This window comes from Pogona vitticeps, chromosome 6, assembly GCF_051106095.1.
Source record: "Pogona vitticeps strain Pit_001003342236 chromosome 6, PviZW2.1, whole genome shotgun sequence".
Lineage (NCBI taxonomy): Eukaryota > Metazoa > Chordata > Lepidosauria > Squamata > Agamidae > Pogona > Pogona vitticeps.
In genome coordinates, this window is record NC_135788.1 from 111,179,035 (window position 1) to 111,301,617 (window position 122,583).

At 44.0% G+C, this 122,583-nt stretch overlaps 9 protein-coding genes across 12 annotated transcripts; 4 read left to right on the forward strand and 5 right to left on the reverse strand.

The window, feature by feature from the left end:
- Positions 1-10,617: 10,617 nt before the first annotated feature.
- Positions 10,618-14,119, reverse strand: LOC140701322 (uncharacterized). The gene is made up of 2 exons (XM_072976837.2): positions 14,024-14,119; positions 10,618-11,974 (listed from the first exon to the last, which is right to left on the reverse strand). Exon 2 carries the CDS (start codon positions 11,972-11,974, stop codon positions 10,757-10,759), a length of 1,218 nt encoding a protein of 405 aa, XP_072832938.2. The 5' UTR covers positions 14,024-14,119; the 3' UTR covers positions 10,618-10,756.
- An 8,547-nt stretch (positions 14,120-22,666) lies between these two features.
- Positions 22,667-25,412, reverse strand: LOC110081785 (uncharacterized). Its single transcript, XM_078377092.1, has 2 exons — positions 25,167-25,412; positions 22,667-23,950 (listed from the first exon to the last, which is right to left on the reverse strand). The coding sequence occupies exons 1-2, from the start codon at positions 25,293-25,295 to the stop codon at positions 23,159-23,161; spliced, it is 921 nt and encodes a 306-aa protein (XP_078233218.1). The 5' UTR covers positions 25,296-25,412; the 3' UTR covers positions 22,667-23,158.
- A 5,016-nt stretch (positions 25,413-30,428) lies between these two features.
- TNFRSF12A (TNF receptor superfamily member 12A) lies at positions 30,429-40,195 on the forward strand. The gene is made up of 6 exons (XM_020798989.3): positions 30,429-30,445; positions 33,315-33,589; positions 35,932-36,033; positions 37,629-37,763; positions 38,031-38,085; positions 39,276-40,195. Exons 1-5 carry the CDS (start codon positions 30,429-30,431, stop codon positions 38,081-38,083), a joined length of 582 nt encoding a protein of 193 aa, XP_020654648.3. The 3' UTR covers positions 38,084-38,085; positions 39,276-40,195.
- Positions 40,196-53,628: 13,433 nt separating this feature from the next.
- On the forward strand, positions 53,629-56,160 carry LOC110081778 (zymogen granule membrane protein 16). Its single transcript, XM_020798782.3, has 3 exons — positions 53,629-54,573; positions 55,071-55,203; positions 55,735-56,160. Exons 1-3 carry the CDS (start codon positions 54,366-54,368, stop codon positions 56,096-56,098), a joined length of 705 nt encoding a protein of 234 aa, XP_020654441.3. The 5' UTR covers positions 53,629-54,365; the 3' UTR covers positions 56,099-56,160.
- Positions 56,161-57,008: 848 nt separating this feature from the next.
- On the forward strand, positions 57,009-66,386 carry LOC110081828 (uncharacterized). 2 transcript variants are annotated; one of them, XM_020798868.3, is made up of 7 exons: positions 57,009-58,386; positions 59,543-59,624; positions 60,922-60,945; positions 61,088-61,150; positions 62,066-62,330; positions 63,059-63,209; positions 64,501-66,386. In XM_020798868.3, the coding sequence occupies exons 1-7, from the start codon at positions 57,868-57,870 to the stop codon at positions 64,951-64,953; spliced, it is 1,557 nt and encodes a 518-aa protein (XP_020654527.3). In that variant the 5' UTR covers positions 57,009-57,867; the 3' UTR covers positions 64,954-66,386. The 2 variants fall into 2 exon arrangements, with proteins under 2 accessions (XP_020654527.3, XP_072832937.2); XM_072976836.2 differs by lacking the exon at positions 60,922-60,945.
- Positions 65,380-73,376, reverse strand: THOC6 (THO complex subunit 6). Of its 2 annotated transcripts, none has more exons than XM_020798872.3 (13): positions 73,236-73,376; positions 71,893-72,008; positions 71,736-71,800; positions 70,942-71,045; positions 70,529-70,566; positions 70,388-70,436; positions 70,236-70,307; positions 69,580-69,682; positions 68,742-68,791; positions 68,306-68,368; positions 67,341-67,451; positions 66,894-67,022; positions 65,380-65,839 (listed from the first exon to the last, which is right to left on the reverse strand). In XM_020798872.3, the coding sequence occupies exons 2-13, from the start codon at positions 72,006-72,008 to the stop codon at positions 65,756-65,758; spliced, it is 984 nt and encodes a 327-aa protein (XP_020654531.2). In that variant the 5' UTR covers positions 73,236-73,376; the 3' UTR covers positions 65,380-65,755. The 2 variants fall into 2 exon arrangements, with proteins under 2 accessions (XP_020654531.2, XP_020654528.3); XM_020798869.3 differs by lacking the exon at positions 73,236-73,376 and adding an exon at positions 72,642-72,843.
- HCFC1R1 (host cell factor C1 regulator 1) lies at positions 72,876-78,196 on the forward strand. 2 transcript variants are annotated; one of them, XM_020798873.3, is made up of 6 exons: positions 72,876-73,117; positions 75,651-75,820; positions 76,541-76,591; positions 76,988-77,152; positions 77,373-77,549; positions 77,639-78,196. In XM_020798873.3, exons 1-6 carry the CDS (start codon positions 73,028-73,030, stop codon positions 77,787-77,789), a joined length of 804 nt encoding a protein of 267 aa, XP_020654532.3. In that variant the 5' UTR covers positions 72,876-73,027; the 3' UTR covers positions 77,790-78,196. The 2 variants fall into 2 exon arrangements, with proteins under 2 accessions (XP_020654532.3, XP_020654534.3); XM_020798875.3 differs by having other exon boundaries at positions 72,953-73,117; positions 75,651-75,844.
- Positions 78,197-78,619: 423 nt separating this feature from the next.
- LOC110081831 (ras-related protein Rab-35-like) lies at positions 78,620-92,714 on the reverse strand. The gene is made up of 6 exons (XM_020798876.3): positions 91,279-92,714; positions 83,297-83,347; positions 81,830-81,953; positions 81,395-81,519; positions 80,111-80,235; positions 78,620-79,943 (listed from the first exon to the last, which is right to left on the reverse strand). The coding sequence occupies exons 1-6, from the start codon at positions 91,331-91,333 to the stop codon at positions 79,815-79,817; spliced, it is 609 nt and encodes a 202-aa protein (XP_020654535.1). The 5' UTR covers positions 91,334-92,714; the 3' UTR covers positions 78,620-79,814.
- A 5,641-nt stretch (positions 92,715-98,355) lies between these two features.
- Positions 98,356-117,683, reverse strand: BICDL2 (BICD family like cargo adaptor 2). The gene is made up of 10 exons (XM_072976840.2): positions 116,569-117,683; positions 111,698-111,913; positions 107,852-107,968; positions 106,213-106,359; positions 105,720-105,902; positions 104,731-104,904; positions 104,499-104,629; positions 101,963-102,083; positions 100,918-101,102; positions 98,356-99,876 (listed from the first exon to the last, which is right to left on the reverse strand). Exons 1-9 carry the CDS (start codon positions 116,875-116,877, stop codon positions 100,929-100,931), a joined length of 1,572 nt encoding a protein of 523 aa, XP_072832941.2. The 5' UTR covers positions 116,878-117,683; the 3' UTR covers positions 98,356-99,876; positions 100,918-100,928.
- Positions 117,684-122,583: the final 4,900 nt, after the last annotated feature.

Consider the following 122,583-nt stretch of genomic DNA (forward strand, 5'->3'; position numbering starts at 1 on the left):
CCTATCCAGCAGCGATTCTCGTTGGTCATGGGAAGAAGGGAAAAGACAGAACTCCCAGATCCTCTGAGAGGTGAAAAGATCCCAGCCGAGAGTGCAGTGGAAATGCACCCCATGGGGTTTGAGATCAGGATGACACAAACAGGTTTCTCCCCATATTTCATAGTTCAACAAAAAGAGGAAAACGTTGTGTGGCTCTTGAGCCCAATTCAGGGGGTGATATTTTTTTTTATTAAACCACTAATAAATATTACAAACAGAAGCTAACTTTTGATCAATACAGAACTGCCTCAGGCCGGGCACTACAGAGCTATGTCTGATGTATAAATCTGAGCCACCTGTGTGGGCCAGTTTCCTCTGAAACCTACATCTCTGAGCTGAGACTAGAGTCTCCATTTTGAAATCTGCCTTAAGCAAAGAAGACTGGCCCATTCATGTGGACAAGATTTTTTTGAGCTTTTATATTTTTTTTTTCTGCCCGAGACCGGTACCCAGTCTGAGGAAGATCGTTATAGATCGAAATCTAGCTTCTGTTTGTAATGCTTTAGAGGTCTAACAAAGGTGCCACTCTCCCTTGCCTTTGAGCAGACAGGTCTTTGAACAGGCAGGTCTGTGAGCCAAGAGCCCTCAGGATGTCTAGAGATTTTTCAGGCTGGAATCGTGAAGTTTAATGAGTCGCAAATATGAGGGGAAAGTCAGTGAGGAAAGACCATTGGGAAGGAAAGGGCGATGGCTGCGGTTAAAGCACATGCCTTGGAAGAAATGTGGAGATGAATATTAAACAGTAGCTGACATTTATGACTCTTTAAAAATTCTGTCTGGTTTTGATTATTGAATGCCTGTATTTTGTCAGTCCTTTACTGGCCCCTGCTGGCAAGAATAAAAGACCTCTTAGAAGAAATGTTTGTGATAACCAGAAAAGTGGGTGGTGAGTCGCCACTGCAGACTTCAAGGCCTAAAGAACCTGCCAACCCGTTATACCGATTCTTTCCACACCGCTATTGTACCAATACACTTATTTTTGCAGTCATATTGATTCATTTCTTTCTATTATAGCAGGCTACGGTGTTCTTAATTTTGCTTCGATTCATTTTCGCTACTATTTCTTGGGGCAATCAGCCCCCTCATTGTCCATTTTTTAAAAATAACAAAACTGGTACATCAACAGAGGTTCAAGCCTTCTCTCCTCCTCCTCTTTACCCTTCCCTCCTTTACTCCCTTAACTGGACCTCTTTGCAAGGGTTTAAAAAAGAGAGGAGAAACAGGAAATGCCTCTGCTCAAGCCATTTTTCAAAGGATCTCCTGTCTTGCTGCGCTGATTTGTCAACATACCTTTAAAAGAATTTTTAAAAGGGGGGGGGACACAAGTGCAGTGGTCATGAAGTGGTCACAGTGCCCAGAAGCCCAACTCATTTGCAAAGGAAATAAATCAATAGCAACATTCCACAACATTCCAGCGAGGGGGAAATAAACCAGAAAATGGCTGAGAAAACAAGTGGGTCTTAACTATGTGTCATGTGCTTGGAAATTTATGAAATATTCTAAAAAAACAGCCATATCAATATAATTTGCATTCTCTTGCCAGGCGTGATTGAGCCCTTAGCCTACTAAAAAACAAAAACTCTCTTTTTTGGTTGAAAGTCCCACTTGAAGAAGAATTCTGTAGGATTCCGAAGCTCACTAATTTGTGATATTTTTGTATGCTGAACATGAGCTAGTCAGTGCTTTTTTCTGGTGGACCAAAGTGCACTTATATTTTATTACAAGTTTCACAGCAGAGGGGTGTAACAAAGCCTCAACAGCCCCTTCTTACTTCCAACGGACTCTTGGGGGCCTTCCCCTGATTGCTTTTATGCTCAACAGCATGCCAGCCCCCTATTTACGGTGCAGACATGGGTCTAGAGACCCACTGGCCAGATTGACCCTACTGCTAGGCAGAGTGAGGCAACCACCTCCAGCATCAGATACTGGGGGGCAGCAGTGTTCCTCCTGAGCCTCTTCAGCTTGGAACCATTGTTTTTGGACTACAGCTCCCAAAATTCCCAAGCCCCATGTTAGTCAGAGGATTCTAGAGCTATGCCTAGTACACGCATTTATAAATTTCTTTTTTATTATCATTATTAGGCAAAACCCAAAGAAAAATAATAATAAAAAAGACAAAAGACATAAGCCTTGTGACACCTTAAAGACTGTTATATTTTAATGTGAGCTTTTGTGAACCAGTCCACTTTTTCAGACATATGAGGTAAAATACAAAGTTCTGTCAGCTTAGCGCTGCAAAAATATGCAGAGTTAATTGATTGAAGACACAGACACACTCTTCTTCTATAGCAAGACACGTGGATTATACAAAATATACAAATATACAAACTGGCAGCACTTCAGACAAACTGGCATAGAGGGTAGCAGCAAGTGATAGAAGGAGAATAATACATTAATGTCTACACTGTTCTCTTATATACATTTACAGAGCTTCTTCTGTCCAATCACAGGACACATTACATCATCTTCTCCACCTGGGTGCCATCTCTTCTCCAGACATTGCACCATCCTTTTTCTCTGTCACAGTGACTCAGCAGTCACACATCTGTTCATTAAGGCAATTCATTAATGTCACATTTAATCCAGGTTCAGGCCTACAAAATTACAATATCCTGACAAGTTCACACAGTAAAACTTTCATGGCTAGCTTCAAGATAGAATAGTACACTTCACATGGGCAATAATTTATTATGACCTATGTTTGGTACTGTATTCAGTTCAGCTGGTGTACCATTATCATAATGATGAATTCTGTATAAATAAGTAATGAATAATAAAAATGTTGTTAGTTGCTGCCATTAATATTACTGTTGTTGTTATTATTGTTACTAAAATCACACAATTGTGGAGGACTCCAAGGTTCATCTAGTCCAGCCCCTTGCCGATGCAGGAAATCCACAGCTAAACCATATCTGGCACGTTTTCACTAAGCACCATTTAAAAAAAATACCTACAATGAAGGAGAGTCCACCATCTTCCAAGGTAATCCATTCTTAAAGTCAGAGAGGTCTTCCATTCCTACCAGGATTTCAGAACATACATGATTGTTCTTAGCAAAATCTTTTTCCTGGTTGTTGCTTATGTTGTTCTTTTAAAATGCTATGCATGCTGCTGAAATAATATTAATAACAGTGATTGTTTATTATTATTAAGTACTATCCCATACCCTTAAAAAGTGATACTCCTAGTGGAGGTATGTGTGTTCTGTGCTGTGAAGTCAGAACTGATTTATAGTGACCCTAATAGGGCTTTCAAGGTAGGTGAGATATTTAAAGAGTGGTTTTGGCAGTTCCACTTCCCCCGTGAGTTTCTGGAGCCAAGTGGGGATTTGCACCCTGTTCTCCAGAGCCCCAGTCTGTCACTCTATCCATTACAGTGCCTGGGAAGCCTAGTGGAGGTATCAAAGTAAAAATGCAGTTCACAGATTCCAGAAACTGTAGTCCATACACTTCTGTCCTATAGTATGGTATTACTTATAGCAACCTGTTTCTTTATTCAGCTATTCACATGGACAGCCATACCTAAAGTTGCTTTATATCTGTTTCCTTATCAAAATATTCCCCTGCTAGGATAGTATTCTACAGCCTTCAGTTGGTCGCTGCTGGTCTTGTTGTTAATGGGCCAGTTACAAGATAGTTGATGTCTTTGATTGTCTAGGATTCATATTAGTCCCAATTTCTTATGGACTCAAGAGGTGAGATGCTGATGATCCTGTGTCTAGAAAGAGTGAATCTCTTAGGTTGTCTAATTATTCTAATGCTAAGTTTGCTTCAATTTGCATTTGGTAATTAACTTGCTTTGATTTTGTAACAGGCCAGTTTGGAGATGGCCTAGGTTTGCTACATGTCTGACATTTGAGACACACGACACTGAAATATATGCCTACCTGGAATAATATAAATGGGAGGAGTGAATAATCTTTTGCTTTAGCATGTGATATGGTCCTAAGATTCTGTTCACACTAGGGATGTGCAACTTGTTTCTTAGTTTTCTTCACCATATGTGAGTCACTGAGTATATGGAAAATCTCTCCCACTCTCTTCTTGTAATCCCAGTGGTAAAATCAGAACAGGAAGATTTGGGGGTAGATTTCTGAATCTTGGACCCCATCCAATAGAATGAGTAGGAAGGCCCTTCTTCCATTGCTGTCTAATGAGGGTGACTTCTAATTTTGAATTTCATGTAGCAACATAAAGTCCAAAATCAAAAACAGGGATGAGCAGTCTCTGGGGGCTGAGGGAGATTTAGCCTTCCAAAATTCATTGGGAGACTACCACCCTCCTACTGCCAAATTTTGGTGCTGTAGCAGAGAAAACATCTTCACTTTAAACAAGGTATATGGAGACCATGCGCCTTGTTTTCAAGTTAAACTGCACTTATAGGGGGTTTCCAGCTTAAAAACAAGGCCTGCGCTCCTGGTGTGTCTTCTTTTAAAGCAGAAGTAGAGGTTTGATCTGTACATTTTCAGCTTACCAAGTCTTTTGTCTGCTTCTCACCTGGCTGACTATAACTAGTGTGCTTGGCATCTTCCAGTCTTGCATTCCAAGCAACTGGCACCATTCAGCATTAAACATCCCAGCTCACAAACATGGGAGTTCTAGTCTGCCAAGTTCTGAGAAGAGCTGAGCCGGTTGGCCGCTTACAGGAGGTTTTGGAAGTTGCGTATTTGCCTAATCTATCCTCTTCAACACGAATCAGTTGGCTTGCTTGAGCAACTGAACCTGTGAGCCCAAAATGCTCATGTCTGGGGTGGAAAAATTTAATTGACAGTTGCCAAGCACCCCAATCACACCTGTCAATTGAGGCAAGGCAGTGCGGCTGAAATGTGCCAAAACATGTGGCTTGCTTAGTGTCACTTACTGATAAGGCTCTTTAAGCAGCCGCTGAATTAATAAACCCAACCTGGTTTATTAGACAGGGGGCTGTGAGGCAAAACCTTGAGCATCCCCACCCAGCCTGGCACTTTCCAGGATTAAATCTTTCCTCATCAGTTATGTAATAGAGAGTTACTGATCAAGAGTGTTTTCTTTTCATATAGCCAGAACTATTTTCTGGACGGTGCAGTGGGGCTAATTCATTCATGGACAATGGGAGAACTCAAGTGCTGGAGGAACCCGTGTTTTTGTAGATACATAGAGCTGTAAAGTTGGAATCTAGTTCCATCTGGCTGGCTGTCAATGCAGCCATCTATTGATAAAAGATCCCTGACACATAGCCATCCAAGGCATTTTTCCTAAGCAACTTTCTCTTAATGAAATGGGACATCCCACTTTCACATTTTTCAGTCTTTCTCATGCTCATATAAACATTCTTGTTTCAAATAGGAATCCTGCAATTCCCAGACACACACACACATACCCAACAGCATGTCTCAGTCTTGTTCAACCTGCATCTCAGTCTTCTTCAACCTTTCTTCAATTGTCTGGGATTCATATTAGTCCCAATTTCTTATGGACTCAAGAGGTAAACTGCAATTTCCAGACACACACACACACCCAATAGCATGTCTCAGTCTTCTTCAACCTGCATGCAACACTGCCGTTGAGCATGTTGGTGGGGAATGATGAGATCTGTAGTCCTGGAGCTCCCTGGTTTGAAGGAAGCTGGCGTTAACTAGTATTCAGAGCATGGAAGCCTTTGGACTTAAACTGTACAGTCAACACCCAGAGTTTGGGTAGCTTGTTAAGTACAGTATGTGGCAATTATATGTATTGTATTTTTGTACCTATCTTGGAAAAGCCATTGAGAAATTTCTCTGAGCTTTTAGGCGAGGGTGGGACATCATGCCTCACTGCAAGTAAAGGCATCCGGTGTCTAACTGCATCTGCTCTACTTATCAGAGAGAGAAAGCATCACAAATGCTGTTGTCTTCTAACAGTACATTAAAGGCACACATTCTTTGTCTTCCTAGTTGTAGAAGGGATAGCCATGTTAGTCTGTGCAAGCATTATAGGTGAAAACAAAATTTAAAAAGTAAAAAAAAAAGACAAAAACATAGTGGCACCTTAAAGACTAGCAGAGAGAGAGAGAGAGAGAGAGAGAGAGAGAGAGAGAGAGAATATATTAAAGGAGATGGAACTCAGCAAAGTCAAGGAAGGATTGGGGGAAAAAAAACCACAGACGCCATACTCAGTTCCTTTTCTACTAATATTCCACATTGCTTTCTTGTGAGATCCCATACTTTTGGGGAGTTGCTCTTGGGGTGCAGCTATACAGACGTTTGTCCTGCTGTAAGTGTTGTGTCGCCCCCAGAGTTCACTTCAATTCTTCACTACATTACATTACATCCACTGAAAGTAGACCAGATTTTTTTTGCCAGAAACATATTCACTTGGCAGAGCTGTGTTGCTTTTTCAGAGGGAGGATAGCTTTTCTTCTTGCATTTTTCAAGTGTTGTGTGATGGCACATATCAGTCCTTTGGGCAGTTGTGGGACAAGAGTGACATCTAAAGGATGTAATCATTCAGCATTACTTTCCATCAGTCCGTTGGTTCTCCCAGAATAGATCCTAAAATTTTTTATATTTCCTAAAAATAAAGAATAATTAAAATGGATTAATATTCTTTGTTTAGCACTACATCAGTGAAGTGACGAAGCACTGAGATTATAGCTGTGATTTCTCGGTGCATCGTTGTGACTCCAGCTCTTGACACATCACCGTTAGGTACTGAGAAAACCTGTTACTTTTATTAATGGAACACTTTGTCTTTCCCACATGCTGTACTTGTCAACAACAGTTTTTGAACAAATTTGGAAGCCATGGCAACGATGTGGCTGCACAGCAGTCCTTGTTCACAACAGCCACAAGGAGGATGCAGGCTTTCTGGTTTCTTAGCTAGTTGCTGTTCTCCTTCAGGACAGCAGGTGGAGACGTTCTCTGCCACAATAGGTGCAGCTCTCCAATGATAACGATAGTGATGATGATCATCATCATCATCTTAGAACTGTAGAGCTAAAAGGGACCCTATGGATCATCAAGTCCAGCTCTTGTCAAGGAGGCACAGCAGGGAATTGAACTCCCAACTGATGCCTAAACCACTGAGCTACCCAGGAGTTCTTCTCCCCCACTGGAAAGCAGCATCTTCATCATACTCCCAGTACAGTATATCTGCACAGACAATTCTTTCTTTATTTTCATCCATTTTCTTGCTAGCCAGGTCAACATCTTCAGGCCACACTTCTGAACAGAAATTAGCACTATGTCAGTATGACAAGTTTATCAATATGAATTGCACTAACTTTTCGTGTATATTCCTCTGACTTCATTACCTTGCATTACGACATACTTTCTCAGCATATTCTTCTGGCTGCCTTGTATCACTTGCTCTTCCGATCTGGCGCCTCACCCAATCTTGCTAGCAATGCTTCTTCTTGGACCTTGTTATATCTCATCGATGGATGCTCTTCTACTCTTGTAGTCTCTGTCGTCCATTGCTTTACCTTTCTCACTTTATTGCAGGCACTGGCAAATTTAATCTTTGGCCCTTGTGTTTGTTCCACTGCATGTCTGCCATTTTGTAGCTTTGGCATAGAAGGAGCATGGATAGCAGGGTGGCCACCACACCACAACAGAAAACTAAGCAATATTATTGGGATGGTGGGGTGTAATGTAGTGACCCAACTTGTCAGTGTGCGTGTACAAAGCTGTGTTTGGATGTGTCAGTAGCACAATCCAATGCCATGCATGTGCCAGGCATCCTCCTTTAGGGTACTCAGTCTGGCCACTTGGGCAAGTGTATTGATTGTACTTGGTATATCCTTTCTTGTTGCCTCTTTTATCTTCACTGGTAAAAGCAGAAGCAATGCCACTGCATTCAACTTATGCCCCTTTGGCTGCAGTGGATGCTTCTAAGTCTAGACTATATATTTTTGGGAGGCAAGAACGTTAGAAAGGAAGATTATCCCCTGGTACTCCTCCTGGGTATTATCAGAAGCACCTGAAGACTTGGAGCAGGAGACGGGCATTTGAGATGATGCGCTGCAGCCCTTTTGTGGGTAGCGGGAGAGCAAAGTTAATGCAGCTGCTGTGCCCCCAAAGGTTGTTTCAACGTGTGCCTGCAGAGGGTGAGGAAGTGGCAAGATGATCTGCAGAATACTGTTCAAGAAATCACAACAGCCCTGGCTTCCTGCTTTGAAAAAGCTAGCCAGGTGCACCTGGCAAATGCCCTGCCTGCAATGCTGATATTTGGAGAACAGGGCAGCAGACAACCAGTGCTTACTCCTTACTTCTCAAACAGCACTGCCCAGATGAGAAACCCTTGGCAGTGACTCCCAGTCATTAAATGAAATAATTAATACTGTTACCATCAATTGTCCTTCCCAGCTGCTACCCCCTGACGTATCATGGACTAGTAAGGACAGACATGGAGAGGGGGGATTTGCTGCTTGGGTAACAGCCTATCCTCCATATTATTTTACCCAGGCTTCATGCTCTGGACACTCCAGCTCCTCCATACAGAGCACGTTGTCATAGTCTCTCAAGACTGAAGGATGTTGAAGGACGCTCGAGACTATGATGATATCCTGCATCAGCAATACTGGTGGCCAGTTTGGATGGTGGGCATCATACTATGACCTAATGTTTGTGGGAAGGATCACCACCCAGGGTCTAATTGCCCCCACAAATATTTGCCTTTAGAAAAAGCCTTAAAGACTCATTTGTTTTTTTTTATAGTTTTTCAAGAGGAGATTATTTTTTTGTTATTTTTTTTATAGTTTTTCAAGAGGAGATTATTTTTACAGGGAATTGTATATAGGATTTTTATACATCTGGGAGCTGAGTTTTGCTTTGCTTTTCTATTCATCTATGTTTTCATTATTTATCTGAAGTTTGTTGTTCATTATATGTTTATCTTGGAAGCAACCTTGACACTGTTTTCGAGCCACCTGGCAGTTTTTTTAATTTTTCATATTGTTTAAGTGCCCGGAACTCTTGTTAGAGCGTTGTTTTTGAATGCCTGGTGTAAATCCTTCAGGTGTGAATCCTTGTCAACAACAGATTAGGTTAGTAGCTATAAATGCAAAGATCAGTATAGGATTCAATGAGCTTCTATTTAAGGAACTGAGAGTGCAATTATACTAAGAAAAAAACATTTTTGAATCAGGTTTAGCATGTTTTAAATCAATTTTTGAAAAGGTGACTGCACAACGCATATGGAAGCACAGATTGTTTTGACAGGGAATTATGTTATTTTATAGGAAGCAAGGTATTTTACTCTTCCACTAGTTATTTATTTTAATGCAGATGTGAAATTGATTTGAGTCATGTGCCATTTGTGAACACCTCTGTTAGTGTAAATTGTGTCTGTGGGGTTTGCCTCTCACTGGTGTGCCTTTGAAGCTCCTTATCCATCCCCTCTGTGTCTGAGGGGGATGCTTGTATGTTTCCATGTGTGTTGGGTTGCAGGGAAACCTTTGTTTTAATTGTTTTTCTATCTATCATTCTATCTTAGCGCTATGCCAGATTGCAAGAAATTTTTTAAGTATTAAAAATAACACCACAGCAGCAGCTAGTGGCTTGAGAACTAGGCCGTGCAAGAGTGGGTCTGCACATGCCTCTAATGCAATTACCCTAAAAGCTCATGCAGGTCCCTTGACTGATATACAACACTGTTTGAAGGTTTTCCCAAAAGGATGCACACACCAACCCTAAAACCCTGTGATCACTACATGACTTCAAACCAAAATTTAAAAACATGATCCATCATCAATTTATTTCAATAGTGTAACTGCACCCTGAAATAATTAAATAGCAGAGCTGAAACTCTCAAGTAGTAAGATATGACTGTGCCACAAGGCAGAGGGTGGCTTAGAGGAGTTAGCTTGTTTAATGTTCATAATAGTTAGGTGTAGTAATAGTTCTGTTTTTACTTCCATCTTGTTTTTTTTTATTGATTTTACAATTGTAAAGTCAAACTTTTCTCTCTGCCTCTGGATTGCTTTCTTTATAGTGATAAGCCAGTTTGAATATGTTTTTTCAAAAAAGCAGCATATGTAGAAACACAAGGCCTCAGTTCAATTGTTCGTCCTACCTAGGGCGGGATCCTGTGCCTACCTGCAAGGCGTCCTCAACCTGCTGGAGGAAGCCGTGCTCCACACCTTCCATTAAAGACTATGCAAGGGCAGGGCCCCCAAAGACTGAGGAGGAAGTGAAGCTAACTTCCTGATGCCCAGAATTACTTGCTATCTGTTAGTGGCCCTCTTGGCCCTTTAAAAGTTCTGTTGCTCCATAAAGGAGCTTGTTTCAACAACTACTCTTGGTGTCATCACGGAAGCAGGCACGGGGCCCACTCATAAGCATTTTTTTCCTTTTGGGAAGATGAAGTGTGAGAAGAAAACAAAGCATTTTTAGACTCAGGTTTTGTGCTACGCATATTAACTCCTTCTTTTAAGCCAAACCTATTCTGCTGCTATTCATATCATAGCATTTAGGTTACATAAGTAAAAAAAAGAAGGATATTTACATGAGTCTTAACAATTGTGGTGGGCTGAGACATTTTGCCACCAAATGGCTTCCACTCACCCATGCACGAGTCAACATTTCAAAAACTCTTACAGCATCGCTGAGACACTGTTCTTTCTCTTCATCCGTTTTCTGACCCACCCACCCCCGGGTGACACCACCTGAGGCCAGCTGCCTTACTCTACTGCATGGTAGGGCCGGCCCTGTGATGCAGTTTTGTCTGTATATTTTATTCTGCCTCTTCTCTCTCTTCCATTACACCTTCCGCTTTCCCCATGCCTGATACTTTGCCACATATTTTACTGGCTTCCCTCCTTTTGGGCTGCCTTGACCCTTTTTGGCCCCAATTCTCAATGGCTCCTTTATTTGCATCCTCCCAAGGTTGGGTTTCCATTCCTTCCTTTCACCCCCAAATTCAGTGTCTCCTCTTAATAATTTCCCCTCTGAATCTCCCCTGCTGGCCAATGAGTTCTGCCACATCTCACTCTCCTGGAGGCAACGTTTGTCGTCCTGACAGCCACAGGCCACGTGGTTGTCATGCCCTGGATGGCAGCAACAGGTTGCTCCTTCTGGGTGACCCCTGCATCCTTCTGTTCCCACATTGCCACAACTCTGGTAACCGCAGCCCTTTGCCTGCCCTCCATCACTTCCCTGGCAACACCTGCAACCTGGCCGATTACACCGAGAGCCACAACCCACGGCCTCCCTGCCACAATTAAGATGGCCATCAAATCTGGCCTTCCCCGCACTTCCGCAGCTGCCACAACCACCACAGGCCTGACTGGCATGCGTAGCCAGGTAACCAATGCAGACGCTGGCGTTGGCTGCCGAGCAAAAGGCCAAAGCCCACAAAATGGCCTGCTTGTCAGATTGGGCATTGAGAGCGCATTGTGCCGAAGGAGGGCATGCGGGGTTGTTAGGATAGCACATCACGACGCCTCGGCTCATAACGGGTGACTGGAGGGCCAGGAGGATCCAGATGAAGCTCAGCTCCATGGCCAAAATCAGGGCAACGCACAAGATGAAGATCCTGTATCTCCAGCCTCCAAATGTAGTCTGGCCATATGGTTCACAAGACATGCTGGTTCCCATTGCAGGCTTGGGTCCTTCCGCCGCTGCTTCCACATCCTTCGCCGACATGTCTTTCCCCGTAATGTGAACAAATTTCATGAGGGCCACGGTGAAAATGATGGCGATGAAGTGGAAGGCCCAGACGGCTGAGATGGGGATGGGGAAATGCTGGTTGTAGCAGAGAGCTGTGCAGAAGGCCTTAGCGTCCCCCACCTCTGAGGGCCATTGACAGATCACGTCGGCCTTGAGGGATTCCCAAGGCCCAAAGGCAAAAAACAAGGTCACCATGCGGATACCGATAAGGAAGTACCACGGACTGATACCTTGGCATGGCTTTTCCCCTGACAGTACCCCGATTGTTGGCTGAAAGAGACGGGAGATTCCTCCAATAACAGCAGCCATCTGTGCAGGCAGGAAGTAAAGGAGGAAGAAGATAGGGGAGAAAGAAGAAGAACCCCATCAGCATGACAAATAGTTCACTTCCCTTTCTCTGCCTCTTTGAAGCCCCCTATTTTAGTTTCTGTTATTCATGCTTTTTTCCCCCACTTCTGCCTTGTTGTTTTAAACCTCCCCAAGTTCCTCCCTTCTGTCCCATTTTTTGCTGGAGAGATTCAAATTCTACTCCAAGGCTGAGCTCACAGGGCGACCTTGGACCGGCCATTTTCTCTCTGCTTGCCCTATCTCACAAGGTTGTTTTGGGGAGGAAGAGAGGCAGTGATGCTGCCTTGACCCCAGTGGAAGAAAAGCAGGCCGCAAATTGAACTAATAAAGAAGCAAATCGGCTTCTTTGTTTTGACTTCGCCTCTCGCAGTTCTTCATCCTGCCTGCCTCACATCCTCATTGTTTCTTTCCCCTGCTGATTTTCACCGAAGTGTCACTTGTTCCCAAGATTAAATGATGAACCGTCTATCGAGTTGAAATGTTGCAATGTACCTATTAAATCTGGGATGGGAGCCTCTGGGCCTCCAGGTGTTTTGGATTTCAGCTTACTGAAACTCCAGCCTGTCTGGCAATGACAAAGCGTAATGAAAGGCTTAGCGCTAAATTATCTCGAGAGCCTTTTTCCTCATCCGTTTATTATGTGGTTTAATGAAAAGTGAAAAACATTTGCCTGAATCCATGATTTAATCTGAGGGCAGACTTATGTTCTAAATAGAAGCACACGTTAATGATATCTCTCAAGCCAGCTGAAAGGCAAACAGGCTTGTGTGGTGTAATGGTTAGAGCAGGGGTCTCAAACATGCGGCCCGGGGGCCATTTGCGGCCCGCCGGACAAATTTGTGGCCCCCGACTTGCCTGCCCCCCCGAAGCACCCATGTGTCCTCTGCTGTCAAGAGTCAAAAAAAGCCTCGCCAAGACGGCGCCTCTTGCGCCCTCCATCCAAGACTGCACCCTGCCAGCCAGCCTGCCTGTCTGTCGGCTGGCAGGCTGCAGTTCCGGATGGAGGGTGCAAGAGGTGCTGTCTTCGGGGAGAGCTGGCGGGTGAGGCGCGCTGCCAGCCCTTTTCCCCGTGCACCCGAGCCACCGCCGAGCGATGCCTGAGAGCTGAGCTTGCTCCTGGCCTGTCCTCGAAGAGCACCTCCAAGCCACCAACAGCAGCTGCTGCCACCTCTTCCAGGGAAGCAGCTGTCTTTCTCTCTCAGCACCACCAGCCTGGCCAGCGGTTGCCTCAGCGCCTGGAGGTGCTTCCTCCTCCTCCTCTTAGTTCTGCTTCAGCCACCTTGGCTCTGGAGGCTGCCTGGGCTCGCCTCGCAAAGCTTGCTCCTCTATCATGGTGGGGGTAGCTGCTGCTGCTGCTGAGTGCACCTTTTTTTGAGGGGGGTTCAGAGGAAGGTTGCCGGGCCTCCGTGTGTTTGTGTGCATGCATGTTCGTGCACACCTGTGGGGGCCCCACCCTGTTCTGTTTAATTTCACAGTACCGGTGGGGGCTTTCCTTGTTCGGCAAGGAGATTTCTGTGAGGGTTTTTTAATGTCATGCCCTCCTCCCCCCCGGCTAGGCAGTTGCCAGCGCTCCTTCCCTTCTCCGCTTCTTCATCCTGCTGCTGGTGGTGGTTGTGGTGATAGTGAAGAAGGAACTGGAGGGGGTTGTGGCCGGCGACGAGGGCTCGTGCGCTCCTCCTCCTCCTTGGAGCCCCAGCTGGGCTAAGGAAACTCCTGGGTGGCTTCCCCAGGCTCTTGCTCCGCTTGGCGGAAAATCTGATGTGGCCCAGCCTCACCCAGATTCTGCCTCCAGCGGCCCTCAGGTAAATTGAGTTTGAGACCCCTGGTCTAGTTGTTTTAAATCAACCTCCCCCCCTTCTTCTTTGTCAGTGTCCTTCTGTCTCTTTCTCACCGCTTTCTCCCTTCTCCTCCTGCTTCCCCTCTTCCTCCACATCCTTTTGTTTCCCTCAGCATCTCTCTGGACACCCAGTGAAATTTACTTCCTCCCCCTATTCAAGGACTGCCCAGTACCTTCTTTTCTTAAAGGTTCTTCTCCTTCTCCTCTGCCTCACTTCTTCTTTCCTTTCCTCCCTTGAAGCAACCTCATCCTCCCTGTACAACCCATAACCAGACGGCTCCACCCACCCACCCTCCAATCTGCCCAAGGAGGTGCCTACCTACCTAAATGAGACATTGCACTGGGAGAACCTGCTGATGGGATATCTCATCTAAGTCTCCCACACGGCCTCAGCTAGGCTAATCTCAGCATGAATAGGTCCCTAGGTATTGACCTGGCTAGAAGAAATTAAAAATAAACCAGCTGAGCAGGATTGTCCTTCCATGAAGTGTCCTGGCTCCCCAGCCCCAGTCACCTCCCCTCTGACTCGTCCAAAAGTGGATTGTCACCTCTCTTATTTTTCTGGCTGGATTCCTATGCCTCAAACACAGAGCTTTGCAAAGTGATATTTTCGGACCAAACTCAGAATCACTCAGGAATGATGGGCAACATCTGCATTGCCTGTGCTGGTTGGGGGATTCTGGGAGAAGTAGTCCAAAATGTCCCTGTTTCCCAAGCTATCTTCCACATGATGGGCAGAAATTTAACCAAGGCAGCTCTTGGCTGTTATTCCAGTTGTAACTGGGGAAGGTGCACCAGTTGGATCTCCCACTGATCACACAGCGTTTAGAGCTTCTCCCGTGAACCTTCTCATGGAGATTGCAGTTCCTTCAGAAGAGAATAAAAGAAAGAGAAAAGACACTTCAGGACAAGATAAGGGAACTCTATAGGCTAATTAACCCATGGCATAGTAACAAACATGCTATGTACAGCATAGCCAGTACAGCACTGAGCATCAGCTCTCAAAAAAATGAGAAACAAATGCAGTGCATGTTGAGCTTCCTAGTGTGATTAATCATGACTTGGGAGTAAACGTACCTATGAGTAAGGATACATCATTGCATTTTTAATTATTTATTGGATTTTAACCCAGTGATAAGTTGACTGACTGGTTGACTTCCATGAGCAATTAAAACAACAAAGAAAAGCATAAGTGCCATGTTTTAGAACACAAAGTAAAGGAGGTTAGAAGATGGTCACTTCATGGAAAAAGAGAACCTGGATCACCCAAAACGGAGGATGAAAAAGGACTGTAATTCGGGTAAAACTGTCCTTGCTACTTTATATGTACAGATGCAAAATTAGAAATTATTTTTATAATTGAAACTGAATCACAATACCTCTCATCTCAGCAGGGAGATGCATGCCTGATGAATTTATTGGCCAGGTCTTGCTTCCCGTGGATGGGCAGTGCCAGGATCTGGGACCTTCAACTTTCTGGTTCTGTATCTTTATATCAGACTTAGACCAGATAGCGGAGGACATTTTCAAAAAAAGAAGATTGTCCATTGTCAGCCCTTTAAATAGATAATCGTTCTCTGTTTGGGGGAAAAATATTATGATGACACATGGCAACCCTATGAATTAGGCAACCACAAGCTTATTCCACCTGGATGCAACAGAGGGTGGACCAGCTGCCATCAGGATCTCTTAACCATTTCCATTCAAGATGCCCATTCTGTAGCTTTAAGCCATGGTTGAGAAGGCTCGCCTCCATACTGAACAGCTGTCCAGCCAGATTCTCAATATACAACAGAAAAGAGAGTGCTGTCTGATCCTTTGCAGTGCTAACGTTTGCTTGTTTTTTCTTCCTTCCTCCTTCCTTTTATTTTTGTGTCATTTATTTTGGAACAGCCTGTGCTTTTTTGTTCGAAAAACTGGGGGTTACACTCAGTCCACAGCTGCTTCAGCTGTAACCATAAAACAGCAACTGTACTATTTTGTGACTTACATCTACCCTCTTGCCCTGAAAATAAGACCTAGCCTGAAAATAAGCCCTAGTATGATTTTTCAGGATGCTCATAATATAAGCCCTACCCCAAAAATAAACCCTAGTTAAGTGAAAGCCCACCTTCCACCACTGTGCAGCAACCAGAAGATGACAAGACTGTATTTGAATAAATGTAGATTGTTGTACATGAAAAAATAAGTCATCCCCTGAAAATAAGCCCTACTGCTTTTTTTGGAGCAAAACTTAATATAAGACTCTGTCTTATTTTCGGGGAAACATGGTAAGAAAAAAGTAAGATGGAGAATTCCATCTTATCAAGAACTTTTGAACTTTACATCTAAGAGTAACCTTCCTTGCAAAATCCATCTTGCCATGAAGTTTTAGATTTAAAGTTCTTCATGCCGGTACACAACTGATGAAGTGGGTTTTTAATCCACAAAAGCTCATGTATTTTATGATGATTCTGTAAAAGTATTGCCTATTTTTGCATTTGTATTTTATTTTGTAGAACTGAAAAGCATCTCAAGGGTCATTAAGTTCCCTCTTAAAGCAGGAAATCAAAGAGTAGAAATTCACTTTCAAAATAAATTACAGACCTCACCCCAGTACCATGTAACAACAATAATTCAAAACTGGAAGTGGGCTGCTAGTTATTTCCATTTCTTTGCATTTTGACCACCAGCAAGGACCCTGGACATGCCTGCACTTCCAATTCCTCTTTTACAGAAAGCAAGGTTTGTGGAAGAAATGCTAAACACCTCTTCCTTTCACATTAGACTGTTTAGCATATCAACAAGGTACTGAGGTAAGATTTACTGAAAGACATCATGCTGGAAGCTGTCTGCAATGCCTGAACTGCAATAATAATAATAATAATAATAATAATAATAATAATAATAATAATAATAATAATAATAATAATAATAATAATAACAACAACAACAACAACAACAACAATAACAATAACAATAACAATAACAATAACAATAACAATAATAATAATGATGCTGTTGAGTTTAATGTTATCACATTTTACCACAAGGGATCAGGCAGAAGAAGCCCCAGGGCCAAATATGGGCTCCTCATAAATATTTTGTCATGAAAAAGAGAGAGGTGTGAAGAAGGGACTCTGTCACACTTCTTGGTCCCTCAGTATCAGGGCAGAATATGGAACAATGTGTGTTTAGTCGTTTAGTCGTGTCCGACTCTTCGTGACCCCATGGACCAGAGCACGCCAGGCCCTCCTATCTTCCACTGCCTCCCGGAGTTGTGTCAGGTTCATGTTGGTTGCTTCGCAGACACTGTCCAGCCATCTCATCCTCGGTCGTCCCCTTCTCCTCTTGCCATCACACCTTCCTAACATCAAGGTTTTTTCCAAGGACTCTTTTCTTCTCATGAGATGGCCAAAGTACTGGAGCCTCAGCTTCAGGATCTGTCCTTCCAGTGAGCACTTAGGGTTGATTTCCTTTAGAATTGATAGGTTTGTTCTCTTTGCAGTCCAGGGGATTCTCAAGAGCCTCCTCCAGCACCACAATTCAAAGGCATCAATTCTTCGGCGGTCTGCTTTCTTTATGGTCCAGCTCTCACTTCCATACATCACGACAGGGAAAACCATAGCTTTGACTATTCGGACTTTTGTTGGCAAGGTGATGTCTCTGCTTTTCAAGATGCTGTCAAGATTTGTCATCGCTTTCCTCCCAAGAAGAAGGCGTCTTTTAATTTCAGGGCTGCTGTCTCCATCTGCAGTGATCATGGAGCCCAGGAAGATAAAATTTGACACTGCCTCCATATCTTCCCCTTCTATTTCCCAGGAGGTGATGGGACCAGTGGCCATGATCTTAGTTTTTTTGATGTTGAGTTTCAGACCATTTTTTGCACTCTCCTCTTTCACTCTCATTACAAGGTTCTTTAATTCCTCCTCACTTTCTGCCATCAGAGTGGTATCATCTGCATATCGGAGGTTGTTGATATTTCTTCCGGCAATCTTAATTCTGGCTTGGGTTTCTTCCAGTCCAGCCTTCCGCATGATGTATTCTGCATATAAGTTAAATAAGCTGGCGGACAATATACAGCCTTGCCGTACTCCTTTCCCAATTTTGAACCACTCAGTTGTTCCATGACCAGTTCTAACTGTTGCTTCCTGTCCCACATATAGGTTTCTCAGGAGACAGATAAAGTGGTCAGGCACTCCCATTTCTTTAAGAACTTGCCATAGTTTGTTGTGGTCCACACAGTCAAAGGCTTTCGCATAGTCAATGAAGCAGAAGTAGATATTTTTCTGGAACTCTCTGGCTTTCTCCATAATCCAGCGCAAGTTAGCAATTTGGTCTCGAGTTCCTTTGCCTCTTCGGAATCCAGCTTGTACTTCTGGGAGTTCTCGGTCCACATACTGCTGAAGCCTACCTTGCAGGATTTTGAGCATAACCTTGCTAGCGTGCGAAATGAGTGCAATTGTTCGGTAGTTGGAGCATTCTTTGGCACTGCCTTTCTTTGGGATTGGGATGTAGACTGATCTTTTCCAATCCTCTGGCCACTGTTGGGTTTTCCAAACTTGCTGGCATATTGAATGTAGCACCTTAACAGCATCATCTTTCAAGATTTTAAATAGTTCAACTGGGATGCCATCACCTCCACTGGCCTTGTTGTTAGCCAGGCTTTCTAAGGCCCACTTGACTTCACTCTCCAGGATGTCTGGCTCAAGGTCAGCAACTACATTGTCTGGGTTGTCCGGGATATCCAAATCTTTCTGATATAATTCCTCTGTGTATTCTTGCCACCTCTTCTTGACGTCTTCTGCTTCTGTTAGGTCCCTCCCATTTTTGTCTTTTATCATGTTCATCTTTGCGCAAAATGTTCCTCTAATATCTCCAATTTTCCTGAACAGCTCTCTGGTCTTTCCTTTTCTGTTATCTTCCTCTATTTCTTTGCATTGTTCATTTAAGAAGGCCCTCTTGTCTCTCCTTGCTATTCTTTGGAAGTCTGCATTCAATTTTCTGTAACTTTCCCTATCTACCTTGCATTTTGTTTCCCTTCTCCTCTCTGCTATTTCTAAGGCCTCGTTGGACAGCCACTTTGCTTTCTTGCATTTCCTTTTCTTTGGGAGGGTTTTCGTTGCTGCCTCCTGGACAATGTTACGAGCCTCTATCCAAAGTTCTTCAGGCACTCTGTCCACCAAATCTAGTTCCTTAAATCTGTTCTTTACTTCCACTGTGTATTCATAAGGGATTTGGTTTAGATTATACCTGAGTGGCCCAGTGGTTTTTCCTACTCTCTTCAGTCTAAGCTTGAATTTTGCTATGAGAAGCTGATGATCAGAACCGCAGTCAGCTCCAGGTCTTGTTTTTGCTGACTGTATAGAGCTTCTCCATCTTTGGCTGCAGAGAATATAATCAATCTGATTTCGATATTGCCCATCTGGTGATTTCCATGTATAGAGTCGCCTCTTGTGTTGTTGGAAAAGAGTGTTTGTGATGACCAGCTTATTCTCTTGACAAAACTCTATTAGCCTTTGTCCTGCTTCATTCTGAACTCCAAGGCCAAACTTCCCTGTTGTTCCTTTTATCTCTTGGCTCCCTACTTTAGCATTCCAGTCCCCTAGAATGAGAAGAACATCTTTCTTTGGTGTCAGTTCTAGAAGGTGTTGTAAATCTTCATAGAATTGTTCAATTTCAGTCTCCTCAGCAATGCTGGTTGGTGCATAAACTTGGATTATTGTGATGTTGAATGGTCTGCCTTGGATTCGTATTGACATCATTCTATCATATGGAACAATACTCTTTAGCAAGTAACATCCTCCTCACATACTTTGCAGGGTGTTTTTCTTTGTATTGTGCCATCAAATCAGAACCAACTTATAGCAACCTTAATAGGGGTTTCAAAGTCAGGGATGTGGTGGCGCTGCCAGTTAAACCGCAGAAGCCTCTGTGCTGCAAGGTCAGAAGACCAGCCGTCATAAGATTGAATCCATGCAACGGAGTGAGCTCCCGTCGCTTGTCCCAGTTCCTGCCAACCTAGCAGTTCGAAAGCATGTAAGAATGTGAGTAGATAAATAGGTACCACCTCGGTGGGAAGGTAACGGCGTTCCGTGTCTAGTTGCGCTGGCCACGTGACCATGGAAATTGTCTTCGGACAAACACTGGCTCTATGGCTTGGAGATGGGGATGAGCATCGCCCCCTAGAGTCGGACACGACTGGACTAAATGTCAAGAAAAACCTTCACTTTCACAATAGGGCTTTCAAAGTAAGTTAGATATTAAAGCAGCAGTTTTATCAGTTCCATACCCCCAGTGAATTTTCATGACTGACTGGGGACTGAAGCCCAGGTCTCCGGAGTACAAGTCTATCACTCTTATCTACATCACCACACTGAGTATCATGCTGGGTTTTTAAACTGCTTTTTAATTACTTTTCAATTATTTCAAAATAAATTTAAAAACATTAAAATGGTCAAAAACCTTACTCTCGACATTAATTATTCCATCACATTTGTAAAATACCAACATTTGTAATGTCATAAATGTAAAAAAAATTATTTACCAGTACTTAAAATATTTTTTACGCACGCACTCTTTTTCCTTAAAAAAGATCCAAGGCAGCTCACATCACTAAAAGGCAATGTCTAAAGGTAACAACAGCACGTGTACAAATATATAGTATACAAATGCAGTAAGTATACAAATACTAAAAAGGATCAAGCAAATACCGCACTAACAGATAGTAAACAAAAGCAACACCATAACACATACAAAGTACTAAGGCATCATTAAAAAAAAAAAAAAAAACACCAATTCAGGCAGCAAATCAATTAGGAGGAAGCGTGCCTGAAGAGAAAGGTCTTTGCGTGCAGAAGGACCGAAAAAATGGGGCCAGCCTGCCCTCCTGTGGGACAGAGTTCCAAAGTCTAGGAGGAGCCACAGAGAAGGCCTTCTTCTGTTTCCCCACCAAACGCATCTGTGAATAGTGCATAACAACATTATTTGTAACACATTAATTCCAAGCTCCAGATCAAGGATCAAGGACAGCTAGAGAACAGACTGGCAATGAGCCACCAATTACTGTAATTCCTTGCAAACGAACCAGCTGCAGAATTCAGAAGCTTTGATCTCCTTTCCTCTGGTGCACAGACCATGTTCTTCAAAACGTCTTCCTCCGGAAAAAACGTGCCTGATCAGCAGTCAAACACAATGGCAATCCAAATGCAGATTGCAAGGAGTGCCAACTCAGCTAATCAAGGGCAATTAAGAGAGTGAATGCAGACTGTCTACCTAATCAGTTAACCCCCCATTTCCTCTGTTTATTAAAGCTCCCTCTATGTTATTATCCTTCATCTAATTATTTCTTTCTCTCCAACTGTTCAGCACATCTCACATCTTTAATAGTGAGCTTTCCTGGGGCAGGACTACGGGGCTTAGTTCCCTTAGATGAATGATCAAAGGAGATTGAGATAATGTATTTTTGATGTATAAACATAAAGACAAAGCCAAATGGGAAAAAGCAGACTCCTCAAACTCTTGATGCTCCCCTCTGTATCATACGGAGACCTAGGTTGCAGCCAGACAGCTGCAGAGGCATGTACTTGATTAGAATTGCCAATAGTTGCTAAATTGCTTCTTGAAATTAAAAGATCAGTGGTTTTTGCCAACATGCCAGCTCACCTGAACATTTTTAGGACTTTTCAGGTTTTTCAGGTTAAGGTTTGACCTTTTAGTCCACTCACATGCACCAACAATGTTGACAAAGAAGAAGTGCAATGGAATATCAATTTAGTAATGCTTGTAACTAACATTTTTAATGTGTTTTTTAATCCTTTAAAAATATTTTAATAATTTACTGTTTTTTTGCTTTTTTTTTTGGAAGGCACTCTCGGACCCTTCAGAGGTTCCCCCCACCATCCTCCTGCTGGGCCCTGGGCAGCGCTGTTTTACAGTATTCACTCCATAAGATGCAGACACTTCCCCCACACACACTTTTTTGGGGGGGTTGCATCTTATAGAGCAAAAAATACGTTAATTTCTGTTCCCCCCCGTCCCATAAAGCGGAAGCATATTCCATGAGTGGAGTGAAAGGACTTTGCTTGATAGCACTGGCAGACTTCTGGGACAGACCCAGTTGATTCTTGTATCTCAGGATGAGCAAAGTACTGTTCCCCAGCAACATCCTCAGATCACCCCTGATGCCCTGAAAAAATTATGTTCCTAAACTGCAAACAGAAACACATCCACCCACGCCTTTGAGCACATTTTGCCTCCGATAGCCCCTGGCTGCTCAGGTGCTGCCCAGCCATGTTGTATCTTCCCTCTGTTTCTATACTAGCTGCTGCGGAGAACCAAACGGGTTAACTCTGGGGCAAGCATGGCGTAATCATGACTCAACAGTTCCGGCAGGATTCTCCCTGCAGCCAAAGGAGTGTCTCTGGAAGCATGCAAATATCCTCCTCGCTGCCACAGCCCAGACACCCACTTCCCACAGAACCCAAGGGAAACCCAAGGGACGCCTGGCCATGAAAGGTCAGTGAGAAACTCTGAGGGGAAGCCTGCCAAAATTTAAGCATCTTGGTTGCTAAACAACAGCCACTGTATCATCACATGCAGCTGCCTGTCTCCCTCAGCCTGGTGTTCTCCAGATATGTCAGACCAGAGAAGCCCTAGCTAGCATGTTGTGGTGGCAGTTGTCATTCAACCAATATGGCTGGAGGAGGCTGAAGCATAGGGACACTCCTGTCTGCTTCCTAAGTAACCTCTGGATGGAGAACCAAGGTACAGTCTGGGCCCACCATGCTTAGCCCTGATTTGGGTAAATTCTTCACCTAAATAAACAGACCCACCCATTCATTCTTTACTATTTTATTATAGTCATATCTCCCTTTTTAGACAAGAAGCATTGACAAAATAGTACAGTATTAGCAAAGGCAACCATTTCATTTAAAAATATATTTAAAATACAACCTGTTTCAGTAGATAAAAGGTAAGAAAAGGAGAATAGAACGAAAAACAGAATTTGAAAATGGTTGTTGTGGGTTTTTCAGGCTGTTTGGCCATGTTTTGAACATGGCCAAACAGCCTGAAAAACCCACAACAATCATCAGATCCCAGCCGTGAAAGCCTTCGAGAACACAGAATTTGAAAACATTGTGTTTCAAAATCAAAGAAGCCTTGGTTCTCCAGCAACAAGAATGGTTCATGAAACTGGACCAAACTGGCAGATATTGGCACATCGTTTTTTTCAGCGTCATGGCTGGCAATTGTGTATTGCTGCATCAGTCTTTTTCATCCTCCACTTTTGGAGTCCAGTTTTCTAGTATTCTTCCTCATTTGTGTTGCTACCTTCTGTGGCACCTCAAAGCCTTCGCTAACCTCGAGATAAGGTAGGCGAGGCAAGCAGCCATATCAACCAGGGCTGTGAAAGCCAGTGCCCACAATGCCACCTGCTTGTCAGCTTGGCCTGCCAAAGCACATTCAAGGGCCTTGGGGCAGTTCAGTGCTCCCGGAAGGCACAAGAACGTCGTCTCTGACACCGAGGGGAGCTGCAGAGCTATTACAACCCAGAGGAAGCACAGCTCCATTACCAGAAGCAGAATCACACAGAAACCAAACGCCACTGAATGCCAGGTGCAGCGAGAAGCCATCTTGGAATCTGGTTGAACCATGTCAATTCTGAAAGCAGACACACCGGACGGAGGAATTTTTCCAGCGGCCGTGTTGATTTCATCAGCCATGTGGTGGCTCACCCTGGAGTTATCTGCCCGTTCCTCATCTCCTGCCTTTGCTGCCTTTTTCCCATGCTTCAGTCCAGTTCTTAGCAGCCACATTAGTCCCACCGGGAGCATGGCAGCCAGAAAAGCAAAGCCCCACACTGAGGAAACGGGCGAAGAAAAGTGCCGGTTGAAGCAGAGCGTGCTGCAAAAAGGCTGAGTGTCTGAATACGCTGAGGTCCAGTTGCAAGCCAGGTCAGGTTTGACAGAGGACCAGGGACCATCGGCAATGAAAAGGGCTACCAGGCGTAGGCCCAAAAGGAGATACCAGGGGGCAAGGCCATGGCAACCGGGCCCACCCGCTGGGAGTGCCATGGCAGGCTGAAGGACTCGGGCCAGACCAGCAACGACAGCAGCCATCTGTGGAGAAAAGAGAGAGATGTTTTCTCCTTATACCAGCTAGATCCTCTAAGATTTGAAGAGATGTGAAAAAGAAGAGTTGGGATAAGCGAGCTTTTTTTTTTTTCCTGGCAAGGTTCCTGTGCTTCCAGCAATTTCACAATAGCGAGCAGTGAATGGCATTTCCCTCTGTGCTTGGAAGGCCTTAACCTGCTGAATTTATTGCCTGCAGAATAGATATCAGTGGCATAGGAACCTGGGCAGGAAAAGAAGTCCCTAGAGGAAATACAATCACCACTAGCCACATTTTGTTCACACCATTATTGTTAGACACTCCTACCTAAATCAAAAGTCAACCTTCAGCCTTCCTAGGGTCCAACCCACCTAGAGCCTCTACTTTCTCTGGAGTTCCCCAGAGGGCCACTTCTCCTTCTCCATGACACAACGTGTTTGGCAATTTATGAACTGTGTATATTTTTTCCTCCCCATTCTGAAAGACTGAAATGCCCTTCATAAGGCCTTGTTCCGGTCAATAAGAAGAACTCTATACTAAAATATGCTGCTATTTTAGTCCCATGAATTCAGTGACTAAAACAGGACATTGAATAAAAGCCTCTTCCGGAAGAAGCCAAGAAGAAGAACTGAAAAGGAAAGACAGATGATGTTTTTGAGAAAGAGGGTGAAGAAGAGCTTGAAGGCAATTTAGTAGGACCTGGTCTGCACACTGACTGCTAGGAGAATGCTTTTCTGCATTCGTTCTCTGAGGAAAATCCCTGTAAATTACTTTGTAAGCAAGCAATCTTGCTTTAAATGCATCCAGAAGCACAGAAAGACAATGCAGAAGGGCAGCCCTCTGGAAAACGTGGTGTCTCCCCTATCCCTTAATTGTTGTGCCATCTTGCCTGACGAAGTTCTGAAGAACTAGCCACTTTTGTGCTACTTTTGTGCTACTTTTGTTACATCTCAGTGGTCGTATCCAAAGTTATTACCCAAATTTGAATGTTGCTCCTACACCTATATAGAGAGAGAGAGTCTTCTGGAAAATACATTTGATGTTTTCATTGTCTGTCTCTTTCCCCTTCTCTTGTTTTCCTCATCTCTTGCATTCCTGTGTGTCTGTTATCAAAATCCATAAGAAGGGGTGAGATTTTCTTTGTTCTTCTCTGTTCATCAACCTCCTTGATAAATGTAAATTAAGCATTATATATTTGCATTCTTCTCCCCCCCCCCCCTTTACCTTTTCTTTAGGGTTGTCTTGCTGTCTTCTCTCTCCGTCCACTGCCTGACACTGTTCTTTTGCTTTGTTGTGTCTGTTCTTCCTGCCTTGCTCTTGATGGGCGAAAAGGAAACTTCTTTTTTGTTCCATCCCACCAGAAACTCCCTGCACACAGAACGAGCCAGCCACTCACAGACAGAATGTTGAAATGAAAGCCCCCAGAGACAGGAACCGCTGCCAGAATTACCGCCTCCACCCAGCTGCACACGAGCTCCGGCCATCTCTTTACACCCTTCTGCAACACTAGACTCCCACTTCCTTTCACTATTCTTCACTCCAGATTTGCCCAACCTGATGGACTGGACTACAGTGCCCATCGTCCCCATGGGAGACTCTAGGAGCTGCTGTCCCATCCGCACAGCACGACGGCGTTTTTTTTTTTTAACGTGCATTGTGTGTGTGTGTGTGTTCTGTTGCTTTGTCAGTACATCGATTATTCAAAACTTCTACAAAATTGCAAGTACCACAGCCCATTGTTATTGAGTGCCGCGTCTCTTGCTGTGTTTTTCATAGGTTGCTATTGTGCACTGGAGAAACTGGTATAAAAATGCTTCCAAAAATAGTGGTTAACATCTTCTCCACCAAGGTAGCAGCACTATGTGCGCCTACCTTAGTGTAAGAATAGAACAGGACTTTCCTTTTTTTTAAAAGAGAAAGTTGCTCTGCATGTGGGCCCAGAGAGAAAACTGTTTATTGAAGGAAGAGAAACCTGGAGGATTATGATTAAAGTGTGGCAAGTTAGCACCTGTTTCATCTATTCTTTGAAACTGGATGAGAAGTGTCTGATACGGCTGAAGGCACATTTCTTCCACAGGCAGGCGGCAAACCAACATATTTTGCCTTCCTGCTCAAATTCATTTGGAGAAGAGATTTAGAACAAAGTCTTTGTATGATTTGAACAAAGAGGAGGGTTTACTGGAATTTTGGCTCCAATATGTGGAAAGTATCAGTTCAGTGGAAACAGAGAGTGGCCAATTGATCATAGCTCTTCCCACATGCTAAATTATATACAGATTTATTAGAAACAGAGGAAACTGCCTTGTCAGAGTGTTTATCCGTGTCAGACATGATACACTTAGCCTGTATTGAGAAGCAACACTCTCTTAACAAGTGAAAGATATCTGTCTGCCCTAATACAGGCTTTTGTCTCCTGCTGTATTTTGCATTCTGGCATGCTTTATTTGTTGTGATTGGGCACCAGAAGCTAAACATAGGCTTAACTGGCAAGTCCAATTGTTCAGTCATGCCTCTCTAAGAAAATATGCTAATAAGAGAGAATATACAACCCCTTTAATATTTCATTTGCCCCTCGGACTTTGCAGGATTTCATCAGTGAGAGGTATTTGAATCAGTGCTATCTCTTCCTCCTAAGAATGGATGCTGCAGCACAAATACTGCATTGAATCAGGCAGCTGGAAAAAAGCCAAACTTACTGAGTGCTGCAAATGTCACCCAATTGTGGAAGTTACTTTTTACAAGCTGTTTGCTTTAGCCACTCTGCCAAGCCACCCTTCTTGACTAGACCTACCCATAGCTTCTCTTGTTGAATCTAGGGCTCCATAGAAACAAATGACTTGCACAAGTTAAGAGATCTGATGAGATCTATGGCTACCAAAGGTTCTGCTTAACTGGGAAAAGGATGGATAAAGAACCACTCCGCAGCATTGCAGTCTATAGGTATACTTTGATTCTGTGCATGCCTTCAATCTGCTTGGGCCTCCCTCCAGCATAGTGATGAAAGCAGACGTATGCACAAGCTGTGTGTTGTTGTTTAGTCGTTAGGTCGTGTCCGACTCTTTGTGAACCCATGGACCAGAGTATGCCAGGCCCTCCTGTCTTCCACTGCCTCCTGGAGTTGGGTCAAATTCGTGTTGGTAGCTTCTATGACACTGTCCAACCATCTCGTCCTCGGTCATCCCCTTTCTCCTCTGAACTTCACAGTTTCCCACCATCAGGGTCTTTTCCAGGGAGTCTTCTCTTCTCATGAGAAATGCTGTGTACATTAGATTAAACCATCACTCCAACTGGCACCATCTGAGAAGTTCTTCAACATGGAGAAATTTGAGGTGGAAATCAAGCAGGAGGTAACCCATTAAGAAACAAAGAAATATCAGGTCCAGAGAATGGAATGGAGAGTTTTAAAAACAACAAAATGTGCAGAGATTAAGCAAAAAAAAAAAAAAACAAAGTATAGGTTCTGCTTCTGCCTTATCTTTGGGATTCAAGGAGAGGTAATCTGAAACATAAGGGCTTTGCAAGCACTTTTGGTAATTTCCCCCAGCAGTACTGTATTTTACACAAATTTTGATTGAGATGTAGTTTTGGAACAAGTCCACAGGGGGGTGCTGCTGCCTCCTATTTTCTTTGACTGTTCAGTGTTTGGTGAGCCACTTATCACCTTGATTTCATAGGTTCAATAATTTGCCTTCGTGTTCACAATGGGCCTAATGAAGAATCTTAAGTCCACACAAGGGCACTTCTCTTTCCAAATGCAGTGTTACTTCCTCTGCAGAGATCCTGCTGACAACTTTTGTCTTAAAAAGAGGTAACAGGAATCAACTGCCAAAGGATAAGTCAACACTTGACATAAATTCCATCGATTCGATGGCCAGAATCCTGTTGGTGTTTACACTGTAGTGTTTACATAGTGTATGAAATGAGGGAGCACATGTCCAGCTACAAGCCTCATATGAACGCCAATGGAATTCTGGCCAGTATGTCTACTGTTGCTGGGACTTCCAACTGGATTCCCACCCACGTTTTAGCCACCACAGTTTTTTGGTCAGCAATGCACAACTGGTCACCGAATTATGACATGCTTTGCTATGCTCCTCCACCCACCATGGATGCCAGCTGTTCTAAAGCAGGAGGGATGTAGATATCAACCAGCAGGTGGCAGCATATGATCTCCAGCAACAGTCAAGGAGGACCAGGGCTAGGAAAGAGGATGATGGGGATGAATGACAGCAGAGGGGGCGGGGCCAATCCAAGTCCTCCCACCACCCTCCCTTTCCCCATTATGGTATGAATGGGTTTACAGGAGAGGTTGGGGGGAATTCTCCAAGAAAGGAGAAGGGTGGGTTCTGTTCAATTCACTTCAAAGAGACGTTTGCCCAGCATGACCACTGCCTCTAGACCCAGGCAGCCCTTCAATGCCCAGTAATTTATAGAAAAAACAGACAGTTAGCTAACCTCTTAGCTGAGAGACTCTCTCTGGACCATATAGGGAAGTGTGCAATTTAATTGTTTTGATCCAGCGTTGGTGTAATGCAGCTGTTTCACTGGTTGTGTGAATATTTATATATATATATGGGTCCTTTTAAGGAGAAAGGTGGGTTTAAAAAATCAAATAAATAAATAAATATTCACAGCTTTTGAGGAGATACCAAGAGTGAGCTATCTGGTTGATTTATCTTTTTTTTTTTTTTTTTTTTTTTTTTTTTTTTGCTAACCTTTATTTCTCACTTTTCCTTCAGTATGGTCAAGCCAATGTACATGGCTGTCCTAACTTCCACTTTTATTCTCAGAATAACCCTGCGGTGTAGGTCAGGATGAGAGAGAGAGAGAGTGCCTAACAGGCCACCAATGGATTTCATGGCCAAAAAGGGGATTTGAACCTGGGTCTCAAATCTTAATCCAATGCTCTAACCATTAAGTTATACTGACTATGGCGTAGCACATGGAATTCTAAATTGGTGCTAATGTTTGTCCTCAGGACATGGCCCAGCAGAACAGCCTGGTGTAAACACTGAATATATTGTGTTATATACTGTATCTTGTTCCAGACTGAATAAATGGGAGCTGCACCTGTGGAACTGCACCTGTGGCCAGAATCTACACATGGATGCTTATTTAACTGTGAAGAGGGACCAATTAAAGTGGCCGCACCTGGAAGTGAGCTGTTCCCTCAATCCTCTCGGGTGGAAGGGGGCGACACCGTGTTACATAACTTACCCGGGATGGTTCAAGATATGACTTTAAAGGGGGGGGGTCAAGCAATTGAAGGGATGGAGGAGAAAAGGTGGGAAGAGAACACCCAGTAGTGGCATGTTTCTTGATGACGAGAGAGAGGGAGAAAAAGGAGGGAAGAGAGAGGAGTTGGCGTTGGGAGGAATGGATAGAAACAGGAGAGGAAGAGAAAGAAAGAGATAGCTGGGGACAAGAAAAGGAAAAAGGACCATAGAAGTTCTCATGTCTGAGGAGAGAAGAAAGAGGCAGTGAGGGAGCGGGTAGAAATACAAGCGGACATGGAGTGATGGGTATAGAAGTTGAGTTACGGGGATGGGAACCCTTTAGAATGGACAATGTGTGTCTACTTGAGAAGGAAGCATCCTTGGAAGAAGGTTGTCCGTCTGGACCCTATCCGCACTGGAGAGACACCAGTGGGCAGGTCACCCATGCTGTGGGACCATATGCGTGGTAAGGAACACCTCTTTGAGGAAGCCGACTGATTGGGAGAGATTTGGGATGTCACCACGTTGAAGGCAAGAACAACACTGATGGGACTGACTATGATGTGGGCTGTTTCGCCTACGTTTAACGGTCCCGTTGGACCTACCGAAGTTATGGTACACCCTTCCCCTCCTGAAGATAATAAACGTTCGGTTAAAGATAACCCGTCTCCTGTGGTTAATTGCATCAAAGACGAGGAACTGCTTAAATAAGAACAAGAACCCAATGACAGTAACTCTTGCTTGCCTTTAGCTATTTGAAGGCTGGGTGGGGGGGAGTCTCACAAAAGGACAGAGCACGCAGCCCAAAAGGCCATACCAGGTTATTCATTGAGGGGAGGGATAAGGATGCTGAACCCACCTACAAAGCCATTGGTGAGTGGGAGAGGCCACACAAATGTCGGAGAGGGTCATTTTATGCCCCAGCCCAAAGTTGGACAATTACTTCACTTAAAGCCAAATTGAGAAAATCTGCCCTGCTGCTTCTGGGGGCTCCCTGGAGGTCTGGCCCCAAATCCCACCACAGGATTTGGTTTGCAGGACGTCAAGTCATGGGGTTGATAAAACCCTTAGTGGGAACTTCCAGTGTCAGCCAAAGACCCTCAGATGCTGTTGGACTGTGAGCTCCAGCCAGCAGAGGTAGTGTTGAGGGATGATGGGTTTTGTAGTCCAGCAACATCAAGGGAGGGCAGAGGTTGCTCAATTCTAGTGAATAAAATGCTAGACCAATGCGTATAAGTGCACTTATCCTCATACACCCAAGAGGGCGCGGATGGTGGAGCTGAGCTTGTAACTTAGGCGTAGAGGCCCAGAGGCCTTATAGATTCATAGATTTTCAGCCTGTCATTTAAGGATATTCTTGAGCTATGCTCAGGCCATGCATGTGTGCACTAAACAAATGGCACTCAATGAAGCATTTCCAGTTACTCACTGGCTGTGGCATTTTGGCAGGCTGGCCGATTAATTCCCGCCAGTTTCACCGGAGGGGAAATTCCTTCATTGCACAATCTGTGGCTCAGTATATGTCCTTCCTATTGAAATTCTGGGCATTTCTGCATTGTAGAAGTGAGACTTTGGCCAGCAAACAAAAATAGCCATATGCTAATGAGACGTCAAGTCTGATATGGGTGATTACCTCCCCTTTTTTTTAAAAAAAAGAGGATTTTTGTTTTTATGTTTTAACAGTTTGGCCACCCATCTACGGCACCAGCCTGGTGGCCTCTAAGTGTGCGGTGGATGGTGGTGGTTGTAGTCCAACCTTAGTTGGCAGTTGCAAAGTGAGGGAGGGTGGAAGCTGAGGATGCCGCAGAGAAATGGCTACAGTACCATCTACTCATATTTTAAAAAACAAAAACAGGGGGGAAAACTCTGTTTAATGCAAACCACACGGAATATTATCACCCATTCAATGCTCAGGTACAGGAAAGCAGTTCTAACCCCAGAGGTAAGGGTCGGGCTTAGAGAGTTCTATATTCCACTTTAGGTATTTGTAACTTCTCCCCCAAAAAAGGTGAAAAAATGTCTGATCTATGAAAAATACCCAACCCTATAATTAAGCCTCTATCTTAATTGTAAGCTTGGATATTCTCAGCTAGTTGATCATTCCCCAGTTTCTCTTCACTTCTTGTGCAGAATCAGGGATTTTCCTTCCTCGACATTCCCCTGCGGATGGCTTTAGCTTGTTTTCCAGTATCCAGAACACAGTATTTTTAGGCATTTACAATTTCTTAGAACTGCAGAGCTGGAAGGGACCCTATAGATCATCGAGTCCAGCCCTTGTCAGGGAGGCAGAGCGGGGAACTGAACCTCTGGCTTCACAGCCAGATGCCAAAGCCACTGCTACCCAGCAGTTACAGAGTCTCGTCTACCATGTATTTGTGGGTTTTCTGTGCTGTCAAGTCAGAACGGACTTATAGCAACCCTCATAGGGCTTTCAAAGTAAGTGAATTAAGGAGCGGTTTTACCAGTTGCATTCCCCCAATGAGCTTCCATGGTTAAGCAGGGATTCAAACCCTAGTCTCTTGGGTTCTAATCCGCCACTCTAGCCACTACAGTGGTGCCTCGCTAGACGATGATAATCCACTGAAATCGCTGTTTAGCAAAATCATTGTCTAGCGAAAAGCATTTCCCCATTGGAATGCATTGAAACCTGTTTAATGCGTTCCAATGGGGAAGAATCGTCGTTGTCTAGCGAAGATCGGCCGTAGGAAAGCTGCTTTGCAAACTGCCAATCAGTTGTTTAAATCACTGTCTTGCGAAGCTTAGGTCCCGAAAACACCTGTTTGCGAGCACAGAGGGAGCTGTCAAAATCGTTGTCTAGCGAAAATTGGTTTGCGAATCAGGGACAAAACATTGTCCAGCGAAATTCCCCCATAAGAATCACTGTTTGTGAATCACTATAGTGATCGCAAAAAGTCAATGTCTAGTGAAAAAACTGTCATGCGGGGTAACTGTTTAGCGAGACACCTCTGTACACCACACTGGGTATATCTACCATGTATAGCTCCTAAGATTATATACAGAGCGAAAACTGCTTGGTGTTTAAGCAAGCTGAGCCCTGGCACTATTTACATTTACTTAATTAAATCAGAAAACCATGCTCCCTTTGGTTTCCTCAAATATCTCTACTATTAGGCAGAGTAAGGCATTCTCTTTGGAACTAGGATTCTTCATTATTTTGGGTTCTCCCCCCCCCCCATCTGCCAGAATGGTACTTATTGTTTCAATTTCCAAAATTCTTGGCTGGCTTTCAGAATTATTCACTTGTTTGGGATGAGGGGAGGGGAGGTACCGTCTGCTGCTTTGCCTCAGGCAGCCCAAAATCTTGGGCTCCCTTCTGACCCGGCTTCTTTTCCTGTTCCGTTAGTTTTCCACTCAGTATTTTCTGCTTTTAAAATAAGAGCTTTATTCCATATGGTTCCACGCTTTGAGGAATAGGCTGAAAAAACCCTCTCTCGGACCAGACAGTCTCGGACAGTCTGTTTCCCAGATGCCTCTCCCTCCGACTTTCCGAAAACACCAGACGTCTCGATTCTGTGCTCTATTTTCACCCGACAGGATCCACTCCCAAACCTCGGAAAATCTGGTTGCCTTCATGTGTCCCTCTGACGCCACTTTCCATAATGAACACTCCTTTGTAGTCTTTCATTCATTCTCCAGACATCATGTTCAAAAAGAGTTTTTTAAAATAATCTTATTAGAAGCGTCATAACCTATTAAGCCGGCGGTCTGTTCAGAACAAGTTCAGGATTTTACACCCCTTTCTTATTTTCCTCCCTTTCATGTGTCTGTTAAGTACTTTATCCTTTTCATGCTTTTTCTTTCCTTAAGGGAGTTTACATTTGAAACACAAACAAACTTTGAAAAAGTTACTTGGAGCGATTAATAGTTTTCCCTTGTCTCCCAGCCAGGATCCAACTAAAAGTAACTTTTTAAAAAAGTTCCGGCAAAGGAGATCACAACTGAAATATAAAAAATGTAAGGAACTAATAACCACAAAACCACAGGAGGCCGGCTCTTTGCCATCCCCGGAGTTTAATCCGCGAGCCTCTCGTTTCCTTTGCTCGGAAAACCCACGATTTCTTGCTTTGAGCTTTTTCCTGCTTTAACTTGCCGGATCGCAGTTCTCCCCCCCCCTCCCGCGCGTCCCTCTCCCCAGATCAAAGGATGGGACCCAGGAGTCCTGGCACTCGGCCCGCCAATCCTCGCCCTCCGGATTTGCGGGGGCGTCTCCAGGAGGGAGCCGAGGAAAGTCTTCGAAGCTGAGTCACACGGAGCACCAGCCGCGGCGGCCACGGACGGACGGAGCCCCTTCTCACAACCTCGGGAGGCAACACGCGCGGCGGGAAGACGCGGAGATGCTCGCGTGGGAAGCCGTGCTTTGGGGGCTCTTCTCCCTGGTGTTCAGGACGGCCTGGGGGGAGCCCATGGCAGGTAAAAAGGGGGCCCCGGAAGGGATGCGATGATCTCGGAGGGAGTCCTTTCCCCCCCCCCACCCCAATTCCTTTGTCCCGGCAGAACTTTGCTCTTCACTGTCATAGACTTGGGGGGGGGTACATTTAAACTTTTTTTGGACTACAGTTCCCAGAATCCCCTTTCCAACCTGGATAGGAACTGTAGGAATAAAAGAAGGGATGTATTTTCCAAACTTTGCTACCAGTCGCTCGAGGTTAAAACGAGGGCGCTGCTTCTCTGTGCCTAAAGAGGCTGCACCTGTTGAATGTCCGCCGGAGGGCCAGAAGCTGCCCTATACAGGGCGGGGAGTAAAGGAAAGCCTCAAGAGTTCCCGAAGAAGAAAAGTATGAGGAACAAGGAGGGAATGAAAAAAAGAGTCCGCGAATGTGTGAATGAATGAACTTTTTTTTTTAATCGCCGCTTTTTAGAGTTTAAAGCGGCGAACCCAGAACTCCACAAGGACAACTGAACCAATAATGCGGTTTGACCTGTGGGGAGGGGTTAAGGTTGGGCAGGTCCCGCATAGGTGAGAAAGAGAAAGAGAAAACAGCCAAGGTTAGCAGATGAAATCACCCCAGCCAGGACAAAACGATGTTGAACGGGCTTAGCTCCTGGGCAAAGGTGTGCCGGCTTTGGAGTTAAACAGAACGCTAGTCCAGGCTTTAGATCAGAAGGAGAGGCAACGCTCCCCGTAAAAAGTGGGGGGTAGGTTGGCTTCATCCCTAACCCTGGACTTGAAACAATGGCTTGCCAGATAGAATTTCAACAGGTGCCGTGTTCTCTCTCCTGTTCCTTCCCGGGTCGGTTAATTCTAGCAAATGTTTGTTTTCTTGCGGAAAGGTTGTAGGGACTGGGGTTGTATGAACCACCACCACCCCAGTTTTTGAGAGGGGATCGGAATATATTTGGGTGACTCTCTGCGATCAGTGTCTACCAGAAAAAAAAACCCTCCCATAAAAAGGGGGAAGGGGTCCGGCTCAGACCTGTCTGGAAGCAAACGCCGTCTGCCCATGCCCAGAAGCGCTCTCTAATACTTTTCACGTGTTCTGGGGCCGAAAGCTAAGCCCCGCCCCTCTGGCCCGCCCACCGTTGGATCTTTCGGACGAGCCCCGGGGTTCCAAAGCAGTCGGAGCGACGGGGGGCGCGGGGCCACGCCCCCTTCTCGCTCATTGGCTGCTCCTTTGGGGGGTGGGTGGAAAGTTTTCTTATTCCCGCAGTCTAAGGTTGTGGGGATGGGAGCCACGGGGAGAAAAGCGGGGGACGGGCGAGGAGGATGGGTTCTGACGTGCGCGTCATGCGACCCACAGAGTGACTCACACTCCCCGGCCCCACCTTCCCTGCTCCAGTTCTGGGCACGGCGCCATGTGTTTGCTCGCACGGGGCATATTTTATCAATGAAGTCACTTAAAAATGGAGGGACCGGGGAAAGGGGGGGGAGGCCGGTCTCCCCTCCTCCTTCGCCCACCGCCCACCGCCCACCTGCCCGCCCCGCCTTGGACACGTGATAGCCCTCGGGCTTGACCCCTCGATGATCTCCTCCTGTTGCTCCGGGGCCGGTTCAGGTTTCGGGGTGAAACACAAGAAGTGCCAAGTGACGTTACCCCTCTGGAAATAGGCCCCGATGTCATGGGGCGGGGGGGGGAGGAGACTCGCCTGGACCCACAATTCTAGTTCTCTCCCACCCCCATGTTTTTTTTTGTTCAGCTGCTAATAATCCCTTCTTCGTGTTCCAGCTTGCATTTTGTTTACCTCTTTTTTTTTAAAGTTTCATTCATTCATTTCACTCCTTCCTGATGGTTTCACACTCTGGTTGGTGATGTCCAGGTTGTTTGACAATCAGTCCTTTCCTCACTAAGAATAACTCAGAAATAAAGTCTGTTTTGATAGGCCTTGCTTCCGTGTAAACATCCTCACAACCCCAGGCCCTTCACTGATTTATTTTCTACTATATATCCCACTTTTCCAGTGAGCTGAAGACAGGATACATGACTTCATGGGAACCTGGGAAGCAGGTCAAGCAGAACTGGCCCAGGGTTATCCAGGGAGTTTAAGTGGAGATTTGAACCCAGGCCTTCTGAGTCCTAGTCCTGTATTCTGATCTTTGCACCAGTCTGTATGTGCTAGCCAGTTTTGGGGCTTACCTCTCCATGTTGTTATGAGTATAATGTGCGGAGTACATGAGCAGTATATGCTCTCCGAGGCTCATTAAGCATAAGGCAGCAAACAATGGACAAATAACTAAAATTGTCTAGGTTCTTTTTGCCTGGTGTGGTTGTCATGACAGAGATAACTATGAGGATCCTCTTTTTCTTCCCCATCAGCTACTGTATGCCCTGGAGGCCAGTCCTGGAGTCCAGACTTGGAGAAATGTATGGATTGCGCTGTGTGCCGACTCCAGAATAAGAATGACTTCTGCTCTTCATGTGAGTGGCTGGAACAAAACATAACCCATCATACACTGGGACCAACACCTTGCCCCCTGCTTCCCAGCACATCTCTCCCCCACACTTCTGGTACTGGTAATCGGCTTGTGCACAGTGAGATGCTTATTCTTTTGCATCATTCACAAACCTTGGAAATATTATTTCTCCCTGCCTTTTGGTGCGGGCAGGGAGGGGGAGAGACAGTATTCCAGAATCTTGCCCAGTATAGCTAGCCAGGCTAGGGAAGAGAGGATGCATTGCAGTAGGACTGTGGTATCTGCAGGGGATCAGTTCTACTTTCCTCCACCGTGGATGCTGGAAACAGCGGATAAATGAATCACTTCCAGTTTCTTTGGTGTCTATGCATAGTTGAGATAGAACAGAGTCCTAGCCCATTCTTGCCAAGGGGCTGGATTTCTGTCCCCACCCTCTCCTGGTCTATGAGCCATACTTAGCCTAGTAAGAACCCCATCATCTGCAGAAGTGTGTAAGTTCTTAGATAGGGTAAACATAAAAGGGTAAGAACCCCTTGTTGAGGACTGAGCATGCCCAGTAGCCATTAAAAGTTGACAGTTCTAACGCTCCAATCCTAGCAGTTTGATACCTCTTTCACTGTCATGGCTCTGCTACTAAAGATCCCTGGTGTTTGCAGATTGATAATCTCTGTCCAAGAACTCAAGTACAGTTCTCTGGACTACAGTACAAAAAATCTAAGTCCCTCACCAAACTACAAAATCCAAGATTCCATAGGATGAAGACCCACAGATTAATGGAGTTGGAAGGGGCCGATAAGGCCATCCAGTCCAACCCCTTGACACATCTAGAGTCATCCACTGATTTTATGAGTGATTGATTGGTAAGGTGAGGTCAAGTCTCCCGAATCCTAAATTTAGCATTGGAACCAATACACTTCAGTGGGTCTCAAGATGGCAAGCACCATCAGTGAAATGGATACCTAAAAGCCTGGACCAATTTGAGAAGGAGAAAAACTAATGTGGCATGATATCTCTAATTGTTTTTAAACAGTCACGTTTTAAAAAGTCATTCTCTCTCCCCCCCCAATACCTTGCACCATCCCAAAACTCTGAATTGAAGAGTGCAAAAGGGTGGATAAAAATATTTTTAAAAAAACTAATTGATTAAAATCAGAATTTAAATAGAAGAATAATTTTTAAAACACGTAAATTGTCCAAAAGATCTCATTTTTAAAATTTAAATTGTGATTTAAATCAATTTGAGTCGATCAAATCCATCCTTGAGCCTGCAGGTATTTTTATTTTTTTTTTAAAAAATGCTTCTCTGATGGAGCAGGTGTCTAGTTGTTGTTTCCCCACCACACGCACACATTTCCATTCTACTTCTAGTGATAAGTGAACCAGACAGTCTTGTGGGGAATGGACTGGCAGGCAGAACAAGGGGTGGGTTTTGTTTTGTTTTGTTTTTTTGAGTCATGGATGTTGTAGAAGTCTTGTTCACATTGGGAGTGTAGCTGGGCAGTCAGTGGAAAAGGAGGAAAACGTTTGGGGTGTGACGCAGGCCAATTCTCTGCAAAGCTGAGCTGAGTTTAACCCATTCCTCTCCTTTCTCCCTTGCAGGTGGAGACCCCCAGCCTCCAGATACATTCAAAATATGGCTTGTAGTGGGAGTATCTCTGGGAACTTTCTTTTTGCTGGGCATCATCGGTGGTATCATCATTTATGCCCGCTGCCGGCGGCGAGAAAAATTCACCAGTGAGTATTCCCTCAACAGAACTTGGAACAGTTGCTTTTTGGGACTACAACTCCCACTGGCTGAGCTGGCTAGGGGATTCTGGGAGTTATAGTTCAAGAAGAAACTTTCCCAAATTACTGTTCTTTTTTCATTATTTAATTCTCATGAGATGTCTGTTACTGTGAGCATGTCAAAGCAGAATGCCAGTTGCCCCTCCCATTAAACACCTGATTTAGAATTCATAAATGCTTTTAAAAAAACACAACTTTCTCTTTGTATGTTTCTAGCCCCCATTGAGGAGACTGGAGGCCATTCAGCTCAGGAATCACTGATACACTGAAGGTGAGGATGGTTGCTTCTAAACTCAAGCCATAATTGTGTCTCCTTATCCCTTATGCCTGTGAATAGTTGGACAGACTTTGCATCTTTGGCAAAGAGAGAGAGAAATAACAAGTTTCTAGTCCTCAAGAGTTGGAGGGAAAAGCTTGGTACTGTTTCCATGCCTTCCCTCTTCCTCCATTCCAATATACAAAAAAAAAAGTTGTATACACCCCCCACCTTGAAGGGAGATATTTGGCAAAACTAAATATGGTTCCTTGAGTACTTAATTGGCATTTATTTCGATTGCAGATCTCTGAAAACCAGTGGTAAATCAGAATAAGTGGAACTTAAATAGATGTTGAATGGGTCTATTCTAGTGGCAACTTACTACTGGATTTCAGCCAGTGGTTGTTTTTTTTATCTTTGCCACGAGTGGCTGAACTCCTGTTACCTTTTAATGCCAAGCTATAACTTTGGGAGACAAATTGCCTCAAGTTAAAAAAAATCTCCATAGGCATTGCCAGTTGCATGTTGAGTCACACAGCTTGGATGTGCAATAGATACTTGAGGCACTTCACCTCCAAAAGATACACATTTTTTAAATCCAAAAGCACAACAGGATTTCAGCCGCTATGTGCTCAGGCCTAAAATATTGAGGGAGTGAAAGAATGTCTGAAATGGAGATTCTGTGCAGACTTAATTTGGGAATAACTTCTGTTTTAGTCAGCAGGGAATCTGTAAGCTCAAATGGCTGCTGCTTTTTGACTTCCACCTTTGAATACCTTTGTTTCTTCCTTTAATCCTGACCTTATTTAGCAGACTGAGGGCAACACAGATGACAAACCACCCTCTTTTTTCATCCACACAACAGTGTGGTTACCTTGAAAGAGAATATGTAGTCCCCAGTCACAGAGTTGGCTTTGTCACTGAGCAGCAGTACAAGCCTGCCCCCCCCCCCAGTTTCCATCTTCTTTGGTATCTAACTCAGCTCCCCCTGCTTCCACTCACCAACCCAGCACCATGAAGATGGTGTCAGACTACAATTCCCATCTTTTCCAGTCACCCTGAGGGCTTTGGTTGGAGATTATGTCAGTTTTAGACCAGAATGTCCTGACAGTGTTGGGTGGGATCGATGGATGGCAGCCATGATATAACACTGTCTTCTAGATCTTTGAGACTTCATTTCCACATTCGTTTTTTTCCCCTTACAGATGTCTTTCTCAACATTTCAAAAAAGAAGAGAAGTCCAACTTTTCATTACCTCTGGTATTTCCTGAAGAATCCGGAAGGATTTTTTTAATCTGCCCTGGAATTCTAGGGTGTTAACACTTTTTTTTGCACAAATACACACCCACCTGAAGGAGGGGAAGAGGGCAAGGTGGTGTGAGGGCTTCCTTGTATACATTTCAGGAAAAACAAAACAAAAAAGTATTGCTGGTCCCTTTTGTAAAGGAACATCAACCTTCTCACTAACGTTTTTTGTTTGTTTGTTTAATGTTAGTGGAAGCACAAAAGGGGTCTATTGAGGTCCCCCCAAGGTCTAATGCCCCATATTGGGGTGATTTAATTTCATAGTTGGGGTACCGCTATGGGGAAATCTTTCAGCTCCTCAGTCTTCCCTACGATGGACACTCCTAGTAGGAAGCTCACAGCAACTGTTGGGATGTTTCTCAGAGGAGTGATTCAAAACAAAACATGAATGTGATTTCCCCCTCCCCCCAATTATATGTATATTGAGAAATATATAGGGTGCTAAGGCACTCTGGAAGAGGAGCAGGGACTAGTTTTCAACTGAGCCTCTTGTCTGATTTTTCTCTCGTCAGTGGCTGGGCCACTATGTGAAGAAGAAGAAAACAGGCTAGTACCATAATTTAAGTAGAAGCCACACTAACATTGGTCTTTTCTCCTTCCACTTGCCTGTTCTCGGTGCTCATAGAGATAGAGAGAGGCCACTATTTATATCTCCTGCTCTGAGAAGAGAACGTTTAATGTTTAAGGTGTGTGGTTTTTGGTTTGTTTTGTTTTTTTGGTCAGACATGATTAGAAACCAAGAAACAATATGTCACAACATGAATTAGTGTTTGTGGGTTTAAGTAAAATAAAAACTAGTAATTCTTAATGAAACAAAGAAGAGTGTTTTGTTTTGGTAAGTGAGCGCTGCCACAGCCTGTGCTGCTGTCTGACGCAAGACGAAAGCAAAGCCATCCTTTTGAGTGCACAAAGCATTTTGGGACTGTTAACAACAACCCTGCAAGGTCAGCCTGAATGATTGCACTGCACGTGGAGGTCATGGAACCTGGCTCATATGAGTTCATGACTGAATGTGAGAATTGGACGGGAACAAGAATGTGCACTGAATCACTGGCCGAGCGCATGTTTTACATTCAGACTGTCCCCCACTCAATCCGCAACTTTGGGTGAAGATCAGAGAATGGGTGAGGGAAATGTTCCCAGCCCAAGAGCCTGAAATACGAGGTTGCCTGAATAAAAGGTTTGACTTCCTAGCAGAGCTGGCTGGCAGGATTTGGTCTTGAAAAAAAAACATGTTGGCTTCTAGTTATTACTGCATTGTTTTCAAGGTGTTTACAGAGTGACTGCTTTATAATCTCCAAATTCTTCCTGGGATTGGTGTCAGGCTGACTGGTCTGTAGTTCCTTGGTTCCTCCTTTCTGCCAGTTTTGAAGATAGGGACATGGTTTTGTTGTTGTTTAGTCGCTACGTCATGTCCGACTCTAAGCCACTCCAATATCTTTGCCAAGAAAACTCCATGGACAGAAACAAAATGGACATGGTTAGCCCTCCTCTAATCATCTGACACTTTACTCATTCTCCACAATTTCAAGGGAACAATAAACAATGGTTCTGAGAGTTCTTCAGCCAGTTGCTTCGGTACTCTTGGGTGCGGTTCATCTGACCCTGGATATTTGAACTCATTTAAAATAAGGTATTTCTTGACTGTTTATCAATCTCAAGCTGCAGCCTTGTCCCCTCCATTTCTACTTCACATTTGCCTGGAGGGTCATAGACTAGCTTTTGGGAAAACACCATGCTAAAGTAGGAATTGAGCCCCTTTTCTTTGCCATCTGTTACCATTTTCCCATCTCCATCAAGTAGCTGAGCGACAATTTCTTTTCTCAGTCTTTTGCTACAAACTTACCCGAAGAATGCATTTTTGTTGCTTTTAGTGTCTCTTGCTAACCTCAGCTGATTCTCAGCTTTTGCCTTCATAATGCCATCCTTACAATTCTTTGCTGCTTGTCTGTATTCTTCCTTTCTAGCCTGGCCTTCTTTTCACTGCCTGTATGTGTCCTTTAAAAAAAAATCAGGTCCTCTCTGAGTTTTTTGTGAAGCCACATGGGTCTTTTTGCTGTCTTCCACCTTTTGTTGTTGTTGGGATTGTTTGTAGTTCTGCTTTTAGAATTAACTTTTTAAGAAACTCCCACCCACTTTGGGCTCCATTTCTTGTTAGATCTCCTGCCAGGGGACCTTGCTTATTGTTCTGAGTTTATTAAAACTGGCTTTTCCAAATTCCAGCATACATACGCAACTACATTCTGCTGTTGTTTCCTTTGAGATCAAGAACTCAAGTAGAACATGGTCACTTTCTCTCAGAGTCCCCTTACTGCCACTTCTTCCACCAAGTCAATTCTAACCAATAGAGGAGAAGAAAGAAGTCAAGGATAGATCTTCCTCTAGTTTCAGATTATCAGGAAAATTTAAATCTCCAATTACTACTACATTGTGTCTCTTTGAAATTCTTGCAATTTGTTTTTCAAAGGTTTCATTTGCATTTGCAGTCGGTAATATAATCCAACTGTCACGTTCCTCTTGGGGTTTTTTTGCCTATCCTTCTGTATTTCTGTGCAGGGATATGTTTGTTTTTTACATATATTGCAACTCCACCTCCCTTTCTGTTCTTGTTGAACAGTTTATGTCCTACTATTACTATATTCCAGTCTTGGGAGTCACCCCACTAAATTTCAGTTATCTCTATCAAGTCATTATTTACCCTCCAGAATTCAGATCTCCAATTCTTATTTGTTTCCAATACTCCTGGCATTCATATATAGACACGGGAGCTTGTATGATGTATTGCCTGCTTTTCTTTGTTCATTTTAATTAAGATTATTATTGGGCCCCATTAGAGTTGCTCTGTCCCTCTTACTTTGCATGAGCCTTCATCTCTCTTGACCTCTGTGCCTGCATCATCCTTCCCTTTCCAAGTGCTTCTTACTGTACATGTTCATTCTGTGTCTCGCTCCAGCTGGTAGACATTGACATTCTTGTATTAACAAGAAAAATGATGCAATCCTGAAGTTTCATCATCCCAGCTCTGCAAAATGCAGGATGTAGCCCAAAAACTCTGGAATGTTCTCCCACATATGATTTAATCCTTTACATCCTTCTAAAGGTGGATCACAACTCCACACCCTTCTATAATCTCTTCAGAATTTGAGAATTGGATTTTTTTAAAAAAATTATAAAATATTCAGGTTTAAGTGTTTTTTTTAGTTTGTTCTAGATTCACTTTTTTTTATTTTTTAAGGTGAAAGGGTGATTTAAAAAAAAATAAGTCCTTACAAATGAAAAGTGGGCCTTAACCTGACCCACCTTATTTCTTCTCATCTTGACCCCAAATATGTGAAACAATAGCAAGCTGCTTGTAGTCACTGAAAGTTACATCCATGTAAGGATACCAACCAGCCTGGCTAATGAGCATTCCCTATTTTCCTTAATGAGAAGAGGGAAAGATACATGTGTGATGCAGGTAAAGCAGCCGTTCCGGTGGTTTCCAGTTATCGCTAGACCAAAAATACAGCCCTAGAGGCTTCCTGAGAAGCTTCTCCTTCTGCAGGCATGTCTGAACGCAGCCGGAACTGGGAGGGCAGACAGCAGAGGCTCTTCAAAGGCCGGGATGCCCATGACACACCAAAAATAATTGCCTGACAGGTTTCCAACCTGGGCAATGTGTGGTGTGATCTCAGCCGTTAATAAATGACTACCATCTCCCATATAAATGACGAGAAATCCTGGTTTTCCTGCCATCTCCTAGTATTCTTCAGGAGAGATGGGAAAGGAGTGTTAGGCACTACAACCCCCCAGAATACTTCCCATGCCAGCCAGCACCGCCCGAGTGGAGAAACTCTAGACCAGGGAGGCCCTCTTTTCCTGGCCTGCTGAGACACAGACACGGGCCTTGTGTCCCAGACAAGAGCATCTCCATTTCCTTACAGAGAATGGCATGGGGGGTGTTTATGTGAGGGGAGGAGACAGCCGAAATGTTTCCCCATTTTGGGCATGAATTTCCACTACTTTAGAAACTAGGCAGATACAGGGTCCAGATTTGGGAAAGCTGCTTTCCTTGCACCTCGACACCCAAGAATCCCTCATCTGCTGTGGCTTTGGGGATTCTGGAAGTTGTAGTTCAACAAAAGAACTTTCCCAAGTTCTGGACAGGGCCTTCTAAGGGGTGGCACCTGACATTCCTGCCCTCTGGCTCGTACCATTAACCGCTAGACGGAAGGGAAGCCCAGAGCAGACATTTTATTTGGCTGGGCTGCCCCCCAACATCCTGGCTGGGCTGTTTGGGTTCTTTTGCCCCGATTGTGGTTGATCAGAGCCTCCAGCTATTGTTGTCGGGCTGGTATGTGTTGGTCGTTTTGTGTGCTGTTAGTCACTTTGCTTACCCACTGCGGAAACATTTTTTAAAAGTAAACAAACCATCCACAGCCTCTTTACAGAACTATACATAAATAACCGAGATGTAGCCTTCCCTCTCCTCATTTCCTACGCGGAAATGTCACAATAAGCTTTTATTCCTTTCGCTAATTAGACATAATCCTTGCCTCTTAAAATTGACCCAGAGGAGAGTCTGGCCTTTCCTCAAGAGCATTGTGTGAAGGCGGCCAAGCGGTGAAAGGTGCCCTATGGGTCATGTTGTGTTTGCTGGACTTATAAGTTGTGTTGGTGGGGCATGGTGCTCATTTATCTTTTAATTTCTTTGTCTCAGCATGAATCTTACTTGGTTTATTTTTAACATGCTCCCCCTCCCCTTTCTCCCCCCCCCCCCAGCTCTTCCTTTTCCTGCTCTTGCATTCACTTGGAAGACAGCTGAAGGTGGAGGGGGGGAGGGATGGAGGGACATCGTATGGATTAAAGAACTCTGATTTAAAGGATTAACCTATACATTTTTAATTGTTGTTGGCCTCTTTCTTTTTCTTTTCCCCTTTCCCATCCCCCACACCCCATCCCCCATGGCAGATCTCCACCACTTCCACCACCACCCCATGCCTTTTCTCCAGTTTTATTGCCCTCTGCCCTGTTCTCTTTCTCAAGACTCCTGCTGCTCCTGCTGTGGGGTTCTCCCACCTCCTTCTCTCCCCCTCAGAAACCTCCTCCTCCTCTTCCTCCTCTTCTCTCACTCTCTCTGCCGGTGACTCACGCTCCCTTTCTTGTGATTGCCCTTCTGGCCTCCCTGGCTGAGCATTCCTGTCCCCTTACTTCATACCAGCCAGTCCCTGACACCACCCAGTGAGTCATCGGAAGGTGGCGGGGCAGGCATTGATGGATGTCGGGCCACCGCAGAGACCGGTGGGGAGGGGGAGGAAGATAAATCAGAGGTACTTCTCTCTTCAGGGCACAGCTCTGGGAAAGGGGGGGGGGCTCACAACACTTGAGACCATCACCAGCCCGAAAGTTTCATCCAGGTTGCAGAACCATCATCTGTTCCTTGTCACTGATGACGGGCCCTACCGTTGGGCAAAATGAGGGGACTGCATCAGGTGTATGCGAAGGGGGAAGCGTATTAGCAACCCTTTTTTGGGGGGATTCACTCTCCGGTAGGGATGGATGTTGTGTATTGTTCCAGGCAGCCTGCTGTGTTGCAGTCCCTAAAGGCAGACAGCTGCTCCCCAGGTTTGGGGGAGAATGCTTCCCCCCCCCAAGTATGATTCAACTACCAGTCCGGGTCAGCTTTCTCAGAAAAGAGAACAAAGGAAGAAGGCACCATCTTGACCTTCAGCTCAGGCGGCAAAATGTCTTTGACGATCTTTCCTGCTCTTCGTCCCACTTTATTTGTGGATTTTGTTTTATGGAACAGCTTTTTGTGAGGAAAGTCGAAACCATTTTGTGTACATGTTAAGACTGAAGTTTGAGGGTTACAATAGCTCAGTGGTTTGGGTATCCGGCTGTGGAGCCAGAGGTTGGGTGTTCGATTCCCCACTTGTGCCTCCTGTGAAATAGATAGCCTATCTAGCCTTGGGCAAGCTGCACAGTTGCAGCACGCACACGCACGCGCGCGCGCGCGCACGCACGCACGCACACGCACAATTTTGCCCCCAAGCTTTGAACAGGTAATAATCCCCAAAGCAGATTTCATCCAATCTCACTTTCAAGTACGAATAAAGCAGTGTCTATTATGTTTCAAGCACCCAATATGTGCATTTCTAGGTTACACTGAACTCTGTCTCTGGGAAATAGGACAGACAATCACATCCTTCACAGTTCTGCAGGCCTGACTCCCACCAAAGTGCCTCCTCTTCCTGTTGACAAATAATGCGCTTCAATTCCAAGGAATTTCTGCTATAAAGCCTAAACTAAACCATTGTATTGCTAATTACCTCAAGCAGTCCCAGGCCTTGAAGATCTGTGGAGTAAAAGAGGATGTTCTACATTCTCCTGTAAAAGTGGGATTCTTAGAATTCCTGGGCAGAAGCCAGTACAGTGCGTCAAAGTGAACTGGGGTTTGTCATTTCCTGACTGGGAGCTGCTTCATAAAGTGGTGCAAGCAAGTAACACACACTATCTTCTAACCTCGCCTCCCTAAACAGAGTTTGCTGGCTCCCAGGTTCAAACAGACGTGTCCAAGACATTACAAACACAGATTTACACTCTGTTAATTTGGATTAATTTCCATCCCTGATTTATGGATAGGCTCGGTCATGCCTGGTTAGTGCATGATGAGAATGGAAGATAGACCAACCCTCCCCACTGCCCGCCATTCATGAGGAATATGCACTGACTTACCCATTTAAAGGCCCCCAATCTTCAGTGTTTTTGCTACTGGAAAATGATGCATCTTTGTTTAACAATATTTGTATTTAATTTATTTCAGTTTTAACCACACACATTCATTCTCCTCTTCCTTGCCACTTCTTTATACAGTATAAGTATACACATATCATAATTAACAATCCTGTCCCATCAAGTCAGTTCTGAGTTATTGCAACCCTTTGCAGAGTTTTCCAGTTACAAAGATCTCAGAAGGGGTTTTGCCATTCTTCTGGGGATGTCCTGGGACTGTGCAGCTTGCCCAGGGCTCCAAAGGCTGGCCCTTTTGTAGGGACACACAGTGGGAAACCAAACTCCCTACCTCTGATTCTGCAGCCACATACCTATGTAATTTATTGACCCATCCGGTCAACTAAATACACCTGTACATGCTACATCATGTGCTGTCAAGTCACAATATACTTATAGTGACCCTAATAAGTATTTAAAGTAAGTATGATATTTAGGGAGTGGTTTTACCATTTCCACACACCCCAGTGAGCTTTCATGACTGAGCAAGAATTTGTACCCAGGCCTCCTGAATCCTAGGCCGTCACTCTATCCACTACACCAAGACGCAAGTGGATGACCACTAGTTTAAACAGCATGTAGGTAATTAGATGCCTTCCAGATTTTTGGACTACAGCCACCATAATGCACAAACACTGGCCAACACTGGCTGGGATTTATGGAAATTGTCCAAAACCACTGGGAGAACAACAGTTGTCTGCTTTTGTTTTGAACCATGTTGATAAGTTAGTGCCCCAAAAGGGGATAAAATATGTTGAGCTTGCCAACTTTTCCCTTCTTGGTTACCTGGCTTAAAATCCAGCTCACCAGAGGTGACCATGTAAATGGATATTTCCAAGCCTAGGTACAGGGGTGCAAGAGAGACCTGCACTGTCCAAGTGGGGGGAATGAATTGGTAGAATCCTGTGGTGGCTGCACGGGCTGTACCATTTTAGACTAGGAAAAGGGGAGGGGTTACTTCTGAATTCTCCAGTCCCACACCATGTAAAAAGTTTCCAATAGATTAAAAAAAAAACAGATGATGACCTAGGTTGTGTCTCCGTCCATTTGTTTTGTTCATTGCAGGCAGCCTGCTTATTGGAGCATTAAAAAGAGCTCCTCTGCCTGCCCCCAAAACTTGGCTGCATCACGGAGCTGTAACCGGACTTAATTCACCAAACAAAAGCTATGCTCACATCATACTCACTCAAGCATAACAGCTATAGAAGACAGGGCTACTTCTGCACAATACAATGGGGACTTAACATACAGTATTAGTTTCCTACTTGCTTGTGCTTGAAGACTTCTTGTTCTTTAGTCGTTAAGTTCTGTCCGAGTCTTCATGACCCCCATGGACCAGAGCACACCAGGCCCTCCTGTCTTCCACTGCCTCCTGGAGTCGGGTCAAATTCATGTTGGTAGCTTCGATGACACTATCCAACCATTTTGTCCTCTGTCGTCCCCTTCTCCTCTTGCCTTCACACTTTCCCAACATCCAGGTCTTTTTCCAGGGAGTCTTCTCTGCTTATGAGATGGCCAAAGTACTGGAGCCTCAGCTTCAGGATCTGTCCTTCAGGACTGATTTCCTTCAGAACGGATATGTTTGTTCTCCTTGCAGTCCAGGGGACTCTCAAGAGCCTCCTCCAGCAACACAATTCAAAAGCATCAATTCTTTGGCGGTCAGCCTTCTTTATGGTCCAGCTCTCACTTCCATACCTCGCTACTGGAAAAACCATAGCTTTGACTATATGGATCTTTGTCGGCAAGGTGATGTCTCTGTTTTTTAAGATGTTGTCTAGATTTGTCATTGCTTTCCTCCCAAGAAGCAGGCGTATTTTAATTTCGTGGCTGCTGTCACCATCTGCAGTGATCATGGATCCCAAGAAAGTAAAATCTGTCACTGCCTCCATATCTTCCCCTTCTATTTGCCAGAAGGTGATGGGACCAGTGGCCATTATCTTTGTTTTTTTGATGTTGAGCTTCAGACCATTTTTTGTGCTCTCCTCTTTCACCCTCATTAAGAGGTTCTTTAACTCCTCCTCTCTTGCTCCCATCAGAGTGGTATCATCTGCATATCTGAGGTTGTTGATATTTCTTCCACCAATCTTAATTCTGGTTTGGGATTCATCCAGTCCAGCCTTTCCAGTATTCTACATATAAGTTAAATAAGCAGGGGGACAATATACATCCTTGTCATACTCCTTTCCCAATTTTGAACCAATCAGTTGTTCTATATCCAGTTCTAACTGTTGCTTCCTAACCCACATATAGATTTCTCAGGAGGTAGATAAGGTGGTCAGGCACTCCAATTTCTTTACATAGTTTGTTGTGGTCGACACAGTCAAAGGCTTTTGCATAGTCAATGAAGCAGAAGTAGATTTTTTTTTTTTTTGGAACTCTCTGGCTTTCTCCATAATCCAGCGCAGGTTAGCAATTTAGTCTGTAGTTCCTTTGCCCCTTCGAAATCCAGCTTGTACTTCTGGAAGTTCTCGGTCCACATACTGCTGAAGCCTACCTTGTAGGATTTTGAGCATAACCTTGCTAGCGTGTGAAATGAGTACATTCTATGGTAGTTGGATCATTCTTTGGCACTGCCCTTCTTTGGGATTGGGATGTAGACTGATCTTTTCCAATCCTCTGGCCACTGTGAAGTTTTCCAAACTTGCTGCCATATTGAGTGTAGCACCTTAACAGCGTCATCTCTTAAGATTTTTAATAGTTCAACTGGAATGCCATCACCTCCACTGGCTTTGTTGTTAGCCATGCTTTCTAAGGACCACTTGACTTTACTCAAGTGGATGTCTGGCTCAAGGTCAGCAATCACACTACATCTGTGTTGTCTGGGACATCCAGATCTTTCTGGTATAATTCCTCTGTGTATTCCTGCCACCTCTTCTTGATGTCTTCTGCTTCTGTTAGATCCCTACCATTTTTTATCATGTCCACCTTTGCACAAAATGTTCCTTTAATATCTTCACTTTTCTTGAACAGATCTCTGACTTTTCCCTTTCTATTTTTCCTCTATATCTTTGCACCGTTCATTTAAGAAGGCCCTCTTGTCTCTCCTTGCTTTCTTTGGAAGTTTTTATTCCATTTTCTGCAACTTTCCCAATCTCCCAATTTTTCCCATTTCCCAATCTCCCTTTCATTTTGCTTCTCTTCTCTGCTATTTGTAAGGCCTCGTTGGACAGCCACTTTGCTTTCTTGCATTTCCTTTTCTTTGGCATGTTTTTGTTGCTACTTCCTGTACAACGTTAAGAGCCTCCAGCCATAGTTCTTCAGGCACTCTGCCCACCAAATCTAGTTCCTTCACGGACTGCTGCCCTGTCGGGGCAAAGGGGTTGAGTAATTCAGAGAATCTATGGGCTATGCTCTGCAGGGCCACCCAAGACGAACAGGTCATAGCAGAAAGTTCTGACTAAATATGATCCACCTGGAGCAGGAACTGGCAAGCCACTCCAGTATCTTTGCCAAGAAAACTCCGTGGACAGAAACAAAAGGCTTGAAGACTTACTGTGTGATTATTGTCTGTTTATTTAATTTCTATCTCACTTCCCCCCCCCCCCCCAATAAGCTCAAGAAAGGATTCAGGTTCGACTGAAGGTGAGAGTATCAATGTGTGAAGGTCTCCCCAAGTCCCAGCTCAACTCGAACCACTATCCTCTGCCATTCCATCTTTGACTGTAAAAGGGAAAACGCTTCTCTGCAGCAGAAGAAAGATGTAACAGTCCGGAAACAATTGAATTCAACTGTGTACCCAAAGATTTTATTAAATTGAAATGCGGGGGGAGGGGGAGAGAACACAGCAAGGAGGAGAAGATTAAAGAGACGGAAACCAGAAGACGAGGATGCCCAGACGGATAAAGTCATGGGGAAGGAATGCACCGAGCCAGCCTCTCTGTGTGTATGTGTGTGTTCTCTGGAAGGTTGGAGCTACCCAGCCAGAACAACTGAATGAATCACAGATTGGGGGAACAAGAGGCTGGAAAGAGTGCAGACACACAAATGGGAACCCAGGCGTCCTGGCTCACAACCTACCTCTGCTAAGCTGCACCCTCTTCTCTCCCTCCCCCCCCAATCCTCACTGGCTCGGTTGTACCCCAGAAGCCAGGCTACTACCACCAGTCCCTTGGTAACTCCTTTGTTTGCCAATGGAGGGTGGAAATCCTGTGTCCCCCCCCCTTCCCCGCTCCGACTTTGGCAGTCATGCCACTTGCTGTTCAAAAAGAACTTGTTTTAGTCATTCCAGGGGCTTTGAGCCAAGATGAAAAAGCGGTGTGTGTGTGTGTGTGTGTGTGGAGGGGTGAGGAGTGGGGGAGAGAGAGAGAGAGCAAAGATTGTTTTAAAGGGAGAATGAGTCAGAGAGGAAGAAAAGGGGGTGGACAGTGGCTGGCTTCCAGAACGGAACCGGGGTGGGAAAAGATGGACTCAAGCAATGCCCTGAAACCCTTGTGTGCCAGACAGAAGTTCAACAAGGGAAGTTTCCCCCACAGTTCCGGTCATGGAGTCTCTTTAGACAAATCACTCTTTCTCGGTCTCTCCTCTTCCTTTCCCGGTACAGTTCTGGCCGACCTTATCAGACTGTTGTGAGAGTGACAAATAAGATGTAGGAAGCACTTTGTACCCCCTAGAAAAGCACTGTATATAAAAACCCTCTTTCGCGGTCATGATGTTTTATTTTGTCATCATCTACGAAGAGGACAGAGGCTACTCTGGTTTGCCCCCTCTTGTTCAAGGGAAGCTCCTGCGCCTTCACGCCACTCAAAAGCATCTGAGGGGGGGGGGGGAGAAGCAACAAATGTTGAATTTTCCTCCACAATTGCTGGTGGCACACAAGCCCTGTTGGAGAAAGCAATGGCAATGGTCCTTCTCTAACTAACTCTCTGCCACTTGACATCTTTGTAATCGTAGCTGTTTCGGAGTTAAACCAGCAGCAGAAACAGGAGTCTGGATTCTCACACCAGAACAGCTTTTGCTCAAGAGAACATTACCACTAGAGTTGCCAACTTCTTTACTGCACCCTTTTCATGCACCTTTCCATAGACAGACATTAACAGGTGATAGTTCCATGCCACTAAAAGAGATAAAAAGTGAAAAAACTTAATAAAACACTTTCTTGGCATTAAGTACAGTAAGACCCCCTTATCCACAGGATCAGGATCTGCTGATTCACTTATCCATGATCTGAAAATATTAAAAATATTGAAAGAAAAATTATCAAAATATATACAGTATTACTAAAGATTAAGCTACCAGAACTGGCCACAAGAGGGAGCAAGAGACCATGCTTTGTATGGTGTTCACTATTTTACTGCGTTTGCTAAAATCTGCACTTTTCAGCATCCACAGGGCAGCTTGGAAACATACAAGTTTCCAAGTACTGTATAAGTATCCGCCATTTTAAGGCATAGGTCAGGTAGCAGGCATTGCTATCAGAACCAGGCACACACTTTCAAAATTCTGTCTTACATTGAGAAAATAGCTAGTACAGTACTAGTCCTCATCAGAAAACAGAAGGAACCCCTTTGGCCTGTCAGTCAGTGATTCAACACAACATGCTCCTCCTTGTGGTGCAAAGGAAAAATGTGTTATTCTGACACACGGAGAGCGAGCAAACATGGCTGGCACCTTAGGTTATGAATAGAGGCTAGAAATTATAGAAAAAGGTTCCTCTTCCTGGAAAAACTCATCTCTCATCAATAGTCCGCAACATAAATTCAACAGGTGAAGCCGTCTGCTCCTCAACATCAACCGTGTATGTACGTATGTGTGGAAAGGTAACACATGCTGTTAATCTGTGCAGTGTGGCACGGAAAAAAACTCAAGAGTGAGGCAATCTGTGGCCTTCCCTCCAGCTGTGGTTGAACAATAGCTCCCATTGTGCTTCACCATTTTGGACAGGGTGGATGGGAATTACAGTGGGGTCTTGACTTGAGAACTTAATCCGTATTGGAAGGCGGTTCTCAAGTCAAAAAGTTCTCAAGTCAAATCTGCATTTCCCATAGGAATGCATTGAAAACCATTTGATCCGTATCTGCTCTTTTCCGTCCATAGAAACTAATGGGAAGCTGCTATTCCACCTTCGACCATTAGAGGGGGATATTTTGTTTCTTTTTTTCTTAGGTCAAGAAAGGTTCAGGGAAGGCAGGGAAAATACAGTCCAGGCAGTACAGTACCAGGCAGTCTGAAGACTGTCTCCCAATCCACTCTCTAAACGCTGGGAGGAGTGAGGAAGCAGACAGGCACCCTTTTCACTGGCCAACAGTTAACTGAAAGTTCACTTTTTGCACTTTCCCTGCCTCCCACGTGGGTTTTTTTCAGTTCTTAACTCAAATCTAAGTACTTAAGTCAAGTCAATATTTTCCTATGAGAGTGGTTCTTAAGTCAAAATGTTCTTAACTCAAGCCGTTCTTAAGTCAAGACCCCACTGTAGAGTCTTGACATAGGCTCCCTGCTTGCTGCTTGGAAAATAATGTAAGGTTGTGACCAGAGAAATCTGAGTTCAAATGGATATTCAGCTGTTAAATCCACTGCTTGGCTTGGCCCATTTGCTGGGCCTACCCTTTGCCAAGAAGTTGTAAGGGGGTGATGATGGCAGAGCCTGGTGGAGCCCTGGGTGGCTGAGAAAGTGGCCCGTGGTAGTTCACAGACTTTTTGAGGCAGAGCAACAGATTACACCTCTCCCAAGTTTCATGCCTCTGCTCAGGGGGCTCAAAGCGGGATCTCCCAAATCCTAGCTCAAATCATCTTGACTAGTCAGTCATCAGAACACTGTGCTTGACAAGTTAGTTAGGCCATTAATAGGCCCAAGGCCTAATTGCCCACAAAGCCTTACTTCATGGTATCTGCTGCCTCCTTGTGGCTGGTCTGTGCCTCTGCAGAATTTACCAAAAGTTGGCATCCCCACTACCTGTACCACACCTTGTAGCTGCCTATTTCCTTACAAACATCTTCAGAAGATGGCTACAAGGCTGTGAATTCCACCTGCTTGAAATGTGATGCATGTATATCACCTGCTTCTCATAGCAGATGAAGATGGAACTGAACAACTGACCCTGGTTTCCTCCCAAACCAGCAAAGGAGATTGTTGCTCTTCCTGTTTGTTGAGCCCCTACGTTACAAGAAACACAAACCTCACTAACCAAGATCTGAGATTCAAATCAGGGTGAAATGTTTTCTCCCCCTTTCATATGCTGGACTTGTATGCCCATCATGCCCAGCCAAAGGCCATCCTGGCCAGTAAGTATTATAGCACAGGAAGGCTACCACATTTGGAAAGACTTTTTTTAAACTTGTTTTGCTCAGAAATTATTAAGCAAATATTCCTTTCTAGTCATTCTTATCTCCATGCCGGAGGGGGGGGGAGAACCCCTGTATGGCTTCTCTTCTGAACACATTAAGGGAAAAACAAAACACAAAATGAGACACTGCACGAGAGACATATTTACCAGTGGGGAATTTTAGATTAAAAAGTGGTGTGTGGTTGTGGATGTGTATAGGGGGCTTGGCAACAGTGTAACTCAAGATAAGTGATAACGGCAGCCACCTTTGAAATATAAAACTAGTTATACAGATCTAAGAGTAAACAGACACAGAGGGATTTACTTAGTGACAACAGTTTATATTATGTTTTTAGATTTGCAGTAGAGAGCGTTTTAAGTGTCAGTTTTCAAATCCTTTCTCCCTTTGATTCCCCAATCCAGAACAATATCATTAACTTTTGTATCTCATCTTTGCACCTTTCGAAAAGTCCAGAAAAGCCTGTTTTTTCATAAAGTATTTCCAGGTTATACAGCAGTCCCCATGCCCTGAATAACTTCATCAGATTCTTTCTGTGCAGCAAGCAGCTCTTAATGCCTGTCTGCTTTTCTACCTTACTTGAAGCATTTGCTCATTCATTTCATCAAATACCCCTTTCTGAACGTTGAATCAAGAGCAGGAAACATTAGATCACAATAGAAGGCCTGTTTGCTGGCCCTGGTGCCCATGACAGGTAAAATGAAATGCAAGAATTAATACCAATCTGTTGCCAATCAGAGCACGCCTCTGAAATAAAAGACCATTGTTTCCCCCAAAGAGGACTGAAAATAAGCACCTGCATACCGAAATGAAAAGAATCCCAAAGAGAAAGCAACAAGCCTTATGCTTTTTCATCAGACGCTCCTCCTATACAGGATAAATTGCAGAGCCACAGAGGAAAAATTAGCAATTTTTTCCCCTTGTAAGTATGTTTGCTTGCATATATGCATGTTCCAGTGGGTTCGGTCAATGGGGCTTACTTGGAGGTAGAAGCAGAGAGGGACTGCAGCCTTTTAAACAAATTACAAAGCGCCTGCTATAGCTTTAATTTTCACCTGTTTTGCAACCTTCAGACCTATCTTTCTTCGGTTCTCAAGATGGTGGCACTCGTTCTCTCGTTCTTCCTCTGTGCTGGAGTGTCCAGTAGCCCAGGTAAGATTAAGAAAAGGTGGGAATTTTTACTAAATCCATTGTGTCTCTGGTTAATATGAATCGCAGAAGCAGCAGTAAAGAACAACTATGTGCATATATGTGTGCGCGCCCATGTGTGTGTAATGGATCTTGACCTATCTATTCAAATAATATATTCTACTAATCCTCGTCCACAGAAGCCATATGCATATGAGCAAATGTGATCCAGAGCCACATATATAGAATTTATCACAGGATTTTTCCTAACAGCAGAGTGTAAGTGCCCTTCATGAACCACAGTTGTGAAATGGGCTGTAAACGCATTTTTCAAAGTGTTCAAAGTAATGATGCTCCTTACTTGGGATTTAGTTTATTATCAAGCTCCCCATGGATGCCCACATCTGTGAACGCAAAACTGAAATACTAATAGCTAAATAGACAAAGCTGTAGGCGCACCATGGTAAGTAATTTACCAGTTAAATTAATTAACCAGTTACTCATTCCTTTTATAAATGCAGCCCGAATGAGGTTTTCCTCTTATTCTGGAGAATATGGTGGCAACAGTGGAGATTATTTTGACCAATCGAGTAACCAACTGGATGGCCCCATAACAGCCCTGAAAATAAGGGCTAATGACAGGTATATCATAAGGTATGTTATGCCTTTTATGGACACAACTATTATCATCACTGTTAGATGAGAAGAGCAGAAAGTAGAAAATAGAAATGTGAACTCTCTGAGCAGAGCATTTATTCATGAATAATATGAAAAAAATTTTCAAGTATGTAAGCAGGTGCAAAGTTACTTTTGGGGCAAGACGTTCAAGAATCCAACAGCCAGCATGTTTTATTTTCTGAATCTTAGTCCAGAAAGTAACTTTTCCAAGCTGTGGGAGGGAAGGCGGTTCAAGAGGTGGGTCTTGACTAAATCAATCACATGCTGTCACATGGCATCTTTGAGACTCATGCTTGGTACACAGAGTCCAGAGTTTGAAATTATTAGCTTTTTTGGATTACAATTCCCAGAAACCCCTGGCCAGCTCTTGTTGATGCCACCCTCTGCTGGGATAAGCATGATCTCTTGGTTTTCTCCCTGAGATGCAGCTGCTGAAAGCATTCAGCTTCTGTCCATCGGAAGGTGACAACAGTCCTAAATCGATACCACCCTTCTCTTTAAATCTAGCCTCCAGGTTCGTTATGGTGACTCATGGTCCAACACCGAAGGAAGTGCGGTGGGCAATCCCTCGGGCGCGGAACTGTTTCTTGGAGAGGGCTTCGTACAGGTTACCGGGCGTTTTGGGAGCTACGTGGAGTACCTGGCTTTCCGCACCAACCTGGGCCGCCTCGTGGCTTTTGGGCCCAGCGCCGGTTCTGGGATGACCTTCAACGCGGAGCCGCTGTTCTCGAACGCAGTTCTGCGTTACGTCAGTGGGCGGTCCGGATCTTTGGTCAACGCGCTTGGTTTCCACTGGGACCAAGACCAATTCACTGAAACAGGGAATCAATCCTCTTTCTCCACACATCCGCCCCAAATAACTCCAACATAGGACTGTTCTTTCTCTGGCTTAGAGAGAGATTTCCTTGAAAGCCAATAAAAGTATCCAAACTACGGCCGTCTCTGTGGTCTGGTGGGAGAAAGGTGGGAAAAAGAAAGAAAGAAAGAAAGAAAGAAAGAAAGAAAGAAAAAGAAAGAAAGAAAGAAAGAAAGAAATGGAAGAAAAAGAATATAGTGGACCTCAATCTTTGTTTCATCTGTTTCTATATTACATTACAGTGGTGCCTCGCTAGACAGTTACCCCGCATGACAGTTTTTTCGCTAAACATTGACTTTTTGCGATCACTATAGTGATTCGCAAAACAGTGATTCCTATGGGGGAATTTCACTGGACAGTGTTTGGTCCCTGCTTCGTAAACCAATTTTTGCTAGACAACGATTTTGACAGCTCCCTCCGTGCTCGCAAAACAAATGTTTTCGGGACCTAAGCTTCGCAAGACAGCTGTTTAAACAGCTGACCACCGGTTCGCAAAGCGGCTTTCCTATGGCCGATCTTCACTAGACAACGACGATTCTTCCCCATTGGAACGCATTAAACAGGTTTCAATGCATTCCAATGGGGAAATGCTTTTCGCTAGACAATGATTTCGCTAAACAGCGATTTCAGTGGAATGGATTATCATCATCTAGCGAAGCACCACTGTATGATATATCATATCATATTATATTATATATTTGCTAGTTTTACATGAGGGTGCATTCCAAAGTGGCAGACCCCACACATAATGGTGCAGTCTACCTCCTTCCTGCTACCATGCCCAGACCTCTGCCCATATTAGAAGTTCTTACCCAGAGAGTCTTGAGAGAGAAACAGCAGCTGTTGCTGATAGTTCAGCTTTATATGTTTGTTTTTATACATTCCTGAGTATAGATTGGGAAAATTCCTTTTTTTTTGTGGGAAAGGGACTGCAACTTTCCAAATCACCAGAGAATGCTAGTTAAGGATGATGAGAGTTGTAGTCCAAAAACAGCAACTTTTCCCACCTCATTGTACACAATACCTGCTCCTTCTTGTTTGTATGACCGATCTGCCTTTCTGTACATATCGTACGGACATGATGAGCATTTGCACTTTCCACATTTATTCATCACCAGGTTGTTACCCTTCTTTTCACTTACAAGAAAACTTTAATTGCAGAAGACACGCCTGTGTCAGTCTGTGCAAGCATCAGAGGTTTAAAAACAAAAGAACAAAATACACATCAGATACTGTAGGTGGCCTCAAAATACAGAGCTCCTGGTTAATTGGTAAGAAAGTCCATGGGTATTTAACAGTGGGGTGACAGTCTGTTTTGATAGGCAGGTATTGATGCCATGTATAAATATTTGCATTGTTCTCTCTCTCTCTTTCATGTCTGAAGAAGTGGACTTGTCCACGAAAGCTCACATTAAAATCTAACAGTCTTTAAGGTACCCAACAGGTTTTTGTCCTCTTTTTTTAAAAAAATTATATTTTGTTTTTAATGTTGTTTTTACCTATAAGAAATTTTAAATCTCTGTTTTAAATACTGTACTGTATCCTCACCTCCCGATCTTAAGAAGTTTAGGGTGGTGGGAATCCCCTCCTCCCCCTTTTTTGGGGGGTGGGAACTCCCAAGCCCAGAATCCCCCTGCCGGAGGGTCACTGCGTGCAACAGAATCGCTGCCCCTCAGGAGGGATTGCCTGAAACGGAAAGCGAAAGCTGGGAGAAAGTAGAAAAGCAGTAGAAAAAGCAGCGATCGGAAGGCGGAGAAGGGCTAAACAAAGAAGGGGGGGGCGACATGGATTCCGGGGAACCAGAGAGGGTCTTGCAGCAGTTTTATGGGGAGCACGCCTTCCTCTTAGGGGACAAAGACTGGACGGTGAAGAAGAACTGCTTTGTCGTCAAAACGGCGGTGGAGAAGATGGTGAAGTGGGCCTGTGAATCCAGCACGGGGCTGTACCCCGGGGACCCCGTCCTGGTGGGCAGCTACCGGGAAGGCTTGCACCTTCAAGTGGCCGGGCGTTCCAACGACTTCGACTTCCTCATCCCGGTGCGGTATAACCCCCGCTTAGCTCTCGTCAGCGGGAGCGTCCCAGAGAACCTGGGCGGCTACAAGCAGAAGCTCCCCACCTATATCTTCCGGGAGGGAGGGTTGCCCGTCCTCCGCAGCGGGACCAAAATCCTCGTCGACCTGGAAGCCCTGGGGGAAACTTACGTGCAAGTCTTCTGCGAGAAGCAAAAGACCCGGAGGGAGGAGGGAAGTGATGATGACGAGGAGGATGACGACCTCGATTTGGATCGACTAGAGGAGTGCGAGGTAGGTGTCGGCCGGCTGGATGTTTGCATCCGACCCCACACCCCCGCCGACCCTAAAAGTATTTTTTTTTTCCTTTTTGGCTTTTCCTAACTTAAAAGACTCACTCACGCCCTCTAGTGGCCCAGTTAAATGTTACGAACTGAGAGCGGTTGTGTGTGTGTCGCGTATGTCAGGGTACCTTCTGATGGCCCCAAATATTACAAATTTGCCTGCCAACCCACCCCGGTCCTGGGGTTGGGGTGGGGGGACAGCAGCATGCTGCCTAGCCTGCCGGTGGTCCACCCCAGCGTAATCGCCTGACATGGGCTGGACTTCCAGGCATCTCCTTCACTGTTCCGATTGGCATTATGGATACCCTTGGGGTACCCCCAAGATTCAGGAGAGAATAGCCGTAAATGTGGAAGGTGTAATAGGGATGGACGGCGTGATGCCCTCTAGATATCAGACAGTAACTTCCATCAGCCCCAGTCAGCAGAATCAATGGTAAGGGATAATGGGAGCTGTAGTCCAACATCTGGAGGGCCTCATGTCCCCCATCCTTGGTGTAAAGGCTGGTTTTAGAAACAGTAAAAGACACTAAGTGGCTAAAGGTAATTAATGCACCACCATGTTGGTCATGCAGGGCTTCTCTCTATAATTTTCAGTCTCGTTTAAGCCATCATTAAGCCAGATCCACAGAGCGATCTCCATTGTACAGGCAGGAGGACAACGCTAATCAACCTTCTGCCCCAATCCGAGCCTTGATAGAGGAAGATCCTAGATCGGGAACTTTAAAATTCAAGTCCAACTTCTTTCAGTGCTGCCTCCAAAAATAGCACAGCATATATTGTAGAGGGCTGGCAAAGTGGGAACGGATGCCACAACGTTTGGCCAAGTAGTACTTCTATCATAAATGAACTGGTCCTCAGATCTCCTTTATTCTTCAACACTTTAGATTTCAGTGTGGCCTACAACCAATGTTTTCCCCTCCACCTTTCCCCCTTTTCTTTTGCATATTCCTAAAATGCAGTGTATATGTGTATATGTTGGAAGTCCCAATGGCTAGACAGCTACATTTTTTTCACCTGATTTATGGGATGGCTCCCCCCCTATGTATTTTCTCCCTACAACTTATGTGAACATTAATGAATTTATTTAATTCTATTTTCCCCCCTAGGAGAGCCTTGAGCACCACAACCTGGACCCTGTTGAAATCTTGAGAGACTTTCACCATCATTTAGAAATTGCTTTGAATCCAGGTATGATCAAGCTAGTGGGAGAGAGCCAAGGGGAACCCAGAGCCTTATAGTGAGTAGCATTATGAGACAATCTTGCAGTGTTTCTGCTCTGAGAAGACGCATACAGTATCCTTGTTTTAAAAATTCACGTTTTTCTGAAAGGGTTACTACCAGTTTAAGTGCTGACTGAAAAACAGATTCAGCCAGTCTCTCACTGAAGCAGCACATTTTATAAAGCTATATCTGTTCAACTGAATTTCAGCATTTCACACAAGTCTTAAAGGTGTGGGAATCCCGAGAGGAAAAATTTAAAAACCAGGCAGAATAGCTATTCACTGTGAATTTTGTCTTCATTCTCAAGCATTACCATGGGACATAAGGGTCCCTAAATCCATGTTTTGTTCCAGAATTCACTCAGATCTGGACCTACAAAGTTTAGATTAGGCATCCTTCAGTCTTGAGAGACTATGGTGCCCGAAGCCTGGCTAAAATAATATGGAGGATAGGCTATTACCCAAGCAGCAAATCCCCCCTCTCCACATTGCTGAAATAGTCCAATGGAAAGGCAAGAGCCAATACAACTGGTTCCAGTGACATCGCAGGAGTTGCCAGAACAACACAAACTGCCTCCGGGACTCTGGATTTTGCCTCGAGGTTAACTCCTGAAGCCTTTTCCATCAGTGGATGTAGCCACAAGGCAATGGAGGTTTGAAATCGGAGTTTTCCTTCTCCTAGATGGGCTGCCTTCCATGGCTGACGAGCCTCACCTACCCGGGACCTACAAAGTAGCTGTGCAAAAAATAGCCCAGACATAAATCAACATTATTGTATTTTGCCTTTGGCGTCTTTTGTCCTGGCCAATTTTAGGCAAGCAGAAATGAAGTGCTCTGGTTATTAGCAGGTTTGCACAGTTCAGGGGAAATTTAAATATCTTTAGTCCAGTTCAGAAAGTACAAGAGACATTTCCACTAAACCTAACCTTCAGTACGTTAGTTGTGGTTTTAGAAGAGATAGCCGTGTTAGTCTGTGCAAGCATATACAAATCAAAGAAATAAATATCAGGTGAAATCCAAAGAAACAAAACAAACGTCAAAAACATGGAATAGTTATAATGTTAGTCTTTAAAGTACCACATGTTTTTGTCCTTCTGTTTTGTTTTGTTTCTTTGGATTTCACCTGGCAGGCTTCAAGATACTGGCTTTCTTACTGAGATCAGAAAATGTCAAGAAACATACTCACTGGAGTAAGTGACCTGTCATTTATGCTACTGCATGTGTGTTAACCTTTTCTTGTATTTCTCTCTCTCCTGACTTCCTAGAATACTTCCACCCTCGGCAAAATGGTAAGCCCAAAGAAAATAAAATTAAAATATTTCTCCTTACTGGGCTAGATTTCTCCCCCCCCCCCCATTATTCCTGATTAATAAATCAAAGATTTTGAACAGCTTATTGCTCGAACTGATGATGCATTCTCCCCTCTCTTAGACCCTGTGTTTCAGCGGAGACTCTTCCCCTCCCGAGTTCCAAAGATTGACCAAAGGATGAGAGGTAGATTTTTTTAATTTGCTATTATCTCCGATACCACCCTTTAATAATTAACTGGCTAGATGTTAAGATTTTGTTCAAACACAATTGGAAGAAACATCTAGCAAGCAAACAATTTAGTCAGGCAGTAGCCAGAGAGCAGGGCCTTGTCTGTGGCATCATCCACCTGTGCAATGCTCTGCCTTGGCTTGGTGGTTTTCAATTACTTGACTTTTTAATTCCTCCAACCTGTTGAATGCTCCTGTGGTGCCTTTAATTCCATTTTAAATGGAGCATTGCTTAATGGCATGGGTATTTCTCTCATTTCAAAGTCTACCAGAATTAGAAGCATTGAAGGGGAAGAGTAGAAGATTTAAATAAACCAATTGGAGAACAAGAGTTTGTGTGTATGTATCACCGCATCTTCACTTAACTTGCTAGCTCGGGGGGGGGGGGAGACTTTACACCAGGTGGCCCTATACATTTTTTAGATAAGAAGCAAAACTTTTTTGTTTAACTAGGTTTTCAAAGCGTTGGTAACAGGATGGCATCCCCACTGTTTTCAGTCTGGTTGCTGAATTGCAGACTGATGGGACACCCATCAATGACAGTGACAGATCATCTCTCCCCCTTTTCACAATACGCCCACAACAAAAACACGCTGATCACCACAATCAACCAATCTCCTGAAAAGGACAAAATCTGATCTCACAGCTATAAATACTCAACTATCCCACAAACTGCACCACAGCACAGACAAGAGTTCTGACTCCTGTTCCTCTGAAGATGCCGACCACAGAGACTGGCAAAACATTAGGAAGAACAACCTTCAGAACACGGCCAAAGAGCCCGAAAACCTACAACAACCATCGTTCCATAAATAATCTATTTCCTCCTTTTGCTCCTGGAGTAATACTTTTTTTCCTGATCGCTTTATAGAGAACATCACGTTGGAGGCCTTGGATCGAGAGGGCCCAGCTATCCGGCTGAAATTCAATGATGGGATCGAAACAGTATCCGTGAAGCTGGTACCCGCCATCCAGGGAGCCATCCAATTCTCCCACCAAGGTGTGAGGGAAGATCTGGCTCACCTTTCTGACTGGTGGGATGGAGACCTGGTGGATGAAAAGAGCAGCTTTATCCGGAAAGCAGCAGCTGTTCATGAAGCTGGACCAGAACTGGTGGCCAAGGGAGGATTTTGGAGGTAAACAGTTTAACCTGGAGACTTGCTTTTAATACAGTTGTCCTCCTGATTCAGTTAGAATCATATACACACATATTCCTAGCTGGCTGATGAATGTTCTGCTTGAAATATGTGTTGTTCCCCCCCCCCCACCTCAGCCTGATCCACTTTAAAATACAGTATCAGTTCCAAGCCCCTCTGCAGAATAGCCAACAATGTAGATATCATGGTCTCTGCCTCTCTCTAGGGGCCAGTTCTGGTAATTACATCATGGAAATACTGTATGTACACTACAGTACAGTATTTTTATTTTTTAGTATTTTCAGACTGGATAATTGAAACTGTGAATACCCATCTTGTGGATGCAGGGGTCCTATTTAAAAGTAGCTTTAAAAGTAGCTACATTACTGCCTTCCTTGGATTTTTCTTTTTTACTTAATGCCCCCATTTAAAAAGCCTTTCCTAATCTGATGTACATGCCTAGACTATAGCCCCCCATTATGCACAACCAGTGCACCCTTTTAGTGGCTGGAGATGATGAGAGGTGCAATCCAACAGTTATGTTGCCTTTATTCCTCCAAAATAGGAACAGAAGGGAACCCTAGCTGTTTTTTGCTGGACATACAACCCTGCCTATGTTAATCATCATGCATAGGATTGTTCTGTTAATGGTGATTAAGGGATTCACTAAACTAAAGAAACTGTCTTTGAATATTTACGGCAAACAACCCCTCTTTCCTTGGACCTAGACTCTCTTTCAGCCAGGCTGAGGCCATGATTCTGGAAGATATTGATGCTGATGGGGGACACAGGAAGGAAGCTTTGAGACTGCTGAAGTTTGTCAACATGACCAGGTGGACACCAGAGTATGGCAAAATCTTGACTTCCTATCATCTCAAGGTGAACAACCGTCATTGGATGCTGGGGCAGATGTCGCAAAAGGCTAAGATGACCAGTTTACAAATATCGGTTTTTTGGACTAAAATTCCCAGAATCCCCTAGCTAGCTCTGCTGCAAGCCCCAAAAGTAGTATGTTTAAGCTCTCAATACGATAGCTAGGATAATATTTTCCCCTCCATTCAAGGGTTTCTTGCCCAATTTGGCACCCTCTTAACGGTCTTCGCTAACGGTCTATTAAGACAAGTATAGTGGTACCTGGACTTACGAAGTTAACCCGTATTGGAATGGCGTTCGTATGTCAAAAAGTTCGTAAGTCAAGGGAAGCTTTTCCATAGGGATTCATTGAAAACCATTTAATCCGTACCGGCTATTTTTCGTTCGTATGTTGAGGCGCTGTTTGCAATTAGAGATTAATCAGTACTCTACCACTAGGTGTGTTTTTTTTAATTCTTTTGACCTAAGATGAACTTAGGTCAAAAAAGGGCAGGAAAGGGTTTTTTCGGGTTTTTTAGTTTGGAAGTCAAGGTTCTGTTTGCAAGTCGAAGCAACTTTTTGTGAACGGAGCCATTCGTAACTCGAATCTTTTGCAAGTGGAGACGTTCGTAAGTCGAGGTACCACTAAGTTTCAGCTCATATAGCAGCACAGTGAAGTTGAAAGGGGCTCACAGTATCTGCTACAAGATGCTAGAAGGCAGGCAGCCTCACCTACTCAATTCTGAAAGGATGACTGTATGCTACTGCACTCACTTCCTCCCCTAACAGAATCACAGAATGGTACAGAAGGAAAGTACCTCAAGCGTCAACCACTTGCTAATGCAGGAGTCCACAGATAAAGCACCCGAAGAGATGGCTAAACCCATCTCAGTTTAAACATCTCCAACAAAGGAGAGTCCACCACATTCCAAAAGCCCTCTGTTGTTACTCTTTTGAACAGGGTTTACCACCAGGACTTTCTTCTTAATATTTAGTTGTAATCTTCTTTAGCTCTATTTGAATCTGCTGGTTCAGGTCCTGTTCTTTGGCACAGAAGAAAGCAATCTTGCTCTGGATTTTCCTTTCTCCTTCCCTTTCCTGCTACCTTGATAGTGGCCGGAAAGACAGCTCTCCGTAGGGATAGATTTATTCCACAGTTGCTGTCCCGTGTTCACAGTATATGTAAAGATACCTGGTGTTTTTTTTTCTCAAGCTTCTGCACACCTCTACCAAAGCCGTGAACATCCTTGGGAATTCAGGCTTGAAAGCCTCGCTGTAAGATCTGACTAACATTTACCTCTTTCTCCACCCCCTGTAGACCATTTTGCTGTGGTGCTGCGACATCTCTCCTCAAAAGGCCCCATGGGAGACACTCTTCTCCTCACTGCAGGCCCTCCTGAGGCTCCTACGTTATACTGTCATCAAGGGAAACCTTCCTCATTACTTCCTGGTGCCCGTCAACCTCTTCAACAGATACTACAAATCCAGTAACCCCATCTACAGGTCTTTAGCTTTGGAAGCCCTGCGTCGGGAGACTGAAGTGATGCTGGCTGACCCTGTGGGGTACCTCATGCCAGAGCGTGAGCCACAAGACCACAGTGCCAATGAAGAATATGAGGAGAAGATGGCGGCCATCAAGGAGTTCAAGGAAAAGTATCAGGAAGAGCTAAAGGAGCTGAAGACAATGGAAGATGAGCGTTTGTATGAAGAGATAGAAACAACTGAGGGTGTAGAAGCCAAGCCATCTCTGAGGAATTCAAAATCTACATGAGCATTTCCCCACCCCGACACAATTTTTCCACAGCTGTTTAATTATTTCGTATTCTTGGTATTGGGTGAGAAGACTTCAGGCCTTGTGATGGCACAGGCCAAAAACTGAAATCACGTGGACAAGGCTGAACAAAAGTCATAGTGGGGTTTCAAACGGCCAAAATACCATCAGCAACTTCCTGCCACTCTAGGAAGAGCAACCTTGATGAACCTGAAACTCCCTGGATATGTTGGACTACAACTCCCATCAGTCTCTGGCCAAAGAGGAGAAACCAGATTTAAGTCCCTGCACAGCTGCAAAGTTCAGTGTCTAAGATCATGCGTGTCAGCTTAACTCACCTCAACAGGACTGTTGTGAAAGTATGGAAGGAATCATGTCTTGAACCTTCTCTCTCCCTCAAAGGAAGGATGAGAAAGGGGCTATAAATACATTTACACTTTGTTTTTAGTATTTAAAAAAATTACACAGTTTCAATGCACTTAATTAGAAATACATTTAACATATTTTCCTGTGGTCCAGTATTTCTGCCACCTGTTGAACTGGAGGTCTCTGGCTACAGCAAATGCAGGCCCACAGTTTGCTTCACCGATGCCCCAACTATAAATCCAAGCAAGCAGGCTTAGGATAACAATTCCATCATCCTTCCAAACCAACAGGAGACACCAGAGCTGCTTTCTATCCTCAACAGTAGCTGCTTGTAGTGTAGAGCTGCTGTTTTAGAGGTACTTTGTGTGTGGAGCCATATTTGAAAATACAGAGCTTTCTTAACATTTATGAAACAGAGACGGAACAGGAGAGAGCATTAGGTGAAAGTGAGGGAAAAGGCCCGGTAGCCAAAATTGGTGAAGACATCAATGCGGTGGCTGCTTCCGGCAGCTGTCAACACCTAGGGGGTGAAGGCAAGAGGTGCGTTAGGTAATAGAGATGGGAGGTAAGAGGCAACTAGTCAGGATTGGACCCATAACCCCATATCCCTCTCATATTAAATGATAGGCTTTCCCCCCACATTCCCCATATAAGACATTTCAAATTGTTTTACAACGTACATAGAAAATTACAAACGCCCAAGAAACCTAATAGAAAGACTCCCTTTGCGAATTCCCTGAGCCCTATTGAAGAGCCACCTTCTCCCACGCAATCTTCTCCCAGTTAGGTCCTCACAATGGAGGCTGCGCTCTGCATGGAGATGCAGGCTAGTACGTATAGCAGCCATGCTGTGAAATCCCGCACTTCACCGAAGCATATTTGCTTCCCTTTCTACTGACTCCACAGGACTTCATTTAGAACATTTTGCTTCATTGAAACTTTGCCTTACTGGAAAATTTCCCCCCCCTCCCAATTTGCATCTGGTTTTCTGGTGGGGGTTTTCGCCTTTCTGTTGCTGGTGTTGCTTTAGCTTTTAATGCTTTTTTAAAAAATTGAATTTGGTATTAGTCCCGAGTGTGTGTGTTGTTGTTTTTAAAATCAGCATTATTAGCAGGACAGAAAGATGAAAGACAAATGTTTGATAAATAATTCCACGTTGTTCAACGCAGTCACCTTGATGCTGCACCTCTCACACCAAAACCCTGGCTCCCAAATTCAGTGGCTGAAATCCAACAGTAATCGCAACTGAGTAGACCTACTGAATCAATGGGGATTTGGGTCAACTCCATAATGGGCTTAATCTAGTTGCAATTTACTGCTGGATTTTATTCAGTGTCTCCTGACCCAAAGTGAAAAATGTGCCTCCCAGTTGCTCATCTCCTTCCTCATTTTTGGCCACACAGTCTTCACTTCACGCTCCCACTTGCCATATCGAAGACCGCCCCCTTCTTCCACAGTCCAAACTCCAGGCACTATCATAAAATCCCAGTCACTTCACCTTCGAGGCCTCCTTCCTTTTTACTGGCTGCAACACACCTGCTTCCCTGTCTGCCCTTCTCAGCCTAAGGAGGTACCTTGTGCTCTGGGGAATGTTCATTGATGGAAAGAGAGTGGACGCAACGTGGAATGCAAGGGATTTGGGCTTTCACTTCACCACTGATCTGTAAATGGTTGATGCTGGGGCTGTGACCGGCTGAGAGAATCTATGGAAGAAGCACAAGGGTGGGAGAGAAGGGGCGCTCACTGTGTGCCAGGTGAATGGGAGAAAGGCAATTACAGGTCAGTTCCATGCATGAAGGAGAAAAACAAAATGAAGGACACAGCTTGGAATAGTCATTTTTTTCAGATGACAACATCCAGTATTGTTACTGAAATAACATTTCCAAACAATAGGAATGGGAAAGGAAAAACTGGCTGAAACCTCCAGTCCACATCAACTAAAGAAAAGGGAGTGAGGCTGGAACCAAGTGAAGGGGAAAAAAAATGAGGACAGAAGTCCTAAAGAGGGAAAACGGACTCACCAGGTCCTGGTAGAACATGACTTGCTGCTGACACTGGGGCAAAGGAAACACAGTGGTGGGGGTGACCGAGCGGAGGTGCCACAGAGTGAGCGCTGGACCCCCACCGCAGACCTGTGGGAAGAGAAACGGGGAAGAGCTGCTTGTTAGGGTTGGCCTGAGCTATTTAAAATACAAAATGTATCTCACAGAGTCTGCTTTGTTAAAACATGTAATACAGTATCATCTACCGTTCAAAAACATGAATATAATAAGCTCCTAGTGCTTAGACATAACATTTGTTATACATGGAGTCTGTACTTGTTGATAGACATATTTACCAGAGATGGGGACTAGAGTCACAAGACTCTTGTCAAGTTTTTTTTCCAATGGCTCAGGCTTAAGTTGTGACAGGAAACCACCCCCTCTTTTTTTTTCTGGGGGAAAAATATTGTTTTTAATAAGGACTCAGAACTTGGGACCCTGACCCAAAGACTGGCCAACATCCCTGATATTTACTATAATAAAAAATTATATCTCGCATCCTAACACTATTATACCTATAGCGCTATCTGGCCCTCTCCCAGAGAAACATATTCTACTACATATTTGCCCTGTCCGATCTCTCATGCCTATCTGACTACTATTACACATGTGACCATCGTCACATATCAGACCTTGTCTGTATCTGACCGATTACATGTTCGTCCCCATCTGAGAGACGGCTTTATGTCTCTGTCTGATGCCAGACACGCTCTGATTGGTCAGAATGCTTCAGGATGCAAATACAACATTCTAGTCTTTCCATGCAAACAACATTAACATATGCATATATACATACCGCGTTGTACAATTAAACATACCAACAATGAGAGATGTTGGGTCAAAGTGGCAGCCACGCCTTTAACCCAACCGTACACACCTGAGCCTAGTGTTTCTTGGGATATTTGGCTGCTCTTTTTCAGGAGGAAACATTTAAAGGTACTCACCATCCAGTCAGAGTCTGTTGCCAGGCAACGGATCCACTTCCCATACTGTGGCCGGCTACATTCCTAAGTGGGTTGAGATGGGCCATTAGGAGAAAACAGCCAGAGGAAAGTCTCCCGGTTAATTAAGTAGCAGCCAGCCGTGTTACATAAAAAGACTCTGATCGGAAATGGGTAATGGTTTATTCTCCCAAAGGATTATCTTACTACAGTAAAATGTGGAATTATATATATATGATGTCGGCAAATGTTGCTGTCTGTCTCAAGCTCCTGAGCAACAGACCTTTTTTTTCCTTTTGTGCTAATTAACAGCAGTTTCATTTCAGAGTCGTGTGTTTTCTTCCGTTTCTTAAATAAATGAAAGTAATGTGGGCAGATGAGCAAGCACAAGAAAAAGAGGAATTCTGAACTGTAGGAACATAAGAGGAGCTGACCATACCTCATATTTGTGCACTTCAATGGACTGGACCTGACTTTTAGTACGTAAATCTGCAAAACAGAAATACCCTGTTTTTCCAACAAATAAAGCACTGAAGAGGACTAAAACCATCACTTCCCTTCCCATTGTCTGTGTCAGCTACCTTCATCATCCCAGTCCCAGCCTATAGGCCAATGTAATAAACATGAAAATAAAAACATAACTTCAAAAGGCCAAAACTAATATATGTAAACATAACTGCAATTAACCAGATATGAGCCTATCAATAAATTAAATGAAAGGCATGTACTAGAAGACCCTGTATCATTTCCTAAATTCTTGGAAGACCAACCTTGGTAAGTTTGTTAAGAGACTGGAAAAATTATTTTTCCTACAACTTCCAGTATGGCCAGTAACTTTTCTAAGCTTGGGTTTTGATTAAGGCTGCTTGTTCCTCCACAGTAGGGCCACCACTAACAAGGATCTGCTCAGCGATATTCCAGAGTTAAATTTCTCTCAAGAAATGGCAGATGCAGAAAAACCCTCCCCAGCTGGTTCTAAAGGAGTAGGGTACATACAGCTGGGAAAGGTTGAAGGCAGCCGTAGTTGAGAAAGACCAAATATGGGTCAGATTAGCTCTATAAAGGAAGCCACAGGCTTGACTGTGCAGGAGGTGAGCAAAGCTGTTAAACGATGGGACATTTTAAAAGTCACTCACGTCTACAGTCGGCATGAGCCAGAAGCGGCTTGATGGCACATAACAACAACAAATGGGAGCACACACAAGGAGACGAACTTCCTAAGATCTAAAAGCAGGTGCTCCTGCCTTTTACAGAAACACCAGATCCGAGATCCTTACCCCAAAGCCGCACTGTGCCATCCTCACTGCCTGATAGGCACTCGCGGAGCTGCTCCCGAAGGGCTAAGCAATGGATGTAGTCTGTGTGGCCCTGATATTCATGCTGTGAGGGAGACAAGGGCAATGACTTCAAGTCTAGAAGCTATGGGGGAGGCCTTAAAGAAATGCACTTCAGCACAGCAAGCCGCAGTCACAGCAGGCCCACTTGAATCAACGAAACCAACAGAGGAGCTGACCTGCTAAATCTTCACTAATTCAATGGACCTCCTCTAATGCAATTCACTACACTAAGCGAGAAGATTTTGGCCATTATGCTACAACTCGGGTACAAGCTCTTTTTAAAAGTAATTTGTAATCTCACTTTAGTGGGGGCAGGGGAGCTGTAAATGTTCTCTTTTTTTTCTTTCCTATGTAAAGAATTTGCTTTTCATAGCCCATTAAAAACACTTCCCCCCCCCCCAAGGAAGTGAAGAAAACTGATAGCCTAAAGCACTTAGGAGAAAACCTGGGCCATTTATCCAGGTTTTTTGGTAATAGTAAAAATAATTTAATAAGAACAAGCCCATTAAGGAGCGCAGAGTGTTTGGTTATATAAAACTTCAGGCATGCCGTTCCTCCTCCGCACATTTCACGGGCTCCATACAGCAAGAACTCACAATGAACGTTCCAGACTCCAGATCCATCATGCGAATAACACAGTCTCCACCAGCCATTAAAAGACTATTATCCTGAAAAAGAGTTTAAAATGATGAGTACAAGGCAGTTTCAATTCAGCTTGTTTGGCTTAGCTTGGCATGGTGGCTGTTACCTTGAGGTTCAGCTGAAGGCTGTTGATCTCTGGCACTTCCAGGCTGCTCCTAAAAGGAAAAGCAAATGTTGCATCTGCCTATACATGAAGAGGGTAAAAAGAAGGAAGTGATGGAAACTGAAGGAAGAAGGTGAGTTATACCCATAAGGTGGCCTTTTACTCCAGGCTTCTTTGCAACCCTAGGCAGAAAACAAAATGACATTAAGAGGAACACATGAGATCAAGAGAGACGCTCCAGGCGATTAAGAAGCAAACTAATGATTAGGTTACCAGAGGACTCCTTGTGAGATACAGCCCTAAACCCAGTTACCAAACACCTCCAAAGTACACCCATGGCATCAACTGATGAAGGCTAAATCACTACCCATGTAAATCCCACTGTTTCAGCCGCCCCGCTCTTGTTGGGACCAGTCGTTGGATTTAGGTTTTTATTCCCACTCAGCCTTGAAACTCGCTACACAAGCTTGGGCTAGTCTCTCTTTCTCTCTGAGGCTCACCTATTCCCCAGGAGAAATAAGAGGACATGTATATAACCAATAAACCATAACACTGACCTTCTTCACAATCTCACTCCAGTTCCAAGCTTTAACTTCGCCATTGCCAGCACTTAACAACTGGCGGTCTGTGGAAATCATGGCATAGATGGGGCCTTCATGGGCTACGGGAAGAAGGGGGAGATTTCAGGGGGGAACTGACATAATTTGAGGTGCATCATAGGATGTGGGATCACAGATCAAAACACACACACACACACACACACACACACACACACACACACACACACACACACACACACACACGTACTGTGGCACCTTAAAAATGAACAGATTTATTTTTGTGTGAGACTGTAATCCCCAAAACACAGCACTGAAATATTTATGGTATCACAATACTTTTGTTTTTATGTCTTGCTGTGTTCTTTTTATAGCTAATGAAAACAATTTATGCAGCTACCTCTTTGAAAATCATTTTAAAATTTGTATTCCTTAAAGAAACCAAACTGGGGAACTCCCAAAACTATGCTTACTGATGCCAAACTGGGGACTTGGCCCAAGTGTGGCTGTGGCTGTTGCAACCGCACGGGATTGTCTCTCTTGTCTCATCCCTGGGCCTTCGACGTTTTTGTGGGCTTTGTTTTCGAACAAAATGATGCCAATAATAGCTATATTGGGTTCTACACACACTTGTCCAACCGCACCACAGCTTGACATCAGGCAAAAGAATGTGTGTTATAGGACTCTAGGGACTGAGTTATGGTCAGCAGTAACACAATAAATTATCAGGTTGGCACAAGCAAGCACAATGTATCATGGGAGATCCTGGTATTCTTCTGGCAACAGACACCTACCTACAAAGGAGACCACTGGCTTCTTGCTTTCTTCTTTAGCCTCTGAACTCAATGCAGCCGAGAGGCTGTAGGAGAAGAAATTTGGGCCATAAGATCATCTGGGTCCACTCTGCCCCCACTCCCAAAATACACATCCTGCTAAGAGAATCTTTATTACCTGAATATGGCAATCTCTCCATAGTTGTTCCCTGCTGCTAAATACTTGCCACAAGGTGAGACACTCTGGGAGTAGATGGTCATATGGAGGAGCTCAAGAGACCGCTGAATATCCATCTGACAACAGGAACAAACAGGAGAGATCAAGCCAACAAGTATCATCTTGAGCCCCATGCAATGCTGCAATAAACCATTCTGCATGATGTAAGTCTCCAACCCAGTACCAATGAGAAACAAGACGGACAAATGCACATTCCATTTCTAGTCTGAAACAAGTAACTTTGATGCAATACAGTATCAAATCATATGAAGATATGTAGGAAGTCTCAGGCAAGCACAAGGAAGAGGGTGTCATATGGATTCCCCCAAGATTGCATCCCTCACTGCACTGCACACAGGGTAACATCCTGTGGACACAATCAGACACTCACACTAGTAAAAGTGCAGCCAATAATGTTTTTCCAAACCCAAAGTGGAAGATTTTTTTAAAAGCCCCCACTCCCGTAAACCAGAGTAGGTAAAAATCAATGATTTTTAAAGATCAATTCAATTTCAATATCAATTTGAAGTTTAAAAACAGATTTTAAAAATTTAAATTGTAAAAAAAATCTGATTTTAAAAATTTAAACCATGATTTGCAAACACAAATGCAAATTATGGTAAGGAGTATTTTTATCTCTTTATTGCAATTCTCCTCATTTTATTATATGCATAACCCTAAAAATAGGCAGTTACAGACACAGATATTACCCCAAATCCTGTCATGTGACTACAGAAGGCTGATGGGGGGAATTTTGAGTAATCAAAGACATTCTCCTCCTGCCCAACTCATAAGCAATGCGTTTGATTGTATGGACGCTGCGGGACAGAAGGAGGAAAGCCAAACACTCCCCTCCTTTTACAGGCATAAACAAGACGCTTCCCGTCCCCGACAAGAGTCAAAACAAAAAAACAAACACCAGGGGGCGCCCGTCCGTCATCGCCTTATTTTCCCATCTCTATGGTCACAAGGAGCTAGAGCGACAGCGCAACTGTGTCTGTGTCCACACAATCTCCGGAAAGCGGAAAACATAAGACTACATTTCCCAGCATGCCTCATGGGCCTCACGTGACGACGGAATCCGTGGTGGCTTTTTATGCCGCTAGGTCCTTCGGCTTGTAGTACTAGAGAAGAATCCAAGGACTATTGTGAAGAATGCTGTAAAGGAACACTCTTCGGGCGGGCGGTAAGGCCAAATATATTTTTTCAAATCATCTTGCGGCGCATGCGCAGAATCTACTTGTAAACCCGAATACTGTACTAATACTCTCCCCCTCCCTCCCGCTTCTCGTGCCTGTACTGACCGTTCCTGGCGTCGGATTTGCTCCTCAGGCAGCGCGCACGTGCAAAGCATTAACGGGCGCCCTGCCCGGCTTCTCAAGGGGTGGCCACGCCCTTTCCTGTGGCGTGGCCACGCCCACCGCCTTGGGGGGCAGGAGGCCGTCGCAAGGCCTGCTGGAATCTCGGCTCTTTGGAGCCCAGGGGGGAGAAAAAAAATCGCCCTTAAAATGGCGGCCGGCGGGCGGCACAATCCGCTCGGCTCATCCGCTCTTGACATGAGGGGACCGTGGGCGGGATTAGGAAGCGCAAATCAGGTTAAGGCGAAGGCGCCTTGTCCTGAATTGGCTGGCCTCCACCGGGTGGCATCACCCGGGTTATTTTAAAGCCCCGAACTTCTTCGGGGAAATACAAGACTTGGAAGGTCGTTCTGTCATGTTGAGCGGGACAAGGGCCTTTATGAGGGAGGGAGCCATATTTTTCAGGGGATTCTGGGACTTGTGAAATGTTACCTCCTTTCGGTGGTAACATTAGTCCTCCTGAGATCTGGAGTGAGGGCACGCATTAAATGGGGATATTACACCTTCAGCCTTCGCGAAGGCAATATTACACATGGTTCCACCGAATGCATTGCATGAGACATTGGCCGCAACCCTGGGTCCCCAGATGCTTTTGGACTAAAACTCCCAGAAGCCTTCAGTACTGTGGTAGCCAGGATTTCTGGGAGTTGTAGTCCCAGGAGCTTTGGGGGCACCCAAGGTTGAGTACCACTGGTATAAGATGTGATCAAACATAACCTAGCGTACTATGGCACCACATGGTCAGGCCATCCCCTGTGAATTTCATTGTAACTAACACCTGTTCAAAACAGCCTTCTTGGAATACTACTACTTTTTGTTGATTGAAGAATATATTGGGAAGATGTGTGAAAACTGAAGAGCTGGTGTTAGAGCAGTATGACAATGGAACCAAGTACCTTGGGAGGCAATGAATGCTCCAGTGCCGGAGGCATTCAAGAGGAAATTGGACAACTATCAGATCTGTTTTGATTTGGATTTCTGCATTGAGCAGGGGGTTGGATTTAGTGGCCTTATAGGCCCCCTCCAACTCAATTCTTCTGTGATTCTAGAACACTTATTTTCCCAGTTGATAACAGTACACTGGGAGATGGGCAAGGAGGCCATATCTCATGTACTTGTAGAACAGGAGTTGGCAACTGTGGCCCTCCAGATGTTTTGGGTTTGCACCTTTCATGGCCTGTGTGCCGCCTAGGGCTGTTAGGGGTTATAAGCCAAAAATATCTGGAGGACTACTCTTTCCACTTGAATGGGATAGAAATAAATAAATAAATAAATAAATAAATAAATAAATAAATGTACCCTTCAGGATGGACCCCAACTCCCATCAGCCCTAGCTAGTGTGCCTGTAGGTCAGGAATGATGGGAGTTTTACTCCAGCATGTGGCGAGCCACTGGAACCTCAGCCATGGCATAAAGCTTTGCAGGCAAAAAGAAGCATCTTGAACTGTTTCCAGTGCTGCCAACAAGAAGCTGGTACAGATGTTTGGCCACAATCTTAATAGAAGGGCTTTTCAAACTGCATTCTGGGGAATCTTATATTTTGTTGGGGAACGGAGGCCCAGCTTCAAGAGTATCTGTGGTAGTTTTTCGTAAAGAGCAACCTTCCTGATACCTTTCCTTCATGTACCAAGCATGTTCCATATAATATTATTCCAAACAGAAAGAGTTTGGTCCGGTACTTATTTATATACCCCTTTCTTCAAAAGGTTATGTTCAAATCAGCTAAAACTAATTTTCAAAACAGAAATACAGTGAAAACATAAAAGCAAATTAAAAGCATGGTCTTAAGAAAATCAAAAGAGATGCCCCCTTCCAACAGCAACCTGCCATAATCTCAAAAAACCAATCTGAATAATACTGTAATATATCGTCTTGCTAGCAGATTCTAGGATTATCCCTTGGCATCTGTTTTCTACAGGCAGGAGTTGCCTCCACTCAACTTTCAGGATCCCTCCCTTCCTCCTCCTCCCCATCCTGTGCACTGAAGTCTAAACTCATTCAGCAAGGTTCCCAATACTCTTTAGCATTTGGAGTCTCTGGCAAAATTGGTTTCAGCCAATCTAATTGCACACATCTAAACTTGGACAAAATCCAAATGTTTTATCGAAGGACTGCTTGATGGAATTTGGAAAATGGAAAACCAGTGACCTACTTGCCTGAAGCTGGTGGCTTCATGTTCTGCATTAGGTGCAACTGCATCTTTTTGAAGACATGTTTCCTCCCATGTTGTCCCATTGTATTAGCCTGCTTCCTCTAATAAGGTTGTCTTTAAGATAAGTGTCACCAAGGCAAACACAGTCAAGCTCACTGTCAGAGAAGGAGCCTTGCTTTAAGTCACCCTGGCCCTCTTTGTCTTTATAGATGGATTCCACAGCTGGCCTGCCCTCATCCCCAGTGCTTCCAACCCACCAATCATTGCACTATTCCGTATTGTCTAAGAACATGGGCTGGAGCCGTAGCAGAGGCTCTGACTGGCAACAGGATAGAGCACAGCAAGTGTCATGGAGCAAGTCAAGCCCAGGAGTAAGGAGGTACAGTGGTGTGCAACAGTCCCAGTAAGCATATGCTGTGAAGCTCTTCACTTGGATAGAAGGAAGAAAGAATACTTTCATGGGTGGACTGGCAAAAGAAGGACAGACTTTTGAACAGTACCTGTCCACTGGCCATTTACTCACAGACCTTACCTGTTTGAGGATTTTCAACTTATGCCAGTGAAAACATGCCTTTTCATAATCCAGATTTGTTGTTTCAATAGCTCCTTTTGAGAAGATTCGAGGGCGGGGTAGGCTATATTCATATGAAATTTATTTGTTATGGGTACTTAATTATGTGATGTTTAATAAGGTTGCCAAGACACTATCATAAAATTCAATTTTAAAAAATCAGTTTCGAAGCTAAGAGAAATATCGAACTATTATTAAGCCATGGGAACTCGGCAGCATAACATTCTTATACCGGTTCTTAGCTGCCAAGGGCTTGAAAAGTATGTTGGAGTTGGCCATAGAGATAGACTGTAAAAGAGGTCAAGAAGTGGGAAAAGAAGCTTAAACCATTTTTATGGAAAAGGGAAGGCAGCAGCAAATGGAGGCGCAGAATAGGGGAAAGGAGCTTATTGCAAAACCCTTTTGGCCTGCAAGTGGAAAAGGAGTGCATGGCATTCATTTCACATTTTTGATGTAACACATGCTAGTAGGACAAAAGCGACCAGTAAGGAAAAATGTTAACTGTCACTCTCTGACTTCTTGTTTTAGGTGCCGGTCAGCACCCTTTGCTTTCAAGCGCCATCTGGAGAACAGAGATCAGTAAGTAAGATGTAGGGGGGAAATGGCCAGTAAGAGATGGGATCTAATTGGTAACAATGGGCCTAGTGTTTTGTTTTCTAACTTCTGACCTTAAATTAAGTATGCAGTTTCCTATTATATTTCCTCTCCCTGTGTGAGCCATACTGAAAACTTTCAAGCTCAATACAAGTAAGTGCAATATAAAGGGACACAAATCAACATAAAGAGCCATGGTGAATGTTGCAAGCCTTATGTTTGCAAACATGTTTTAAAATACTTTTAATAATGTCCTGTAGTGTCTGAATGAGCCATGCAGATACGAATAGTGGGGAAATTAGTTTGACTTGAATTGGTCCACATTAGGATTAGTTAGCGAGAGAAGGTACTAAATTGCCACTGCTCCCTTTACCTCAACAGGGAACCCAGTTCCAAACACTTCCTCTCAGAAGACAAGATGGCGGCCCGTTTCAACTCCCTTAGCCTGGACAATGACCACGTTTACAGTTCCAATGGCTTCCCTATCCATGATGAAGACCCCATGTGGCAGCAGGCGTACACACAACTGAAAGAGCTGCAGCAGAGGTAGTAGAGAACCAGAACGTGGAGGAGTCCAATTTTTGGACTTCAGGCTCCAGGATCGGCAGCCAGCATGGCCACTGGTCATATTGGCTAGGAATTCTGGGAGCTGCAGTCCAAATTGTAACCTTTCCGAAGGAAACTGCTACAGCTTTTTTGCTTCAGGAAGGCGGTTCAGGGAATGAAACTAACAGGCTTCCATTGCAAAATATCTTCCCTAATGCAGGCTCTCCCAAGATGGAGAGAGTGAAGAAACCAGCTCAACAGATGAATATGAATCCAGCAATGTAATTGTGGATGGGGAATTCCTCATGGCAGACTGCCCCATGCTGACACATCCTTCCCTCTTACAAGAAGGCTTTGGCAGAATCAGCATCATACCGGAAGAAATATTTCTCTCTCTGTAAGTATAGCATGAACCGAGGGCAACAAATACAGGAAGGACATCTCGTCTGTAGAATAACCCTCTCCAAGCCTTCTTCTTTCTCACAGGAACCCTTGTACTGAAGTCGTTCTGTGGAGCCCCCATGAAAGTTCAAGCTTGCGCACTATCCGAACCCTGATGTCGCTACCATCTTCCGTGAGCTCTTCTCCACAACCTCAGCAGGACGTGTCGGTGAAACAAGAGGAAATGGAAGCATGAGCCTTCGTCCATCTTGTTATTCTGCCCTTTCAAGGCTAGAATTGTCTCTTCAGTTGACGTGTCAGATGTCAAACAAATGGCATTATTATCTAGCCACACGTGGTACCCACAGATGTTTTCCATCAGTATATCAACTTTCAATGTCTTCAGTCAATTGCAATAATCCCATCTTCTCTCTTCTCCTAGATAGGAAGCATGTATGCAGCCATTTCTGGTGTACATCTTGTCATGTGCTGCTGTTTCTCTTCCAATAGGAAACAAGGCAACACAGACTAAAAGTGCTGAGAGGGTGACAGATGGTGCTATGACTTCAAATCTGTTTCAAAACAGATTTATAAAAATTTTTATACCTTCTCAGAGGTCAGACTTTAGCTTGCAGCAGAAAGATAAAGGAAGGTCAACCAACAGTTCTGTCTTGACCTTTCATGTAAGAAAAACCTTTTAAACCAGAGGTTGTTAACCCCCGGTCCGCGGCCCGGTGCCAGACCGGGCCATGGAGACAGACCTTCCCCCCCACACTCCCCTCCCCACAGCTGCTTTGCGTGGCATATGCGTGTGCCAGCGTGAGCGCTCCCCCAGCCCCTCACGCATGCACCCGACAGTGTGTGTGTTCACGCGAGGAGGGGTGCCCTGTCTTCCTCAGATGCTCAGCTGGTCTGTGGTCCCAAGAAGGTTGGGGACTGCTGTTCTAAACCCTTTACTCCCGCCATGATCTCCATGTGGCTGGCCTCCAAGTTATTCCAGAGGCACCAAGACGTGGCACTGTGACTAATTCTGCTTGTTGACACCAATGGAAAGGAGACCATGAAAAATAAAACCCACAGAAATAGTTTCATATCTAAATTTCTTTATTGAATAGTGGTGTTTCCTTAACAAGTTTAATGCCATTAACAGTGGGTTAAAACAAGATGTTTTAATTATGTACATATTCATTTTTGTGTATATAAAATAATTCATGAAGCAGACATATTGCACAGTAAGAAGGTCCCCATATTTAAAGACAACAGAAAAGAGGGCAGAGGACATTTCAACATGATTTTACCCACACTTTGGGGAACTGCAGATTGGAGACCACCTATCAGACCCAAACAAAGCTGTATATTCCTAGTTTAGCGTTTGTACCTCCTCTTCCAATTTAATTCCTCAGCTTTAGGAATGGAGGCTGGGCAGACAGAATGGTGCCCCAGACACACAGGAGGGAGGTTGTAGAGAGACACTTTTTGCCGTTCTAGATAAATTTGAACACCATGTGGCTCATCCTCTCAATAACCTCTGGCTATTTCTCTCAAAGGCTCAGGGGTTAACAAAGCTCCAGACTGTAGAAAGGAACACCGCCCTCATTTCCAATCAAGGCCTAATTACCACATTCTTATCCCATTTCTGAGCAAACAATGACCAGTCTTGCTCAGTGACCATGCAAGGAGACTCACATTTGCTGGACTTCCCCACTTCCACTCTACCCTTTCATAAATCACAAGCATATTTAAAGAGGAGCAACATATTATCCCCAAACCCGGTTAATGTGAAACATATCCTCCCCATTCCTCACAGCGCCCAGTGATGGACGTCTGTGCTAGACCGCAGTGACAGCATCAGGTGGGGATACAAGAAAACAAGAGTTTACAGGCAAGATTGCTGAAGGGTTTCTTCAGTTTTGTCTTGGGAAGGGAGGGGACTAAATCCCCTAAACTCATTTGAATCCCAAACACTTCTATTAATAATTGGTTTCAGTAGTTTTTTTTAATATTCTTGAATATATCCTACTGCCTCTGCTTCTCAAGCACAGTCACCACCAAGGAGGGACTTTTTCATCATAATTCATTTTCCTTAAGGGCAGCGGGGTGAGAGGAGTGCAATTCCAGTACTGTGAGCATCCACACAGATATCTCATGCCAAGCCCCACCCCACCCCATGAAAACATACAGCAACTATTTTCAGCCACTTGGTCCTCCGCAGTCCAGTCCTCAGAATGTAAAGTTGGGGAGGAAGAAGAGAGTAGAGAAGGGGAAAGGAGATGTTGCCTCTTCAGCAGCATTTTTTGACTGACGGTTTCTTTTTGGGCTTGTTGATTTTGACCACTTCGTTCTGTTGTTGGAGGCGTGCTAGGTTTTCTTGCTTGGCTCGGAGCACCATTGCCGTGATGGCATTGAACATCTAGGGGAAAGGAGACAAAACGCCCAAAGGGTTAATTTCTTTTACGGCCGGGTTCCCCCTTCCTGCAAGATGCAGAGGCATTGCTCTTCAGGCATCCAGAAGAAGGATGTGTTTTCCCACATCAAGGCTACATACCATCTCCCCTCCACAACCATCCCATCCGTTACCTCTTCAACATTGAGATTCTCCTTGGCGCTGGTCTCAAACAGCCGCACCCCCATCTGCTCGCTGAATCGCCGGGCGTCAGCCATTTCCACTTGCCTCCGTGAGGGGTCCTCACATTTATTGCCCACTGACACCATTTGGAAAGTAAAGAATAGGAGGGGGGGGGGGAGAAGAAAGGCATCCAACAGCTATCAGTATTCCGTGGAGAAACATTGGCAAACTCATCTAAAGTGACAACAATACGTCTAAGTCCCAACCCACCTCAAGGTGAAGTTGTTCCTCAAATTTAAAGGGATTCTTAAGTTAATAAATCAAGACAGTCAAATTGTTCAATACAAATGAAGCTATCTTAATTAAGTCAAACTACAGCACCCTTTCTTCAGCAGTTGGATTGTCTTGGCATGGCTTTTCCTTTGAAAATATTTAGGTTTTTATATAGCGAGGAACCATAGAAAAGTGATAAGTCAATCTCTGGCATATCCTGTTTTAAAAAATATGAACACCATTCTCTCCCCAAAATTTTGTAGGGTACATGTAAGAGTAGCTAAACATAAATAGTCTGATCCACTGCAAAGCAGTTTACTATAACACAGCAAGAATTTGGTATATTTATCCTTTTGTTATTTCTTCTTTATTTGAGAAAACTTATCAAGAAATCTGGGGCCATTCAGATCTGGAAAAGAAGCTCTCCAGATATTTTGTGCTTTCACTTCCATTAGCCATAGGTGATAAATAGTGAAGGATCATGAAGTATAAAGTCAAAACATCTAGAAAGGCAGTAGGTTGGCCCAAAGGGTGATCTCAATTTTGGTCGCAAAGCCAACGACTGTCCTGCAATCCACAAATTGCAAAGCTTCTGGGAATATGGCTTCCTTGGTCTTCAAGGGAATGTCATCAACTCCACTCCACACAAAACAATATAAAACCTCCCTCCCCCAAGTATCACACTTGCATGAATTGCTGGCTGGCTGGTTTAAATTTCTGTCCTACCTTTCTGTCTCAAAAAAACAAAACAAAACCCAACGGCAGCTTCCAAAATTGACTGCATTTTCCATAGTTATCTTTGAAAAGGATGGCTCTGATGTTATAGCCGTTGAGGAGTGTTGCATCTAGATCAGCTAGGAAGTATTAGATGATTAGCGAGGACACACTGTTTATTCTGGTGTGAATGACAGCCGAACATCTTGGGAATATCATCTAGCCTTAAGACTGCAAAATACGTATTTCTTAAAGTGCCAGATGGCACCGAGGAGGAACATATGGTTCAAATGATGGAGTTTACTCACCCAAAATCTTGCAGACACTGTCACAGTTTTGCCCAATCTCGTGCAGCCAACGTTTGACATTAACAAATGACTCCGCGTTTGTCACATCATATACAATGATGACGCCATGTGTATTACGATAATACCTGTCCCAAGAAGGCAAACAACTCTCAGATGGGATCTGAATACCAAAGTAAACTTCCCCACTTCTCAAGGAACGTAAACAAAACAAGGACTTTCAAGCTTTAATACCCAGATATTTAGAAAATATTTATCAACTTCTATTTGTTAGAAGTTTGTCAACTTCTAACAAAGTTTTAAGGCTGCTCTCTCCTCACTCCCTCCAACTACATTCTACCCAATTAGGATTTAGGGCCTCCAGTTCAAGAGTCCCAAATAAATCCTATCATGTTCTGTCAGAATACCCCATTATCCCCACTTGCGTCTCAGACTCACGTGGAGGTGATGGTCCGGAACCGTTCCTGTCCAGCAGTGTCCCAGATCTGCAGTTTCACTCGTTCTCCATTTATCACTAGTGTCCGAATTTTGAAATCTACACCAATGGTCGTGATATAGCTGCCTGGGGGAGAAATTTGCGAAGGAAGAGAAGAGTCAGAGCAGAGAAAGGCAGCAATGCCACCAATAAGACTGAAATAAATCAAGTAACTTTTTTACAAACAGATGGGAGAGAAAAGTCTTGTTGTAAAAAAATTCAGAGGAAAGGATGGACAAGAGGATGACATGGAAATATAAGCAGGTAATCAAGAATGCCATCTGTAACTCTCCCAGTCAACTGATACTGGCACTTCAAGAGATACCAACCACCACAATGGAAGGAACTAGATTAGAAACAGGATCTGGAGCAACCAGGTCCAACCCTGACCTTGCCCAGGCATCCAGTGGTTCCCAGCCTTGAGTCCCCAGATGTTTTTGGGCTGCAACTCCCAGAAATCCTGGTCAGCATAACTAGTGGGGAAGGCTTATGGGAATTTCAGTCCAAGAACATGTAGGGACCCAAGATTGGGAACCACTACACTAGATGACCTTGTTCAAGTCACTCCATCTATGGCATTATATCTGTTCTGATTAAAGCCCTTGTGAAGGAGGTTATTGTTTTACCTTAACATTAACCTCCTACACAAGGATTATTATCAGAACAGATCTAACACTCGGAGATAGACACACAGATATAATAGAAAAAAATGGTTTTATACAACCAGTTGGTTAACTGGAATTATGTCACTTATTATTTTAATTTGCCCACTGAAAACAAACTTCAGGAGGTCCAAAAAAGTTGAGACAACGAGAGAAGTTGCATGTGAGGGAAGGAAGAGCATGGATTCAACCTAAGGACACTTGATGCAGCAACATTTTAAAAGAATACTCAGCCTGCAGTTGTGAAGAGTTTAGCCATGGCTTAATCAGCAAGGAAAACAAGGGGTGAAGCCATTAAATTGAACTATTAGATATTTTTTAGTTATGGTCTTTTGTCTCTTTTTTCTGCATCTTTTTTAGTTTTAATAAAAGAATAAAAAAATTAAACTAGAACGAGTTAATTCCTCTTCTTAGGTACTGTATATTAAATTCTTTCCTACTATGCCCTATTTAATACTATAATTTCCTTCCAAATACTAAAACTCTGTTTGGCAGATAACAGCGTGTATTACCTATGAATGCTTTAAAAGCCAGTAGTTCCCAAATGTGAGACCCCAGTGGTAAATGGACTTCAAATCCCAGAAGCCCCAGAGAGCATGGCTAGCTGTCAGGAATTTTGGGAGCTGACATCACACAAAATCTGGGGATCAAAGCTTGGGAATCACCGATAAGACCAGACTGTCTTGCAATAGGTTTGCAGCGTGGTAGGTGTTGAGCTAAGAACCCCATTTATCTGAAGAGGCATAATACAAGACAGCAGTTACTCACCAGAAAAGGTATTGTCTGCAAAACGGAGCAGGAGGCTACTTTTCCCAACTCCTGGATAGCAAAGGGGAGGGGGAAAAAATACAAAATTTAGATATAGTTGAGTCCTTCTCTCTCTCACACACACACACACACACACACACCCTTCCCCATTTCTAGCAGCCTCACCTTGCAAACACAATCATCTCAGCAAAGGCTGCAGGCTCCCCCACCCAAAGCAAATACGCTCACCCTGTCCCTGCATATTTACTCAAGGCAGCCACTCCCATCCCAGTCTATTGTGTCCCATTCAGGATTCGAAGAAGAGTGGCAGAGAAAGTTGACAAGGGATTACAGGGAGAAGACTGGGATTGTGGATCACCTCACATGACTTCATTGAATCCCATGATGGGAGTGGGAGGGTAGGTGGGATGTGGAGAAGCGGCTAGTATCCCCTTTACACCAAATAGCCAACAAAGCCACACAGTGGATTTGGATCCATGACATCCAGAGAGAGGGACGAGAAGGACGTTCCTTTCAAGGGCTCTGGCTATAGCCATTTGCACATGATGGCATGAAGCAACCAGGCCATGTCGCAAGGTGGGGGTCACATCCAGAGGGTGTCCACGTTGACATCCCCCCGGACGGAAAGAACCTTGTGCTCTTGGCTTCTCGAAGCCCTCCCCTTGCCCTCCTCATTTCTCTCCCCGAGTTTTTCCTCCTGTGGAGGCTGGGCCTGCTTTCTTCACAGCTTCAAAAAACCTAGTTGACTCTGCAGCTGCTGTGGGAAGCCCGCCAATGCTCAGCTGCCACAGCACAAGGGAAAAACCCCCAAAGAACTCCCCGCAGACCTTGGTCGTGCGCTGGGTCACTGAGGCAGTCGGAATTCCTCTTTCACACACATGCACACAGAGGAAGGAACGCACTGCTCATCACGGGCCAGGCCGAGACATTTTGCCATGTCAAAAGAAGCCCAGATGGCACTCCTTCCCCATTCCATGCCCCCCCAAACTGAATAGCTGGAATTTTCTCCCACACCGTCAAGGGGAGCGTGCCCTTCGCCTCCCAAAATGGCAGCAGGGTAGCTCCAGGAGTGCCAGAGAGCCCACTGGCCACACAGCTGACCCCTCTAGCGCCTTGTTCCTCCCTGTCCACATCTGCAAAGAGGATGACTGCCCTACTCTGTCAAATGGTAAGGCCAACCTTGCACATATATGTACACCGTCCACCATCCGTTTTAACTCAGACCAGTTGTACATTTTTGCTCCTCCTGACATCCTGAAAAGGTTCACTGAGCAGAGCCACCATGCCCAATGCCAATGTTAAATTAAGGCCTTCACCCAGGACAGGGTGTGTGATGTGACCATCCAGATATTGGTTGGACCGCAACTCCCAGCATCCCTGACCCCTGGCAATACTTGCCAAGGTTGATGGGAGTTGCAGTCCAGCAATATTGAAAGGCCACACCTTCCTCAGCCCTGCTGGGAAAACTATCAAGAACCTTTGGAACCACAAACATTGAAATGTCAGATTCTTGGCATAGGTTACATTCAATTTTATGTCCCAAACGTTTAGCCTGCCTTTTTGTTTTAAAAAAAATTGCATGCACATGGGGCTAACACTATAACGCTAAAACCATGACGTACAAGGCTCACCTCTTCCAACCAACAGAGAAAGCAGATGCAAACCTATTTGCAAGGCACCCTAAAAACAGTGCTAACAGCCATGGCACCATCAAACAGAAGTTTGTGGCTGAAGTCAGGGACCACATTCATAGAACAGAGTGGAAAGCATTCATTCCTCACAAAAAAAGAGGACATTAGCCTATGGAAAAGGAGAGCAAAAAAGGACACTTAACTGCATGAAACTGCCTATGCTAGTTTATATGTTCAGATGCAAATGGAAAATAATTTCATAAATTTGAACTGGATCGCTATGCACCTTCCTAAGTGGGGAAGACACTGACCGGCTGACTTATTTGTCTGCTGAGTCTTGCCCGGGCCAAAGTCTGCGATTCCGCCCCCTCATCCATATTTATCTTCAGATCAGACCAGACTGCCCTTCAAATGGAGGACACCTTTAGTAGAAAGACTGATGGGAGGATTCTGCTCCCTAAAAGGTGACGCATGACTGGTCTGCCATGGAATGAGCTGGAAAGACCCCACAAGAAAGCAGGGCTCGCTTCCATAACATTGAAGCAAGTGAAGGAATACCCATTATTGCATCAGTAGGAATGGAGAGAAAGCCAGAAACCTGAACCCAACAGGTCCAAAATAGAGACTTTTTTTTAAAGGTAGCAAAACATTTAGGACAGAAACAAGGTCCACTTCCAGGCATAAGGCAAAGTGCTTGTTTTAAGCTATACAGCCTAAACAGTGGGGGTCCAAGCTATCTTAAGGACCTTGTCTCCCTTTATGAGCCTGTCCAGATTTTAAGAGCTCAGGAGAGGCCTTTCTCTTAGTCCCACCATTCTCACAGATATGCTTACTGGGAAACATGGGACAGGGCCTTTTCTGTGGCTGCTCCCAGACTCTGGGACTCCCTCCCACGGGAGGCCAGGCTGGCCCCATCTTTGCTATCCTTCCACCTTTCTCTTCAGGCAGGCTTTTTAACCAAAATATATAACTCGGCAACAGAGGGAGCAGAGAAAGATGGAGATGAGAGTAAAAAACATATGTTGTGACATGTAGTTCAGCAATTCATGGACATGACATTAGAAATAGCACTCTAACAGTGAACTGTGATGATGAGCGGTGACTGGAGTGTAACTCATATGAGGCCACTAAGGCATCACGGAGGTACCAGGAGGCTCAAGGAAAATAAAAGGTTTGCAGAAGGACTTCCCAAGAAATCTCCTTAAAAGTGGGGAGAAAGTCTAGTGGGGGGCAAAAAAGAGAGAGAGAGAAACCACCCCATAATCTCTAAATATGCTCAAAGGGCACAGAAGGTTGAATCTTGGGAGATAGAGGGTATGAAATCATGTACCCCGAGAGAAGGCACCCAATATAGCAAAATTTTCTTGTAGGCCCCATTTAATCATCTCCAAAGGCAAGCTGCCAGTTTAGAATTCAGAAGGCTTGCCTAGAGAAAGCTGAATGGGATCAAGGCAGCTGTTCCCCATCTATCCTCATCCTTTTATCTGCTTTAGGAGCTAATTTTCTTCGGGATTAGAATGGAGAGAAGCTGGGAATCAGACAGAGGAATGCAGCCCGCAGCTGCATGAGCTGTTTCCAGCTTTCTCTGCCCATCTTCAAGGGAGCCTTCAGAACACTCGGCAGTCACAGAAACTCTGCACGTGTACATTAAGCAGGATGTGTGGTACAGTGGTTACAGTGCTGGATCAAGCTTGGAGACACCAGGATACAACCCCCACCCCCTGGTCAGGTCACCGTGTCACAGCTTGACCTACTTCATTGAGTTATTCTGAGAATAATATTGGGGAAGAGTGCAAGTGAGCAAAAGAAACATGATGGGAAAGATATTCACCATCCCTTCCATCTTTCTCCACTCCCTCTGTTACTACTTCTGTGCTAAGCATCAGTTTGTAATAAGTACCTAAACCTGGGGTTCATAAGTCAGGAACACATCCTGGTTTAAAGCGAATGGCTAACAGAAGCAGAAGAGGAATTACGGCTAATTATCAAGGCCCGGGCTAAAGGTCAGACTCATGCAAGGTGTAGGATCAGGCATTCAATAAGGCATGTGACCTTGTCAATTATATGCAGTAACTTCTACAATTGTTCTTGCACATGCGGAAATACCCAACAGGATTCTGGCTGATTTATCTATCCTAGCTGCTCCAGCTGGGTTAGTTGCAGTCTCAGCTGTAGATGACATGCACAATTCTCTTTCCTCCTTTGTTTATCCATTTACACAAAGAGAGATATAAGTAATACGCACCACTGTCTATTAAATGAGGATTCTTGGCTTTCTGGTATGTCCTAAAGATGGGATGGTTGCTGCTTTTGGACCATAACTCCCAGAATGCCCCACAGTGCTGTGAGATAGTGTCTAGAGAATTCTGGGAGCTGTAGTCCAGAAACACCAATCTACATAACTGTACTACAGTATGTGTAAACATAGCCACTGAGCAGGTGGGCTTACATTTGGCTACTTCATGTAGCCAGGCTCTTACTAAATGTGCAAGGCGCCGGGTCCTGAGCAGCTTGCCATCAACATGGGCAGCAATGTGGTACAGAAAGTTTGCCACTACAGTATTTTTCCACATGGAATTTCTTTTTCCATTTCAAAAGATATATTGATTCAGAAAACTAATGAGTAACATAGTGAATAGATACCGTACTAGTCATGCTGGAAAGCTTCAATGTTTTCGGTGACTTCTAGTTTGTTACCCAATGTCAACTAACTCAAGGTGTTGAATATTCCAGGAAGCTTTTCTGATGCTATTTTTGCCTTCAGAAAAACTCGTACTGCTGATTCATGGGGCTCTCTATCTTACAGCCAGCAATGACCTCCTACAGGTATATTCAAGCCCTCTGCTATTTAATCACGTGGAAGTGACAAGGATTAAAGAGGCCCTGGCCCTCTTTAGGTCCTTCAGTCTATCATCATCACAAAGATTCCCAAGACCTAGAGGCCTCTGAGATGTATGTATCTCAGGGTTCTAAAATCTGAAGAAAAGTTATAATTATCCAGAATCCTCAAGCTACCTTAGCCAAGGTCATTGAGGGATCCTGGGAGTTACAGCTCAAAAAGTAACTTTTCCGTGCCCTTCCCCAAATAGTTTAGGGCATCTGGAAGATGACCACCTGTTGCTTCTCAGCAACCAGACCTGCTAGCCATAAAGGGCCACTAAAAACCAGTTTTCTCATTTTCCTTCTGAACCAAACAGTAGATCTGTCACAGTAAAACAGAAAGAGACCTGCAGGCTGAGGGGGTGAAGATAATAAGGAAGAAATTATTTCAGCAGAAAGTCTACCCTGCCCGTTTCACATCTCCCCTGCCAACTGTAAGTGCTCTGGGGCAGGGCACTACATAGATACCGTTTCTCTGCGTCACCTGTAAAAGCATGTTGCTGGAGGCAATTATGATTGGTTTCAGCAAAGTCTGCTAGGAACACCACCAGACCTCCTCCTCTTGCTGCTTTCAACCTGTTCTACTTCCTTCTTTTCCCTTTTCTTTAAACAAGACTGTCTTCATATCCAGGTTGGAATTGCTTTTAATAGGCGACATGCAAGCAGACAAGGGTTCTCAGAAGAATGCAGAGGAAGGAAACGAAGAGTTTCAAATACCTGGGAAAGATTGAGGGTGGGAGGGGGGGAAAAAACTAACTGCAAGCAGCTTGAAAAGAAGACTGGCAGATGAGATCATAAAGGGGGGAGGAGGAGTTCCACTGAACTCTGCCACCAGAAGCACGGGCCCCTGGGAGATTGCACACAACTGCACGCACACACACACGCACACACACAGCCCAGAACACCACAGCCAGCGGGAAGACCAGCGTTGCCGCCTGCCTTTGGAACAAGCAGCTGCCGGAAGCTTGCTTTCTCCCTTTCTCTGCCCCTTCCAGAGGGAACTCTGCCCCAGCTGTGGAGAGGAAGGACACTCTCGCCTGTCACAGGCCAGAGGAAAACAGTCTCTGAGGGGCTGCGTTTCCTCTTTTCCCAGAGAGCCAGCGATGAAAGATTGCTTTTGGCTCCGAAATTGGATACCAAAGCTTGCAAACCCGCCTCCCGTGCGCTTCAGCGTCGGCAAAACCAGTCTCCTGCAGGAAAAACAGGAAACTAAGCTCAGGCCGAGCTCGACCCCAAAAAGGCTCTGAAAAGTGACTTGTTTGGACCACAACTCCCATCATCCCCCCACAGCCCACCTGGTCCTGCTGGCTGGGGAATGATGGGAGCTATAGTTCAAGCGAGGGATATTTTGCAAGCTCCTTCCTGTACTTTCCCTGTTTCCTTTCCCTGGAGAATCCTGCCCAGAGGGCAGGATGTGCGTCTCTGCTGTGTTTTGTGTACAACACCCACAAGCCGTCTCCTGCGGATTGAATTTTAATGGCAACCAGCCATTAAGGAGACAACTTGCATACACATTAATACATATTAATAAGAATTAGCAGCCGTTTCCCTGTGCTGTGGAAGAATCTCTCATTCCTACTAACACCCCAGGTTTGATAGCGGGCACACGCCAGTTGCTCTCACAACTCCCGACAGCAATATTTTGAATCTCTATTCCAGTCGTTTCGAAATACAATCTAAGGACAGCAGCCTCTCCACACTCAAAATCCTGCACAGCCAGGAAAAGGTGGAACCACAGAGAGGCCTTCCTCCACATCTGTTTAATGCAATCTTGCCCCATCTGTAAACTCCCCAGATGTAGTGGGTTAGAACTTCCATAATTAGCTGCAGATGATGGGAGATGTAGTCCAACACATCTGGAAAGCTGGATGAATGAGTTATGATCTGAAGCATTCTTTCAGCAGCTGAAGAGGGTGTGCAAAGTACCAGCACACTCTGACACATGTCTTCTTGGGAACAAGAACTCCCAAGTCCAGCTGGGCTTTGTAAGTAGCACAGGTATCAAGGTTTGCATTTTTGAACAGCAGAGCTGCCCAGGGAATTCTGGGATTTATTGACCTCGGTGAATGCCAACACCCCTTCTCAGTCTAGCATGCTAAATTTCAACAAGTCCCATCATGCTTTGCAGGTTCTGGAAGCGATCTCTTGGTAGAGGATTCTGACCAACCCTCTACCAAGAGACCGCTTCCAGAACCTGCCAAGCATAATGGGACTTCTTGAAATTTAGCATGCTAGATTGAGAAGGGGTGCTGGCCAATTAGCACTCTTGATGTTAATTGGCCAACAGGATTTGCAGTCAGAAAAACCAAATCTGTGCATTTCTACTGAATAGCTACAGGGGGATGGAACTTAGAATCCCAAAACATCCGGAGAACCACAAACCCCATCATCCATGATTGGTGGCTATGGTGGATGATGTTCCTGGACTCCAACTCTTGGTAGCTTGCTAACTGAAAGTCTTCCTGCCCTTGGTCCAAGTTGCCAAAAGAGTTAGATCAGGGCCTTAAAAGCATAAATGGCAATATATGAACGAATGAGTACTCTAAGCATACCAGAGTACTGCAGGATATACCCAAGAGGGTCATGTCTGGAACCCATTCAATGAAGCATGTTTTCAGAAGCATTGTTCTCCGATGGCTTTGCTCTACATTCACCTTTCCTCAGAGTATTGAGAAGCAGTTAATGTGGGCTTATGAATATTGCTTCCCTACCCTAAAAGTGACTTTAGGTTATTCAGAGGTGGGAGGCCTCACAGGTTGGCGCACCTAGGTGCAAAGGATGCTGGGAATCCTACACACCAGCATTACCCGAGACTCACGGAAAAACTGCAGTTGTAAGCTGTCACACTGGCATAATTCAACTCATGGTATGTCTTTAAGTAACCTTCCCATAAAATAACTCTGTGGGAACATGAGAGGCTGAAAGAAAAACAAGGGGTTGGGGGGGAAAAAGAGAACAAAGAAAACAGAACTAAAGGAGAAAGCCGAAAGGTAAGAGGATCTTGTCGAAGTCAGATATATTTATTCTGTATGAGACTATCTGCACATATGAACCAGATACGGAGTAGGAAAGGGGTGGGTTTTTTAAAAAAAGGCATCACAGGGAAGAAAGGACAAGAAACTGCTTCGCCTATGAAAAAAGCTCAACCCACACCAAAGAATGACAACAGACAGAAAACAATGGAAGCAGTAAAGATTGAAGAAAGAGATTAAAAGGAAGGGAAATAGATTGCAGGCACAAAGAAAAACCTGACAAGCAAATAAACAGGGAAGGGAAGAAAAGCCATTAAAAGAAGAATGTGAAGGAAAAAAATGAGTCAAGAATGAGTATGTGAGAAGATAACAGTGTGTGTTTCAAAGAAAAGCAACAAGGCTTAAAGGAGAATTTTTTTTAAAGGCGCAACGAAGCAGCCAAATGCAATAAGGCTGAAGAGGGAACAAAATGGGGGAACAATAATGAACCTTTCCTTACCCGAATCCCCGATGATGAGTAGTTTGAACAAGTGGTCATAATCCTTGGCAGCCATTCATGTGCTAGGCCGGCTCCTCCTCCTCTTTTCTGACACAGTTCTTCCCGCTCGGAGGGATTCGCCACCAATTCCCACGCTTTCCAGTGGGGAAGTCTGTTCGGCTTCACAGCCCCATGGCAGGCAATGGGGACACAAGGTGGAGAGAGCGCCAATTTTGTCTACATGGAGATGCACCCGGTCTGGTAGGCTCCTCCTGAAGCCGATGGACTGTGGGAAGTTTTCGGTCTTTTATTTCGACAAAGCAGCTTGCGACGTTTCAGTGGGGTGATGCTCCTTCTCCTTCCAAAGGCGCTGCTTCCTCAGAATCAAATGCCAAAGAGGAACAAAACACACCCGGCCAAAGGGGTGTATTTTGTGTTCATGAATTCACCCAACGTGTGGCTGCTGTTTTCGGCTTTCTTTCACACACACCCCAAGAATGTAATATCCCAATCCACAGATTAATAAAATCTTGGCCTTTCCTTGGATGGGGGAGAAGGAGGATGAATAGATAGGAAGGGGAGAAGAGGGAGAAAAATGGCAAAAGGTGTTCTCAAAGGTGTGGTTGACTCCAAATTCAGAGATGAGATACCAAAGGGTTTTCCAGGTTTTTTTGCTTTCTTAAAAAAAAAACACAACTTCACTTGGAAGTCCTGGAAGGGGTGGGGAGGAGGGGAATGCAATGTGAGACAAAATTAATGAGGGAGAGCTAGTGGAGAGTTTCCCCCCAAAACAGTTAAAATATATATTGCAGCATTTAACAGGGGCACACCAAACTCAGTCCCGCCCCCTAAATCAAAATGTTTGATTCCAGGAGGAAAAAAGAAATATGAAGCATATATAAAGGAACGCAAAAGTCCACCGCCCCCCCCAAAAAAATACCAAATCAAGAAAAAAGGAGTCAAGAATTGTCCTACGCTGGGTTGAGAAATATGTAAAGGCTTACGAAGAGAGGGGACCGCAGTTACAAACTGAAGATACCTTTTGGGGGGAAGAGAAGAAAGTACGATGTCAGCGCGACCAAAAACGGAGGACTGGAAGCAAGATGAGAGAGAAAGAAAAGGGGGGGGGGGCGAGATGCAGCAATGACGGGAATTTCCTCCCTCCAAAGAAATCTCTGACGATAGGAAGGGGGGGGAAGAGATCAAGGCAACGAAGAGAAGGCGGAGGGGGGGGGACGCGGTCGTGGAGAGTTAAGGCGAAGTCTCCGGGGGGGGAATCCAGGAGTCAATGAAGGATCGGGGGGGGGGGGGAGAAGGAAGATCGCGGTTCAAGGAGGAGTCCTTCCGCGCATTGCAAAAGGAGAAAAGAGGAACGAGTGAGGGTCAATGCAGGGTTTTACATGGAAAGGCCAGGCGGTTGCTGTCGGGGCGGCCCTTGGTCCTCCTCCCAGTCTATCTGCTCCCTTTCCCGGCCGGGATCAGATGACCACGGAGCTCGCAGCCGCAGGCGGGCTTCCTTTCTGCGCCTCCTTCGGCCCCCTTCCTCCGGCTTCAGCCTCTTCTTCCTCCTCCTCCGGCCACCGCCTTTCCCTCCCGATGCCGCCGCCGCCGCCTCGGGCTGATGGAACGCGAAAGTACAATTCTCACCAGCTGGAGGGGAAGCGCGGGGCGGGGCTTGGCGGAGAGTGGGCGGTGTCGAGAGGGGCGTGGCCAAGGGGGTGGGGCGGGGCGTCCGGGTGGGAAGAAGGGGCGAATAAAGAGAGGGAGGGGCTTGGAGGAGCAGAGGGGTGGGGCTTAAGAGTGGATTGATGGAGTGAGGCGGGATTGGTTTCTTGGGTTAAGCATGTTCGGTTTGTCAATGGGGGGGAGGTGATCAATTTGTAAGTGGCTATTAATGTGTTCAGAAATATAGCTCTGCACGTTTCACAGGCTTTCAAGGACAGCTTTACCTACCATGGATTTGGCTGCAGGTGTTTTCTTGACTGGCTCTTTAAGAGAAGGCAAAGAAAATAGTGTTTTAAATGTTTTTTTTATATAACTGATGCCCTGTATTAATAATAATCCATTTATTCAGTCAAAAACAAATTTTCATTTCCCCTGCCCCTGTGCCCAGGAGCACAGGTAGTGATAATTTGTCAATATCCTGAAGTGGCTTGCTTATTTAAGCCACTTCATGAGTTTGGCAATTTCAAACCGGAAGCCTTAGTTTGGACTGGTTCCAGCAAACTCACATGCTGGACCCAATCCAAAACAACAACAAAAAGAGGTGCCTTTCTCTCAGTCCCACCACCCTCACAGTTGCCCTTATGGGGACATGGAAGAGGGCCTTCTCTCTGACTACTACTAGACTTTGGAACTCCCTCCCACTGGAGGCCAGCTCTTTGCTGTCCTTGAACAAGCAGAGGAAGACCTTTCTCTTCAAGCAAGCTTTCCCTTAATGACTGGCTGCCTGAGTGGGGTTTCTTAAGTGGATTGTTGTGCCTTACTGCCTTGAATGTGTTTTTGGTGTCGCTTGTATATACTACCTCTTTTTAGTGTGGTATTTGTTTGATCCTTTTTAGTATATTTATACTTATTGTTTTTAGCTTTAAATATTGTCTTTTAAAGATGTAAGCTGTCTTGGGTACTTTTTAAGAAGAAAGGTGGGATAAAAATATTTTGAATAGAATAGAATTCCTTTCAGGAGCTCAGAAAGAAGCAAATAGGACCCCTCTGGGGGGCTGGCAGGGTCACAACAACATGGACATTGTCTGTTTGCTGTCTTTAAGAGTGAACCAGCCCGTTCCTGCAGTGGACCAAACAGCAGGATAGACACCCATGTAGTCAGCCTGAGCCTCAGAGTTTGTGAGTTTGATTCCCCATTGTGTCTCCCAGGAGAAAAGCCAGCCTGGACAGCCTTGGGATCTCTGCCCGGTCCCAGGGGGTTTCCAGACAAAGGGAATGATAAGCCACTTTTGAGTGCTCTGTAGCTAGGAAACCCTGAGAAGGGTTGCTGTAAGTTGTAATAGTTATTATTATTATTTTTTACATAGGATTGTGACCAAAAATTATAATCCGGGAAAACCAATTCTTTGCAGTCTTGGGAGCAAATCAAGACAACATATGGATGTGTTGTAGAATTTGGGATAAAGCCTTACGGAATATAGTAGGAATTATTTGTGAGAAAATATACATATATGTGGACTATATTTAATGTTGAAAAGATTGGAGAAGATAGAAGGGGCACTATTATTATTGTTTTGTTACTATTACTCTTGGAGAGTAAATAAAAATTCTTTGTGCCTATAAATGTACTGTTGGAATTTTGGATGCCCCGGGCCTGTGGAACTCCCTGTTGTGGGAGTTGGACACTCCCTGATATCCTTCTACTGGTAAGCAGAGTCCTCATTACACTGGTAGGATTTCATGAATAGAATGGTTCTTGATATGGAAGCTTTTATCAGATCTGTTTCATGTTGTTGTTGATTAACTGATGCATTCTTAAAGTATTTTCAGTGCAATTGTTTTAATTGCAACTTAAATCACAGCTGGTAATAAATCCAAGCTGTTATGATTTACTCACATTTAACATGATAATCTTTTGTAGATTTTATTTATAGGTTTTTTTAAAAATATATACCCGTATTTTTCGCTCCATAAGACGCACCTTTCCATAAGATGCACCGATTTTTTAGGAGAAGAATACAGGAAAATATAATCTGTTTTCTTTGCTCCATAAGACGCACAGACTTTCCATCCCCCTGTTTTGTGGGGGGAAAGTGCGTCTTATGGTGCAAAAAATACGGTATGTTAAAATACGTTTTTATCTGTATCTGTTTTCCTCTCTTTGCAAACTGCCAGGAATGAAAGGCTGGACCTGATCAAATAAATAATATGGCTTAAGTCAAGATCTCTGTAGTTGGAATCCTGACTTGGTGGTGGCAATTTCCTGGATCTAAAGAGTTCTTCTTCCTCATTTTATGATCCCCACAGACTTGCCCAAGAAGAAAAGGATCCACAGGGATCCCTAGAATCTGGGGAGCGAATAAGAAGCTTTTAATTACTCCAAACAGCCAGAGCAGATGACATTATTACAGTTGTGAGGCATGGTGGCTTCCAGCTGTGCAGTTCTAAAATAGTAATGACAAAGCGGCAGAACAGGATTCCAAACCATGTGCTTACTTCTTTTTTTATTTCACCTCTCCACAATTAAATTTGGTGCTCATGGCAGCTAACAAACATCATTAAAAAAAATAACCATTAAACAATTAAAGGCATCAAAATAATGACTTTAACAGTTGTGTAGCAAAGAGAAATTCAACAGGTACAGCTTTTCTTTGCCATAGGGGGAATTCTGCATTGAAGTGCTAGAGAGAAGCTGCTGGATATTAGCAAAGAGGTTTCCTTTTCTTTCAAACGAAGGATTTGGCGAAAGAAAGAAAGCCTTAGAAGAGTACATTTAGTTTCCAACTACTGTATTTGTTCTTAGGTTTTAAATACCTTCCACCCCCTTCTAGGGAAACCAGGAGTCTTGGCCCGCGAGGGGAGGGTTGGGGACAGGCAATGGTGTTCTGTTTACTTTGTCCATCTGTCTCATCTGTCCATTCCACATTCCTCGCTGGAGGGTTGAGATGCCAACTGCAGCCACCCCCTCGGCGCTACAAGAAACACTGGCATTGTTCTCTTGTTAGCCCCACTTGTGGATAGAAAAATGCCACCCGGATGGGCGCAGCTGGTGTGCAGGGGAAAGGAGGGCACCAAGAGAAAAGCAAAGCGATTCTCCTTGCTAGAACAAGGGGCACCCTCTCCTCTCTGGTGGAATTAAAAAGACTTTCGACCGATGTTAGTTTAGTGAATTCAAATGCAGCAGTCCATGACCAGGCTTTGAAGTCAAATCAAACTTTAAGCTAAACTCTGATCAGATTGGTTGAAATCCCATCAGATGGTAACCAATCCCAGTTATTTTTATAGTGGGAACAGTGGGTGACCTGTTAAAAGGGACGCCAGCTTTCTAGCGAATGTCTCTCGTTCAGCTTTCGGTAGGAACACATGGGAAGCCAACCAAAAAAAAGTTGCAGCATACCCCAGCCCCTAACAAAAATGTCCTTCCTTCAGGGCTTCAGATAATCCAAATCAGTGGTTCTTAACGTGGGCGATAATGCCCCCCAGGGGGCGATTTCATTTTTCAGGGGGGCGGTAGAACGAAAAGGGGCGGTGTGGGGGCGCTGGAGCAGAAGGGGGGCGGTAGAGGGGTGCTGGAGCAAGCCAAACCTGTGAAGATGGCTGCAGCCTTTTTACAATGTGCATGAATATATATTTCCTCCAATCTTAATTTAGTTTCAGAGTTTTCATTTTGAAATTTTTAGTTCCTGCATTGCGGTTTGTTTTTATGCCCTTTTTATATTTCTTTTTGTGTCTTAAAATTCACTTGCAACTAAATCATTAAATGTTACTTTTGGGGGGCATTTCATTTTCTTGGAATTCAGTTTTGTTTTCAGGGGTCATTGGATTTAAGTGTCTTTAAATAAATAAATAAATAAATAAATAAATAAATAAATAAATAAATAAATAAGATATCACTGCAGGGAGGGGGGCGATGATAACTTCCTCAATGGCTCAAGGGGGCGTTGCTTTCAAAAAGGTTAAGAACCACTGATCCAAATAAACACCTGTCTGGATCTGCAGTGGGAAAGGAGAAATTTTAAAGACTGAAGAACACACTGTCTTTTTTAGAAAATGGATTTCCTTCACAACTGGAACGTTCCCCTCTGTTTTCATTTTAAAACCTACAACACAAGAGGAGGTTTCTGGAGATTGGGAAGGGTATTCTTTCTTTCTGAAACAGTCCCAGATCGTACAGTAAGAAAAAGCAGACTGGAGGTTTGTACGATCCTTAAAAACAAACAAACCACGATCTGCCTATTGAAGCCTAATACAAAAAAAAACACATTATTGCACCCTGAAATTTGTTTCAAAAACAGGAACTGAATGGAAGTTCAGAGTTTTCCTTCTACACAGAAAAAATACGCATCACTCCTCCTCACCCCAGTCTTTATTCACTTCAACAGTGTCATGGCATATTTTAGAAGAGGCTGTCATTTTGTTGCTGTGATCATTCATGAGTTAGGATTCGGGAAACCTTGCAGATCTACTGCAAATCATCTGAAAATGTGCCAGCAAATGCAGATCTAACTTGTGTGCACAGCTTCCAAGATCCTAATTTTCTTTTCTAGAACACATTCAATCAAGGATGGGGAACCTGTAGCCCTCTAAATGTTGTTGAACTACAGCTCTCCTCATGCTGATCACTGACCACACTGACTGGGGATAATGGGAATGTTAGTCCAAGAATATCTGGTTCTCTCCTCTTGCTGTAAACAGTTTGTAAGTCCATCCCTGTTTCTCACCTTCATGATCATTTTCTGTTCCGTGTGTCTATGTCTCTAATAAGCATGCTCGCTCCTTTTTGGACCTTCATTCTAGTTTTTTGTAAATAAATGTTATGTATTGGGAGATTAACCCTAAGGCTGTGGACTCTATTCTGGGACCTGAGCGGCCCCAATTATGCTGCTAACGTGACAGACATAAGGCACCCACCTATCAGAAGCAAAGACAAAGGGGTCCTGGCTTCTCTCTATTTCTCCCTCTCTCTCCCTGTCTTCTGGGTTTGTTTTAAATTGCTTTGTTAAAAAGCTATTGTCAGATCAATGCCTGAGCCCTGAGTTAGGTGAAATATGGTAGTGGAGCTATCTATACAGTTAGGCATGGAGTGAAGAGCACATTTTAATGAAATGCTAAATTACAATTCCGTAACTTACAATTATATGCCAAGTTCTTCTCTCTTGCTACTCAACTGGCATAGCCACCTCTCATACCGCTGGGATTTCAACTTCCGAGTCTGAAGGTATGATTTATAACTCATGAAGCCTGGTATCTCTAATTTTGCATACAAAGCTGTTTACTACAGTGACAGACTAGCTGCAGTTACAGTCACGTATCCACACATTTATAAACTTCCTTCTCCTCCTCGGGCTGTCCATGAATCCTGCCTTGTGCAGCCTTCTCTGCTTTGTGCCGCTATGCCCCGTTTTCGCCAGAAGAATCTGCTTCACAGAGGCATGAAGTGTAAGAACCATACTTTATTTAATAAAGAGAAAATTATAAAGTCTGTAGTAACAAACATACAACAAAAATACTCTGTAACAATATACATTTTCATCTGCATAAATAAATACATCTCTATTTGGGTTCGTCCTTTATATTATTTGATGTGCAATTTGGGTTTTTTTAAGGTCTCAGTTTCTTAAGCAGCTAAGAAATTACTTACGAAATACCATAAGACTCATTTAGGTGTAAGTGTTTTATGTTTATGCAATAAGGAACAAACAGGAGACCTGAGAAAGAACATCAGTACCCCTTGCTGGTGCTCATGTGACAAAGTCATGACCATGCCTTGTTTGCATAAACATGTATAGATTTTTTAAAAAGCAAGTACACATTGCCCAAAATAGGTTTGTTAAAGAATAGAAAGAAAACCAAGTGAAAATGATTACCCTAATGCACTGAGGGTACATAGTAATACTGCCACCTACTGAAGAGAGGTTATTCTGTCCATGCTGGTGTGTAAGTCTTGAGGGGGAAAGTTACAAGGCACCATCTGCTGTCTTTTCATCATCATAAGTGCTTCTGCCCTCAAATGGAGGCTCTCTGTATTTCGACAACCTAGAATAGATTGTCAAATAGGGGTATAGGAACTGCGGCCTATGGCATGCAAACGTCCCCTGTATTATGTGCTGTCAAGTTGGAATTGCCTTACAGCAACCCTGCTAGGGTTTCCAAGATAAGTAAGGTATTTTAGGGGTGGTTGCATCTTCCCGCAAGAGTTTCTATGGCTAAGCAGTGATTCAAACTCAGGCCTCTTGAATCCTAGCCCATCGTTCATTCTATCCACTGTATCACACTATATCCTAGGATCATTTAACATAGTTTCAACCTCATGATTCCATCTCCCCACCCCACCCCCAACAGCCAGGAGAAGAAGCCATGAATCATACCCTCCAGAAACCTCTAGGAGCCACAGCCATCGGACACACACATATCTCTAGATTTCACCAGTGACTTTCATAATGGGAGCCATATACTCATAATCTCTTGCTTTATTCGCTGCCTCCCACTCAAGTCTGCAATACTAGCAAAATCCACTGGTGTTCATTCTTTAAGGCAAGGAGCACTGCCAAAAGGCTTGCCAGGGCTATGTGGAGAATTAAAGTACTGTACATAACACAATTCAAAGTGCAGCCCAGGAACATACATATTAATCAAGTAGTAAGGCATTGCTCTTCTCCAAGATGGATAATTTACCATACTTGTTTCCAGCTTCTAAGAATTCAGTGTAAAAAATATTTCCCCTTCACTACTGGGGGAAGCAGTTGTTCTTCCCAGTTCAGAGCTTTTAGTTTCACAAAGGAGATAAGGATTTGTATCTAGGATTCAGGATCATTCAGCCAAAAAATTGATGCACTGATCAGTTTGAATATGTTGCAGCTACTGATGTTGTCTGGCGGATACTCTAGAAAAAGCTGAATCATGCCTTTGACTAAGCAATCTTAGAATACAGACTGGCCAACTGGTGCTGAAGGGCTAGAGGTATCGAAAAAGATAGAAGGAGATAAAAATGAATTAGTTAAGTTATAAGTTGAGAAAGCCAGAACATCTGGTGTAAAACTACATTTTAGCAAAGGGAATCCCACTAGTTAATCAATAAGGAGCACTGCCTCTAGTTGTATGATTTGCCTTGACCCACACTGGCCTACATCCATGTCATTCCTTTGGATGTAGTGGTCTGTCTCCCATCTAACACCAGTTGGAAATGCCTGAAAAATCTTACTTTTTGGATTACAGTTCCCAGAATCCCTGAGCTAGCATAGTTAGTGTGGAATTCTGAGAGTTGTAGTCTAAAACAATCCCACATTTCCAAGCTTTGCCACTTGCCTGTGTTTCAGACTAGAGCTTGAAAGACAATTTAGGGTGTCATTCTTAATGTCTGACAGATGCAATGAAATCTGAACCTTATTTGCATGTTCTACATATTTAAGCACTTATATATTGCAGCAGGACCAAGGATGTCCTTGCTAGCTAAGGTAGCCTGATGGACTGGCCATCTGCAACCTTAAAAACCTCCCACGTCTGAGATCACGTGTCCAGATTAGCATGGCCTCTGTTGGCATGCTGAACATGGGTATGGGCAGAGAAATCCCTATGCTTGATTTGTAGATGCCTCTTCCTGGCTGTCCACATGCAATCCATGGGTATCCCGGGCACACAAAGGTGGGCTTGGCAGCTCAGCCCTGCTCCTACATGTGCCTATACTGTGCCCAGGGCTCATTTAAGACATGCTGAAGCCCTGAGCTATGTTAAAATTCTAACATAACCTATACACCTGCAACAGATGAATAAGGCTGTAATAGGATGGACATATAGGACAGGAGAACAAATACGTCTGGCCTAGCGTTGGTTGACAAGGTGCTACAAAGACACAAAACCCATCTTAGCCCCTGGCGTCTCAAGAGGGGTCTCCTATGTGACCCATCCTCCCTGTTAGCCTTTCCCTTGGGTCTGCCCTGGAGTGCCACATTCCCTCCACCACCCTTCTTTCAGGCATTTTTGGAAGGTGCCCCACACCTGCAGTCCCCTCAACTTTTCCGGAAAAGAGAGAAGAAGCCGCTGCCACTGGTAGCGCTGGTGCCACGTCGAAATAAAGGAGGGTTCTTGCCTTGCGTTGGGGTTTTAGGTGGCGAGGTGACAGGAGGTGTCTCTTCCTGATGCTTCTGGAGTAGCTGCTGGTGTATGATATACTGAATATCATCCTGTTTGTCAGAAAAAAGGAGGAGAGGAAATAATATAATCATTCTTAGTGAACTGGAAATCAGTAGGTTGTTTTTCTCTTGAATGAAGTCAAACGTTCTATGGAGAACTTCTCTTTTGTTTAAAATAGAGGTTCTGGGAGACTGTCTCTAGAGTAGAGTTGAAAGTTGGTACAATTAACCCACATTTTAACTTTTATTTAGCACCCATAACACAAACGCCCCCTCAACTTCAGATGCTGCACAAGGTGGTAACATGTGGAAGGAATATTTTAATCCAGGATTATTTTCTTTCCTCTATACTGCACATTTTTTAGATTGACCCTCTTCTACTACTCCCTGCTAGTTATTTCTTCTCTAATTTTTATTTTTCATGTTAATTCCTAGAAGCTCCTTTCCTCTCTCTTTAGTAATAACACTTTTTGCTCAGCCAGTCATGAAGTAGCCCTCAATTCTGCATTTTTCTACCCTATTCTTAGTCTATTTCTCAGTTACCCTTCTTTTTCCTCCTATCCTCCATTTTCTCTCCCTTTAAGGGCCCTGTTTGGAACTGGCATGAATCCACCAAGCAAACTTGGAACAAATTGTGAATGCAGGATTGCAACCAAAAATTCTCACACTCATTTCAGCTGTGTCACTGCCTGAATCTGGATTCTATTAAACACAGCAAGAGCCAAAACAACATCTTACTGGTAATCTGGTGTTTTAAAAGTTTTACTTTTTTTTACAGTTAGGTTTCATAGTACAAAGTTTGCTTTAGCCCCCTTGCAGTATACAAAACAGAAGGACTAATAGTGAGACTGAAGTTTCTGTACAAAATTTCAGGAAATGTTTTCTGTCTTTTCTGATGCTTTCTTACTCACTTGCCAAGCTTCCAGCTCCTGGGAAAGTGCCATCTTCTGCCGAATGACACGCAGTAACTGCTGGCTTAATGAATCCCGTTCCAAGGAGACTTTTGCCATTTCAAGTTGTACTTCACCTTTCCTAATAAGAAAGAGAAAACATACACATAGGTGATAGAGAGAGATGGATATATATATACATCCTACAAGACAGGTATCTACCTTTGTTTATATATATCCTGCTTTGTGTCTGTTTGTGTGACTGCATGTATGTATACATCCACATATACACATGCAGAGTATGCGTGTATATAGGTATAAATATGGATATACAGTACGTGTATTCTGTTCTGAGAACAATATTAATGGGACTGGAAAAATCAAACCCATTTCAACAGGGATGGGTAGATTTCAGGCCTGTTGGATCTTTTTTTAACCAGAATCCCAAGATCTACCATTCAGCTCCCAATGCAAAATTCATATATTTATCATTAAAATTTCTGAGCCTAGGATCTTCCATACCAGGATTAAATGGAGATCAAAGCCTCTGTGTAAAAATACACTCCTGGTCACCACCACAGAAGGTGAGTTTTGCTACCTTGCTTAGGGAGGGTAATTTTTTTGTTACTTTTGGAGGATAGTCAAACAATCAAGGGTCTGAAATCTTTGCAGATTTGCTGCAAATCAGCCACAGATCTATCAATATAATTTGCCCCTCCCTACATGACTCTTTTAGAATGATTTTGCATGAAATTCCCGTCATGACCTGAAGATGTCACTTTCCTATTACTTAAAATTAAGTATTTTTCCTTCTCCCCATAGAGGGTGTACTAGAGCCTCCGGAAGTTCTGTGGAAGTTTGTCATTCATGCGTGTCCTACAGGATTTCCTGAAAGTCAAATTGCTATTTCCATCCTCTTTTGAAACCTATGAAATGTAAGAGAACGTTGAAATGTGCTTATCTAGGATATACCTCAGTTGATCTGAGTGCACAACAGGGTGACCCTATGCTCCCTCGGCCATTTCCCAGAATCCTCTCTAGTGCACAAGGATTCCATAGTGTATGTGCAAAGAGCTAGAATTCCTGGTGCTAGAATGTTTGGTTTAATACAGTGCCAAAGAGACACACCTACAGCCATCAAGCTATTTGAGATAATGTTAGTTGATTGCCTGCCATTTGTGTTATTAATTAACTCATGGAAGTAAACATTGTGGGACATGGTGGCGCTGCGGATTAAACCGCAGAAGCCTCTGTGCTGCAGGGTCAGAAGACCAGCAGTCGTAAGATCGAATCCAAGTGACAGAGTGAGCTCCCGTCGCTTGTCCCAGCTCCTGCCAACCTAGCAGTTCAAAAGCATGTAAATATGAGGAGATAAATAGGTACCACCATGGTGGGAAGGTCACGGCATCCCATGTCTAGTCGCGCTGGCCACGTGACCACAGAAACTTTCTACAGACAAACGCTGACTTGGAAATGGAGATGAGCACTGCGCCCTAGGGTCGGACACGACTGGACTAAATGTCAAGGGGAACCTTTACCTTTATCTAAGTAAACATTAGAGTCTCTCAAACACTGGAGATTGTTTTAGGGAAGTTGATGACAGCAGCAGACTGAGTAACACTGACAATGGACGATGGGTGTTTAAAAACAGAGAATGCAGGTGGGAGAGCAGAAAAAGACCAGTTCCAATACTTTTTGTAACAGCTCCTTTAGCTACTACAGTATTCTTAGAAGAAGATGTAACACTCATATTAGAGGGAGTCAGAGCTTGTGGGCTGCCTGCAAGGCTTTTCAACCTTCCTCACCAGTAAGTGAACTGCTGATTATGGGAGAAACCATCATGAATATGGAGATTTGCTGTAAGCAAGGTGTAGGCAAAGGGCAGGCCTCTGAGGTTGGACCACAACTCCCATCAGCCTTGGTCAGAATAACCAATAGTGTGGAATGCTGGTCTGACAACATCTGGAGGGCTGCATTTTGACTACCCTAACGTAGCACCTAAGACTGGTTCCAACAGCCAAAGACAAGCACATAAGCATGTAAGACACACCTCCTGCATCAGGTCAACGATCCATCTAAGCCAGCACATAGAGTTCTACAACTTAGTGAATGCCTGGGAGACAAGAAACTGAATGGTTTATATTTTGTTCCTTCTAAATCTGTGGGGGTTTTTTTTGTAATGCCATTAATAGGCCATATTAATAGGGAAACATGCATGCATAAACATTATTGATTTCATTACAGGAATGTAGATGCATTAAAAACATCTTTGATCCAGTCACAATAGTATGTACACAGGGATTTAACCTATATATGCCATGGTAGATGCCTTATAATAGACATAATGGCCAAAATCCACTTGCCAATGAAGCACATGCCCAGGAATGGAAGTAGCACCTAATTAATTAGTAGCAATTTGCCACTGCCATATATGCAATTTCATTTAATGCAACCATAAATCAGCAACTGAATCCTGACCACCGTTGTCACTGCCTGTAAATTGATTTTTCTATGGAGAGAATGCAAATAATGTGTAAAGAACATAAGAGGATCTCACTTTAGTATAGCTTCATCCCTCTCTGCTACAGCTAATTTCAAGGCCTCATCCCGGTTGCTTTGTTGATATAAGAGCTTCTGGTTCTCTATTTCAGACTTTAAATGACAGAGTTCCACGTATTGCAGTGTAATCTGGAAAGAGAAAGAAGTATAAAATGATGTTAAATAAAAAAAATATTATGGCCATTACCCATAAAAATGCATTTTTAATGGAGGAGGATACCACATGCTACCTGATCGTGGAGTTTTGTGATCTCTGATTCCTTCTGCTTCAGTATATCTTGCTCCTGATGATTCAAGGCTGAAACCATTTTAGCATATTCAGCTTCCTCCTCTTCTGATCTCTGGGATGAATTCTTTACAACCACAAGGGTAGAACCTGCCTTGCGAGTGCCATTGGCCATCAGCTGAACAGATAGACAGAAACCAGCACTAATTAGTGGAATAATTTGTGCTGCAACGATGTCACTCACTCTGAGGTGGAACGCAGTAGATGCTGTCTCTTCAAGACAGTACGTGAAGACAGAGGATATGTTTTCACAGGGACCTCTCATATAACATTAACATGTTGTTTGGACATTCCTAAGAGGGCTCACCTGAGAGTAAACAGAGAGTAAACACTTTTGGGCATAGCAGGAATTATATTTGCAAAAACATGTATAGGATTGGGCTGTAAGTGAGATTACGGTAATGGCAGGACTACTACTGCAAAACAGAACTTTGTACGTACATAGAATCTAGATATGGCTAGAATTTCATTGTTTAAAATGTTGAAAATTTTTCAAGTATCACTTTTTAATTGTTCATATTATGTTGACTGTACAATATATTTCTTCATTTAGAATATTTAAACCACACCTTACTACTCAAGTGACCTGTTTATTGATAGTTTTTAAGGAATATTAACATCATAATTTTTAAACCTTTTTAGGTTTCTGAATTGTCATAGAAAGAAGATACATCTATAGATTGCCTAAATTCCATAACTAAGAATAAGGAGAGCCTGTACAGAAAATATAATGTTGTCTAAAATCTGAGGTTTGTTTTCTTACTGAATTCTAAACTGCAATATTAAAATTTCTGGTAAGTAGATAAGTCTGTGGTATGTTTTAGGCCTCCAAAATGGGTATACTGTATATAGTTGATGCCACATTATATATATGGGGGTGTATATATTATATATAATTGACGAGTCAATTGAGTACCTCCATCTGCCCCATACCTTAGGGGTCTGTCCAGGTGCCCCAGGAGCATCTTCCAAACTGCTTTCAATTTCAGACTGGATGGAAGCGACGGAGGTGTCCAAGTCATGCAGCCGGATCTCTTCTTTCATCTCCCTGACTTGATGCTGCAAACGACGGTTGGAGGCTCGAAGCTCCTCCGCTTCCGCTTCCACCTGCTGCAGCTTGGGAGGAGGAAGAGGAAGAGGGTATCTGTCACATTTAAAAGACTTGTGGTGAACAGTTCCTCTGTGTACAGCTACACTCAATGACTCCTTCCTCCTTTTTGCATTAACACATACATCACCTATTTTTAATTTTCACTCTCTCCTGCCACCTCCTCCATCTTAACTCTTGCATCTCAATTCTAGGCATTATTCCCCCTCTGTCTTAATATTTATTAGAGGTGTGCAGATGTGTGTTTGCTGTTGTCGCACCACACCACCTAGATTTCCAAGGCAGCTAGCGACACAACTACCATATTTATATACATACTCGCAACTCTTTCTCGTGACTTTCTTTGCGAAGGCGGAGAAGGTTATCATGCAGGACGTCCACCAGAGCCTGAATGGATTCATTCTCTTCCCGGAGTTGGTGGGTCTGTTTCTCCAGATCTTGTCTCCGTTGTTGTAACATCAGATTCTGCCGAAGGTGAGAATGGTGGGGAATCAACATGGTGTCTTAAAAAGCAGTTGACATCCTGTTACTGCTAGGCCCCGTATCTCCACCCGCTGTTCAATTGACAAGTGGTTCCAGTGCTTCAGCTTAAAGGGCCCATATATTATTTTACAAGTCTTGGCAAAACACAGCATTTTCCTTTCTAAAGTACAAAATCTAAAACAGTATGCCCTTGCTACTGAAGTAGGAATTTGATGCCACATAATGAGGCATCAGTCTCAGCCTGATGGCAAGCCAACCTGAGGTAAAGCAAAGCTGTGACGCCACAATAGTTATTTTTAAAGTTACCTTTTAACGAAGTAAATAGACACAGGCTTTCACCCTTCGTTCGCTCCTACATATAACAGATTGCAGCTTATAGTGAGTACAAAGCTCCTGAAGTTGGCATCTCTCTGCCAACTGAGATGCCTCCCCTGACCACCACCCCACTAATCCACCCTTTCAATGTGTAGCATCAGAGCCATCAGTTTGCATTTCCTCAATATACTGATGGGAATCAGACTGGCCCTGCCATTAGGCAGAGTGAGGCGGCAACCACAGGTGGCAGATGTTCAGGGGCAGGGCATGTTGAAGTAATCTTGGAGGATGGACTTGTGTGGCTGGGTCTTAGCCCTCTAAACATCTAGTTGCCCCAGATGTTGAGGCACATCTGCTTCTAGGGTTTCCTGGATGTTTTTATTTTATTTTTTTAATACACATTCTTTCTTTTTATTAATAATATCAATCAGTACATAAATTTATATACCGTACTTCTCTACCCTCCCTCCCTCCCTCTCATCCTCCCTTCTCCATCCTCTCAGAGGGAAGAGGAATGGAAAAACTAAGAATGAGGGGGTTGGAATAAAGGTCCAGAATTCTCTAGTTGTTGGTTGCTGGAGAATTCTATGAGCTTTTTTTTCAAAGGTGAAGGGTGCCATTTTATTCTTTGTGCAGAAATAAAACCCAGTTGCCATTCTGGCTTTTTTTTTTCAAGGAATAGGGTAGCTACCATTTTGTCCTTTGCCTCAGGAACCAAAATGTCTTAGGCCAGGCCTGCTCTCCATCTAATCTTCTTTCCTTGAAGTCACTACTGTCTTAATTCCTCACAATACTCTGGATGATGCAATGTTGGGGGGTGTTCGAGGGCATTGCAGGAAATCTGAATATGTATTCCACACTACCAAATCTGAACTGGAATGCTGGAAAAGTGGTGGACAGGCTAGCCAATAGTGCTGGGCCCCACTGAGGCCACAACATCCTCACACAAGGATGCCCATTGCTGACATCTGTCAGAGATATGAATAATCTTTATCAATCTCACTTTAGCCTTCATTATTTAGTCCATGAGAAACCAGCCAGACCTAGGAAATAACAGCCCCTAATAGGGTGGTAGAAAACATCATATCGTATTCTCTGATGCCCTTCTGGCACCTCCTGGTGGAAGAGAGGCTCGCAAAGGAGAGGTTTCCTTTCTCACCTCAGCTTGTAGGCTTTGTATCCTAGCAGCATGTTCGGCACTGCTAAGGGTCAAGGTCCGATGCTCGCTGCGCAGCAAAGTCAGATCTTCCCGGAGCTGCTGCTCCACCTGAGCAATCTGGGGAGTGATGGAGAGATATCAGGCTTTGACAACATCCACATTGCAGTCTATAAAATAGATCTCTCAGCTCTGGGCTGCGTGAAGTACAATGGACCTCTGAACATGTACAGGGCATGGTCATTCAATTTGATTTAGCGCTTATGCAAAAAAAAAAACCAAGTATATAAAGCCGCCCCGAGTAAACATGGTCTAGAGGAGCGGGGTAAAAATCAAATAAATAAATAAATAAATAAATAAATAAATAAATAAATAAATAAATAAATAAATAAATAAATAAATAAGACATGAGGGAAGACAACGCTATTGAACATACAGAACTGCCTTCACTTTTGAATACATGTACCTACATTTAGTACATAAAGCACTGTAACTAAGAGGCAAGGTAAGATCATTTGGATCCTTTGTTTTTCAGGGAGGGAACACACAATTATTCCAGATCCCACTGTTGGACTAAAGAGTCCTCTCCAGATGTGAACTTCGGATCCAGGCCCCACCTCTCTCCTCTGTGTGTCATATTCTTTTCCCTTCCCAAGAACACTGAGGACTAGAGACCTGGACTTTAAAATTATTCAAGGATGCGCTCTTGTAATGTTTTCTGATATGTTATTGGCTTCTCCTGGATACTGGTACATACTGCCAGCATATAATCTAACAATAAATAAAACATCTGCAAGAATGAGGTTGAGTCATCATGCTGCCAGTTCCTTTGAACAATTTCATCATCATTCTTACACAGAAGGAGGAAACATTCTCTTGTAATTGACTCAAGGATAGGCAGCAACCCCTATTTGTTTATTCAGAATTTTAGCTCAAAGCATCTCCTTGAGCCTCTCAATGGTCAGAGGATAAGGTAAGTGCAATCCAATGTGTTGGGAGGTAAGCATTTGGAGAAGGCTCACAAAGGAGGTCTTCTTGGGGTCTTCTTCTACATTTTTGCAGTATACAGAACCCCTTTATAAGATGCGCTTCCCTTCTTTGACCTCATTAACACCTTTCTTCTCCTGTTTGGCTTTGTACATTCCTGGAAACCCGCCCAGCTGGTCAGCACTGCTGTTGTGACAACAATGCCATGTGTGTGATCTCACTCCAAAGTTTGTTGGGTTGAAATGCCTTCCTTGCTTCATCATGGAACTTCTGGCGTGGCACGCCTCCCTCCCTCCTAGGTCTGTGGTTGTGGTGAAGAGCTACTATTGGCATGAAAATGGCAAAGTCCCTTACACCAAGTCTTATCTGATGTTTGGGAAGCATACTTTTTGGACTACAACTCCCAGAATCCCCCAGTCAGCAGGCAGAGACCATGCTGCTGGGGGATTCTGGGAGCTGTAGTCCAAAGTAAGTGGAGGTTGCTAGGCAGGCTCAGGCTGCCCATCATGCTACCCAGTTAATGGAAAGTGATCCATCTAGTCCAGCATAGATCATGCTGAACTCCCACCCATAACAGTCTAGAATTTAAGAATGATGGAAGTTGTAGTCAACATCTGGAGAGCCACAGATTCTTAACCATAATTTATCCTGGCTAGGTATGGTCCTCCAGATACTAAATTCAATTTTAGTCTGAATTAGAACAATGAACAAATGCAATTCATTTCAAAGCGTCTACTCTCATTGAGTATAATATTAATCTAGGAGTGTCTTCCCAGCTCCACCTAGAGATGCAAGGGATTAAATTTGTATTCTTTTGCCTGTGAAGCATGTGGGCTGACACTAAGGTGTAGCCTTGCCTTGTGATAATAATCTGCTTGATGTAACTTCTGGGCACACATGCAAACACACACATTCTGTTTCCAGAATGAATTTTTGCAAATACAAGGTGACTCATTTCTTACTTTATCTGGTTTCTTTTGCATCTCGCTTTTGGGTTTTTTAAGCATTTGCAATTTGTTTGGAAGGTAAGGGGGGAAAAGGGAGCAAAAGAGGCGGCCTGATGTCTTGCCCCCAAATATACACTTACATTCAACTTAGAGCAGAGATGCCAACCCATGTGGAACAACACCAGTGGAAGAAGGCTATTACCCTTGTGTCCTGTTTGAGAGTTTCTTGGAGGTGTATGAGCAGCACCGGGAGAGTGAAGATGGTGGGCTTGAACTTTTGTTCTGATCCAGCAGAGCTATGCTTGTGTCCTTAAATTCACAGGTAAATTCATGTCCTTAGTGTATTTGTACCCATTTCCACATTCTCAGTTCTAGCTGCTGTTGAATTCAGTAATTTTTTTTTCAAGCAGGTGTTCACATAAGGGATTTGACAAAGTAATACAACTCTGTCTTTATTACAGATTTGTCTTTAAAATTCCCTCAAGTTACATTTAAAGCACTGGTTCTTAACCTTGGGTTACTCAGGAGTTTTGGACTGCAACTCCCAGAAGCCTTCACCACCAACTGTGCTGGCTGTGGTTTCTGGGAGTTGCTGTTCAAAAACATCCGAGTAACAAAGGTTAAGAACCACTGATTTAAAGAACGGTAAAAGGCTAGAATTTAATTCTTCACCTCTTACCTCCCCAAAACACACCCACAAAATTAGGACATCAGGGAGAAGACCAGACTACAGCCCTGCTTCCTGAGAGGCTAGTTTTCTCCTGGAAGAGATGGCTTATCTTGGAATGAGTGGCCCATCATGCAATGTCACACCTTCATTTTAATGTTGCACAAGCTCAGCAGGGCTGTGCCACATACCACATGCACAGCTTGGAAACATCCATTTTATAGCAGACAATTCCCAAAACAGTGCGGTCAGCATGTCTCATGTGGCAATGCCAGCTGAGGGGTGTTAGGATTTACAGTTCAAAAAAACCCAGAAGGTCACAAACTGGCCACATGCCTCTTTTGCCTGTAGATAAAACAATGTTCTGCCCTCCCTGTATGTCACCCCTAAATTTCCCCTGGCATTCATAGGACTATGAAACATCTCATGCTAAAACATGCAGCAGCCACCTACAATAATTTAGTGTACACATGACGCTTCTTCATCCTCTGATAGCCAAGTACAGAACCTAGACCACACAAACTTCAGTCATAAATGTTGTTTTGAATGATATATTGGTAGAGCACTCTAGCTCTACTTATGTAAGGGTCACTTTGACCCCTGGGTACTCATTTTATCAACCTTGGAAAGATAGAAGGCCGAGTCAACCGTGAGCTGACTACCTAAATTCGCTGGGATCAAACTCAGGTCATGAGCAAAGTCTTGACAGTAGCACTGCAGTTTAGCCACCGCACCAGGGGGCTCACTGTTGCCCTTTTGCCTAGACAGGGTTCCTGGACTGTTACCAGCAATAGTACTGTGATAATAAGAACACACCGTATTTTTCCGTGTGTAAGATGCCCCCATGTATAAGACACCCCTCACTTTTCTAATCCAAAATTAAGAAAACTAAGTGGGGCTTAGCAAGTGTAGGGGGAAAGGGATCGAAGCACTGCAGGATCGCTTTGATCCCTGCTTTCCCCTCCACTTGTTTTTGTTCTCTCCTTAGCTTGCTTCCGTGTATAAGATGACCCTCAATTTTTAGTCTAAAGATTTTAGACGAAAGCATGGTCTTATACACGGAAAATATGATAATTCCGTTTAGGAGGGGTGTGAACTCAACAGGTGTGGCAATTCATCTGCTGAATTCCTGCCTGTGCTGAGAGTCCCAGCTATGCCCCATTGAAAGAAGGAGTACACAGCGCTACGTCCCTTATATTTTTGCTGACTAGACTGAAGGGATCCTTCAAGCCAAATTCCCCACCTCACCTGACTGAATTGCTCCACCAGGCGCTGGTTCTGCTCCGAGAGGTCCAGGACAGCCTGCGAGCTCTCCCGGCTGGTGTCCTGCTGTTCCAGGCGCTGCTGACCCAGCTGGTCTCGGGCAGTGGCCAAATCAGACTCCAGCTCTACCACACGAGTCTCAAATTCGGCCTGTCCAGATTCAAAGTGCCGACGGAGTTCATGCTTTTCTTGTTCAAGTCTCTGAGAGAGAAAGAGATACAGAGAATAAGTATAGTAAGGCCTGGGCCAGATCATAGGCAGCTGGTTTTGAATAATGGTTAAGAACGTGAGATGTGACCCAGATTGTCATCATTTCAAATCTTACTTCAGCTAGGAATTCACTAAGTGAGCCACCATCTCTTGCTCCCAGATACAAACTATATCTATGATATTGGCCATCTCATAGGATACATAAGTGAAGTGCACTAATTAATTAGGAAAAATGCTATTCAATTTAAAAAAAACAACTCCAAAGATCCCTTTCCTGATTTATATTCTGGGGGCCAGCTTAACAAAATGTTGCCATTTGGAGCAGAATAATACTGCCTGTGTGGATTGCACTACACAATACTGTACAGTGGTGCCTCGCAAGACAATGTTAATTCGTTCTGCGAAAATCACTGTCTTACGAAAATATTGTCTTGCAAAATGAAAAAGCCCATTCAAATGCATTGAAACCGGTTCAATGTGTTCCAATGGGCTGAAAACACAGTCCAGCGAAGATCCTCCATAGGGGTGGCCATTTTCGCTGCCTGTAAAGCAGGGAATCCATCCTGAAAACACAGTGGGGAGCCATTTTAGAATCGCCGATCAGCTGTTTCTAAATAATCATTTAGCAAAAAATCGGTTCCCGAAGCAGGGAACCGATCACCGTTAAGCAAATTTTCCCCATAGAAACACTGTTTTGCGATCACAAAAACTTCATCGTAAAGTGGTTTTGTCATTTAACGAGGCAATTGTTAAGCGAGGCACCACTGTATCAGAAAGCACAGAAACTGCTTTACATCAGCTACCAGTCAATCTAGCTCTCTGGAGTTTTAGATGGAATTTTTTCTTTTAGCTCGACCAGATGATGCTGGGTACCTCTGCATGCAAATCATGAGCTCTATTCCAAGTTTTATCTTATTATGATGATTATGATAATTTGTTGCTGTTCTAGGTCTGTTTTCTCCAAAATAACTGTAAACTGTAACACGGGATTCCCCAGATGCTTCTCTTCAACAAGTAGCCATGTTGCAAGTTGTGCTGGAGGGCATGAACTGTTTCTGATTTTAAGATGCACATAGCCAAGATTTTGAACTGTATTATTCTATGTAAAACTGCCCCTTTTGCCTTGGCTTGAGTATTTCTTGGAAGCAAAAGACCTTAGTATCTCTTCAATTTCTTAATTCTAGTGTCAATTCTTCAGCAGCAGATTTAAAATAATATGGTCTCCTTGTTCCTGTCCCCATTCTGAAGTTTCCATGCATATTTTGCAAGAAGACAATGTCACTCTTATATAATCTTTTATATGTAATTTAACCTTATCATTTCTTATCTTGCATTTCACCTAGTATCTGAAAATTGGCTATGAGGATTTTTTTGTTGTTTAGTTGTTAAGTTGTGTCTGACTCTTCATGACCCCATGGACCAGAGCACGCCAGGCCCTCCTGTCTTCCACTGCCTCCCAAAGTTGGGTCAAATTCATGTTGGTTGCTTTGATAACACTGTCCAGCCATCTCATCCTCGGTCGTCCCCTTCTCCTCTTGCCTTCACACTTTCCCAACATCAGGGTCTTTTCCAGGCAGTCTTCTCTTCTCATGAGATGGCCAAAGTACTGAGCCTCAGCTTCAGGATCTGTCCTTCCAGTGAGCACTCAGGGTTGATTTCCTTCAGAATGGATAGGTTTGTGTGCATCGGTGATACAACAAAGCCTTTTTTAAAAAAAGAACAGAACTCTAAAAACCTCATTTTCAGACTCTCATTTTCAGACTGTGGCACCCATAGTCTCCCAGTCAGCATGCTTGGTATGGAGAGTTTTGGATTTGTAGTACAGAAGGACATTCTTCCTAGTTCTAATAAAAAGTCACCAAGACCCATGTCTTCCTGGAATCCATACTCACTGATCCCTAAAATCTGGCTCCTAATCTCTGGTTTAAACATAATTTTAAAAAGGGGAATAGAACATAAAAATGAACCAGTACATTAAAATGAAACTTCCATTTTCAGAGACAGTATATCTGAACAGTAATTGCTTAATATGCCTGCTGTTGATCCATCAGAGCAAAGTTGTTCCTACATTCCTGCAGGACCTGGTGCTTGGGTTCAAATTAGGCAACACACATAGATCTCTGTCCCAGAGCAAGTCAATCCTGTTTGTGAATTTCCTGGCGATGGTGCTTCAAATGTCTCCCATGGTTGTGTGCCCAGCAAAGATAAATACACCCATGAGGAGAAAGTTTCTAGACTGGATTCCATTCCATTCCATTTCAGACACACCTTGGATCCTGCCTCAGAGGGAGACACCAACTCTAAGCCCAGGGCAACACATCAGTGCTGGCTGAGCGGACTCATGAGAATGTTTAGCTTGCGTTTCAATTATTTCATAATTCTATACCACCCACCGCCCCCTTTGCCCCCATTCCACCCTGAAAAAAAAGAGGCAGAGTCCTTTGGCATCCAGCCCAGTCTCTGCCAGCAAGAGAAATATTTAGGTCTCAGAAGGGTGCAGCCAGTGGTGGAGCTTTGTTTGGGAGTGGGTGACTCATATTGGGCGCTTTCTCTCTGTCTCTTTCCTGTTCCACTCGGTCATTCTCGCTTCATCTTGCTCAGTAATTGTGCCCAGCTCCACCTCGCCTCCCAAGGTAGTGAGTGACCTTATTTGCGCCAAACTGGTTTAACCAGTTGCACAGGTATCATGCCCAGAGGAGTCACCTTGCCAATGCCAGGGTCACCTTACGTTAAGGCATTTGGGGGCTTATTTGAGAGGAGAAACAGATTCAGGAAGAAGAGGGGGAAGGGAGAGGGGGGGGAACATAAAAGGCCAGTGTTTCTTCTTCTTTTTCCCATCAAGAAATTAAAATGAACAGGTCAGGTAGGCATGAAACTGAGTGTACTAGTTTCTACATACCCAGGCAAAATGAAAAATCATCCTTATAGTTTAACCAGAATTAGAGCATCCTACTCAAGTGGGACGGAAACTGTCTTTGGACAAAACGCTGGCTCTACAGCTTGGAAATGGGGATGAGCACCGCGCCCCAGAGTCCGACACGACTGGACTAAATGCCAAGGGGAACCTTTACCTTCCTCAAGTGGGGAAGACTATGATTAGATGGCTTGTGCGCCTGGTGAGTCTGCAGTCCAGGTGCTCATTGCAGGTGGACTTTATCTCTTTCTGCGGCAACTTAAGTATCTGGCTGTGGAGCTAGATGTTACGAGTTCGATTCCCCACTGTGCCTCCTGCGAGTAGATCCAGCCTGTGTGGCCTTGGGCAAGCTGCACAGTCCCAGGGCACCCCCAGAAGGGAATAGTAAACTACTTCTGAGTGCTCTCTAACTGGAAAAACATGGCAAGGGTCAGCATAACTCAGAATTGAGTCGACAGCACATTATTATCTTTAACACAAATTTGAACTAGAAAGTTCTGCATACATTAGAAGACACTTTCAAAAAGAGGGGCGTTCTTTGGTAGCTCTTCAAATGAAGGAACGTCCTCCTGAAAGAGAACATATGGACACCTTTGGGTTCTCTAAGAAGAACCAGCATACTGGTGCCTTCCAGCAAGGACGGCTGGAGAGAGCTTCACCTGCAAAGGTGCAGCATATAACCAGAAGCAGCATATAATCACATTGTATATGCAAGCCACAACAGTTTCTACACATGCGGGATTATTGCCAGTCACAATTGACACAGGATCTGTGCAATTTCCTGCATGTAAGCCTGTCTGGTGTAAACAATGCACAATACAAAATTGTTCTTTTTTATTGTAAGCCGCCTAGAGTGGGCTAATATGTCCAGATAGGCGGGATAGAAATAAAATAAATAAAAATAAAAATAAAAAATACAAACTGCCTAGAGATCTCCCCAGTTTGGGATTACAAAACAAATAATTGCACCAGCAGTGACCATTTATTTGAAGTAGGGGACATAATCTGGGAGAAAATTACACCGCCTGGCGTCTTCCAGGTGTGTCAGATTCTAATTTCCATCATCCTCAGCAAGAATGGCCTGTGCTTTCTGGGGACAATGAAGATTATAAACACATCTGGAGGACATCCAGATGGGGAAGTTCAGCCCAGCAGATGAGAAACCCCAGACTCCAGTATTATTATTATTTGAGAAACAATCTCATTTTGTCTTTGTAACAGCCCTGTGAGGTAGGTTCGTGCTGACAGACATCAACAGAATTAAAGTCACAAATAGATGTCCAGCAATCTTTGGTTGTGGTTGTTTTGAGTTACATGCCACCCCGCAGGGCTGAAGCGCTCTCTGAATGGCCCATAACATAAGTATGCAAAAAACACTTTGCCCTTTAATGAGCTGGGTACTAAATTTACCAACCTTGGTAGACTCAAACCTGAGTCAACCTTGAGCAGGCTTCCTGAATCGGTCAGGATTGAATTTGGGTTATGAGCAGAGGCCTTGACTGCAGTACTGCAGTTTAACCACTGTGCCACTGGGCTTCTAATAATCTTAGAATGGCAGAGCTGGAAGGGACCCTATTGACCATCCAGCCCAGCCCCTATCAAGGTGGCATGGTGGGGAATCGAACTCCCAACCTCCAGAACTGTAACCAGATACCTAAGCTACTGAGTTATTCAGCAGTTCAATGCTGGCTTTGTACCCTGTGCACCATGCTACAAACCACACTTTTCTCACCTCTTTTGCTTCAGCATACTCCTTTGTTAGTTCCTCACAGCGCCTCTCCAATTCCTCATTGCGTTCCAACAGCATCTTTCCCAGCTCTGCTGCCAGAAGCAGATCCTGCTCTTTCCTCTGAAGTAGTAATTCCAAATCTGCTTCTTCTGGATCTTCATCCCCGGCCACTGCGTCGCCCACACAGGACTGCCGATGTTCACCCCCAAAAGGATAGAATTCATCCCCCAAGGCAGGCGGAGGGGTCAGAGGGAATGGGGTCCGAAGGGCTTCCTCCTCAGGGTACATGGAGGAAGCAGTGGCTGTTGTCATGGAGTTTCTGTATAGGATTTGGTGTTGGGGAAGAGAGGGAGGTGGGGTAACCCAGGTTAAACTGGGGAGAAGTGGGAAGCCAGGATGTCTCAATTCACTGGTAGGGCAGTAATTTCCAAGAAGTACAAAGAGAAATACGTATAGCAACTGAACATCTGGTTCCTTTTATTCCCGTGAGAAAAGATGCCTTCTAGAAAAGGAATGAGCAGGTGAATATCCAGGTATCCCGATAGAAGACAATCTGAACTTGTGAAGTCAAGCACAAACTCAAATTGCTAAAAAAAAAGGGAGACAGCAATCTTGCCTAGGTCTCCTGGATTCTCTGCTTCTTCTTCTCTTTCTTCTTCTTCTTCTCCCAGTTGGGTTTCGCTGTTTATTTCCTGATTCCTGCCTCCACCCCCTAGAGACTGTGACAGGTGAGGTTTTACACTTCGTTCGCTCCTCCTCTCTCATGCACTCCCTCACCTGTTGTTCCTATTCCCTCCCCCTTCTACTGCCTGCATGGGAAATTTCCAACAGCCCAGCGCTTCCACTGGCTGCGCACACAACCGACCAAGTCTGGCCTGCATCCAGGAATTCTCCTGGCCTCTCTCTGCTTCTCCTAGCCGCATGGGAAAGGAAAAGCACAATATTTATACTGCACAGCCGGTTTCCTAAGTGCTTACCTGTTTTTTCCACATCAAAAGAATATGTGGGCATAGGAAGCTACCTGATAAAGTCAGATAATCAGCCCATTTCTCACCCATTATACTCCCATTGTGGTACACAGTGTGATGTAGTGGATCGAGTGACAGAGTAAGCCTCTGGAGACCAGGGCTCGAATCCTTGCTTGGCCATGGAAGCTCACTGGGAGGGTGGAACTGGGGAAACCATCTTTACATGTTTTACCTTGGAAGCCCAATTAGAGTTGTTATGAGTCAGTTCTGGCTTAACAGCACATAACTAACTATGCTGCCATTAATCTGACTAGAAGCGGCTACCCGGGGTTTCTGACAGAGGGCTTTCCCATTAACTCAGACCTGGGCAAAGTGTGGCCCGAGGGCCATACACAGCCTGCGAGCCGCTCCTGTCCGGCCCGCCGGACATCAAAACCATTTATAGCTTTTTGTCTAAAGTTGATCAGTTGCTTATGTTTAACATACCACAAAAAACTCTTTAGTATTTGTGAAGATTAACAAGTTTAAAATAGAAACAATCATAACATCACTGTTTCATTTTATTTTTAAGTAAAGTTGGTTCAGCTCCCGAACACGGTTCATGTGGGCCCCTAGAGAAATTAATTGCCCACCCCTGCTTAACTGATCCTTTTAGCCGAAGAAACCACGGATTAAGTGTGAGACATTTTGCAGGCTGGTAATGCATGTGCTTTACTACAGCATTGCAGCCTTTCCCACATTCTTTATAAGAAAGCTGCAAATTTTATTTATTTATTTATTTATTTATTTATTTATTTATTTATTTATTTATTTATTTATTTATTTATTTATTTATTTTATTTTATTTTATTTTATTTTATTTTATTTATATCCCGCCTATCTGATCAACAGACCACTCTAGGCGGCTTACAACAGGGATAAAACAATAGCCAAGGCAACTTATATAAAAACATATTCAACAATTAGATTGAACGCAAGGAGGGAAAAAAGAGTTATACTACAACTCCCAGAATCCCCCAGTCAGGGACAGTGTTAGCTGGGAGATTCTCAGAAGACTAGTCCAAACAAATATGTTTCCTAAGCTTTGCATTCTCACAGTGGTGCTTACAACATCCCTGGAAGGTAGACCTGGTTTATTTACTGTATTACAGTACTTATTGCAAGTTGGAGGCTGAAGGTGATCAGGGCCGGCCCTACTGTAAGATGAAGTGAAATGCTGGCAGCACACAATGGGTGATCTAGAATGCCACTCTTGTTAGCAGACAATGCTGTATTTAAGGCACAGCCTGTATTCTCCCCTTAAATTAGGCAACTACTCTAAAATACAGAGAAAGTTACCCCATAGCCAGTGTCAAAAGAAGATTCAGCTGCCAGTCGTAGAATCAGGAGGGTCACCATCCTGTGCTTTCCTTCAGGCAGGAAACATCTTTTTTTGGGGGGGGGGTGCCATTATGAGAGAAGAAGGCGTGCTTAGGGCCACAGGCATTTTTATGGCCAATCTGAATTTTTCACCTGCTGCATGAAAAATGTGGCATCCTGACTTTGAAGAACATTTAACTGCTTTGTTCCTTTGCAAAACTCAACAAACCCAATTTTAGTTTCCCTAAATTCAAAACTTGATGAGAATAATAATAAATGATAATAATAACCTTAGAACTGCAGAGCTGGAAGGGACCCTATGGGTAATTGAGTCAACGCCCTGTCAAGGAGGTAAAGTGGGGGCAATGAAGTCCAGAGACCTAACCTACTGAGCTCTCCAGCATCAGGGCAGGGAACTTTCCCAACCATAAACCTTTTTTTCTTTAAAATATTTATTTGTTGTTACATGCCATCAAGTCATAACCAACTTTTAGTGACCATAATAGGGCTTTCAAGGCAGTGAGATATTTACAGAGTGGTTTTACGAGAAACCAGTGCCACACACCCCAGTCAGTTTCCATGACCAAGCAGTGATTTGAACTCATGCCTCCCGTATCCGACTCCATAACACTATCTACTACACCACACTGGATATCTAAATATTTAGATAAATATTGATAGCCCGCCCTATATCGCAACATCTCAGAGTGCATTGTAATGGAGCCGTAAAAAAGCAATTTAAAACATAAAGTCTTTAAAACAATTGAAAAGTAAACAGTTCAAAACACATAAAATGTAAAAATTAAAACCATTGTATTAAAACATGTGCAGACCAAACTTTACACACACAGAGAGCGTGTATGGGTCTGAAATATTTTTTCTTATGAAAATAGCCAATTTTATGGGCAGGGGTGATTGGAGAGTGAGGAATGTGGCTTTAAAAGCTTTTAAAAAACCAGATTAATGCAAAAATAAGGCTAGCAGTTATGACCATATATCAGGATGGGCATATATTGACTCCATTATCTGGGCACAGAAAACCTATGGATTCTAGTTACTATGGCAACGTTATTGAGAGGAGGCTCCCGCTTATCCTGTGATTGATTTGTAAGCTTCTCATTGGTCCCTTTGACACAGCGCCCCCTAGAGGCAAATTATCTTTTCCCACATCCTGGAACCCTTCCACTTTCTCAATTCACTGCTAAACCTTTCACAAGATTGGATATGTATGTTTCAAAGGGCATCAACTCAGAAACACTTGATCAATATTCATGGCTCCAGGCTTCCCACTTCTCCTCCTCCAGAGAGGAGACAGACCGAGAAAAGGCGTTGCCGTTAATGTATTGCCAAGAAAAATACGTGCCATGGTGTAGGATGCCTAGAAGGCTGTCCATTTTTTAATTCACAGCACAAGACTGCTGGCTGGGATTTTACAGCTACGGTGTTTTTTTGCTTTGTCTGTGAGAAGGAACAAATACACTTGCAGCTTCCCTCTTAGGATTGCCAACTGCCCGGGGGGAAAAAAAAGACCCAGTCTGCTCCACCACCCTGAATAGCAGACTGGTCTGTAAAAATTAATATGCCAGACTTAGAGATAAGTATTATCACCTCCTAAAGTCTCTGAGCAGGTGAGTGTCAGAGCCAAGATGTTTAAGAAAGCTGGCAATACCATATGTGTCTTTGGGGAGAAGTTCTTGTGCTTATTTCAAAGGGGAGAGCGGGTATTCCTCTCCAATTTTTGGAAAATATACCTTAAGGGTGTCACAATTTTCTATCAGTGACTACAGTGAGAATTTTAATAGGCCTTTGGTACCCCGGAGTTGCTGCTCATCAAGCATCACAAAAGCGGCGTTTCCTGATCAAGTGAGAACTGCAGAAAACCCACTCCTTCACTCCACGTTCATGTGTTCCCTTTTTCTCCACCTTACTCTTTGACTGTGGTGGCAATATGTTAACAACACTTTGACATCACAGCATGATAAGGTTATCTCCCTGCTCTGAAAAGATCCAACTGATTTCTGTGATGCAGGAAAAGGCCAAGTTGAGAATACTGTACTAACAACAAATACTTGCCAACATCCCTGCTTATAGCCAATAACCCAGGGAAGGGCAACATGTCACCAGTAGGCTATGTAGGGACTCTGGGGCCATTCCTGTGACCTAAAACTACTAAAGAGACACTCCTAAAATTTAGTTTAAATTTTGAGAGCCAACCTCCCCTATTTTCAATTCCGTGGGTGATGGTTTGAGCATTCAGAGTTATGGCAGGTCCTCTCCAAAACAAAAACTCAAAGAAAATGAATACCCAGACAGGAATGTCTTCTTCACATTTTGGCTTAAATGTCCTGTTTTCTTTTTAGTTTGAAAGCATGAGGACTGGTAGGGTTGCTGCCTACAGCTGGGTCTGGGGGAAAGCTTTTCACCCTCTTAACTTCTTAAGCCACTCAGTCCTGCAACAGAAAATCCATATACCTTATGCCAGCTGTTGACACGTGGTTACCCTTCAGATATGTTTTACAGTCCCCTCATCACTCCCAGCTAACATAGCCTCTGGCAACGATGGGAATTGTTGTCCAACTCAACCCCCTCATTAGACTGGGGAAGGATCACTGCAGATATTAAGAACTGAGAAGATAAACCACTAGTAGCCGAAGGTAATTTCAAACTCTCAAGACTCAAGGTGCTTCCAGATAGTTGACTCTTAGTGCTACCAACCAAATAATCATCATCATGTGCCATCAAGTTAATTATGACTTATGGCAACCCTTTTCAGGTTTTTCCAGGTAGAGAATACACAGAAGTGGTTTACCATTCCGTTCTTTTCAGGGTGCCCTCGGATGGCACAGCTCACCCAAGGCTGGCTCTACTCACAGGTGATATTGTGGGAAATCAAGTTCCCAACCTCTTCTAAGCAGCTATTCCAGAGCTCAAGAAAGTTCCTTTTTTAAATTACAGCTCCCAGGATCTCCTACACAGTATGGAATTCTGGGAATAATAGTTTAAAAAGTAATTTTTGAGCTACGAGGCTTTGATAGATTTACCGTATTTTTCGCACCATGAGATGCACTTTCCCCCCACAAAACAGGGGGGTGGAAAGTCTGTGCGTCTTATGGAGCGAAGAAAACAGATTATATTTTCATGTTTTCTTCTCCTAAAAAATTGGTGCGTCTTATGGAAAGGTGCGTCTTATGGAGCAAAAAATACGGTAGTTAGCTAGTTAGTTAGCTTTAAACTGAAATTTAACTGTTCCTTTGTATAGAAAGAAAAATGTATCAACGAAAAACACTGAAGGGTTACAAGTGAAATATATTTTAATGTACAATCCTGTGAATGAAGTAGGGCAGAACTACACAAATAAATGCCAGAAAGTACCCTCAGTTATCCCATAATGCTCAGTCCCAGGGCTTTTTCAGATAATGAGGCAGAAGGCTGGGTCCAGGTTTGGTGGGCTTTGCGTAGGTAACTGGACCCTGTTTCATCCGTGTCCCTTTCCCTTTGGAATCATCATGCCTTCCCTTCCTGGTTTGCAAGGGGGAACTGCTCATTGGGGCATTAGACAACTGGAGTCTTCCCCCACACGTTCTGTCCCAGCTGCACAACTGGCAAGAAGTCCCACGTGTGGGAGGATGACATCATGGAAATGAGCTTGCCTTCCTACCTTTCTGAACGCTGTACACAAACAGGGTTGTTT

Bases quoted from the DNA above. Each gene is read 5' to 3' on its own strand.
- LOC140701322 (XM_072976837.2), bottom strand. From the start codon at position 11,974: ATGGCTGCTGTTATTGGAGGAATCTCCCGTCTCTTTCAGCCAACAATC.
- LOC110081785 (XM_078377092.1), bottom strand. From the start codon at position 25,295: ATGGAACAAAAAAGAAGTTTCCTTTTCGCCCATCAAGAGCAAGGCAGG. The intron at 23,951-25,166 runs GTAAAGGGGGGG...TTTTCTCCACAG, and splicing joins AAGACAACCCTAAAGAAAAG to ATGGCTGCTGTCGTTGCTGG.
- TNFRSF12A (XM_020798989.3), top strand. The intron at 33,590-35,931 runs GTAAAAAGGGGG...CTTCCCCATCAG, and splicing joins CTGGGGGGAGCCCATGGCAG to CTACTGTATGCCCTGGAGGC. The intron at 36,034-37,628 runs GTGAGTGGCTGG...TCTCCCTTGCAG, and splicing joins GAATGACTTCTGCTCTTCAT to GTGGAGACCCCCAGCCTCCA.
- LOC110081778 (XM_020798782.3), top strand. From the start codon at position 54,366: ATGCATGTTCCAGTGGGTTCGGTCAATGGGGCTTACTTGGAGGTAGAA. The intron at 54,574-55,070 runs GTAAGATTAAGA...TTATAAATGCAG, and splicing joins TGGAGTGTCCAGTAGCCCAG to CCCGAATGAGGTTTTCCTCT. The intron at 55,204-55,734 runs GTATGTTATGCC...CTTTAAATCTAG, and splicing joins AATGACAGGTATATCATAAG to CCTCCAGGTTCGTTATGGTG.
- LOC110081828 (XM_020798868.3), top strand. From the start codon at position 57,868: ATGGATTCCGGGGAACCAGAGAGGGTCTTGCAGCAGTTTTATGGGGAG. The intron at 58,387-59,542 runs GTAGGTGTCGGC...TTTCCCCCCTAG, and splicing joins ATCGACTAGAGGAGTGCGAG to GAGAGCCTTGAGCACCACAA. The intron at 63,210-64,500 runs GTGAACAACCGT...CACCCCCTGTAG, and splicing joins TGACTTCCTATCATCTCAAG to ACCATTTTGCTGTGGTGCTG.
- THOC6 (XM_020798869.3), bottom strand. The intron at 70,567-70,941 runs GTCAGTGTTATG...TTTTCTGCCTAG, and splicing joins GGAGTGAGATTGTGAAGAAG to GGTTGCAAAGAAGCCTGGAG. The intron at 69,683-70,235 runs GTGAGTTCTTGC...TCTCCCTCACAG, and splicing joins TGGAGTCTGGAACGTTCATT to CATGAATATCAGGGCCACAC.
- HCFC1R1 (XM_020798875.3), top strand. From the start codon at position 73,028: ATGCCGCTAGGTCCTTCGGCTTGTAGTACTAGAGAAGAATCCAAGGAC. The intron at 77,153-77,372 runs GTAGTAGAGAAC...TCCCTAATGCAG, and splicing joins CTGAAAGAGCTGCAGCAGAG to GCTCTCCCAAGATGGAGAGA. The intron at 77,550-77,638 runs GTAAGTATAGCA...TCTTTCTCACAG, and splicing joins GAAGAAATATTTCTCTCTCT to GAACCCTTGTACTGAAGTCG.
- LOC110081831 (XM_020798876.3), bottom strand. From the start codon at position 91,333: ATGGCTGCCAAGGATTATGACCACTTGTTCAAACTACTCATCATCGGG. The intron at 81,954-83,296 runs GTGAGTAACTGC...TTTCTCCCCCAG, and splicing joins TGCAGACAATACCTTTTCTG to GCAGCTATATCACGACCATT. The intron at 80,236-81,394 runs GTGAGTAAACTC...AAATGGTGTCAG, and splicing joins CAGTGTCTGCAAGATTTTGG to TGGGCAATAAATGTGAGGAC.
- BICDL2 (XM_072976840.2), bottom strand. From the start codon at position 116,877: ATGACAACAGCCACTGCTTCCTCCATGTACCCTGAGGAGGAAGCCCTT. The intron at 106,360-107,851 runs GTGAGAAAGGAA...CACCTTCGGCAG, and splicing joins TACAAAGCCTACAAGCTGAG to AATCTGATGTTACAACAACG. The intron at 105,903-106,212 runs GTATGTATATAA...CCTCCTCCCAAG, and splicing joins GTCACGAGAAAGAGTTGCGA to CTGCAGCAGGTGGAAGCGGA.